This window comes from Meriones unguiculatus, chromosome X (genome assembly GCF_030254825.1).
Source record: "Meriones unguiculatus strain TT.TT164.6M chromosome X, Bangor_MerUng_6.1, whole genome shotgun sequence".
NCBI classification, from domain to species: Eukaryota; Metazoa; Chordata; class Mammalia; order Rodentia; family Muridae; genus Meriones; species Meriones unguiculatus.
The window spans coordinates 89,924,475-90,065,372 of NC_083369.1; the positions used below are offsets into that span (position 1 = coordinate 89,924,475).

The following is a 140,898-nucleotide window of genomic DNA, read 5'->3' on the forward strand; positions in this document are numbered from 1 at the left end:
CTGCTGATTCCTCTCCATGCCAGGACTATCCACCTAGATGTGTTATGTAATTCCCCACCCTGCCCTTACCCTTGCCAGCATCCTCACTATTGTACCAGTGCTTTACCTGCTGACCTTTGAGGTGCTGGCTGTCCATGGTTACTAGTTTTCAATGTGACCTAACTGTAAGGCAAGACACCTGTCCCTTGTTTTACAATTACTCCTCCCACTTTTTGATAAACAATGGTAGAAGGAAGAAATCTGTCTGCAGGCCCTAGAATGTGTCTGCTACTGTTTGAGAGGAAACTGAGGATTTAGATCCTGGAACTCAACTTTATAGACTCAGGCTGGCCTTGAACTCTGAGATCTACCTCCCAAGTGGTGGTATTAAAGGCATATGCTACCATGCCTGACTCCTATAAACTTTTAAGCTGTGTATCTTTGGGCCACTCATTGTGGCTTGAGTGGATGGACCAGGGGAATGATGTGTCTGTCTTCCTAGAGTCCAGCCATTCCCCAGGAGTAAATTTAAGCCTCAAAATCTTGCTTCCACCTGAGTTTTCCCAGATACAGAAACATCATCCTTTTAGAGGTACACCACTGATCTGCATTACTGCTGTTCCCCTCCCCACAAGGTCACCTCAAATACCCCATAGTGTTTCTAATTTCAGATCCATCCTCTACTTGAAACTTGCAATAAAAAGGCAAGTATACATGGTGGCACATGCCTATAAGCCCAGTACATGGGGGAGTGAAGCACTGAAAGGATTGCTGTGAATTCTAGGTCAGCCAGGGGTATATGTCGTGACCCTGTCCCCAAACAGCAAGCAAGGTGTGAGAATGCATGCCTGTAATCCCACTTTTCTGAAGGACAGAGGTGTGTGGGGCAGGATTGAGGCCAGCCTGGGCTACACAGGTGACACCTTGTCTCGAAACAAGAAAAAGGAACTTACAGTGCAGATGTCAGACAGGTCAGTAGGGTAGAGAAGCCATGTTATGATTAGCAGTATTCAGCTAGGCTCCAAATGCTGTGGGAGCTCAAAGGGCTGGTCAAGGGCACCTGGATGACTTGAACAGATGGCCTGGGAGGGGTGACGAATGGTGCGCGCTTAAGTATAAATAGATGTCAGGGAATGATGCTTGGATTGAGGGCACAATCTGAGCAAAGGCTTGGAGAGGAGAATTAAAAGAATCAGCAGCACTTTAATATTTTCTTGTGTATTGGGGTCTTTTAGCCACACATTAGGTGGAGACCATTGCCGAGTTATAAGATCAGGGCTGGAATCATTACTGACACTGAAGCTCTTCATCTTGTCTGGTGGCCTCTTAAACGTTCTTTGGCCCTTTACTGTGTTGGGTAGGCAAGAACTGATACCACTCACTACATAGGTGCACCTTGCTTGAGAGCCTGATCCTATTTGCCGGGTGACACTCAATTTGCCAAGTTCCGGATAGATGAGCCTTTATGGAGAGTAAAGTAAGAGTTAGTTCTTCCTGTGTCAAGGTCAGAAGCCTGCAGTTATTGTCAATCTTGCCTGGATAGTTCTTTTCTGGTGGTGTACACAGCACTATTAGCTTCTGGAGAAGATAATGTCTAGATCCTATGATATAAAGTAGAGGAGAGGTGAATTGGGCAATAAGTTGCACCTTTCATAATCTGGTCTGATAACCAAGACATCTGTTGGGCATTTTATAAAGTCGGTTTTTGACGTGTTTTCGAAGAGTTGAGTATGTTCAGGGGATCCAGTACCACTATTAGAGAGTCAGCAAATGTTTGGGCCTGTTAGATTCAGAAGCAAATGTTTAGGCCTGACTCTGTGGACACCACCACCCCCCTTACAGTGGCAGTTTCCACTATCAGGGGGTCTAACAACTGCACCATTATGCCCCTGGGTGCATGCTCCTCCCAAGCTCAGGGTCATTCCTCCAGGAGCTTGGGCTCAAACTGCAGGCAAATGTAAATGCCTCGATCGTTGTCTCATTTCAAGGCTGAAAGCGGCGGTGCATGAAAGTGTCGCTAAAGCCATGGAGAGGAGCATCAGATCCGGGGCCTGTTGAGGGGTTGGCCATATCCCGGAGCTTGCTTTTGCGGTACTAAGGGGGCTACAGAGAACCAGGAGGCTAGCTAGTAGTCTCCAGCTCACCCGCTGGTTTGCTAGGTTGAGGGCGGGGATAAGGAGCGGTTGGCCAAAGAGGAGGAGACATTCCGCTGACTGCTGAACTCTCTGTGGAAAGGAAAGGGGATCTAGGGGAAAGTTCGAAGGAGCCAGGGAAGTTGTCGGTGGGAACTAAAGCCGCCCAGAAGTTTGGAGTCAGGGAACTTGTCCAAGGGACAGGAAGTTGCCTGTTTAGTAGGCTCCTCTGAGAGAGGTGAGCCACGCCCTGGCCGCCCCTCCGTCCCAGGCTCCGCCCAGCTGGCCCACCATCGCAGGCTCTACAGCGCCACCTGCTGGATGTTAGCTTCCATACCCGGTGCACAGGGCAGAGCGAAGAGGCTGCTGAGGCTGGGGGCCCAGAGCCTCCAAAGCCCTAGGCAACTGCCTTTCTGAGTACAGTCAGCAAGCGTGTGAGTATCAGAAAAAAACTTGTCTGTTCCCGCCCGAGAGGATGACATTTCTACCTCAGTACCCCACAGGGATGAGGAAATCGTGCTGAGGCAGTCGCTGGAAGGGAGGCAGTGACAGTTATTTGGGAGTCGCTTGTCAGCAAAGTATAGTTGAAAGCAGCTCTGAGCTCCTGTGAACCCAATGGTAGATAAACACCAGGGAGGGAGTACCTGCCCGAAATGTTATATGATGGGCCAAAACACTGTGGTAGGGGCTAGGGATATAGTTCAATTGGTAGTATTTGTCCAGCATTAAGGAAGCCCTAGGTTCTACCTTCAGCACTAAATAAATGGGGTTTGACAATGAATGACTAATCTCAGAATGGGGGAGGTTATTCTTGGTCACATAGTCAGCCTGGGCTACATGAGATTGTCCCCAACACCACCAAAAAATGACACCAAAACAGCAAAAACAAGTGATAGCTACCGAGTATGGAATGACCAGCTTGTCCTCTTCCTACTGCCACATATGGCAGAAGGTCCCACAATTGGAATCTGGACTCATTCATCCTTTCAATAAACATTTATTGAGCACCTACTGTGTGTCAGGCACTGTGGCTAGGTGCTGGGGATACATCACTGACTAGCACACAGCCCCTGCTCTTGAGGAGCTCACAGTCTATTGGAGGGGAAATATAAACACAATCAATGAACTACATACAATGTGCTACAGTAAGAGGTATATACAAAGTGCTGTGGGAGCCAGGGAGAGGGAATCACATATCCCGCAGGAAGGTGTGGATCATCACTTGACTCCTGACTCCATTTGGCATCACAAAAGCAGGGGTATTGCTGCCACCTGCCTCTGGTTAGAGTAAATCTGTCTCCTGAGGTTCTCCTCTAACCTCTTCCATAACTCTTGTCAGCAGGGTCAGTTAACTGGTTACCTAGTTTAACACGCTGTGCAGGAAAGAAATGGGACAGGAAGGCATCTTTTAGGATTAGAGGATGTTCAAAGTAATACATATCCTGGGTGTTAAGCAGGGAACGAGGTGTACCGTGGGGACACTGGGACAGGAATGGCATGCCCTGGGCATTTAAGCACCTGGGGTAACTGCCTGAGAAGAGAGGAGGACAGAGAGATCACCTGTCTCAAATTTTGGTACCCAGCTCCCATCAGATCAATCAGTAACTAGTCATTGATGCGCATTTGCGTCAATGTGTGCCCAGTTTTGTGGGTGACACAGTGATGCCTACCCCTCAAGGTACAGATCTACACTTAAGGTCTAAGTAACAGTTTGTGATTACAATAGAGATGTCACAGGCTGTTTATAATTACCTGTCCATCATGTGGCAGTTACAAGTTTAAGAATTAAACTTAGAAACTGGCTGTTTCTGCTAAATTCAATCTAAAGACACAATTTTTAGTTGTTAGTAAGAGGATAGAGCATTTTGGCTGAACAGAACCCAGAAAAGAAAAGGCACAGGTGGGAATTTATGTCAGGAACAAGTCCAAATACGATCCTTTCAGAGTATAGTACCTTGGAGTGGGGTGGGGTGGAAAAAATTGACAGGACCCAATAGGGAAGGGCCACCGAGTTGGAGCTGTTTCCTGGTGGGGCTGATACCAAACTTCAGATCTTTCTAGAATTACTGCTCACAGCTCTCCAAGTGCTCCCCACTTCCTTCAGGGCCCCTTGGGCAGTGTCCTTATTTAAAAACTAAAAGGTTATTGCTAGGTCTCTAGAAAAGAATGAAGGATGAATATTTTACTAACTGGCCCTACGTGCAGGCAAGGACTCACTGAAGGGTTTTTAACAGAGGAATGACAGAGAAAGTGGTCTGCCAGATAGGAAGTGCTAAGAAGTCACAATGGACAGGGTACTGACGTATATTGGGAAAGAGGAAGCTGAGTAGCATGAGTTAGGCTGGAGGCTCTGGGAATGAAGACAGGCCAGATGTCAGGATATGAGGAAGAGGGGCAGGCTCAAGAACATATAGCAACCAGATAGCTCTGAGATTTCCAGTCTAAAAGGTCAGGAAAATGGTGGCATCATTAATAGAAGCAGATCACTAGAGCTAGCAAGGTATTTAAAAGAAGCAGGTTCTGGATTTAACTTATCTCAAAGAACTGGCCCATGATCATAGTGGGACCCTGGAGAACACCCAGACATAAAGAGATGATAAGGAGCCCACACAGGAAACAGAAAGCACAATAGGTATAGAAGGACACAGCAAGTGTTGGCTAACAAGGACTGAGAACCATGGAGAAGATGAGTTGACTACAGAAGTGCTGACAGCCTTAGTATAATTTCCTTGGGGTTAGGAAGTGTATGCAGATATTAGATTCCAGGTTGATGCAGGGCCATCTCAACTCACACTGTGCCTTTGTGCTCATTAAAACTGGTTGAGCTGAGGATGTAGCTCAGTTGATAAGAGTGCTTGTCTAGCCTGCACAAAGTCCTCGGTTTGATCCACAGAACAACATGAACTGGGCATGGTGATACACACCAGAAATTCTAGCACTTGCAAAGTGGGGTCAAGAGAACCAGAGATGAACCATATGCAAATTGGTCATCTTCACCAACATAGCAAATTCAGAGCCAACAAGGGCTAAATGAGAATCTCAAAAAACGATACCAAAACCCAAATACAACAACAGCAACACTAACAGCAACAACAGTGGTAACCTTTTCTCAAGATGCTTCCTTCTAGCCATCAAGATATTGTCATCACAAGCTGATTTTCTTAAAACAGACATTTCAGTGCCAATTGCTGAGAATGTCGCAAATGCACCTGCATAGCAACAGATGGTTCCTTCACCCAGGAAAGGAGAGAGAACAGTAAGGGAGAATGATGATGACCAGCCAGGGAGGTAGTTAGTTCAAGTGGGTGCTTTGGCACAGAGGACATAGTGAAGGTCCTGGAGCACTGATTCACATTAACCAAATTTACCGGAGGCTAGACTTGCTTCTGGGCCTGCCATCTCTAAGCATTACCACTAAACCTGGTAGAATAGAGGCATGCAGATTCAATGAAGGGTGATGGGGACCCTCAGCTGAGAGACTGGCTAAGAGAGATTAGGAGAACCCTTTGCATAAACATAAAAGAGAGAATCGAGGAGTTGTGTGCTGACAGAAGCTGTAAGAACTCATGTGTGTTCACTCCTGATCTTGGTCAAGAACGAATTGGGTTAGGTGGTAGCTGGAAATGAAAAGCAATGGTCCACCTAAAGTCTTTCATAGTCACTGTGAGAGGGAAAGGGTGGGAGAGAGGGCAAGATTTTATGGCTAGAGCTGGGTTGCCACTGAAGTAGCCTCAGCAATTCATGGCAGGTGGAATACTTCAGGACAAACAGAATGAAAAGGGAACTCAAGATAGGAAAAGAAGAGCACTGTGTCAAAAAAGACTATTGTAAGCATAGGGCTGATTTTTCAACAACAGCCAAAAGCCCTGGCCACAAACTTTCGATCTGCTTAGGCCTGGCTAGGGACTTCATAATTGGGGCTAACTACAGGAAAGTGCTTTGCTTCAAAACCTTTAGCAAAGTACTTCAGGTTCTAGCTTGATGGCAAGGTGACTATGTCAAGCAATTGATCCCAGGGCTAAGTGTGCTCCTTTTCCCTCCCATTATGGTTTTAACATTAGTGGCCTCTGGTCCCTTAGTAATGTCCTCTCACCATGTGCACTCATTGAAGCCCTCCTACCTAGACCTGTTCCAGCTTTGTGACATCTCTCCAGACTTGGGTGTGGGGCGTGGCATCCAACTGGTAGCTTCTAGTCTCAGAATGGCACTGTGGCTGGCAAGAGATAGAGATAGAGAGAGAGAGAGAGTGCTTTCTCTTAAAACTGCCTCATGTCTGTGGCTGACCTAGGAATGGGCTGGGACACACACACACACATACACACACACACACACACAACTTAAAAGACCTGACATCCACATCCTGTCCTCCCAAAATAAATGAAGCTACAGACCCACAAATGCACACAAATACATCTGAAGGTATTCACATATGGGATGGGAAGTTCCCTGTGTAAAGAATATGGATAACAAAGTATGACCAGACTTAACTCTTCTCGTGAAGCCTCTGACCAACTCTGGCCATAAGCTGCTTCCAGACTGTGGGTTTCCCTCCATCACCAAGTTAGCCAATTATCCTTCCAAGAGCATATCTACTCCCTCGTGCTCTCGGAGGCTATGGTCTAATGCCAGAAATGCTTGAGCTGGGCATAATTTTATCATGGTGATCCCAAACAGGCCTGGGGGACTTAGACTCAAATGTATCACACCCCACTAAATGTAAGGACAGGTATACTACTTAAGTCCACATGAAAATAATTCACAATTTTGCCTAGTGAGCCATACTTTTGTTCCCTTTGTTTATATGTCATGGGGCTCCATCTTATTGAGGGAAGTGGGATTGAATGGAGAGAAAGGGGCTGCTGGGGTTGGGGAGCTGGTCGGCAAGCTCCCAGATGTGGTCACACTAGGCTCAGATACAAATGGGGACCCTGAGCCTGATGAGAGCTCAAGTTCAGCCACTGGGGTTAGCCCAACAGTGGGATGGCTGGGGGAAGATAAAGTCTGGTTCCCCACAAGGCTCAGGTTATGGGAACCCCTTGAAAGCACCTGACTCTGAAGTGGCTGAAGATGAGCCTGATCTCTCAGGAGCTCTCTCAGGGTCTCTTCAGGAAAGAACAGCCCCTCCACAGGGGGGCCTGTAACCACACCCTGCACATATGACGAAGACCTAAAGGGCCCCTCCTTTACCCCAGACACTGATGTACCACCAGCAGTCCTGATGAAGGCAGCAATGACAGTCCCAGGGGGTTGAGAGCTAGGCCCTGCTGACCCAGCACCTAAGACCTGAGATGGTACTGGGTTGCTCGAAGGGTTAGCCCCAGCCAGAAGTTGGGAGAGGCCACTGAGGATCAATGGGGTCCCTTGGGTTGACACCTGGTTCTCCTGGAAACTGGTTTTGAGGGGGAAGGAAGCCTGCAAAGTGATCGTGTCCTTGAATGTTGACACCTGTGGAACACTCTGGAGAACGAGTTGAGTGGGAGCAGTAGTACTGGCAGGAGGCCCATTGGTCAGCACCGTAGTCAGAGGGATGGTCTGCAGAGTGACAGTGGAGCCCGGCCCCACCGGGGTTACTCCTAGGTGGATGTTACTGGGCACTGAAGAAGTACTGAGAAGAGACAGAAAATAGAGCTGGTTAAGGCAGGAGGTACCCCAAATGGCTAGGAAGGAGGGCACAAGGGGAACAGAGTTATAGGTATGCTGTGTTTTTATTGTTCTAATATTTATTAATCTGTAGAAATCTGAGATTATTCTAGAAGACGGACACTGTTCAAACATCAAAACTGCCCATGAACTGAACAAACATCATTGAATTATACATTTTGAGGAAACTGAGGCACACAGCTCACAACCCACAAGCCCATGAAGCTAGTAAAGATTGGAGCAGGGACTTTGCATGCAGGTCTTGTGAAGCCTAGAGCTCATGCTCCTCACCATTCAAATCTACTGCTTCCCCTTCTCTGAAGAATGTCCCTATGACCCAAATCAATGTAGCAGGTGGAGACATGACCCCAAATCCAACCTTTTCAGAGGAAACCGCAGGCCCCTGAGCACCAAAGTAGTGAGTGCTTCCCAAGAGGACTGGAAGAAAGAGTTATGTCTGCAAAATACTCTGCTGTCAAGTAAAAGAGACTTAATGGCATGGGGCTAGATACCACTAGGGGCCAGCTGGCTCCTGAGGACACATTCTGGTGTCACAGGAACAGCTAAATCTTAAAGCAGAAGCATCCTTACCTCCCCAAGTGAAGGGATGGCTTTGGATTACTGTGGTATGTGACCTCAGGCAAGTCATGTTTCTCTTTTTAAAAAAGATTTATTTTTTTAATTCCATTTTTCCAGATTTTATTTTGGTAACATTTATTTTTATTTCTTTCTCTATGATGTGTGATGTGTGATGTGCGCACATGGGCACACTCACAGGCCACATGTCTATTGTATCCAGAAGATGCTGCCAGATCCTCTGGAGCTGGAGTTACAGGTGGTGGTGAGCTGCCCAATTTATGTGCTGGGAACCAAACCTGGGTCCTCTGCATGAGCAATTTATGCTCTTAGCCGCTGAGTCATCCTTCCAGCCCCATCTTTCCTCTCTTGAGCAACAATTGCCCTGCTTGCTTCTCAGAGAGTTCTATAAAGATCCCACAAAACTGGAAACAACAGAGCTTTGCCAGAAATTGACAACTGACCCCCTACACCCAACAGGAGGGACTAAAGAAAGACTCCAATTACTATGATGCCCTTACCTCACAGTTTTGGTGAGCTTGGCCTGGCTCTGTAGCGGAGTGACAAGCATGGTGGAGGTAGTGGGGACCTCCTCATCCACAGACAGTCCTAACTCGAGACTTGCAGATGGCTGGAGACCTGTGTGTTGAACCGTTGCTTTCTCCAGGGAAGGGGTACCCTTGTCCTGGAGGGAAGTTTTGGTTACGACCCTGGAGCTGGCTTTCCGGATGGTACTGGTAGAGGGTGTGGAGGCCTGCGGAAGTGCTTCCGGTGTTTCAGTACTCTCCTCCTCATCCTCAATCACCACCAAGTCCTTAGGCATCTCCTTAAACTGGTATACCAATCTCTGCCCTTCCACTTTAGCCAGGATTCCTCTCTGGTAGTAATATCTGGAGGGACAAGAAGGAGATTAGTAAGTTTACTAGAGGTTGAGTAAGGAGGCCTTTTCTCTCCATCTGTCGCACATGCTACTCTCTAAGGCAGGGCAAGCATGGGACTCAGGCAGTCTGGGCTGGGGCAGTCCAAGAGAGGGGGGTTGGGGTGGGAAATAGCCAACTCTTGGGCAAAAAGGGCCTTTTAAGACATTTTAAAGTTTCTACAATATAACAAGTGTCCAAAAAGGGGTCTTCCATGCCAACCCCCATACTACTTTGGGGCTGAGGACAGTGAGTAACTGAAGAGTAGAAATGAGTGAAGACATGGATGGTAGAGGCCCAACAATTGGCCTGAAGACACATCTCTGGGACAACTTAAGGCCATCTCTGGCTTCCAAAATGTAGTGAAAGCCCTTTGTAGAGATTGGCTGTATGTGGAGCTAAACTACCCTTTCAATACAGAGAAGCAAGAGGAAGTGTGAAGAAGAAAAGGGCGGTGTTAGATCCACTTCCTAGAGGGGACTGGTCAGGCCTTTCTCCAAGTGGGAAAGCCATAGAAAGGTCTTAGTGATCCCTCGGGGCAGAAATTCTGTGTCCCAGTAGCTCCTACCTTAGGGCCCGCCCCATGGTCTCATAGTTCATGTCAGGCTTGTTTTTCTGCTTGCCCCACAGCTTGGACACAGCCTTGGAGTCCACCAACTTGAAGATGCCTTTTTCTCTCTGGGTCCACTTGATGTACTTGGGGCAGGTGTTTCTGTCTTGCAGAAGGGCCAGCAGGAACTCCCACAGATAAATGTTGCTACCTGCAGAGAGGTAGGCAGTGAGGAGCCACTCAGGACTCTGAAATTAAGGGGCACCCTACCCACCTCACCTGAGCCCCAGCTATACCTTTGCCATCCTTGGATTTCTTCCGTATGGGGACACTGGGGTCAGTGACAGGTGAGGTACTTCGGCTGTGCTTTGTCTTTCGGTCTATAAAGTGGGTAAAACGAAAGCTGAGGTCAAAGTTAGTTGGGCAAGCTGGATGGAACAAGACCAATCACCACAGGCAAGCCAGATCACTAAGGATAGGGGTTCAATCTTTCTCCATAGCAACAGCCAAGAGGTATCTGCACCATATCAAGGCTACCACATGAGGAGATGCAAGATTTGCAAACAAGAGACCTTTAGATTACAAAGTTCAGAAGAGCAGCTAGGCCAGAAATTCCTGACCTTATTTTTTTGAAATGACAGACAGCTTAAAGGTGTTGCTGTGGTACAGGTCAGTGTGATACAGACAGAGGAGTAGGCATACTGGTGAGGTAACATCAAGCAGCCATTCCCCTAAGTAAATCAATAACAAAGGGGCTTGGGAAAGCCCAAAGTCCTTGCATAGATGGCCTCTTTCATAAGTGTAATAGAAGCTAGATAAGCACACAGCATGATTCATTTTTATAAGGGAAGGTCCCCAAAGTCTAGAAACTAGCTAGGAGTCTAGGCATGGAATCCCAACACCCACCCTAGGATCCAATCAACTTGGACTACTGGCATTGCTAGAGGAGTTTATGAATGTGCAGGACAGATAGGAGCAGCATGAGAGAAAGGCCAGGCTTTGGGAAGGACACCCATTAAAGCCAAGACTTACTGCTGGGCCAAAGAGTTATTTCTTAATGCATCTCTGAGCCTATTCCATCACCAAGGCTTTCCCCACCAAAGATGCAGCAAAGATACACCTCCCATCCTTACTTCTCTTTCTTGGCTTCTCAAGCTTCTTAGGATTTTCCTCTCTGGAGACCCTCTCCTCCAGAGAATGCTCCTTCTGGTTACCAGTATCATTTGTCTTGTTCTGGTCATCAGGTTCAGTGGCAGAAAACAGGAAGTTGGGGAGACTGATGGTCTGAACAGAGTCTGAGTCTGGAAGCATTTCCGGAGTGCTGACTGCAAGAAGAAAGGGCTGTGGTGGGCAGAGCCAACAGCAAGAGTAGCCCTCCTCTTATCACTGGTGCTGTGGTTCCAGAGTAAATTTGTCAGCACTGGGGAGGGTGGGAATGCCATTGTCCATAGCTCCAGACATAAGATACACCTAATGTTGCCTCAGGTGTTTTGCCCCAAGAGAGGAGGAAAAATCTGCAATGCTATAGGCATGATTGGGCCCATACAATGGCTACATTTATCTCTCACTACTGGTAGTGGAGAAGGTCCAGGTTGCATTCAGATAAAGGACTTGAATGATTTAGTCATTCACTCATCTGACAACTCAAAAGGACTCCAGAAATCATTAATCCCAATTCCTCTGCTTTCTTGATAAGGAAACTGAGAGATGGCAAGTCATGTGCCATGGTCACACAGCAACAGTGGTACATGTTGGCATTCAGTCAATATTTGTTGAATATTAGTGAGAAGTTTGGGGAGCAATGTCTTTTAGCCTCAGAGATTTTTTTTTTTTTTATTTTGCCTTCACTATACCATAGTGCTGTCTTGGGCAAGGGTAACTGAGTGGGAGATTCTCTAAAAAGCATCAGAGCACCTTCTGTAGAAGGAACTGAGAAGAACTGCCTTAGGGGTTCTTCTAAGGAGCTTGGGGCAATGGAGGATCAACAGGCTTCTATGCCCTCTTAGAACCTGGCCTTCAAGAACAGGCAACAGGTGCTGTGAGATGGTTCTGTGGGTAAGGCACTTGCTGCCAAGTCTTATGACCTGAGTTCGATCCCCAGGACCCACATGGTGGGAGGAGAGAATCAACTTCTCAAAGTAGCCCTCTGAGCATGGCATGTGCACACCCCACATACACCCACACATAATATAATTTAAAATTTAATAAAAATATTTTTGAATACATAGAATGGATAATTCATTCAGTTTGATCGGATGGAAATGACTGTAAAGATGGTGGAGATAGCTGCCCAGCAGTGTGAAACCACTTACTACTGCTGAGTTGCACCCTGCAAAATGACTAAGCTGTTTGTTGTATGTATATTTCCTACCGTTTAAAAATTGGTGAAATAATACCAGCATTTTTCTGGTCTCCAGTGTCTTCCTGACCTTTTTTTGTCAGTCCAGGCTTGAGTCACTTCACATGTACATTGATGGAGGAAAGTACCTAGACCTAATGCACATGTGCCTGAAAATCCAGTGAATAGATGCAATGTGGACATTTTATCACCTTGACTTTAGGTACTCAAGTTCAAACTTACAGATCTGCTTCTCATCCAGGACATCGTTGGGAGTTTCCACATTGAATAGGACTTCCGTGGATGACATGTTATTAGAGGTAGACTCATTGTCATCTGGTTCCAGGTTCCATGAAGTAGGAGGAGGGAAGAAGAGTCAGGCTTCAGAACAGTTAATAATGAGGACCACCTGAGGTGAGACTCTGTGGTACAGCTGGGCAGACACCAGAGATCCTCTCACCCATGCCCCCTCCCCAAACTGGTTTCTACTCTTTGTGCCACCCTGTCTGAGGACTTTTTGAATGGATGAAGATGGTTCCCTCCTCTTTTGTGGTAAACCTTGGCCATTATATGGGGTGCTGTTCCCTGAAGGCAGAAGTCCTTTCTCTGCCATACACCTTCCCCAACCAGCAAACGAACAGACCTGTCAGCAAAATACTGCCTTCTAGGATCTGATCCTGTGCCATGCACAAAGTCCTGTCCCTTATGATGCCATTGTGGACTTCATCCAAATCCATTCCTGAGTAGAGATGCAGTAATTCAGGATAAGGGACCTGCTCCACGATGACAGCTGGAAACACTGAAGGGTCTTCGAGCTATGGAGAAGAAAGAAATCCTGGCTCATTACTCACCTACTTCTTCTGAGATGCCCACCCTACCAGATGGCAAGGCCAACCTCACTGGGTGATGTTTTTTTAAAAAAAATATATTTCTTATCTTATGCATTTTGGAGGTGGGGCATACCACAGCATGTGTATGGTAGTTGATCAGAGGACAACATGTTAGATTCTCTTCTTCCATCATGTGGGCCCTTCTGGACGATGGAACTCAGATCATTAGGCTTTGCAGTAAGCACCTTTAATTGCTAAGGTATCTTGCCAGCCCCTAGGTGATGCTTTAAGTGGGATCTTAATTAATAGAGATGGCTTAGCTCAGCAGGACTTGCACTTAGCCATGTATTTCGTGTATATGCAGTACTGGAGATAGAGCTCAATGCCTTGCACATGCTAAGCATGCACTCTACTCATGCACTCTACCACTGACATATAGCCCCAACCTGAGCAAACATTTTTTTTCATTTGTTGAGTTAGTCCATGGTCTGAGGTGAGAGCTGAGTCTATGAGGAGCCACTAGTGGTAAGTGATTGGTTGATGGCAAGGCTGAGGGTACAGGCACTTTGCAAGTACTCTGAAGCTGCATGTGACTAGTGGTCCTTTACTGCACTACACCAATATAGAACCTGCTAGCATACCATAAAATCTGATCAGATTGCACTGATCTAGAACCAGTTTGCCTGGATTGTAAACTAAAGTCTGCTGTTTCCTAGCACCGTGACACTAAGGTAGTTTCCTAATCTTCCTGTGTATCAGTTTCCTTGTCCATAAACCAGGACACTCATATTATTGATCCCATAGATTGTTTAAACAGATCAGAAACATAATGCAATAACAATAGGGTCTGGCATAGATTAAGTTATCATTAGGTATCTGGATCTTCTGAGAGATAAATATTGTTTCTTTTTAAAATTTCAGTGTTTTGCCTATATGTATCTACGTGCACCACATGAGTGTGTCTGATATCCACAGAAGTCAGAAAAAAAGTTGATTGGAACTGGAGTTATAGCCAGATGTGGGTGCTGGGAACTTAACCCCATGTTTTGCTTCTTAACCTGAGTACATTTGTGTTCCTTTTTAGTCTGTCTGTCTGCCTATTATCTATCTATCTATCTATCTATCTATCTATCTATCTATCTATCTATCTATCTATCTGTCTGTCTGTCTGTCTGTCTGTCTGTCTGTCTGTCTGTCTGTCTATGATATATGAGTTCTTTTATATTTGTAACATTTAAAAGCAAGGATTGTTTTCCATGAAGAGGGAAAGGCAGATGAGAACAGAAAAGCATTGGGTAGAGACTGTCCTGTGAGAAAGCATTAGATATTATTCTGAAGTAAGAAGGTAGAAGGACTAGGGACACCCTAGGTGTTATATCTGATAGGTGTGAAAGATGAGAGACTGGAGGAGAAGCTGTGTGCTGAGTGGAGAGGGATGCTTGGGAGTGTAAAAAAATGGAATAGCTACTGAGAGGACTGGAAACAAATGAAAGAATCCAGGTAAGGTTCAGCTTTTCTTCTCTTCTTATCTGATCCCTTCCACAAGACTATATAATATTCCAGAAGAGACAACAACAGGTGACAATGCTGAGTTATTTTGTCCAAGAACCAGCAATCCAGAAAGTACAATGTGCTCGAGGCTCACTAGAGGGCAGCCTTTGGTACACCCAGTAAAAGAGTCTTCTACCCGCCCATAAAGAGAGCCAGTTTTGGAAATACTTAGCTAGATCTTCTCTTGGACAAGCTTTGGCAGATAGCAGCCAGATAGGACAGAGGAAAGACTTGGGTAGGTGACATTGTATTCCAGCTGAGATTAAACCCCGGAAATTTTTATTTCTACTCTCCCTTTCCTTCTTCCACACCTGCCTCATCTTTTTCCTTTTTGTGAAAGAGCAGAGTGGAAAGTTGTGGAACATCTAGCAGCAGAGAAAATGTGTCCTCCTGACTTCATTGCAACACAAGGGATATAGCAATGGGGACCAGAATACCATAATCTGATCCTATCCTGTTTTCTAACTTCCTCCTGCCCAAAGACCCCATTTCTGGCATGTACTGAATCCTCAGGCTGAGAAGACTGAGCCCATGAGCTTGTCAAGAGCCATGAGTCTGAAGATGCTAAGACTCCAGTTCCATACTTTAAGTCCTGCTGGCAGGGCTCTCTTTGCTCTGTAGTTGTCTCAGCAGTTTTCTTACTCTGACACTGGGGCTGAAGAGAAGTAGCAGACACCCTACATTATGTTCAGTTGTATGTAAGCGTCGGTTTAGTTCCATTTGCCAGTTGACTCATAGCTCAGCCAGTTTGCTTAATAATTGCTTGGCTAGCTTAGTGACTACATGTGCCGTAATGGCATGTAACCAACCTGCTCCCTAAGGGACCATTGAAAGACTCTTAGGGGTAGCTGGTGTAGAGGTTGGCTGGCAGGCAGGCCCAGTGTTCTAACAAAGTAGGTGCTTGTTAGGTATTTGCTGACTAGCTGTCAAGCCCCACTGGACTCACATGCTCCCTGTTCATGTATATGTCCCCATGATTGCCCATATTAACTGAATGTTTTATTCCCAGAAACCATACCTGGTGGATATCATCCATCTCGTTGCTTGCAAACTCAAAGACCAGATCACTGGGCTGCAAGGCAATAGCCATACTGGTTTCTGCCAGAACTGACAGTGAGACTCCCCCGGGTCCCTGGAGCTCTGGTGGTTTCCTGATGAACAGATGTTATTCAGATACCTTAAGATCAATTTAGTGCCTTCTCCGAGCTTCTGTGAAGGTTATCCAGAGTCGGAGTGGGTGTGGCCTATGCCAGGCTCAAGACTGCATGCTGGGCTATGCCAACCACAAGAGTAACCTAAGGAGAAGGGAGAGATGGAGAGCATGAGTAAGCCAACTTCCATCAGCTCAGTGGTCAAATCAGCTGGTGAACCTGAGAGGATCTGCTGTGCCTGGACAGACTTCCAGCAGAGAGATAGTAGAAAGGGACCTGGCTTTGGGCAGTAGGAGGAAAAAAAAATCTCTATCCTGACTTGAGAAAGCCTCATGTAAGTGTAGGTTTGAGGGGACACAGGGTATTCGAGCACTCAGTTTATCTTAGAAGTGAGGACCAGCTGGCTCAGAGGAGCAGTCTACAGAGGAAGATATGTCTCACTTGGGGTGAGGGGAGGGGTGTCAAGGCTCGTAGGTCATAAGCCTTGCATGTTCATTAGCAACCCTACCCCCACTGCCCACCTCCGTGCAGTGCTGCATGGGAGTTCTGTGTTCTTGGCTTAGCTTTGCTTTCAGTTTCAAGAGTGAACTGTCACCCTGGGAACTTGTGAGCAGAGCTCTGGCTGGGGGAGGGGCCAGAAGAACCTTTCTCATCCTCTATAGCTGGCTCATCCTTCATATTACAGGAAATCTCAGTCTGCTGAAGCCCACACGAGGTACTTCCCCAGTGCTTCCTATGCTAGCAAGGAATTGAGGCTCCCTGTTTTTTCCCTTGCCTCTACTACTCTGCTGCCAGAGCCCCAGGGTACTTCTAGGATGATCACACCCGTGGACAACTCCCAAAGCCCTGATCTTCTGGCTCCCTCCATTCCACCCGGAACACACTGGCCTTTGCACTTGTCCAGGTACTAGGTCTTTTGCCCTTTGGGTTACTTTGAAAGTGTGATGTGTTTTCATTGTGTGCATAACTACAGTTAGACTGATTCTACCACTATAGCCAGGAGAACCCGGGCTACCCTCGAGAGCACACAACCCAACTCCCAAAAACTCTGTCGGTAGTGCCAGGGTGGCAAGACCTTATCCTGGCTGGGAAATAAATGAGGAACTTCAGATGGGGGCCAAAGAGGGGTAAAAGAAGAGTGCCACAAGTGACCTCTCTGATGACCGATCTCCTCCACAGGAGACACCCAAGCCTCTCCCACTTCCTTTCCGTTAGCCCACAGGCCTAGCCCTGCCCAGTCTCCACCCCCACACCTTTCCACCTACTCCATCAAACAGCTTGGAGAAGTTACTCAGCTCAACTTTAACCATTAGAATCAAATCTCCCTTTGAATGGAAGAGCGAGCTCTGCTAGGTCCATCTTCAGAGGAACTGCAGGGGTGGAGGAGTTCAGAGTGGTAGTTATAACAGCCTTGTTCTGGTTGAGTCAGTCCACCTTGCCCCACCCAAACCTGCATGTGACCCTTTCCCTCTGTGGCCTGCAAGACCTTGCAGGACCGTTTGTGTCTGGGTCCCCCAGCCTAAGTGCCCTCAAGGCCTGCATTCCGCAGCTCCTGCCTTCCCAGTCTGTCTGCCCTTGGGAAACATTCTCATACTAATCAAATGAAAGATGATTACTTTCATATAAACCTTCTTGGTCTAAGCACAAAACTTCTGCATCTGCTGCTGCCCCAGGTCATTTACTGGAGCCCTTTCTTTCACATTTCTTTGTCTTGTTTTCTCTTTCAAAAGTTCTGCTGCTGCTATTTGCTTAGGGAACCTCTTTGCATTTTCCTTACCTCTCCTATCAGACACTGGCTTCCTTGACAGTAGGGATGACTATGGGTCATTGATAAAGCATACACACCTTGTCTTGTGCTTGGTTTATGGAATAAATACAAGAAAAAAAAAGGAACAGCAGTGGGCATGGTGGCTTGTGTCTGCAATCCCAGTATATGAGGATGGGGTGGATAGATCACTATGGTTTAGACGCTAGCCTTAGCTAGAAAAACCAGGCTTGGGGAGACAGCTCAGTCTTTAAAGTACTTTCCCTGAAAGCATGACCACCTGAGTTCAATGTCTAAAAAAACGTTAAAAATCCAGACAAATTGAAGCATGCTTCTATTCCCAGGGCTGGGGCAGTGTGACAGGACGATTTCTGGGACCTGGTGGCTAGCTAGCCTAGTCTGTGAGCTCCAGGGTAGCAAGAGACCCTCTTTCAAACAAACACCAAGGTGGATGGACAATTCCTGAGAGGTTGACCTCTAGACTTCCAAAGGCATGATATACACACTTGTGGATTAGCATCAGTACATATGTGCGCCCACATGAACACACTACCCCCATGAAATACACACAAAACCAAACCAAGAGAAATAAATTTCAAAAATAAAAAAGAAAGAAGGACCAAAACAAAAAACAAATGAGTAAATGGATGATACTGGTCTATAGGCATCTGTGATATAATTTTGAGACGTATATAGCTAAATGTACAATGTGTGAGGAGAAATATGCAAACACAAAGGTTACATTGATACTATTTTTTTACATTGTTAGTTACACAGGTACACTATCTGTCTGCTGTAAGTATACAAACAGACCACAGATATAAGTGCATGCTCGGGGTGTGTGCATGTGTGGGGACATGTTCGTGACAGCCTCTATGTGTCAAAGGGCTGCCCTGGTCTGGCCAGCTTGCAAAGCCACAAGCTCAGTCATAGGTTCCTTCTCCAGCTCCTTCAGGGCAAGCAGCATGATCTGCCTTGGTGAGAATGACAAGTCCAAACAAATGCTGTGGAGAAAATGGGGGCAGAGGCTAGGCAGGCCAGGTGCCTGCTGGTCAACAAGGATATTTAACTGTGTGCTTCCTAGAGACAAAAAGCCAACTCCAGCATAAGTATAGAACCTATGGGTTCTCAGGTGAGTGATCCCCTACCCTAGGTCCACTCTGCTAAAGAAGTGAGGGGAAAGAAAAGTCCCCGGAACACTGTATTGGATTGTAATGTCTGTAGCCATGAGTGTAGAAAATCAAAATGAGTTTGAAACCAGTGGTAATTCCAGTAGCATTCTTCTATGTACCTGCATGATTGGTATCTAAACTCCATCTAGTTGGGAGATCTTAGAGAACTATCTCCAGAGATCTGCATCTGCCTGGAGCTAAGGAGTGGAGGCAGGAGATGTGGCTGCCCAACTCTCTAGGTAAGGCTAAGAAACCTATCATGGAAATTTTCAGTCCAGAAATTTCCCCCTCCCCCTTCAAAAGTTTGAGGATTTGAAAGTGAGAGGTGGAGAAAGGCTCATTTGCATATTCACTCACTCTCCCCAAGTCCCTCAAAATAACCCCCTTCTCCCAGGAACTTGAAACCAAAGAAGCCACCACCATAGAAGGCACACCCTATGGGAGAGAAACACATGGAAGGTTCTTCTCTCCAGAGTCCTCTCAAAGACCTTTGGCTAGGCCACAGCTTCAATGGCCTATTGTCCCTCTGGACACTGCATTGCTGAGTGGAGGTCAGAGGACACAAATGCCTCCAGGTAAAGTCTATTCCCAAGTCTATATTACTGGAATGGAAAATGATGCCTGGTTGGTACACTGAGAGCTGATGTGCACTGCAAAAGTGTGTACCACAAGAGGGAGCAAAAAGGCCAGGCTGCCTGGAAATACACACCTCTGGCTCTGCCATTCTGAGTGCACCTCAGAACCAAAGCAGCATAAGGTAGTTTAGGATGATTCTGCATCAGCACAACTCGGCCCCCTTCAGACATACAGACCCTAGCTTCCTGGAACTGTCACTGGAACACATCAATCAGCATCTAGCGTACACTCTAGAGGAGGCAGCTCTGATGGGAAAGTCACATCCACAATCTCTACCAAGGGAGTTTAAATCTAGGCTTGATCAACTGAGTCAATGACTCTCAGAATTACTGGTAACACCCATGGCATTTTCACACATGCCAAGAAACATGGGGGCCAGATGGTCAGCTGGGCCACACAGCATAATTCTCCAGTTCCCCATCCTTTCAGAGCCAACTGTCACTCCTGAAATACCTCGTTCTCCATGAAACCTTTCTGGAATTCTTTGGAAAGGAAATGACAATTTCCTTCATGTCATTTCCCGCTCCTGTAACACCCCTCCCCCAATAGCCACAAACAAAATGGAAGCTGTCCCAGCAACAGAACAGTTGTCCCCTCTATGTAAAAAAGAAAAAGAAAAAAGCATGGAGATCACGCCTGCTATACCATGTGACCAGTGACCTGTATTTAAAAGCGAGAAGACCAGAGTTAGGAATGGAGTGTGCAATCCTAGATAGAGTAGAACTAAGCCATCTGCAGAACTCAAACCCACAACCTTGTCCCCGTTAAGGCTGGCCTTCAATCAGCCAACCAAATCCTCTTTCTTGAGCAAGTGCTCAGTAAAGTGGCTCCAGCCACAGCTATGTTGTCAGCTCCTTCTCCTTTGTTCCTTTCTGTCCACTGCCCCCTCCACTGGAGACGAAATCAGGAAGGGGAGGAGGAAAGGTTTTGCAAGGTTAAGGTTTCTCTATTATTTGAAAAAATCCAGGTTCCTAAACTGGGTGTAGTGGGGCATGCCTTTAATCCCTAAATTTAGGAGACTGAGTCTTGAGGATCCTGGGTACAAAGCTAAACTGTGCTACAGAGTAAGGCCTTACCTTAAAAAAAATCTAAGGCTGGGGATGTAGCTCAGTTGGTACCTTGTTTGCCTAGCATGCAAGCTGTGTTAAACTGGGCATGGTGAGACACACCTTTAATCCCAGCACTTGGGAGGTAGAGGTAGGTGGATCTCCAGGCTAGCCAGGTCTACATAGTGATTTTCAGGCCAGGGCTACCAAAACAAAACAAAAAAGCTGGAGTTATAATTCCCAGCACTGCATAAAAGGCATGTTGACACATGTTATCCTTGCATAGGGAAGGTTGAGATAGAAAGATCAGAAGTTTAAGGACTAGGTTACATAGCAAGTTAAAGCCAAAAAAACGACAACAACAAAAACCCTTCCCCAAACCAAACAAAAACAAATCAATAAAAAATAATGTGAGAATTAATAAAACAAAACAAGAAAACCCAAGGAGAAAATAAGTAAGAACACTAGAAAGCAGTCACACAGAGCAAAAGCTTTGGGTGACATCCCAGAGGGCAAGGGTGTCCAGGCACACCATTATCTCTCCTGATGTCAGGATTGTGGGAGTTGGAGGGTTCCAGTTGTTGCCTGAGAAGAAACTCCTCTCCTGGGTTGGGGGCTCTGGGGTGGAGTGTTTTGCCCCAAACCGTGTCACCCTGCCCAGCCCTTTGGGTTGTGGTTATGTAGCAAGAAAAGCACTACTGAAACCCTAATGTAGGAGAGGAAAGGGAGAGGCAGGGGGAGGAGCCTGACAAAAGGAACCGATTTCCTCAGACACTCTGAGAAATCTCACTGAGTGCTGTCTGGAGGGCCCTGGGGCCACCACATCCTCCTCTCTAGTGCCTCAGGGAAGAAGAGGCAAGGATGGAAAAACAGACTGTAGGAAGACAGCAAGACTCGGTCCCAGTAGCTACTGATCCTGAACATGGATGTGTTGCCAGTTACAGCCTAGAAGGTTCAATGGAGGTCCCTACAGACCCTAAGCCTAGAAGGGGCAACAGAGGTCCCGGCAGACCCTAACAGCATGGATGTTCCAGGTAGAAGACCTAGATCTGCCTTGGAACTTAGGCAAGTCATTACCCTATGCAAAATGGGCCCACTAACTAGTCCTAGGGGCTCTTGCCAAGGGCGAAATGAATTAATGTAGGCAAAAGCTCCCTGGTGAGCCCCAAAGCAATCTGACATTCCCCAACACACACCTCTTCTCCGCTTTCTTTCTCTTTTTTCCCCCTCCCATTCTTTTGAATTTTTAAGAAGAGGTATCACTGTGTAGCACAGGTTGGCTTCATATTCAAATCAATCACCAAGCTTCAGCTTCCTGAGTACTAGGATCGCAGACATGAGCTACCACACATGGCTCTAAACATATTTTTCAATCTCCTGGTCTGATTTATTATTTGTTAGGCTTGGTCATTCTGCTTGCCAAGAACTCTGAATGTTTTACCTAGATAAAGAGGAAGGAAGGGAAATGGACATAGTGGGATGAAATGAATGAAGGCTGACAGGCCACAACCAGTAACTACTAAATTCATGGAAAAGCCAGGCACAGTGACACACTGTGGTTCCTGCTACTTGGGAAACTGAGGGGGGAAGATCTGAGTGGAGTTCAGAAACATTAGCAAGACCTTGTCTACCCCTAAATAAAAAATAAATAAATAAAATTTATGGTCTAGCTGGGTGGTGGTGGTACACACCTTTAATCCCAGCACTTGGGAGGCAGAGGCAGGCGGATCTCTGTGAGTTCAAGACCAGCCTACTTTACAAGAGAGAGAGTTCCAGGACAGCCAGGGCTACACATAGAAGAAACCTTGTTTTGAAAAAAACAAATCAACCGATCAATTAAAAAAAAAAAAAAAACATGGTGAAGAAAGGTAAATAGTTTGACCTGGGAGCAGAGAGGAAGATTTGTTGGGGATTGGGTAGGTCAATAAAAGCTAAATACAGACAGTGGAATCTGAACTGGGACATCCGGCTGACCCCTGAAGAAAGGCAGGGCATGGAAAAGCAATTCCTTAGGAAGAGTAGTTTGATCTGGTTACAAAAAAGCCCCTGAGTGGGGGAGATGGAAGTTGACCAGGTCGGGCAACTGAACCCAGGAGATGGATCCAAGAGCCACAAAAGTCTGTGTTTCACTCATGAAACTCATAATGGAAAGAGAAAACTGACTTCCAAAAGTTGTCCTCTGACCTTCATACATGTGCCATGGCACGTGCACACCAGAACATACATGTTCACACAGTAATAACAATGACAATAACAAAAATATTAAAAGATGTGATCAGAGTAAGAAATAAGGCTGGACAAGAAATTTAGCCTGGGCCCTTTGAAGCAGGGATCATTTTTAAAAACACCAGAGTTAATGGGAGAAAAGATACAGATGGACATTTCCGAAACTTCTGTCTTTTTGTTTGTTTTTTGACTCAGAGCTTCTCTATGGAGGCCAGGCTGCAAACTCACCATCATCCTGCTTTGGCTTCCACTTATGCTGGGGTATCACACTACCTCTGAGAGTCTATCTTGTCTAGTCCTAACCTATGCCTATAGGGGGTAGGAAAGGAGGAAGAGAAACATGGACCAAAGACTAAATTCATTAATGGATTTTTTAGAAGCTGGGGTAATCTGTGACTCAGCATGAAAGGATATTAAGTCAGATAACTTTTTACTGAAGGAACAGTGCTCTTTGTCAATGCCCCTGGCAGTGTGTGGCCTAGGAACTGATATGGAGGCTCCTTGCTCAGCCCTGGGATCCTGAGTAGCAGGGGCTGTGATGAGTATTCCTCCCAGTGAAGCATGGAGTGCAGGAATCCAGGTGGAAGGGCAGTGTACTAGATTGCCTACACAAAAAGGATGAAGCCAAAAAGGCTGAGGTAGAAAACAACCCAGTGGTGCCTGGCCAGACCAGAGACAGGCAGCCTTGGCTCCAGAAGTATTGGAGAACACCTACCCCGGGTTTTGCCTGTTCTTTCCACACACTATTGAAACGTCTGAAACCAGAAAGTTAAAAGGAATGTAAAAGATCACCCTTGTCTCTCTTACCTGAGTTCCCAGGGGGTGGTGGAGTGACTTATTCAAGTTCTCACTGATTTAACCTTCCTTCTCTCCTCCTCTCTCTGCATCCTCAGCAAAGTTAACCCTTTCCTCTGTTAAAAACAACAGCAGTGGCATCATTGGTGGAGTCTTTAACTCCAGCATTCGAAGTCTCTTGGGGCAAGGCAGATCTCTGTGTGTTTGATACCTAGCCTGGTTTACATAGGGCATTCCAGGCCAGCCAGGGCTACACAGTGAGACCTTGTCTCAAAAATAAAAATGAGCAACAGTGGCTAGCAAATAACAATGAAGCCACACATGTGTAGAATACATTTAATTTTCACAGTGACTCCCCACTTCCACACCTTTGTTCACACTGTCCCTTAGGCCAGCCATGTTTCTCCTCAACTTCTGTGGGTTTAATTCCGTCAAGTCTTTCAAGATTTAAGTCAAATGTCACATTCTTTCTGAATTCTTCCCTACTTTCTCCCCACCTGGTATACTCTGTTGTCCACAGCCTAGCTTCACTTCTTAGATCCGAGTAGGAGTTGAAAAACATATCAAAGAAGTTGTCACAAGAATGGAATTTTATGACACAGGAAAATGTTATGAAATTCAAATTTCAATGCCCATCAACAGAGTATGATCAGAACACAGCCATGTTTATTGGTTTGCACAGTGTCTGTGGCTGCCTTTGCCATTCATATGGGCCCCCAAAGCCTATAAAATATTTGCCATGTGGTCCTTTACAGAAACCTTTACATCTTGATCCCTGGACTAAACACTCCACCTCCCCCTTCAGTGTGCATAAAGTCACCAAGCTCATTTCAGAGAAGAATGTCACAGAACCCTGGTGGGGGAGGTGCCTGGGGGAGGTATGGGATGCTAAATACAAACTCAGCAGATTTTCATCAGAAAGAGAGTCTCTGGGTTAGAGGTCTGAGTCTTGGCCCTTGGATCTGCCCATGGGGTGATCTCTAACAAGACAGTTCTGCTTTGTGTGCCTTGGTTTCCTCAGCTGCAGTGAGGGGATGGAGAGGGCTGATCTGAAGCCATTACTCTCTCTGAGCTAGAAGTCAGAGATCCATGGTTTTCAACTTGCTGCTGCTAAGCAGCCTTGGTCCTAATCATTTGCTCTCAGAACAAGGACTCCAGTACAAAAGGTTCCTTTGCCCAACTGTTTTTCTGCTGTGCTGGCCGCTGCGGCCGGGTGATTTACCCCATACACACCTGCCTACGTTGCCTTTCCTTTCCGCCCTAATTCCTTTCCCTGCTAAGTGATGATGGCCTCTTCTGAAGCAGCTCTCTCCTTTACCCACTTCCCTTCTCCAGTGGGCTGCACAGAGAGCCTCCTCTTTTAAAGAGAAAGGAGATAAGGAAAAGGACTGTCACTTCTTCGTAGTCTCCCAGGGCTCACAGTAGTCAGGCAGGGGCCAGGACACAGGCAGCTCTCACCGCACCCCTGCTCTGTGAGAGGAAGCAGCCCCTCTCTACCACTTCCTGTCCCAGGGGTTTCAGCAGTTTCCCCTTCAGGGCCTAGTGGCCCTTGCAGCCCCGCCCCTGCTCTGCACAGGTCAGAAAGTGCACAGAGGGGAGGATCCCTCACAGGAAAGCAGAGGAGACAGCTGTCTACACAAGGGGATGCCCAGCGGCAAGTCCACCAGCCAGCCTCGTGGTGGGAGGGGGCCAGAGAGAGAAGTGTTACTTGATGAAGGGGCAGCTGTTTCCACCACCTCGAATCCCTTTACCTAGATGCACTCTTCCGAGATCTGCCTGGTCTTTGAAGACCTGGACTCTGAGTGCTGAGGCCATTGCCTGGTAGAGACTAAGAAGGTTGGTTACAGATGGAGGGACAGGTTGAAACAAGAGGGTCTGGGGAAACCAGACCAAGGACTGGAGATTGGGTTAATTTAGAAGAGCAGGTGACACTGAAATCAATGTGACTTCATAATGTGTCAGGGGCTTGCCCTTAGTGCCAGTAAACAGAGGTGATGATGAAGAAATATACTATCTTTGGGTCAAAGGGCAGCAGCTTTTCTGAAGAAAGGAACAGTGAACTCTACAATTATATGGTGGCTGCTGCTTTACTGGTAACTTACACCTAAGTGCCTCCCAGGAGTCCATGCAAGGTGGTACTCTTAGTAGCAGGGTTGGGTGCAATAGCCAGTCTTTTAAGCCTATGACCCACTCCAAGAGATATCCCCAAGGCTGTGGGTCAGAAAAACATTAGCAGCCCAAGGTCGTGCAATCTACACAGCTGCCAGACCTTCAGGACCCAGTCTAGTACTGCAGTACGATAGTTCCGGAAACACTGGTGCCTGATCTTAGTGCCTAGCAGGAGATGGACACCGCTACCTGAATTTCTCCAGGATAATATTGCTCAGTGAGGTTTAAGTGGCTGGAAAAAAAGCTTTGGAGGCCCCTAGAGGTAAAACTTATCAGTGACCAGCAAAACACACAAAGGGAAGATCCTGAAACCCCACTCAGCTGACAGGCCATCTTCTTCCACTGTTGGCCAAGAACTCTACCCAGCCAGGCCTCTTGTCAAAAGAGTAGGGTCCTTTGGATCCATGAGAGGGTTCAGCAGGTAAAGACAGCTGTCACCAATACTTAGAACTTGAATTCAGTCCCTGAAATCCACATGGTAAAAAAACCTGACTCTTGTAAGTTGTCTTCTGATCTCCACATGTGTACCATGGCACACACATGCCCACACACATTCATACATGTATCACACAGAAAGTAAATGGAATGAACAGGTGGTTAAGAGCATGTACTGACCTTGCAGAGGACCAGAGTTTGAGTCCCAGTTCCCATTTGAGCAGCTCACAAATAAGTACCAGTTCCAGGAGGATCTGACACATTTGCACTCCACAGGTACCAGTACTCATGTGCACATACCCACACACAAACCCATACATATACACAGACTTGAAAGTTTAAATCTAGGGATGGGAGAGATGACTCAGAGGTTAAGAGTACTGGCTGTAGAGGACATGGGTTTGGTTCTCAGCACCCACATCGCGGTTTACAACCATCTGTAACTCCAGTTCCAGGAGACCCAATGTCTTCTTCTGGCCTCTTCATATACCAGGTCAGCAAGTAGTACACAGTCATACATGCAAAACACTTATCCATATTAAAGAAATAAATCTTTTTAGTATTAAAAGCTAAAATAAACAGATAAGTGCGATTTTTAAAATAATTTATAAAGAAAGCAGGCCCTTGCTTTTCTTCCCTATATACTACCCAAGACCAAGCACAAACAATTCCCTCAAGACACTTCCTCATTGTCCTTGAGGGGGCCAATTCCTTCTTCATTACTGTGTTTTTCAGTGAATACTACTTCACAGCTGGCTCAGGGATGCCAAGAAAGCCTCAGAGGCAACATCTGGATGTGCACCTGGGCTCCTACCAGTCTCTCCCTACATCTGCAGTGCAAACCCAGGGCCAGGGTTGGGTTACAAGCCGACTCAAAGCTGGAGGCACGTGTTTGGAAAGCACATCAAGCCTGGGTGGAGGGTGGTGGAAGCACTTGAGGTCGATGCCAGCTCAAGGAGAGCACTTGTGGAGTTGGCACCAGAGCAAGTACTGGGGCATGGGCGGTGGGTGTGGCTATTGTGGCCTCAGTCATAGCTTACTGGAGGATGGGCAGAGGGGTGTGGATGCTTGTTTAAATGTGGGCAAGATTTTCTTCTGAACTCTCTGATAGCACTTCAAGTTATTACCCCTGCTTCTGGGGAGAGGGGTCAGACAGTTAAAATTATAGAATGACAGGGTGGAGCACAAGGGGAAGGTGGTAGAGATTTACAGTTCTGAGCTATAAGCTGTGGGGCTGCTGTTACACTGAGCAGTCTATGAAGATTGCCTCCTTTCATTCTTTTTCCTGACTTTGCAGTGCTTCAGACTGAACTCAGAGCCTTTCACATGCTTGGCAAGTAAGTGCTCTACCACACAGTTAAGTCCCCAGCACTTGGTCTCTCTTGGTCTTTATCTCTCTCTCTCTCTCTCTGTCTATCTCTTTCTCTCTTTTTGTTTCTGAGACAGTGTCTTACTGTGTACTCCTGGCTAGCTTGGGACTCACTATGTAAACCAGGAAGGCCTCAAACTTACAGAGATCTGCCTCCCAACTGCTCAGACTAAAACCATGCTGACCGTGCCAGACTGTACTTGATTTCATGAGACAGGGTCTCCTATGTAGCTCAGGTTGCTCTGGAACTCAGGATCCTCCAGCCTTGGCCTCTCCAGTGCTTGAATTACAGGTGTGTGCCACTGTAACCAGGTTTCGTTTCATATTTTTCTCCTTCATTCTTACAAGGTAGCTAGAGAGTGCTAGGGCTAGAGCTGGGATCCAAGTATGTTTTCAGCTGCTATTTTGTTTGAACTTTGCTTTTAGTGAAATCTGTTTTGGTAATAATCTTACTTTAACAATTCTATTTATTTATGTATACAAGATCTGACCCTGCATGCCTGGCCTCGAATGCACTACAGGATCCAGGCTAGTCTCAAACTGGTGGTGATCCTCTGGCCTCTGCTGGGATTACAAGCCTGCACTACCAACCTGACTAGGAGATCCACTTTACAAACTAGAGAAAAGCTCCGAAGGAAGAGATTGGGTAACAAGACCAAGGTCACGTTACCTGTAAAGAATAGAGACAGAACTCAAATCCAGGCTTATGTGATCTTGATCTCAAAGTCCATACTCTTTCCTCTATGCATATTGCTGGCCATCTGTTGAAACTGAGGGCTCAGAGTCTGAGGGGCCCTTTCTACAGAAGCTGCTCAGGTCGAGGACCCTTACCTCTTAATGCCTCAATTTCAACTGGAGGTCATTCTAATAAACCAATCCTTAACTTCCCAGACCAAGTCTCTATCAAAATGGTGGCAATATGCGTGCTTCAATGACTTGCTTCAAGCTTTCAACCTCTGCATTTCACTGACCTGCTCTTACCAGAGGATTTGGGCTCTAGACCTAGAGCAGTCATGGCATGGTCCCTGCCCCATAAACATACAGATACTCTCAGCTTACACATAATGTTAAGTCTAGGTTTTTATCTTAGGGTGTGGGTTCATGTGTTTATTCAAATATTTATGGAAAACCAGCTCTGAGTGCCTCACAACTACCAGGCCCAACCTTGGGCTTGATCATCAGGCCTGCCCTGTTTTTTTTTTTTTTTTTTTTTTACTAGTAGGGTCTCTGGATATAAGGTCCCAATAAGCTGAGTTAGCACATCTTCATCAACATGGCTGGACTTTCACCTCAAAATACATCTATAGCTTGTATAGTAAGCATCCCTTCAGAAATCAGGTCCTAGGGCTGGAGGAAAATCAGGAATAACTCTAATGAATGTAGTATTTGGTATTTCTTTGGGAGATGATGAAAATATTTTAAACTGGATCCTACTGATGGCTGTGCAATTCTGTGAATGCTAAAAACTACTGACGTGTATATTTCTAGTGGATGATTTTAGTATTTATTAAAATAATAAAATTTTATTAAATTTTCTGTTATTTAAAAATATTTTGATTATTGTGATGTGGGTATGGAGGGCAGAGGACAACTCTGTGAAGTTTGTTCTCTCCTTTCATATTTACCCAAAATCCAGGGATTTAGCCTGGATCTCCAGGCTTGTACAGCAAGTGCTTTAATGCTGAGCCACTGCAGAGAACCAAGATTATATATATTTGAGACAGGGTTTCTCTGTGTAGCCTTGGCTATCCTGGACTCACTTCGTAGACCAGGCTGGCCTCTAACTCACAGAGATCTGTCTTATCTGCTTCTGCCTTCCAGAGCACTGGGATTACAGGTGTGTACCACCATGCCCAAGTCAAGATGTATTTTTAATTGCTTTTAAATAATCTTATCGGTTGAGAATTTCATATGATGTGTTTTGATCATATTGATCTCTAACATAACTCTTCCCAGATCTATCCCTTCTTACCCATCCACCCAAATTTGTGTTATTTTTTAAACCCATCAATACCAATTTGTGCTGTCCAAATATTCTTGGATGTGTGGTCCACTATCAGGGGTTACACTCACAGAGAATTTTTGGTCTGTCTGTTTGCTTGGAATGAGGGTCTCATGTAGTTCAGGTTGGCCTCAAACTCACTGTTAGGCTGAGCTTACAGGCACACATCACCATGCCTGGTAAAAAACTATTATCTTTCTAAGATTTTTAGAAATCTCTGTGGCCCAGAGAAGGGTCTGCTCAAGGCCACATACAAGCAGCGGACTTTTGATTTATGACTCTGAGGCTATTTTCTCCTTCCGGGCATCCTGTAGCCTTCAGCAAGGTTAAGTACAGGTCTAGTGAGTGTGCAGGGCACATCCAGGCCTATGTGGGAGAGCTGGGGCCTGGACGGCCCACAATAAGGAAAGCTTTTCAGAGCAAGGGCTTGAATTTCAGGTCTGCCATTCAGGTGACCCAGCCCTGCCCCCCTGCCTCTGACTCCCAGTTTCCCCATCTGTAAAGCAAAATGGACAGGTCTGCTGATCTCTGCTAAAGGCTGCACCAGATCTGACCCTCTGAGGTTCTAATTAAAAGGCACCGCAAGACAGAGCAGAACGAGCATCAGCCATACGGCTCTTCTTACCTAAGGGCCGCAGGAGGCCTTTGACACAATTGACACAATCCTGTGTTCCAATCAATGTTCCTCACAGACAGTGAAGGCGATGATTTTTCCCGTAAGAAAAAAAATTCTCTCAGACAATTGTACTGGAGAGTTTCTCCATGGGAGTAGTTTCGCTCTAATCATCCCTCCCCACCTTTCCAGCAGTGCTAGATGGTATAGCAACTATGACAGAGACCCATGCATGAGCAACCCATAACAGAGACAGATTGATCATGTCCCTTTGAGATGGCAGGAACCAAGATCTTAGCCTGCTGCCCAAGCAAACAGCCCTACCTTGTACCGAGTTTGCCTCCATAGTGGAGGGAGCAATCACTGTTGGTCACCTCTCTAGCCCCTACTGGACAGGATGTTTCCACATCAAGCCCTACTTCCTGCAGCTAGGCCTGGGTTCCAGTTCCCCCCTTCTCTTGCCATCTGGTAGCTTGCCCTCTGCCCCCCCCCACACACACACACTTGCTCAGTGTTTACAGACTACTTTATCAGCTTAGGGAATCTGGGCCTCACCCAACCAGGGCCCTGCCCAGCCCAGACAACCTGCACAGAGCCCTACCTGCTCTTTTGCCTTCCCCAAGACCCCTGGCAGGCAAGGGGTGTGGAGGAAGGCTTGCCGCCTGGCTCAGGCAATTAGTGCCTGGGGCCCTGCCTGATGGGTTAAAACCTGACTGTTCATAATGCTTTATCCAGCTTGCCCAGCTGGGGAGGGCAGACATTCTTTTTCTAGTTGGTATCTCTATCTGTAGGTTATGGTGACAATAATAAAATACCTGGGGTGCTGAGGAGATTCCCCTTAGCCTTCAGTGCCTTAGTCACCAAAAGATAAGCCAGGGCAGCAGTGGACTGGAAGGCTCTGTGAAGTCCAGGCAGATTGTTTCCAAACTGGAATGATACTAACACTCCACTATGAATAATGGAAACTAAAGATTGAGCTGAATGAAAGACCATAGACTGAGTATGGTAGCAAAGGTAAAGCTCAGTAATCCTTTTCAACAGTCTTAGTTTACACCCAGGCTTCAGAGCCATAGGTCCCCAGGTCTCTCCATACCACTCCAAGATCTGTTCACTCCCAAAACGCCAAGATGAGACAGAGCTAACCAGTGAGCAACTCAAAGGCCCTCTCCCCAGAATGCAAGGGCTTCACAATTTGATCTCAAATGGATCCTAAACCAAGGAAAAAAGGATGGGGTGTCAGGCAAACAAAGATGCTGCAGTTGATAAGATTTCCATTCTATCCCCTTTCTCAAAAAATATCAAAAGTTAGGTTTAGACCTACCTGTAGGCAGGTTCCACAAAGGATAGGGCCTTTTTTCACTAAATCTGACCATGCCTCAGACTAGGCTGCAAAGATACAGTTCAAACACCTCTCATTTTCACAGGCTCCTAGGTTTTATGTTCTTTTTTTTCCATTGACAAATTATTAAAAATATATTTGGGGCAGTAGATTGAAACATTCACACTTAAAAGTGAATGCTAGACAGGCATGATGACACATTTGGCACCTGGGAGGCAGGGGCATGTGCATCTCTTTGAGTTTCAGGCCAGCCAAGGCTACATAGAGAGATCCTGTCTCAAAAAGAGTGAATGCTATACTTCAGGGCTGGGATTGTTGTTTAATTGGTAGAATGCTTGCCTAACATATATGGAGCCTTGCCTTCCACTCCAACTATTTCACAAACTAAATGTTGTGTTGCACACCTGTAATGCCAGAACTGAGAAGGGAGAAGCAGAGGGATGCAAAGTTCAAACCCATTCTGTTGAAACCAATTTAGAGTGCATGACACCCTGTCTTAAAAAAAATAAAATAAAAGAGTTGGGGTGTGGGGTGTGTTATGTTGCAAATAAATGTTATAAGAAGTCTTCTAGATCAAGAATCCAATGTAAGCTGTTTGCTGTGGCACTCTTAAAGTATTTAGTCCCAGCATTTGGGAAGTCAGACAGGACTACATAATGGGGACCCTGTCTCAAAATATATATATATATATAATTTAATAGTGTGGGGTACTTGGGTGGCAAAAGAAAAACTGTGCTAAAACAATTTTTCCACTTGCATCACATGGTTCTTGAAGCCTCAGGCTCCCATTCTCTGATGGGAGATTCCATATCACTTGGAGCTCCTTAACGGCTTACTGTCCATTACTTCTATCTCAAATGTTTGCTAAAATGTCATCTCTACAGACACGCCTTTCCTACCAGTTAAAAGTGGAGAGAAGGGAAGATGTGGTTGGGATGAATTAAAAAATTAAATTGACATAAAAATTAATTAAATTAAAAAAAGAAAAACCATAAGCCAATTAGTGTTGATATGTTGACAGGTGATACTTGGTTAAAGGGTGATTTCTCTCCTTAACACATTGCTTTTTTTCTTGAACAGGGGTCTTACTATGAAGCCCAGGCTGGTGTTGAACTTGCAATCTTCCTGCTTCAGCTTCCCAAAGGAAAAGAGTTAAGCCTGTACTGCCAACCTTGATTTTCTCTATTTTTCTTCTTTCTTTCTTCTTTTGAGACATCACCTAGTTATGTTGCCCAGGTTGGCCTCAATCTCCTGAACTGAGGCTCAAGCAATCCTCCCATCTCAGCCTCCCATACAGCTGGAAATACAGGCATGACCCAAAGCACTCAGCTTGCATTTCATTTTCGGACACCATCTAAGGCTTGTAGGCTTTCACCTAAGGTGAAAGGGTACGCAGTGGGATGGATCAGTCAGCAGGCAAGCTAGAAAGTGCTTGCTTGGTAGTACTGTTTCTTGCACCATCATCAGCTTCCCTTGCCAGTGATCTCTGATGTGAAACTATAGGGAGGGAATGTGAAAGCCCCTGGAAAACCTAAAAACTGTGCTCCTCTTTACTGGCAGTAAGAAAGATCAAGTTCCAGCCTTGATTCTGCCTCCACCTAACTCCTCCCTCAGTCTCTGAGCTGGTGCCAACTTCCTCAGGACACACATTGAGATCTGTGGCTGTGGCCACAACCAGCTGGACTCCAACTCAGCAGAGCTGTAGAGTCCAAACTCATCTAACTTGGTTTCCAAAGGTCCAAAGCAGTCTGACCCCACCCTACCTACTCAGCCTCGTTCCCATGATTTCCCAACTCAAGCTGGGCTTCAAGCCCAGTGGTCTCCTCATGGTCCCCTGAGGGAACATTCCAGCCCCATTCATGGAATTTCTCAGGCTTGCCATCCCTTAGTGATCCTTTTTGTCTAATCAAACAGTACTCATCTAGCAAGGTCCCAAACAAGTCCCCTAACCTCACAGAGCTGTTTATTTTCTAGTTATTACAGTCCACACCCACGAGCCCCCTACTTTAAACTCCCTAGAGCTTTTAAGTTCTGTCACAAGATCTTGTAGCTCACGTGGTCTTGAATTGCTGATTATTTCATTTGTATCTCTTCTTTCTCCAACATGCAGTAAAATCCATGAAATTGAGCTCTAGTACTTCATTTTCTTTTGTTTGCAACCTACATCTCAGCATCCATGAATTAAACCCATGTAAACTGTTAATGTACAGGTTCTAACAGATCTTAGGAATACAGTCTAGAAATATGGTTGACCTGCAGCTGGGAGACAAAGGGCTCTAGGGACTCAGATACTACTTTTTTTTTTTTTAATTTGCTACAAGCCCCTGTTAGAGATAACAAATGCTATATAAAGTTATTTACCCAAGCAGCATTGAGGAGGAAATTGATAATAAAATTATCATCAAAGGCATTACTTTTTTACACAAAACCACAGTCCCACCTTGGGAATATTGTATTCTAGTCACATTACTGTACCCTTGGAATAATAGCATGATGCCTTATCAGGTCTAAGATACAAAATGATGTGAGAGAATGGGATGAGAAAGACCATATGAGTCAAATACTTTTGGTTTTTTTTAGGCGGAGGAGCTATCAAGGTATTACTCTAGAGCTCATGATGACCTCAAATTCATCTTTTACTGCCTCAGTATCCAAATAGTTAGGACTACAGGGATGTGCCAGTATGTCCAGCTAAACTTTGGTTAAGGAGATCTATTATCTTTGCAGATATGGCTTAAAGTAGATAGCCAAGGCATGTATACAGGGATGTATAAAAGAAATCTTAGGTTTATTCATCAAAAACAGTTTATAAGTGAAGGGCAAAAACAATGCCCTATTCTATAAATGCACAGTAAATTTAGGTACCCTTTAGCCATAAAACATTAATTAAAAGCACCATCTAAAATAACAGTAATATCAAGTACATACCTGATTATAAAATTCAAAAACAAAGTCAGGAATAGCTGTTTTACAGATTACAAATAGGGCATATTCAAGTATTAAAAGAAAATTGTAAAGGCATTTTAAACTTCATATGGTATTGCCAAAAATTTAAAGTAACCAAAATCTGAGCCGGCAAGAAGACACAGCAAGTGAAAGTGCTTGCCATGCAATCCTGATGAGCTAAATTCATTCCCTAGAACCAACTGTAGAAGGAGAGAACTGACTCCCAAAAGTTGTTCTTTGATCTCCACATGTGCATGTGGCATGTGTACATGCCCACACTCATATATGTATCACACACACACACTAAAAATTTTAGATGACTTGTTAATTTAATAAGGCTAGACAAGTCTTGCCTAGCCCACACAAAACTGTGGACCTCCGTACTGAATAATTAACTCAAAATTTATCACGGACCAAAATGAAAAGCCTAAGATTATAAAAGAAAACATAAAATAACAATAACAATAATAATAATAAAAGAAAACATGATGAAATAGTTGATTTAGGCGTAGGCAAAGATTCCTTAGATGTTGTACTGAAAGTTTGATCTACAAAAGGAAAGATGAAGGTCTAGGACATAGCTCAATGGTAAGGCACTTTCCTAGATGCAAAAGGTCTGAGGTACAATCCCCAGTTCAACAGAGAAAGAAAAATAGTGATTAGTTGCATTTTGGCTAAGACTGAGTGCAAAAATAGAAACTTCTAGAATGAGACAGTGGCTTGCAACTGTAATCCCAGAACTTGGGAAGTGGTGACAGAAAGATCACAAAAAAGACAATGTTTGTAAAGCAGAAATCTAATAGAGGTCTTGTATCTAGAGACTATAAAGGACTTTCTGGGCAATAGGCTTAAGCAGATATTTCAACAAAGAAAATATATAGGTAACAAATAAGCACATGGAAAATGATTAAAATAATAAGCCATTAAGGAAATGTAAATTGAAAATACAATGCAACACAACATCTTACCTATAAGAATGGCTGTGGGTAGAAAGGCCACCTACCCTTATATACCAGTGTTAGTGAAGGTGAACAACTTGAAATTCTTATCCTTTGTGGGGGGGGGGAGATGTTAAATGGTAAAGCCATTTTGAAAACAGTGTAATAGTTTCTTTAAAAGTTGAACCTTTACCATTGTATGATCCAGTTACTTCTCTTTCTCTTCCAGGTATTTAACCAAGAGAAAAGGGAACATATAGCCATAAAAAGATTTGCACACAGATGTTCAGAGCAGCTTTGTTTGCAATAGTTTTTCAAAAACTGGGGGGGGGGGGGAGCATAAAATGTCCACAAGTTGATGAACAGATAAACAACTTGTGTTTTATCCATACAATGGAATGCTACTTTGCAACAAAAAAGAATGAAACATCTGTCAGGCATGATGGTGCAAGCCTTTAATCTCAGAACTCTGGAGACAGAGCTAGGCAGATCTCAGTGAGTGAGACCCAACTGGTCTACAAAGTTGAGTTTCAGAGACTACAACTCAAGACCTTATCTCAAAAGAGGAAGGGAGGGAGAGAGGGAGAAGAAACACTGATATATACAAAAACAAAGAAGAACATAAATATACAGAGAGAAACCAGACCAAAAAAGACTGCATGATTCCAATTACATGAAACTTTAGAAAGTGCAAACTAATATATAGTGACAGAAACCAGAGCAGTAGTTGCCTTAGGATGGGAGGTGAGATTGCCAAATGGCACAAGGAAACTGTCCAGGAGCTATGCAATATGCTAGTTCTCTCTTGAATGTGGTGATGGTTTCACAGGTACATATATGTCAGATAGTATCAAATTGTACACTTAAAATATGCACCATTTATTATTGTACACTGATATGACTTTAGTAAAGTTGTTAAGTAAAATGAAAGGGACCCTACGTCATACAAAATAACAATGACCAGGAGAACTATAGAAGGAAGTAACTGTAACAGTAAACATTGATTATGGTTTTGTGTGACTTTACTGTGTGATGTTGCTTTGCAGTAGTAGTAAATACAAAAAAGGCAATAATCTCATGCTTCCCTAGAATACACATTCTTTGATGCTACCAGTGGAATCAGTTTCTGAACCTGGGACTTGTCACACATGCTGATTGTGGCAGGGCTTATGCTGTTGCACTTTCTCATGCCAATGTTACTTTATCACCCAGCCTGGAATGCCCCTAGAACAAAGTCAGTGGTCTCTCTTTCCTCTTTTGAAATGCTATCTGCGCTCTCACCTTCAGGAAGCCTTCTCCAGCAAAGCTAAGGAAGAAAAATGATCATTCTTCTAGGTAAGCCATTTGCCCCACATCATGCAATTTACAAATATGCTGTGCTCCCACCTGCTAACAGGTAAGTACACACATGTCCCTGACACTCTAGAATGGGATGTGGAGTCTCCAAGAAGAGATCTGAGTCTTTTTTTTTTTTACATTAATTACTGTGTTGTTAAGAAACTGGTTACCTTATGAGCTTATAAGGTACCTGCTTCCTTCACACAGGGTTTTACAGACTCAAAAGGGTTGGATTGATGACTATTATCCTAGAAAACATTGGAAAAACACTGATTACCACCTCAGTCCACACCTGAGTACCTTCCTGTTATCAGGTTATCAAGTATTTAGGGAGGTTAAGACTAATTGTCCATTCTCACATTGCTCAAGGCCTAGCTTTCTTAATTTGATGGGCAGGGACCAAGGGATCTAGTAGCATGCTTCAGTTAGCGTTGGTCCATACTGCTAGTCCCCTTTATCCCAGGTTCAAGGAAACACAACTGCAGCTACAGTAGATAGGACCTCCAAAACTTTATGCTGAGCCTTTGGAAAAGGTTCCCAGCCCCCTGAGATCTCCTGGCCAAAGGCAGTGTTCTAGCAGGCACCCAACATCTCTGTAAACTGAAAGGCAAAAGCAAGCCAAGTTGGCTAACTGGCTTCCAGAGTTCTACTGTCAGGAGGCAAACAGCAAACCGATGATTGCTAAAAAGGGGTAGAATGTTGTTCCTTCTCTCAAAGGAACAAACTTCCTCTGATTTCTTCTTTTATTTTGTGTGTCTGTTTTAAGACAAGGTTTCATTTTGTAGCTGAAACTGAGGCTGTCTTGGAACTTCCTATGTTGGCCAAGCAAAACTCTCCATCTTCCAGCCTCAGCTACCAAAATGCTGGAATGACAGCTGTGCACCATCACACCTGTTCACTTCTGACCTCAGTGAATATTCAAGGTGAAAATAATGAAGACAGAAAAGCATGGTGATGTTAATACAATTATTAAAAACTTAAGCTCCAAGTTTAAATGCTTTTACATTTCTGTGTGTGCCCACTCATGTATGTGTATGGGGGAGTAGCACCCCCCACCACTACAGCTTATAGGTGGAGGTCAGAGGGCAACTTGGAAGGATGGTGGAAAGAGGGAGCAAGCCCCTTCACCCATTGAGCTACCTTGATGGCTCAAGCTCCAGTCTTTAAAAAAGATTTTAGTCATTTAAGTGTGCTGTGTATGCATGTCTGCGGGGGAACGGGGCGCTTGCAGAGCCAGAAGATGTCAGCTTGATCTCCTCAAGCTGGAGTTACAGGCAGGTGCAAGCTGCCGACATGAGTTTCTGGCTACTGGAGCTTCGGCCACCTCAAAGAGCAAGCAAGCTCTTATCCACTAGGCCATCTCTCTAGCCCCCTCAAGCTCCACTATTAACTACAGAACTGCCTACCACTTCGAATGGCTTTGTAGATAACACACAAACAGATGCATGCATGCACATGTGCACACATGCTACTTTTTTCACATTTCCTCTTTATCCTTCATGATGGCAGTTAACAAAAAATTTAGCAGAAAAAAAATCTGTAAAATCACCCTGGTGTTTTCAGGAATGGGGTGGCATACCCAATCAGTGCTTCTGGCACGGTGGTCAATTCTGTTATCCTTGGCAAAGCCTTGGATCTCATCCCAGGACTAAAAATAATACCAGAGAATACTTACTGGGTGGGCACAATGTGCAAGGTACTATGCTCAATATTTTACATATATTATCTTATTTGCCAACCCCCATCCCTGTGAAACAGAGAGTGAGACCCAGAGAGGTGAAATCAAGGAATCCACTGTCACCCAGCCAGAGCCTGGCAGGTCTGAGATATGAATGCAGAAAGACTGTGCTCCCTTCCTGCCTTCTTCTAGTCCTTCTTAAAAAGGATATTTGGTCAAACTAGAAGAAGGTCAGGAAGATTCCAGAAGGGCAGGTAGGCTAAGAGTTATGAAGTATCAGCACTGGACCAGAAACGACCCATCAAAGGTAAGAGTTTAAGGTAGAGCTTATTCAACTTGAATCAGCTACTTAACCTATCTTTTTTTTTTCTTTTCTTTCTTTCCTTTCTTCCTTCCTTTCTTTCTTTCCTTCTATTTATTTATTTTTGTATTATTCAAGACAGGGTTTCCTTGTATAGCCCTGACTGTCCTGGCACTCACTCTGTAGACCAGGCTGGCCTTGAACTCACAGAGACTAACCTGCCTCTGCCTCCCTAGTGCGAATATTAAAGGTGTGTGCCATCAAGCCAGGCTACCTTCAAAGTTAGTTTCTTTGAGAAATGTTCCAGCACTTTTCTTGACGACCCTGCTGCATAAAACACCCCTCTCTGCTGCTTGATGCTCCCCATTTCTCTGGAAACAGGCTCTTTGTCAAGAAATTCACTATAGGACACAGTTTCCCAGCCCACGTCAGGCCATTCTAGTATGCCCCTTAGGTGTTCAAATGCGCTGAGGAGAGGGAAGGTCAGAGAGCAGCAAAAAGAAAACACAATGCAGAGTCGGGGTAGTCCAGGTGTTTTTATCCAACTGAACCTAACAAGAACCAAAGCCCTCTTCCCATCCAGCCATGGAAGACACAAAAGTAAAACAAACACATGGTGGACTTTCAGTGTCCAGGCATAAATGTTGTACTCTCTAGACTTCAATTCCCCACAGGCTGAGTGGAGGTCAGTGATGAAAATCTCTGCTCTCTACATGCAGGGTTCCAGAGAAGCCTCAAAACCCAGGAAAAGGTTGGGCCTAGGCAGCAGCTACGCCTGTGAACAATTGTGACATATCAGCTTTGATGTCATCTACGTCTCTCTTCCCCCACTTCCCTTCCTCCCTCCTTTCATAGCTTGCCAGTGTTGGAGGGGGCTGTCCATAATGAAATCCTCTCAGCCTGGGTGGCAGGGAAGCCTGGCTACCCTTTGTGTATTATCAATACAGGCTGTGCTCACTGTCTAGGCCAACCATTTTGTATGTCCTGAAGTGGAGATTCGAGGTTTGCATGAAGCCACCCACACTCGCTGACCTGCTCTTTTATGTGACATGAATTTACTAAACAATCATCCAGGCTTCGAAGGTCAGTCCGTGGCCAGGGAATAGAGAGAAAGGCGTCTTTTCTCCCTTTTCTGCCGAGCCACATCTCCCCCTCACTGCCCCCGCCCCCTTTCAAGGTCTAGCTCTCACTCGAATCCCTCACAAAGCCTTTCCTCCCTCCTTTAGCTGCTGCTGACCTCAGAGTCCTGGCCGTGCTGGCCTCTGCTCCAAGAAGTACAATTAGCACCTGATCAGCCCTTGGCCTGGCTGCTTGTCCTCTCCTCTGATTGTTTCAGTGTCTTAGTCATCTCTGCCCCACCATGTCCTTCCCTCAGTTCTTCCACAGCTCATAGCACAGGTTGGGCACACAGTAGGTGTTAATAAATGTCTGCTGAATTGAAACTCAGCAGCCCCTATGAGGTCAGAACCCTCATAAGCACCCCGACCAGCAGTTTCTTGGCAACTAGCGCTGGTGCCTGAGCTACAGGGCATTAGCAGCACAGCCGCTATTATAGGACACAGGAGGCACAGCAGCCAGAGATTTGCAGGCAGGTTGGTGTTGATGAGAAAACTCCCTGACCCCTCGGAAAGTGTCCATGGGATTCTGGGTACCTTTCACGAGTTTCTTTTCTCCCCTGCAGAACTAGTTTTCAGTCTGAGAACCACAGAGGGAATAAATTGCCAGTTTAGCCAGAAACCTTTTTGAACTTTAGAAAACCAGGAGTGATAACCAAGGCCACATTGGGATCAGGTCCGGAACAGAGGAGCAAGGGTTGCCTAAAGGTTCTTCCTAATTCAGTAGGGGACCCAGGGATGTAGGGGAGGCATGCAAGGTGTGAGCTCTGCCACTTCAGAGAAATTCAGGGGTATTTGAGAGTAAAGCCCTAAGTAATGCCACCCTACCCCAGACACCCAGTAAATAACAGTCCAACTGCCTGCCACTTTCAGCCTGTGCATAAGCCCACTTTCCTTCCTTCTCCTTCACCAAAACCTTAAGGAAAAGGTTTTGAGAAACAACAGACTGCATTCAGACCAGAGCTACAGTCTCCACGAAAGGAGAAGCCTTCAATCTGGGACAGCCAGCTCCCCATCCTAGCTTTATTTTTTATTTATTTCTTTATTTTGTAAACTTGTTTTGTATGTGGGTGTTTTGACTGCATGTGTGTCAGCACATCACATGCATACCTGGTGCCCAAGGAAGTCAGAAGAGGATGTCAGAATCCCTGGGTTTAAGTTACAGGTGGTTGTGAGCCACCATGTGGGTGTGAGGAACCAAACCCAGGTCCTCTGCAAAAATAGCCAGTGCTCTTAACTGCTGAGCCATCTCTCCAACTCCTTGAGTTCACCTTTAAACTATATTATTTATACAGACAGCTTATCCAATCTCACTGAACTTTTCCTACATCCCATCACCCATTTCAGCCTACATACAATTCTGGAAGGCAAGTGGTGTCTTTTTCATAGCCATATCTTCTCCATGTACACTTCACTGGGGCAAGCTCAGTACTAGGATCAGTTCCCAGAAAATGTTTGCTGAATTGAATCTGAGTTTAAGGTAGGTATTAGGCAATATCACAATGCTAGTTCCATGTATGCCCTGTACCATACAGTGTTTTAATAAGCAGCCTATATATATATATATATGAATGAATTCATTCCTCTCCGTCTTTATAAGGTAAGTTTCTTTTGCCACATAGTGAAACTAAAGCATATAACTGACTCTGGGACACATAAGTAGTAAATGACAAAGCTGGGGTTTCCATCCAGGCAGGCAAGCTGTAGTGACTAGGGACAGAAAGTTGGAGAGGTACTGGTGTGAAGACCAAGGCCAGGAGTAAAGGGTTCCCTTTAAAAGCCACACTCTCAGCCAGTGGATGACTGGGCCTTTCTGGGGCCAGGGCCTTAAATTTTTACAGCATTAGAGACATTTTGAATGTTATCAATCAGGCTCATGACAGGTCACAGGGACCTTGTTTTTAGGTCCCAATATAATAAATAGCAGAGAAGGCTGAAGCTATTGAACCATCACTCAGCACTATGTGAAGAAGGCTGGATTGGGGAGGAGCCCAAGCTTGGCCAGGGGTGGGCACTAATTCCTGAGTAGCCAGCAAACAGTACAGTGGAGGGAGGAATGCCAGGCATAGTTGCAAACAAGCCACTCCTTCAGCTCATAGAGAGAGGCTGGGTGAGAGTGGCAATGGTGGAGTCTGCCTCATAGTCCCCACCCCCCAACCCCCACACACACTCCAAGAGATCATGGGCTTTGAACCCAGCTCCAGAGACACCCATACGAACAAGGCAGCTCTTTTCAGTTCCAGGTTGCTGCTGATAATTGTCACACACCTAGGAGAGCTCCTGAGCACCTAGGGTTGTTTGTTTGTTTATTTGTTTATTTCCTGTACTGGGTCAGGAAAGTGCTTCATAACGGGGGAAATCCTGAAATTGACTGACATTCTTTCTTGGCTTGTAAGTTTCCTGGCCATTTTCGAGACCAAAGCACCCTGTCTCCCCAAGGGGGACATAGGTTCCCTTCACCTCCCTCCATCCTGGCATTCAGGCCAAGCAAGGGTCAGCACACAGGAGTTGAGTCCCTAATGGGTGTGCCCACCAGCTGTTGAAGCCAGCTGTGGTGGCTCAGGCCAGGGGTGGTGACCTCACTTCCGCTCTTACCTCCTTAGAACTCCTCCCATTTGAGGCTCCACCAGGCCAAAATCGAGAAGTCCAAGGTTAACTGTTACTCCCCACTTTAAGAGCTAATTAAAATGATTAGCTACAATGGACTGTCAATCATTAACTAGAAGAAGCTGCAGGACCAGACAGGCCTCTATCTCAAGCAGAGGGATGAGGGGCAGGAACCAAAAGGGCTATCAAATTCCTGAGCTCCTCAGCTGAAGTATGGTGGTGGCTAGCGCTACCAAGAGAACCCCGCTGAGCTGAGGTGCCAAGGAGTCAGGAGGTAACTCATCAATAAGTCTAAGTCCTGGGCAGCAAAGTCTAGGGGTGCCTTGGAGGGACAGGAATTTACTAAGTGGTTGCCAGCTCAGCAGTCTCTGAATCGCCAAAGCCAGACTCTGGCATTGGGGGACCTTTGCGCTGTGCGGTTGCTGAGTCCCCTCAGAAATATCAGGGAGGAAGCCAAGAGGCGGGAGAACATTGGAGAGCGGGAACGCAGGAGCGGGAAGCCTGGCGGCTGGTTTACACGGAAACTCCAGCCCCTGCCAAGAGGTCTCTATTTTGGCAGTTCAGGTCTCCAAGTCATAGGTTTACATGAAAGATCGAGAGCGTTTGTGCGTGCGTGCTGGCGTGCGTGTGTGTGTGTGTGTGTGTGTGTGTGTGTGTGTGTTATCTCAAGTGCCTGACTGTGAAAGCCCTAGGGGCCACCAGCTCAACCTGGTCGAGTCACTTGAGTCTGCTCAAACGCCTCCCCTCAGGCGATGAGGTGTGTGTGGCGGGGTGGGGGGGGGGGACACGGGACGGGGGGGGGGTCGCAGTCACCACTGGCTATTCCATGGAACCTAAGCTGTCCCTGGCTGGAGAAAAGTGCCTTCCCGCCCGGCTTTTGCCAATCAATTCTTGTCACATCAGGAGCCCCCGGCTCTCCTCACAGAACCCACGGTGGAGCAAGGCGAAGGCAACAGAGCACGAAAGCCGAGGCTGACGCACCCTTCCCGGTCCCCCCCCCCCCCTCCCGCGCGCAACCCTACTCCCGGCCCCAGAGCCTTCAATTCCCCACTCAGGCAAACTTTTCGAGGTCTCCCCACGGTCTGAGCAGCGGCGCAGTCGACGTACCTGAGGTCCGCTGGTTTGCCGGTCGATTTCCGTCACCCGGCTCCTCAGGTCTGTCGCGGGTGGTCCCTTCCCCTCACCAGGGGTTGAGACATGGGTCCCCACCCCGCCCGGCCGCCTCGTCCCCCCCCCCACCCCCGCCCTCGAAAGCCGGGCTCCCGCGAGTGGCGCCGGGAGTTTGGCGCCGCGGAAAGGAGAAGTGGAAGTTGAGCGCGGCGCCCAGTCGGTCCTCGTGGCCACCCAGGGCTGCCGTCGCCCGCCCTCTTTCCCTCCCTCCTTCTCTCCTCGGGGCCCGCCTGCCCCCGCCGCCCCGCGCCCGTGACTCACCTCAGCGCTGGGGCAGGCTGGTCCGGGCGGGCAAGCCTCAGGGCTCTCCCACACGTCGTGCCGCCGCTGCCAATGGCAAAGTTGGAGGGCTAGATGCAAACACCAGGTGAGACAGTGGCGCCTGGGCTAAAAAAGAGGATGAGCCGGCCCGTGCGCTCACGGGAATCTGGGGGAGGCGGGATGGAGGGCTCTGAGGAAGCCGGGCTGCGCCGAGGGGACGGCGGCAGGGGGCGCCCACAGAGGGGCGGCGAGCTGAGGGAGACCTGCTCTGAGAGGAGCGAGAGAAAGGGGAAATCGCACTGGAGACACTCACAAGTCCCCGCGGGCGGAGGCTGGGCCGGGCGCGAAGGAGGCAGGGCGAGGAGGGAATGAAGAGCCGGAGGGAGGGACCGACGGGAGGGACCACGGGCGGGCAGGCGGGCGGGGTGAAGGAGGGGCGGTTGGGAGGGACTACGCACAGCGGTGGAAACAGCGCCCCTCCACCCCAACCCCGCCGCGGTCGCCAGCACGACAGGGAAAGCCTTGCCAGGGGCCCCGCCTCCTTCCTAGAGAGGCTCGCCTCACCTCACCCTGTCCGCCCACGGAGGATAGGTCAGAGAAGGCAGAGGCCCTCCTGAACTCAGGTCTCACAAGCCGCTTCCCTAGCTAGCAACCGCCCCCCCCCCCCCGCCATACACACACACACACACACACACACTGCTCATAATTGGCGGGCCCAGGTGCCCTCATCTCTGACTGGAGTCTTCTGGGTGAGAAGTCACACACACACTATCCAGTGTCGATATCCTGGGGATTTTGGAAGGCGGGTTTCCTGCCACTCAGGCCTGTGCACTCTAATAACTTGATACCTCTGCCGTCCCCCACCCCACTAGCACTCCACCTTATCAAGCAAGCATCTGCTGTGTGCCAACCAGGTGGCCTAGCAGTGGGTGTTACCCAGAGATGGACAGAGGGTACATTTGACAGACAATGTTCTCCCCGACCCCCATCCCTTGGAGTCTCAGACCAGGTATTTCCTGGATTGGTGTGACTAGAAAGTTGCAGGGACTTCTAGGGAAATCCAACTTAAGGCACTTTGGGAGCCAACACAACAGGTGTATAGACAGCCAGGGAGAGGGCCCATGCGCTACACATCTTCAATATAAAGCAAAGCAATGGCTGTATTTGAACTGCCTACCTGAACCCATTTTCTGTTTTGTTCCCCTTTTGCCATTTTTCTGCCTCTATATCCACACCAGCCTGGATCTGGTACTGCAACTATGGTCCTGCGAAGGTGTGTACTGGAAATTGTCAGGTCTCACAGCTCTGTGCAGACTAAAGCCAGGGTGGAATGGGGATGCTGGAGAGGCTGGGGGTGGGGCACAGTGGAAAAGCAACAAGACTTGACCTTGGCAGAAAGCTGCTGAAGGGTCCAGTGGAGGAAGCCCTCTGAGGGCCAAAGGGGCTTCAGTTCAGGAACTACTCAACCACCTCCAAAAGCCTGCTCTTTGGGAAAGATGATCCCTGGCATAAGACTTAGAGACAGGAGTGACAGTGGGTGACATCATCAAAATGGTTGTGTATCACAGGTAACAGTAAAAGATCTAGTGGTTCCCGAAATCCCATGGTTATCCATAGATAGACAAGTCTTCATTCAGAGCGAGGACCAAGAACAAATTTCCACTTCTTTTTCTTTTACAAGTGAGCACATTCTCTTTAGGGGATTCTAGATCTTGGAAAAACACAGCTTTCTGTTGGACTCCTGCCGGTGAGGCTCTACTTTGTAGTTTGGGGTAGATCTGAAATGCTTCAATGTGCACTAAGGCCAAACTGGGTACAAAAATTAAAACAGTAAGCCTCACATAATGCTGCAGGCCTTTAATGCCAGAACTGGGAAGGCAGAGGCAGATGGATGTCTGTGAGTAAGGCCTGCTTGGTTTAGAGTCATAGTAAATTCCAGGCTACTCACAGGCTACATAGTGAGACTCCATCTAAAAAAGAAAACCAAACAAACCACAAACCAACCAGCTGGAGAGATGGCTCAGTACTTCAGAGCACTTTTTGTTCTTGTAGAGGACCCAGGTTTGGTTCTCAGCACCAACAATGGTGGATCTGATTCTCTCTTATGACCTCTGAGGGCACCGGGTTCACCTTTAGTACACAGGTGTTTTGCATGCAGGCAAAACACTTCTACACAGAAAATAATAAATTTAAAAATAAAAATGAAAATTGAGGTTGAGTAGGGTGTGTGGTACAGGCCTTTATTTCTAACATTTGCGAGACAGAAACAGAAGGATCTCTGAGTTCAAGACCAGTCTGATCTATATAGCAAGTTCCAAGACAGCCAGAGCTATACACCTCTGTGCAGATTTGGCTGTCCTGGACTCGATTTGTAGACCAGGCTGGTCTTGAACTCACACAGATCTGCCTGCCTCTGCTTCCCAGAGTGCTGAGATTACAGGCTTGCACCACCCCGCCCCAACTGAGACCCTGTCTTTAATAAACCACAGGCATGGGAGCAGGGGCGCTAAAGAGATACCTGGAGGCTAAGAGCACTTGTTGCTCTTGCAGAGGATGCAAGTTCAATTCATAGCACCCACATGGTGGCTGACATCTGTAACTCCAGTTACAATGGATCCTATGCCCTCTTCTGACATATGAGGGCACCAGTCACTCACATGCAGGCAAAACATTCATACACACAAAAATAAAATAAATCCTGAAAATTAACTGAGAATGATAAGAACCACCCCCACAAAGCTGTGGTGAGGACGAAGTGAGATGGCATAGTCTATGGCAGTGCCTTGTGCCTAGTAAGCCCTCAGTGAATGTTAGCTATTTTCAATCTCCTTTTGCTTCCTCAATCCAGTTCTTGGAAGAAAATGTAGCAGGACCAAGGCAGAAGCTGCTAAGTACTTAAGGTGGAGTCTTTCTGAAAATACATGTAGTGTCAACAAAGCTGAAGCCTAAAGGCAGAGTGTGAGGCAAGCTCTTCCTCTTGGGAAGGGCAGGAAAAAAGGTCAACACTGGACCACTCAAGATGTCTGGCCGGATTACCTGCTGATGACCTGCAGCCCACAGCTTGTGGGAATCCCATAATTTCCCACCTTCCCTGGCCACTCAGAACTAACCACAACCCAACACCTTTCCAGTTGAAGTCAAAGCAAACCCCACTTCACCCTCAATTTCATGAAAATCCTGGGCTCATCTCACCTTGGGAAGCCATGAACCACCTGAATAACATTTCTGGCTGCCTTTACCCATAGCCCTGTGCTCCTCAGCCTGCTAGCCCTTCCCCACTTGTCTCCCATGGTCCATGTACCCACTGGGTAAGCTCCCAGCAGGTGGGGCCAGCCAGACTGATTTTACCATTCTTTTGCGGATAGCCACTGTCTTTGGCAATGGCTCATTCCCTGACTTAACAGAAATTCCCCTTTTCATATTGCCTGTAAGATGCCCAGGAAGTGCCAGCCAGCAGTGCCCTCTCAGTCTCTCTTACCTCCCTGTTCCTTGACTGGCTTGCCTTGACTAGCTCTTAGGCCTCAAAACCTGATTCTTGCCAGAGGCTGAAGGACCTCTACCTTGACAAGCCTCCATTGCCTCCTCTCTGTGCCCCAAAGCCTGTTTTCTTCTGTAAACTGCCCTGGGTTGTTTGGAGACAGGATGATTTTTTGTTTGCCTCCCTCACCAAACTCATCGGCCTCAACAAATTCTTTTCAGTCCTGTGACCAGAACAAAATACCACAATGCCAGGTTCTGTGGCCATTGATTTTACCACAGAAATATACAAGAAACTCTGTGGATCCATCAGATTTTTTTAATGAAAAGCATATTCAGAATCAGGTAGAGAAATTAGTTTCAAAGGAATCCTCCCACTCTAAAGCTGAGAAGCTCTGTTAGCCTTTTGTAAAGCAAGCCATCATTTTTCAGTTGTGTTTAGTAACCACGTTTGTAGTCATGGGGTTTCCAGAAAGGCCAAGGTATCTAAATGACAGGCAGAAATTTTGATGCCTCAGATTATAGCTAATCAACATAGGCTGTTTGTTCTAAAAAGCTGGTTGAGAGCCGGGCTTGTAATTCCAGCACTCAAGGAGGCAGAGGCAGGCGGATCTCTGAAAGTTCGAGGTTGGCCTAGTCTACAAAGCCCAGGACTACACAGACTACACAGACCCAAGGCTACACAGAAAAAGCCTGTCTCAAAACAACAATAACAATAATAAATAAATAAATAAATAAATACACAAACAAAAAAGGCTGGGAGAATGGCACAGAACAGAAAAAAAAAAGTTGTTATCATGCAAGCCTAACCACCTAGATTCAATCCTGAGAACCCACATAAAAAGTCTTAAGTAGGTGGTGCATATCTGTAATCCATGTCCAGATGGGAGGAGGAGGAGGCAGGTGACTCAGGGAAAGCTCTAGGGCTATGTGGAGTAAGATTTGCAGTGGCAGAACAACTAGACGGACCCTGCCTCAAAACAAGTGGAAGACAAAAACTGACTCCCAGAAGTTGCCCTCTAATTTTCAAATGTGTGTCATGCACAAATACATATGCTTAAGTACATACACATGCACACACATACATACATACTTACATACATTTTTTAAAGATTAAAAACGTGTTGTTGTTGTTGTTGTTTTCCCAAAGACACGATTTCTCTGTGTGGTCTGGCTGTCCTTAAATTACTTTGTAGATCAGGCAGGCCTCAAACTCAAAGATCCACTGTATCCAAGTATTGGGGGATTAAAGGCATATGCCACCTCTGCTAGTCTAAAGATGAAAAACTTTTAAGTAACGATTACATGTTTGCTTTCCTGACAGTCCCCAGAACACTGAAAGCACCTACAAAACTTCAGGGAAATAAGTGTCTCATTTCTTGGTAGGCTAGAGAGCAGCTCCAGAGAATGCTGAAGGGAGTTGGTGACTTGATAGCTGATGCAGCAAGCCTTGAGCTGGCACTGAACATGTCAACCCTAGAGGCAGTGTCTCATAGCGAGTGTTGTCCACGCTATACATTCAGGAGCCTGGCTCGTGTTTGGAAAACATACACATTTTCCATGGCACTTTAGTGATGGTGGTAGGGAGGCTTGGGGAGTAAGAAGTGGGAAAGGAGACAAACCTATGATTCACTTGAAAGAAAATTAAATGGCCCCAGGCAGAGCTCAGCAAAGTAGGGCAATCCCCCTGGAGTCTCAAATACTGCCAGACCTTAGTTCCTCTGCTTTAGGAATCTACCAGAGATAGTATAGCATTTAAGGGTTCAGGACCACTGATCAGTGAAACCAGAGTCTATCCTTCACTCCTCTGTAGCTTGTGACCTAACACTTATTTGTGTCATCTTTTTAGTGAAAATTGTAATTCTTTTGTATGTACATGGTATATGGGTACATCTGAGTGAGTAAGCACATGTGCTTATGTACACTGTGCTATTCCTTTGGCTTCTGATGTGTCCTTAGAGTGAAACTGGAGAGGTTTGGGCCTGTCTAACCTGCCAATAATACAGTGTAAGAGGAGCAGAATTTCAAAACATGGAAAGGTTGTTTTTGTTTTGCTGTTTTTGCCAGAGGAGTGCTCTGGGGGCTTAGAGACATAGTAAGAGACAAGAAGTTGGTGTTCCCTCTCATGATGGAGTATCAGGGAAGAGCAAAGGGCTCTGCTCCAGCCATGTTTTATAATGTGAATGGTGACCCCCTCGGAGTTGTGCAACCAAGAAACAGTAAAGGCACACCTAGAGAAATTGAGAAAAGAACCTGGATAGGAACAGAGATTATGAAGAGTACCAAATGGATACCATGTGAGGGATGAGTCCAGTTCCCAGGGATCCAGAATAGGAGATGGGGAGGGGAAAAGGGCTGGGAGGCCAGGCGGAATTAGATTCCAGAACACATCCAGCTCCAGCTTTAGGGCAGGTCCAGGTTGTAGGTAGTACCAGGAGGTAAATGATTCTGTTCTCTTCATAAATCAAATACAAGCCTGAGACATTTGCTAGGACAAAGACAAAACCATACCCAAAGAGAAGACAGCCACTCCTCAGTTTCCCCACCCTGACACCACATCAGGGTTTAAGTGTTGTTGTTGTTTAATGTAATATTTAATATCTATAAAGGTGCACTATGACTCATTTCATGTAATGTCTAGGCCCCTTTGCTAGCAGAAAACAAACTTTCCAGCTCTTTTTTGAGGAAGCCATCCAACTCTGCTGCTGCTGGTTTGTGCATGAGAGAATAAGTGTGCCTGTGGGTCTGTGCGTGGCATGGGTCTCGGCTAGAGCCTTGTTTGCTTAAATGTGCCTCTTTATGGATCTCATGGCTAGAAGTGTGTGTGTGTGTGTGTGTGTGTGTAGGGCGTGTGCATGTGTATGTCTGCAAGGCAATGTGGTATGTGAGCCTGTGCCTCTGAGGGTGACTACGTTTACATTTTTCCCCTCATTGCTGGCAAATTATCTTCCCATCTCTGTCTTTACAAAGTGAAGGGCTGACAGAGGAAAGGAAGCGATCCAAAAGGGGGGTAGCAGGGGAGGGGACAGGGGCTGGAGGCAAACCAAAGCAATTCCACTGGACAGAGGGAAGTGTCAGCCAAGGATGAAACTGAAACCCAGGCAGCAGTTCTAATGCACTAGCACCCAGGGATCTTCCCTAGCCTTAGGTTCCTCCCACTCCCCCACTCTCCCAGCTAGTGGTGGAGACAGTCAGCCCAAGATTCCAATATTCCTGTCCCTGCAGCCTCAACTTGATATTGAAACAAAGAAGCTGGGTTAGAGTTTGCTCCATGGTTAGCACATGACCCCATTAAGCAGCTATTATCACATTAACACAAATTAGTACATCTGCTCATCTCCCAGTCACCTATTAGGGCATTAGGGCCGAGTTAGAGGGAGAGGACAACAGTGATATCAGTGGGGCATAGGCTGAGAACTGGGAGTCAGGTTGGGGCAGACTCTAGCGGTAGAAAAGGGAGGCAGGGAGTATCAAGTTTTTTCTCATTTGATCCTTTTTAGTCATACTCTGGGAGAGACACCTTGGGGAGGGGGCTGGCAGAAGGGAGGGGCTTCCAGGAATAGTTTAGCTGAGCACCAATGCTAGCAAACAGTCTGGGGTTTTGAGGTCTGGGCAAGAGACAGACTGTATTTCTCCTGGCACAGAGTGAAACATGGGAACGTTTCAGATCCTTTGAGTTTTTTCCTTTTTCCTCTTCTTTATGGAAAATTAACTTTAGGTAACTTTCTCAGATGACTGAACACCCTGAAAGCACAGAACAGGAAGGACTGGCAGGGGAGAAGAGGCATGCAAAAGGCTGTGACAGAGCCTGCTTTTTCTTTGGTTCAGCAAAGAGGGAGTTCATCTGCCCAAATATTTTATCTGTAAAGTTGTATCATGGAAACTGGCCCACTAGCCTTTGGAAAGGATTAGATTGGAGTCCCCAATTGTTCCCTCTCGGCTCAAAGGTGTCTGGCCACAGGTTATCTGGGGGTCTTGATAGTCTAGATTTGTTACCTCAACAGTCATAACATAGCCATAAACTACAACAGGAGGTCTAACCAACACCATGGCTCCCACTTCAGGGCCAGTGAAGAGTTAGGACAAAACTGTGTCTGTGGGGCTGGAGAATGGCTTAGCAGTTAAGTACACTTACTGTTCTTTTGGAGGACCAGAGTTCACAGCCAGATCCATTTCCAATGGATCTGACGGACTCCACTGGGATTAAACTGACATAATAATAATCACCCTGATAATCACCGGAGAGATCCAGTCTCAGACTGAATCCTTATCTAGGCTGAGCCTTAGTCCCAGCCTGCACCCCAGTCCTGACCACAATCTGGAGCTCTGTTATTCTCAAGGGAGCCAGGCTAGAGAGTAGCTTTTCAGGGACACCCAACCCCAGCGTCTGAGACGCGACTCAAAGTTTCCATTCAACTACCCACAGGTCAAGACCACCATCCCCAGATTGCAAAGATGCTCTGAAACTGCAGTGCCTGGACTGAAGTGAGGAGTTTGGCCTGGAGCTCAGCAGGGGCCTGAGAGGTGGACCAAGGGATTACGGGGGGGGGGGGGGGGGGGGAGCTCACACTTTTCCTCTGCGGTAGGAGCAGCAATCCTGCTACTTGGGAAGGGGGGCCTTTGAGTCGGAATGAACTTCAGGAAGCGCTGTGGTGCTCTGATGGTCTGTCACGCCTTTCCTTGCCATTCTTTTTCTAGGTTCCAGGACCTTCCCATCCAGAGATCACCTCGTGGGGGCTAAACGCTCCTACCCACCTTCTCGCCAAGCACAGGACGCCTCTGCAGCGCCACCTACAGGCAGAATGCGCATGGCGCAGCGACTCTGTCAGCCTCGGCGGCCGGAACTGGTGTCACATAGAGAACAGGAGAGATCTGCTCCTCTGCCCCCAACCCTCCAACTTCCTTGGATGACACATGGTCTTCCTTAGCCGCCCCTGCCCTAAAGTGTCCCTGTTAGACTGGCTCCAAATTCAAGCCCTGCCTGACTCAGGCAGCCGGTGATCTAACGTTTCCACTCCTGCTGCTGCACTCTAAGCGGCCTCCTGCCCCAGGGCGCCTCTTCCTGGGAAGCAGTCAAGTCACGCTGGGCCCCGGATCTGCTGACGAGAATCCTCCGCCCTGCCGGCACACCCCTTGAAATTTGTCTCAATTCCTTCTTTCTTCCTCCCGCCCCTCCATCTCCTTCATTTCATCCCTGTCTCTGAGGCTAGCAGGAGCGGCTGGGCTCCAGGGAAAAGCAGCTGGGAAAAAAAGAGTCCACGTGGAGACCTCCTGCACACTGTGTCAGCCCCACCGAGTAACACTGTTACTTAGGTGCACAAGAATTCCAAGCTGGAAGTAGCAATATGTTTGCACTTTGGGCAACACTGCCACCGCCTGAGGGAAGGGGCCATTGAGAGGATTGCTGGAGAGCCATCTTCCTTCTTTCGGATCTTATGATTGTCTAGGAAATTCTGAAACCCGGGGTCTTATCTTTGGAACTCCCTGTACTACTGAACGTGGTTTGCTGGGGCTAGGGGTGGCTCAATAAGGCTTGTGCCACCAAGGGAACCAGTTTGGAGTGTTCTAAGCTTTGAACTGTCCTGGAACCATTAATCAAGTAAAGATGATTACCTGATGTGTCATCATAGCTGTTCCTTCTGGAACTTGGTACTGGAGAGGTTCAGGTTGAGGTGGAGGGGACTTTGAGGTGGTTTTTACCACATCCTTTTGTACCACTATATGAGAATAGTGGAAGGATAAGATAATTGACTTGTCTTACTGGGTGAAAGCCAGAATCCCACATATGTTGCCTGGAATATTCTTTCAGCATGATAGCTGAAGGCCTCAGGCTCAGGTAGGGTGTAAGGGATAGCTTTAAGCTGGACCTCTGATGTTTGAAACACAAAACCTGAACCTGTCCTTTCCTTTTTGAGGGGCATGATTTTTTTATTTTTATTTATTTATTTTTTTGAGACAGGGTTTCTCTGTGCAGTCTTGGCTGTCCTGGACTCCCTTTGTAGACCAGGCTGGCCTCCAACTCACAGCAATCCACCTGCCTCTGCCTCCCTGCATGCTGAAATTAAAGGCATGCAACACCACACCTGGCTGCATGATTTTTTATTATTATTTAAAGAATTCATTTATTTTACATGTACGATGTTTGAGAACAACCATGTGGGTGCTGGGAATGGAACCCTAATCTTTTACTCAGTGTTATGATTCTCTTAACATTGAGCCATCTCAGCCAGGCACGGTGGTGCACACCTGTAATTCCAGCACTCAGGGAGGCAGAGGCAGGCAGATCTACAAAGCAAGTCCAGGACAGCCAAGGCTACATAGAGAAGCCCTGTCTCAAAAATAAATAAATAAATAAATAATAAAAAACAAACAAAAAAACAACACTGAACCATCTCTCCAGCCCCAAGGGACATAATTCTTTTTTTTTCCACGTGGGAGGTTTATTAGGGGAAGGGGGGTTGCAGGGAGAGAGAGAGAAAGAGAGCAAGAGAGGGGGGAGAGAGAGAGTAAGAGCAGGGACATAATTCTTAAAACATAATTTCTTATTTAGCAAATCATAGAACTAGAGTGTACAACCTCCCCTGCCCCATTCTGTGCACAGTTCCCTTTTGTTTGTGTATGGTTAACAGCTCAATGCAGAAGTTTACAAGCTTCCTGGCTCACTTATCACACTGTACTTCAGAGAATAGTGCTGCCAAGGCCATGGTCAGTGGTAATGGCCATGGACTAATGGCAATGAAGTGGTGTAAGGGCAAGGCTTTGGGTTTATATGGCATGGGGGAGGCTTTTTCTTTCTTTCTTTCTTTCTTTTACAATTTTTTGAGACAGTGTTTCTCTGTGTAGCATTGGCTGTCCTGGACTCACTTTGTAGAACAGACTGGCCTCAAACTCACAGAGATCTGCCTGCCTCTACCTTTCTGAGTGCTGGCATTACAGGCTTGCACCACTGTGCCCATCTGGGAGAAGCTTTCTAAAATGCTGCATTCACATCAAATTGAGAACCACCTTGCCTAATGGTAGCTTTCCACCAACCAGATGTGCAAGGTCATTGCTGGGATTGGAGTCCTTAAATGTCTGGGTAAGAATGTATGCATGGTGTCATGCCTGAGAAGAATGACACTTAGCTTTTTGGTGGAGGGAAGGGGATTCTGGGTTTGAAGCCAAACATTATTTTAGGAGCTAAAAGAATATCATTTTACAGAGATCAGTGTTGAAGCTGTTAATGCAATTTCTAGGGCTTCTAGGTCCAGATCTAGGTTAAAAAAAGACTCAGCTGGATGTGTGTGTGTGTGCAGAATCTCTGAGTTCAAAGCCACCCTGGTTTACAGAGCAAGTTCTAGGACAGACAGAGATACACAGAGAGACCATGCCTCTGGTAAACCAAACAAATAAATTCAAAAGCAAGAAAAGCTGAAGATAGTCAGGTGCAGTGATGTATGCCTATGTCAACAATGCTAATAAGGAGTAAGTTCCAGGATACAGTGAGACCTGTTTCTGAAACAAAACAGAAAACCTCTCATCCAGCCAAAAGGGGAGACAGAGTCATGGTGGGAGGACATTTTCCAAGGGTTTCAGTTCTCTTAGCATTGGCTCTAGGCCTCAGGAATGACAGGTAATGGAGACCATGGACAGATGATACACATCCTTACACGTACAGTGTTAGGGCAAAGGTAGAGAGATGATCTATCCTGTTACCCTCATATTAAGGATGGGAAGGCCAGTGCCTCCCAATGCAATGCAGGTAATGGGTAACAGAACATCCACTCAAGTCCATGAATACTCTCTTCACTATATTCCACTGCCTTGGCAGAGAACATACAGGCAGAGAATGCCTGCTGCAACCTGAGGAAGAAACACAGTGAAAATATAAAGCAGTGTGCAGTGGCAGGAAGAATGCCCAGGTTTCAATAAGAAAGCAAGAAAGTTGAAGGTCCGAAGAAAAGGGAAGAGAGATGTGTAACCAGACTGGGCAAAAGGACTTTGGACTCTATCTTCTATTAAACATAGTTTACTCCATGTTTTGTTCATAGAGAATGACAGAGCAGATGGAATCAGAAAATGGTTTAGTCAATGAAGTGGAAGGAGGACAATAAAGCAATGTGAGAGCAATGAAGTTCCATTTGACATTCACACAGTATACTCCCTGCACTTGTGTTGGATTGACAGTGCCTTTTGGTGTGTCCATGTCTGCCACCAGGTTATAAAGCCACTGAAGGCAGGGCATATATATGACTCATATCCTTATCTCCAGGACTTAACATAGTACCAAGATATGCAGGAGTTGTCAGAAAATGTTTAACAAATGTTACACAAATGAGTACATTTCTGCATGTATTTCAACACTCATATTAACTGCTCTTTATGCAGAATCTCTGGGTAGTTCTGCCAGTGTCAAGACGTTCTAGATAGAAACCTGCCTGAGAATGTGACTCCTGAGCTTTCGTCCACTGAGATGCAGACCTTGAAGGCAACTCAGGAACTATGTAAGTTGATTAGAAAGGCCAAGACTAGGCAAAATTCCCCTGGGTCTCTGCCTGGTAATGGTCCTGCTGAGGAATTCACCTTTTGTCTCTAAATTGTAAGCATTTTCTAGCCAAAGCCCAGAAGAATAACCTTGTGGTAGAATGGGTTGTGTTTATTGCTCATTGCAGCAAGGAAGGTGGCACACCATGGGAACCAAGAGCTTGCCACAAGGGATTCAGAAGATGCTGGCTGAAGGGAAGGTTTAAGGAAACTGGGCTTTGCTCTGCACTAGCTGCTGCCAGGAAGGAGTCACCCTATATCTGTCTGTCTGTCTATCTATCTATCTATCTATCTATCTATCTATCTATCTATCTATCTATCTGAGACAGGGTCTCATTAGTAGCCCTGGATGTCATGGAACTCTCTACTACTACTAGTAGACCAGGCTGGCCTCAAACTCAGAGATACACCTGCCTCTGCCTTCCAAGTGCTGAGGTTGATGGTGTATAAAACCATACACAGCCTGGGATAGCTATCTTAAAACATCTTATTCAATAAGAGGGTATACTAGAGCAAAGCTAAGGCTATAATTCGTAATGAAGTAGCAGTCACTCAGATTACCCTGGCTCAGGGGTATTTGGCCATTTCTTGTGGTTTCCATGATGCTCATGTTTTTGCATACAGACACACAACACAAAAGTCCCATTTTTGTCTAGATTCATCATGGTCACACAGAGCCTTGTGTGATACCAATGTCCTGTGACTTTATGTTGAAAATAATACTTATACCTATGAGTGCCAGGTCAGTTGCTAGCCATAACAAGGCTTTCTCGACAGTACCAAGCCAAGCCAGCTTCCGGGTGACATGGGTACTTTACCTTCTCAAACTGTTTTGAGATGATCTCTGGTTTACAACCAGAGTTTGGCAGTCCAGTATCTAAGTATTTAGACCCTCCCTGTACTATGACCCAGTCACACCCTTATGTAGAACCAGCCAGGAAGGGAGACGTCATTATTGGCTTGGGCTGTGTGTATCTCTGTGTGGTGTTCTGTACATGTGTCTATGCCCACCAGAAATTCTCTGCCACAGGGGAGGAGGATGCCCTCAGTCCTGATAAGACTTAAAGATCTGGAGTGGGTGGATGAGGGGAGTGGGGACTGGGAGTAGGGCTCCCCTAATCTGATGAATAGGGGAGGGGGAATGGGAGAAGAAGGAGGGAGGGACCAGGAGGAGAAGAGGGATGGGGGGGCTATGATTGGGATGTAAAGTGAATTAATTAATTGATTGATTACTAATTAAAAATTCTCTGATAAGATAGTAACCAAGACAAAGGTAGACCTACCTTACTCTGGTGCGGGCAGGGCTTTCCCTCTGCTTAGAGAGTGAGGTGTTGGGATGGAATGCCAACAAACTCCTGGACAGCAACAGTACTCTGTTTTGGGTGGAGACAGGGAAGGAGGAACAGAAGGGATACTGCAGCAAACAAATTTGAGAGGAGTGGGAAAGGGAAGAGGTAGCTGTGGAAGGGAGGGGAGAGTTCCTTTGTATAAATGGGTCTTTAGAGAAGCTTCTGATTTTCCTTCAAGGAAGGAGCCTACAATAGATCACTGGGTGTTCCCATCAACATTTTTACTATTGTAAGTCTCCTGTTTCCAAAAAGAGGTCTTGTTGATTAGAACAAAAACAGCAAAATGATAATAAGAAGAAAATGAACCACATGTGTTGACCTCATTCTTCACACAGACTTAATCTGACCATTTTCCAATCAAGTGAACGTCCTATTAGTTCCATATTGCCAGTCTTAAAATACTAGGACATCTTAGCCAGGCACAGTGGCACATACCTGTAATACCAACACTGAGGGAAGCAGAGGCAGGCTGATCTCTGTGAGTCTGAGGCCAGCCTGGTCTACAGAGCAAGTCCAGGACAGCCAAGGATACACAGAGAAACTCTGTCTTGAAACATGACAGTAAAATATTAGGACATCTTGTGCCATGCCTTAGGGGTAGCCAAGCAAAACTACCCCTAAGCATTAAGATGTGCCAAGTTACTATCTGATAACATTTAAAAAAATGGCAAAAAGAACAGGGTTGGAATCAAGAGGGTGGGCTCCAAATGCTTGGTGTTCTGGCAAAGCTCTGACTTTCCATCCTAGGGTGTGTCCTGCCCTGCCCCCATTGTGGTATGGCCCTGATATTGACAGAGCAGCTGCTTGAGGCTAAACCTCAACCGGTACTACTTTTTTTTTTTTCCTGTGAAGTCAGAATGGCCTGGGCTGATTTAAATGTATCCTGAGTAAGTGGTAACCTATGGCAGTGGGTGACATGATTGGGGTTTGAATATCCTTTCCTACACAATCTGAATTACAGAGATCAGAGTCTATAAGAGGCTCATTTTACAACCAAACCTGTTACCTAGTATCATTCAATCAGCCAAGGAAGGACTCTTTGAGCACTCTGCTTGGGTTTTCAGGGTTAAGGCATGAGTTCAACATCTTGGGGTGGAGGGGGACACTGTGCTCTAGTATAGCTTGCAATTCATTTAGAATGACATAAAGACCAGTAGTTATGGGTAGAGGGCATGGATCAATGGCAGCTGAAGCTACAGGCTCCATGTCTAGCCAAGGGGGTTGAGGAGAAGAATATCTTTACCCTGATTTGAAAATCATGCAATGTATACACAATCCAAATTCAAAACATCACAGGTTTTGTGTTTGATGTATCAGCTGTAAAATTATTTTAAATTTAAGAAAATTTCAAAGAGCAATTAATTTAATATGTTCCTTTGTTGTTGTTTTTGTTTCTGTCTTCTTTGAGAAAGGGTCTCACTATATAGCCCTGCCTATCCTGGAACTCACTCTGTAGACTAGGCTGGCCTCTAGCTCACAGAGATCCAACTGCCTCTGCTTCCTGAGTTTTGGGACTAAGAGTGTGCGTCACCGTGCCTAGCTATGTTCTATCTAATATATGGAAGGATGCTAGAAAAAAAATTGGCTGAAAGTGGAATAATGATTACTGAAAGCTAGAAAATATGGGAGTGGAGAAAGGGGTTTTGATATGATGAGCGTATGCCATTGCATATATGGGGATGCTACATTGGACCATTTTAATATGCATAAAACATTAACCAAGAACTAATAAAAATTCAAAGAACAGACCTGGTGAGATGGTTCAGGAAACAAAAGTGCTTGCTGTCAAGCCTGACAACCGAGTTTGATTCCCAGGACTCACACGGTAGAGAACTGACTTCTGAAAGTTGTTTTCTGACCACACACACAAGGTGTTACATGATATACACACAATAAATAAGTATAGGAAGAATTTTTGAAATATTAAAAGAACAATAAAGATTAAGGTAATAATTGCAATTGGAACTCAGAGATAAGGGAAGTCATACATGGATACTAGTCCAAGGCACAGTTTAATTTGGGTTGAAGATGAACAGGATTTGGATAGGTGAAAGGGAAGCCACAATGGAATTTCATATGTGAAAGGAATGAAGCAAAGTTTAGACAGCATAATAAATCATATGTGTGTATGTGTGTGTATGCACATGTGTGTATATTAAAAGTTATAGGGAAGGCCAGAGATGGGTACATGACTTTACTCCCAAAACTTGGGAGACAAGGGAGGCAAATCTCTCAGTTTGAAGCCATCCTGATCTACATGAAGTCCCAGGCCAGCCAGGTCTTGTCTCCATGATGATGCTGATGATGCTGCTGCTGCTGCTGCTGATGTCATGAGACCGGATGTAGACTAAAAGGGTGAGCTGAGACCATGCAGTGTTATAAGATACTTTTGAATTGACGTGTTGGTGACAGAAAGGCAATTCTTTTTTTTTTTTTTTTTTCTTTTTGAAACAGTACCTCACTATGCAGCCTTCCCTGGCCTAAAACTCTCTATTTAGACTAGGCTGTTTTCAAACTCAGACAACTGCCTGCCTCTGTCTCCCGAGTGTTGGGAGTAAAGTTGTGCAGCATTATGCACAGCTCCTTTATATTTTCAGGTATATGTGGTATTTGTACATATCCATATTTGCATATCCGTGAGTATACACATGTGGGTGCATGTACCTGTATATAAGCATGCAAATGAAGAGCCAGGACTAAAGTCAGGGGTCTTCCTCAATCTAGCTCCATCTCATTCATTGGGGCAGAGTCTCTCAGTTAAACCTAGAGCTCACTGATACAGTTAATCAGCTAGCTAATTTGCTCCAGAAATTCTGCCACCACCTCAAGAACACTGAAATTATAGGATTGTCAAATAGGTACCTGAAATTTACATTGGTTCTAGAGGTCCAGAGGTCCAGATCCTCAGGTTTACTGCTTATGTGACAAGCACTTTAATGAATTACCCCAGCTGTACATTTTACGGCTGGCTGGTCTAGATCGTGATAAATAGAAAAACTGGCCTCAAACTCACCAGCCTCTGCCTCTGAGTACTGGCATTAAAACCATGTACCACCATGCCTACCCATGGTCATATTTTATGCATTTTCCAATGATGTCACCTGCTTAGCTCATAGAAGGCAATGAACATTGATTAGATGGACTAGGTCACTTAATTTTTAGTTCACTATATTACAGTGACACAAAGACAACAGCTGCCAGAGAATTAAATTGAACCATAAATTTCATAAGAACAAATAAAAATCTAATTAAAAAAAGAGAGGTCTCACAAAATTTGAAAATCTAAATGAAATGGACAATTTTCTTGATCTACTTCATTTGCCAAAGCTGCATCAAGACAAGGTAAGTAAATTAAATAGTCTTATATCCCCTAAGGAAATAGAAACTGTCATCAAAAGTCTCCCATCCAAAAAAAGCCCAGGGTCAAATGGTTTCAGTGCAGAATTCTACCGGACCTTCAAAGACTAACACCAATACTCTCCAAACTATTCCACAAAATAGAAACAGAAGACACATTACCAAAGTTATTCTATGAAGCCACAGTCACCTTGATACCTAAACCTCACAAATACCCAACAAATAAAGAAAGTTTCAGGCCAATCTCTCTTATGAACATTGGTGCAAAAATACTCAACAAAATGCTTGCAGACTGAATACAAGAACACATCAAAGACCAAGTCGACTTCATCCCAGATATGTAGGGATGCTTCAATATACAGAAATCCATCAATGTAATCCACCATATAAACAAACTGAAGGAGAAAAATCCACATGATCATCTCCTAAAATGCTGAAAAAGCATTTGATAATTCAACACTCATTCATGTTTAAAGTCCTGGAGAGATCAGGGATACAAGGCACTTACCTAAACATAGTAAAGGCAATATACAGCAAGCCTATAGCCAACATCAAACTAAATGGAGAGAAACTTAAATCAATCCCCTTGAAATCAAGGACAAGGCAAGGCTGCCCACTCCATATCTCTTCAATATAGTTCTTGAAGTCCTTGCTAGAGCAACAAGACAATTAAAGGAGATCAAGGGGATTCAGTTAGGAAAGGAAGAAGTCAAAGTATCATGATTTATAGATGATATGATAGTATACATGAGTGACCCCAAAAATTTTACCAGGGAACTCCTACAGCTGAAAAACACCTTCAGTACAGTGGCTGGATACAAAATTAACTCAAAAAAAATCAATAGCCTTCCTGGATACAGAAGACAAATGCATTGAGAAAGAAATTAGAGAAACAACATCCTTCACAATATACACAAAGGACATAAAGTACCTTGGTGTGACTCTAATCGAGCAAGTCAAATACTTTTATGAAAAAAAAAAAAAACCCCTTCCAGTCTCTGAAGAAAGAAATAGAAGAAGATAACAGAAGATGGAAAGGTCTCCCATGCTCATGGATTGGCAGAATTAACATAGTAAAAATGGCCATCTTACCAAAAGCAATCTACAGATTCAACATAATTCCCATCAAAATATCAACACAATTCTTTACAGATCTTGAAAGAACAATTCTCAACCGCATATGAAATAACAAGAAATCCAAAATAGCTAAAACAATCCTCTCCAATAAAAGATCTTCTGGAGGTATCTCCATCTCTGATCTCAAGCTGTATTACAGAGCAACAGTAATAAAAACTGCATGGCACTGGCATAGAAACAGACTGGTGGATCAATGTAATCAAATAGAAGGGCCAGAAATAAACCCACACACCTATGGACACCTGATTTTTCACAAAGATGCCAAACAATGGAAAAAAAGTCATACAATGGAAAAAAAGATAGCACCTTCAACAAATGGTGCTGGTCTAAACGGATATCTACATGTAGAAAAATGCAAATAGATCTCACTATCCTGTACAAAACTAAAGTGCAAGTGGATGAAAGACCTTAACATAAAACCAGGTACACTAAACCTGCTAGAAGAAAACGTGGGGAAGAGCCTAGAACTCATTGGCACAGGAGACAACTTCCTGAACAGAACACCAACAGCACAGGCTCTAAGATCAACAATCAATAAATGAGACCTCATGAAACTGAAACTCTTCTGTAAAGCAAAAGACACTGTCACCAGAACAAAACAACAGCCTACAGAATGGGAAACTATCTTCACCAACCCCATATCTGACACAGGGATAATATAAAAAAATATATAAAAAACTTAAGAAGTTAAACACCAATAAACCAAGTAATCCAACAAAAATGGGATACAGAGCTAAACAGAGAATTCTCAATAGAAGAATATTGAATGGTAGAGAAACAAAGAAATGTTCAAGGTCCTTAGTCATCAGGGAAATGCAATTCAAAACGACCCTGAGATTTCACCTTATAACCATCAGACTGGCTAAGATAAAAAATTCAGTTGTCAACACATGCTAGAGAGGATATGGAGAAAGGGGAACCCTCATCCTTTGCTGGTGGGAATGTAAACTTTTACAACCACTTTGGAAAACAATCTGGTGCTTCTTCAAGATCCAACTATACCATTCCTAGGCATATATCCAAAATATGCTCAAGTATACAGCAAGAACATTTGCTCAACCATGTTCATAGCAGCTTTATTCATAATAGCCAGAAGCTGGAAACAACCCAGATATCCCTCAACTAAGGAATGGATACAGAAATTGTGGTACATTTTCACAATGGACTACTACTCAGCAATTAAAAACAAGGACATCGTGAAAATTTCAGGCAAATGATGGGAACTAGAAAAGATCATCCTGAGTGAGGTATCCCAGAAGCAGAAAGACACACATGGCATATACTCACTTATAAGTGGATATTAGTCATATAATATAGGATAAACATACTAAAATCTATAGTCCTAAAGAAACTAAGAAGGAGGACTCTGCATAAGATGCTCAGTCCTCATTCACAAAGGCAAATGGGATAGACATCGGAAGAGGGAGAAAACAAGGAATAGAACAGGAGCCTACCACAGAGGGCCTCTGAAAGACTCCACCCAACAGGGTATCAAAGCAGATGCTGAGACTCATAGCCAAACTTTGGGCAGAGTTCAGGGAATCTAATGAAAGAAGGGGGAGATAGTAAGAACTGGAGAGGACAGTAGCTCCAAAAGGAGAGCAACAGAACCCAAATATCTTGGCACAGGGGTCTTTTCTGAGACTTATAATCCAAACAAGGACCATGCACGGAGATAACTTAGAACCCCTTCTCAGATGTAGCCCATGGCAGCTCACTCTCCAAGTGGGTTTCCTAGTAAGGAAAGCAGGGTCTGTTTCTGACATGAACTCAGTGGCTGGGTCTTTGATCACCTGCCCCTGAGGGGGGCCCAGTCTTATCAGGCCACAGAGGAAGACAATGAAGCCAGTCCTGTTGAGACCTATAGGCTAGGATCAGATGGAAAGGGAGGAGGACCTCCCCCCCCCCCCAATCAGTGGACTTGAGGAAAGTGTATGGGAGGAGAAGAGGGAGGGAGGACAGGATTGAGAGGAGATGACGGAGGGGGCTACAGGTGGGATACAATGCAAATAAATTGTAATAAAGAAAATAAAAAATAAAAAGACAGGTCTCATTACGTAGTCCTGGCTAGCATGCATCTTCCTATTTAGACCAGACTGCTTGCCTCTGCCTTCTGAGATAATGACCTTAATCACTGAGATCTGCTTGCCTCTGCCTTCTGAGATAATGTGATGTTTTAAAATGGAACTCGGTGAATCCTGCAGAAGGGAAGAAAGGATTGTAGGAGCCAGAAGGGTCAAGGAGATCAAAAGAAAACCCACAGAATCAACTAACTTAGGCCCATAGGGGTCACAAAGACTGAACCAACAATCAGGAAGCCTACATGGGATTGACCTAGGCCATCTGCATATATGTTATAGCTGTGTATCTTGGCTTTCTTGAGCAACTACTAATAAAAGGAGCAGGGGCTGTCTCTGACTCTTTTGCTTGCTCTTGGGACCCCTTTCTTCCTACTGAATTGCCTTGTTCAGCCTTAATATGAGGGGAGGCAATGAAGGGATGTGCCTGGTCCTACTGCAGCTTGATATGCCATGGCTGGTTGATATTCCTATGAGGCCTACCCTTTTCTGAAGGGAAAGGGAGGAGGAGTAGATCTGGGGAGAGGGAGGTGGTAGGGAGGGACTAGGAGGAGAGGAAGAAGGAGAAACTGCAGTTGGGATGTAATATATGAGAGAATAAAAAATGATTTTTGAAATGTCCTACTCCATCTATTGAAGTAGCAGATATTACTGCATAATGATTCCTGTTTCATAGGAAACTGAAGAAGTTTCTCCATGAGTTAGGTATGTCATGCATTGGATCTTAGTTCACTAAACCCGTTTCCACATAATAGGAACCTGTCCTAGCGCAGATATTCTTGCAGTCAAAATATGGTCAATTCTGGTATTCAGAAGGGACACAGTTGTAAACATCTTTCATTTTTAAAAAATCAGGAAAGTAGTACTTTCTGTTTACAGAAATATTCATATCTGCATTGTCAATTCTGTGGTGTTGATGATAGAACCTGGGGCCTTACACATGCTACACATGTGCTCCACCATTGAGCTGAGAAAGGACTATTAAAAAGTAGTAAAAACTTTTTCTCTTGATGGAAATAGATTTTAAATTTTTACCTTTTTTTCTGTTAAAATAGGGTTTCTTTGTGTCCTAGCTGTCCTGGACTCAATTTGTAGGCCAGGTCGGCCTTGAACTCACAGAGATCTGCCTGCCTCTGCCTCCCAAGTACCAGGATTGAAGGTATTTGCCACCACCACCTGACCTTTCTTTTTTCATGGAAGCAAGATCTCATTGGGTCCCTAGCAAGTAGAACAGGGGCTGTCTCTGACATGGACTGTTTTGCCTGCTTTTGGATCCCTTCCTCCCAGCTGGGCTGCCTTGTTGGGTCTCAGTGGAAGAGGACTCTGTCCTGATGCAACTTGATGTGCCAGGGTGGATTGGTGTGGGGGCCTTTCCTTTTCTGAAGAGAAGAGGAGGAAAAAAAGGGGACGAGGGTGGGAGGGGGGACTGGAAGGAGTGGAAGGAGGGGTTTTCAATAGGGATGTAAAGTGAATAAATTTAAAATAATAATAATAATAATAATAATAATAATAATAATAATAATAATAAAAGATCTCACTACATGGGACTCAAACTGTGGCAGTCCTCTTGCCTCAGCCTCCTGAGCTAGGATTAATAGGCATGCGCCATCATATAACTATCTTCTAAACATGTCAGTCTCATTTTATGTGTATGTGTATGTTTGTGTACATACGCACTTTCTGTCCACTATAGAACCAATTCAATTCTGGAGCAGTTAGTTGTTCAATGTAACGCTGAGTTTTTACTATGTTTATTTGCTCACTCATTCAGTGATAATTTATTAAGTACCTATTACAAACCAGAGCTCTTTTGATTTTGCAGATATGACCAAGAGCAAACCTTAATGTCATGGTGCCTGCTTCCATGGGTCAGTAGTGAGACATTAATAGGGATGGATTTGGAAAGGTCAAGAAAATCTTCATAGAAATAGTGAACTTGCTTACAGAAGTAGAGGATCAAGCTGGACATGGTAGTTCACACCTTTAATACCAGCACGTGGGAAACAGAGGTAAGCAGATAATGGAGCCAACATGGTCCACCCAGAAAATTCCAGGCCAGAAGAGCTACAGTGAGACCCTACCTCAAGAAAAATACTTTCCTTTTGGAGCTATAGAGAAAGCTCAGTGTTGAAAACACGAGTTGTTCTTGTAGGAGATCAGTGTTCAATTCCCAGAACCCATATGGTGGCTCACAACAGAATGTAACTCCATTCTGAGGGGATCTACTGCCCATTTCTGTCCTCCACAGGCACCAGGCACTCAAGTGCTACACATGTATATCTACAGGCAAAACACCCATACACATAAAATAAGAACACTGCTATGGGCTGAGAGGTACGGCAAGATAAGATTACAGAGAGCTGACATGAGTTTAGTTTGGTTTTCTCATGCATGGCTGAGAAAAATCATACATGCGCTAGTAGCTGCAATCAGCTTGTTAGTATGGCCAAATTTCCCCCTTCATTTACCTACCCCCTTTAAAATAAAACAACTGATTATGAAAGAATCAGATTTTAATTTGTGGTATGCATCTATACAGATGAAAATATTCACAGAGGCTTGTTCAATTCTTGCTCCTACTAGAGAGAAAGTATACTGAATTTAAAAAAAACATTCTTTTATCCACTCAACCCCCTGTCAGGGATAGAAAAGTGCTTGTATTCCATGATGGGGCTTCAATCTTCGTGAATATTAAAGAGTTTGGCTACTTCATTGAGATCTTCATGCTGTTCACCGTCCTTAATGATCTGAGGGATAGAGTAACAATAGGTTCTTAACTCATTCCATGTGCACCCAGCCCTGACCCACACAATGGGGCTGCCTGGGCTAGTCTCCAGTTACACACTGGGAGGTGATTGTGGAAACAGCTTTCTACTAACCCCAAATAAGCAGATGGACAACTCTCAGGCCACCCAGCCAAGTCTCAAGTAAAAAAGAAATGTTTCTGAGCCAAGGTTATGCCTTTGTTTTGCTTAAGTACAATCTGACCTTGCGGGACAATGCATCTCAGGGCACCTGATGAAATCACAGGAATGGTTTCCAAACCCTACTTCCCATCTTCCTCTAAGGGCTCTGACAGGCACTCACCTTCCTTGCGATTGGCATTCGGTTAAAGACGTTCCATAGCACAATTCCCACCACGACTTTGTCCCTGAGGTAGAAGATGACACCTTTGCCGTAATCCTCCCCTTCAACAGGGGCCTGTAAGACCGCAGGAGTGCTGGAGGGAATTGTAATTTCAGAGGCTTCTGACTCTGTCTCACTTTCAGAGCGGATACTGGTTCCTATGGTCAATCCCACAGACAAATACAAAACCAAAGTTCAGTCATTTTGAGTTTGGAAAATTCTAGAAAGCAAATGTGTTTGTGTGTAGATACACATGCGTACGTGCATGTGACAACGTTGGGTATCATTCCTCAGAATTGTTTTTCTTTTTAAAGACAGACCTTCCTGAATGGCCTGGCACTCACCAAATAGGGTAGGCCTGCCAGCCAACAAGCCCCAGAAAACCTGTTTCTGCATCCCCAATGCTGGAATTACAATCATGTGCCACTATGGCTACCTTTTAAAATGTTTCTGGGGACTGAACCCAGCTCCTCATATTTGCAAGGCAAGCATTTTTACCAACTGAGCTATTTCCCCAGATTGGGAAGTTTGTTTTTTGAAACTGGCTTCAAGCTACTTCTATTTGTTTATTTGTTTGTTTTAATTTCCTCAGAGTATTCTCTAGCCACTTATGATTAACAGAACCAAGGGAAGGTCTTTCTTGCTATGTCCTGGGCACTGCTGAACCTGACCTGACACTTTAATACTTTACTACTTCATTTACATTTTATGCTTATAGACATTTCCAAACTATAAAGGGTTTGAACCTCTCCTCTCAGAAGCATTCATGATTGTACTGGTTAGGTTTTTGTTTTGTTTTGTTTTGTTTTTTGTTTTGTCAATTTGATAAAAGCTAGAGTCATCTGGGAAGATCTGCCTCCATCAGACTGGTTTGCAGGCAAGTCTGTGGTGGGGCATTTTCCTGATTAATGATTGATGTGGGTGGGACCAGCCCATAGCAAGTGTGGGGGTACCACCCCAGGCTGGTGGTTCCTCCTTGTACAAGTGGCTAACTGAGCCATGAAGAACAAGCCCATAAGCATCATTCATCTATGGTCTCTGCTTTAGTTTCTGCCCTGCTTGAGTTCCTGTGTTTGGTGATGGACTATGATCAGGACATTTAAGCTGAATAAACCTGTCCCTCCCCAAATGGCATTTGTTCATGGTCTTTATCACAAAAGTAGAAAGCAAACTAGGACAGCAATTCAGAATAGTAGACAATAGCCACATATTTCATTTAAATAATGAAAATTATTTGCAGTTAAATTATAGAATTCAGGGTTGTTCTTTCTTTTCTGAGCTAGGGTCTCATGTAGATTATGCTGACCTTGAAAATTATAGATAATGCCCTGCTTTATCCTTCTTAAAAAGTAACTTGCAAATGAAAAATATCCAGCAAAATAATAATAATAATAAATGACAGTTAAATAACGTAAGCCAAGTTTATAGAATAAGGCCAAGGAGCTAATGAATGAGATGCCTACAGGACATTCCAAGAGTGGTGCCGCCTACCTGAAGCAGACCTGGCATCCAGATCTGCTTGATTCATTACTTAACAGGGTCCAGGGAAGGCAGCAACCCCAAGCTGAGGGTCTCACACTTGGTTCCTTTTAAAAAATAATTAATTTTATTTTATGTACATAAGGTGTCAGATCCCTTGGAATTGGTATTACAGACAGTTCTGAGTTGTCATGGGGGCACTGGGAATTGAACCTGGGTCCTTTGGAAAAGCAGATAGTGCTCTTAGCCACTGAACCATCTCTCCAGCCCCCACATCTGGTTCTTAATATTACTATGAAGCAGGCCATATAAATAAAACCAAAAATTCAGGTTTTCTCTTGAACTCAGATTTTTCCAAGAAATAAACTAGAGTCATTAAGCAGAATGTTGCCCAGGATGGATAACTACAGTGTCTGAATCTATGCTTTGACCAGGATCTCAGCACCAAAGACTAAAAAGTTTGGGTTTGATTACTTCTTTTTGTTTTGTTTTAAATGAATTTACTTATTTAATTAAATTACAGTTTATTCACTTTGTATCCCAGCTATAGCCCCCAACCCTATCCCATCCCAATCCTACCCTCCCTCCCTCTTCTTCTCCTATGCCCCTCCCCAGGTACAATGATAGGGGAGGGCCTCCTCCCCTTCCATCTGACCATAGTCTATCAGGTCTCATCAGGACTGGCTTATTTGTCTTTCTGTGTGGACTGGTAAGGCTGCTCTCAGCTCAGGTGGAGGTAATCTAAGAGCTAGCCACTAAAATCATGTCAGAGATAGTCCTTGTTCCCCTTACTAGGGAACTCACTTGGATACTGAGCTGTCATGGGCTACATCTGAGCAGGGGTTCTAAGTTATCTCCATGCATGGTCCTTATTTGGATTATCAGTTTCAGAAAAGACCCCTGTGCCCAGATTTCTTGGTTCTGTTGCTCCCTTTGTGGAGCTCCTGTTCCCTCCAGGTCTTTCTATCTCCCCCTACTTTTATAAGATTCCCTGCACTCTGCCCAAAAGTTTGGCTATGCATCTCAGCATATGTTTTGATACCCTGTTGGGTGAGTCTTTCAGAGGCCCTCTGTAGTAGGCTCCTGTCTGTTCCCTGTTTTTTTCCCTCTTCCGATGTCCGTCTCATTTGCCTTTCTGAATGAAGATTGAGCATCTTACTTAGGATCCTCCTTCTTGTTTAGCTGCCTTAGGTGTACAGATTTTAGTATGATTATCCTATATTATATGTCTAATATCCACTTATAAATGAGTATATATCATGTGTGTCTTTCTGCTTCTGGGATACCTCAATCAGGATGATCTTTTCTAGTTCCCACCATTTGCCTAAAATTTTCATGATTTCTTTGTTCTTAATTGCTGAGTAGTATTCCATTGTGTATATATACCACAAATTCTGTATCCATTCCTTAGTTGAGGGACATCTGGGTTGTTTCCAGATTCTGGTTATTACAAATAAAGCTGTTATGAACATGTTTGAGAAAATGTCCTTGTTATATACTTGAGCATATTTTGGGTATATGCCTAGGAGTGGTATAGCTTGGTCTTGAGGTAGCACTATTCCTATTTGTCTGAGAATACACCTGATTGATTTCTAAAGTGGTTGTACAAGTTTACATTCCCACCAGCAATGGAGTACAGTTCCTCTTTCTCCACATCCTCTCCAGCATGTATTGTCACTTGAGTTTTTGATCTTAGCCATTCTGATGAGTGTAAGGTAAAATCTTAGGGTCATTTTGGGTTTGGTTACTTTTAAAGCCAATATAGAGGCTTTGAATGGCAGCTCCCCATGGCCCATAAAGAACTAACTTGTTCAAAAGAACTCAGACCCACTGCTTCTCAGCATTCTTCCTAGAGAAGTGGTTGGGTTTCCTTACCTGACTGCTCTGTGGCAGATTTTGGGTTGTCTTGTGCAGTTGCTTTTGCAAAAACACCGACAGTGGGCAAACTACTATCCACAAGACCAATAGCTTCATAGCCAATATCAGGACCCAAATCACTCCTATGAAAGCAAAGACAAGAGGACATTTGTCAAAGGACCATAAGGAATGACATGGTAGCACTTTCACTTCATGACACTGCACTTTTATAGCAATCAAATAACTTTGGATTTATAGTAAGAGAAATGCCAAGATTTATTGTCACCAGAACATCTGAGGACAGGCATGAAAAGGCAGGATTATCTCAAACAGCAATTTTTTCCCTGATGAAGCTGCTACACACATCATACCTGTATAAAAAATGATTTAAACTTCCTGAAATTTACTGTTGTTTTTTTATTTTTTTTAAATCTCACACCACATATGGGGTGGGATAGGTTCCCACCTTTTTGTTTGTTTGTTTTGAAGACAAGATCTCACTATGTAGCCCAGTCTGTCCTGGAACAGCCTGGCCTTGAACTCATAGAGATCCATCTTCTTCTGCCTTCTGAGTGCAGAGATCAAAGGCATGAGCCTCCACACTGGGCCCATACCTACTTTTCACACTCTCTGCTTTTCTTTAACTCACATTAAAACTGCCTTTTTGTAGCTTTAAAGTGTGTCCTAGTTGATGAAATTTGAAATTTAATGATTACGGTTTTATTAACTTACAGTACTACCACTTAGTATTCACCCACAGTAATTCCTTCTTCCTTCCTCCCTCCCTCCCTCGCTCCCTCCCTTCCTTCCTTTTCTTGTCTGTCCACGCATAGATACATGCATGTGCTATGGTACACGTGGAGGTCAGAAGACAATTGTGGGAGTAAGTTCTCTTTACCATGTGGATCCCAGAAATTAAATCAAGGTCATCCAGCTTGGCAACAAACAGTTATTTTTACTTGCTGAGCCACCTCACTATGACGCCCTTTATTACATATATCTTTCTTACTATGTCAGGCACTTCACAGACCATTCAAGGGACAGACATATCATTATGGTTTGGGTTATAATCTAAGATACTGCTTCTGCTGGTACATATTTTATTTTCTTTGTTACAATAGATTATTAAATTCATATCTTCAGGGAAGAATTAAATGACAAATCCTTAGAATCAGTACCTAGGCCCTAACTGATAAAACTGATAACTGAATAGTTATAAACTCATTTTTCCTATGTTGTATGTGTTGACCTAGAAATGTGTTACTTTTTGGCTGTTCACACATACAACTGTGTGTGACTGTCCTAAAAAGTAATTTCGTTAGCTCTAAATATCTCTAACAACAAGTCAGTCTTCTGAAACCTTGAAGCTTTGATTTCTATACCCCACATTGCCATTTTTCAGAGGACTGGACATTGGACCCAGGACTCTGTCCATGCAAACCAACTCTACCACTAAATTGTTCCTGTTGCTTTAAAATCTGAGACAGAATCCTACTAGATTGTTCCAGCCTAGCCTCAAACTTCAGGTCCTCCTGCCTTAGCTCCTTATTTAGTAGGTGGGATTATATTTAGGCATAGTAGCAGCTAACTTTACCTTTCAATTCAAATCAATCAAGATTCAAATGGAGTAAACACGGTCAGCCCTAAGTACTTGAGAATGTTCACTATTAATTACTACTAATCAATTAATCAATAAATTACCCTTCCTCTTTCCCTTTTTACTTTTAGGGACAGGATGTTTTTTGTTTATTTGCTTTTTTTTTTTTTTTTTTTGCTTTTGTTTTCTTATGTGTATGGGTGTTTTGCCTGTACGTCATTGTGTATCACATGCATACCTATTGCCCATGGAAGTCAAAAGAGAGTGTTGGATCCCAGGGCACTCTAACTTTTTAAAATCCAAACAACTGTGTTATGTGCCTGTCAATGGCTGATTTTTTAAATTACTGAAATAGGATCTTATTATATAGGCCCAGATAGCCTGACACTTGCTATTTATTTATTATTATTATTAATTTATTATTATTTATTATTTGTTTGTTTGTTTGTTTGTTTGTCAGGGTGGCTTTGAACTCACAGAAATCTGCCTGCCTGTTTCCCAAATGTAGAGATTAAAGGCATATGCCACCATCCCCAGCAATTTGCTGATCTTAAAGGTTACATATGAGCGGGCTCTGTTTTTCCAAGTATGTTGGGACCATTAGGGTTACTAGCAAAAGAATAATTAAAATACACTTCTGCCTATTCTTAAGGCAGTGGTTTGTACCAAACTACTACAGCTCAAACTCTTTCCCAGAAACACTGGTACAATTTCTGGCCATTTAATGCATGTCAAACAGGATATTTTTATTCAATGGCTCTTAGAAGCAGAAGGTATGGACACGAGGTAAAACTTGTTTTCTTATGTAGAAAGGTAAATGGACTACAAAGAAACCAAATAAAAATCTTTCTATTTTGAACTCATTAATATGAGCTCTAACCAGTTGTCACCAAGATACAGAACTATTACCAGAACATTGACTGATGCCAGTATGGCTTAGCAGCTCCAGTCATATTTTCTCCAGCCAGTCTTCCACTCACAACAGCGTGATCATGATGTTCTACTCGCCTTCGACCCAACTTTATATCATAGAAGCATGCAGCATCTCCTGCCTTTGGAAACAAAATATATTATGGAAACAATGTATTTTTAAAAACCATGTTGAGGCAGAATATAAACTTTGGGCCCGAAGGGACCCTGAAATGTTCCATCTATAAGCTAGAATCATTCCTAAACAAGTGAGATTCAGTTTTTAAAGAAAATGTTCTGTACTTTCACAAACTATCCTAAATCTTTTTTTCATGTATGCCTCTTTCTACCCATTTTGTTCCAGCAGACAGGCTACTTAACAATGGAGTACTGAGAAATATTCTTTTCATTATTTCAGAGACAGGGTCTCTCTATGTAGCCCAGACAAGCCTCAAACTAATGATTCTCCTTTCTCAACCTCCCTAGTGCCAAGATCGTAAGCCTTCACCACTATACTCATTTCTCTGTGTGGAAACCAGTTTTTAGATGTGACTGCCTGTTATCTGGAAATCTTTTCTAAGATAAGGGTTTGGGTTTTTTCACATTCAGTAGTCAGTCAATAAGTGGATACGGATTATTTATTATGTACAAAAGCTTGTTTCTTGTATATAGGCTGGTGAGATAAAAGCGGCATGAGCCTTTCATGGAGAGTGTAGAACTCAGTACAAGAAAGATACAGCCTTGTTCTTAACTATAAGGCACTGTAAACAAGTACTGTGCCCTAGAAGAAGTATAGATTCAACAAGCTAAGTATTTCAGAGAACCCTCAGCTAGGGGTTAACAGGGCCAGCTTCATGCAGGATGTGGTATTTGAGCTCTCCAACTCTTGTTCATTTTTTTTGTAGCTATTCAGAATACCCAAAAGCAACCTAAAAATCCAATAAGTGAAAAACAGCAAAGTAAACTATGAAATCTATTTAATGGGATACTATGTAATCATTAAACTGTTTACAGAGTCTAAAGCAACAAGAAAAATATTTATTTTTATAATGTTAAATGAAAAATAGCAAACTACAAATGTTTATATATAGTAGGCTCACCACAACCACATAAAACGAAGGGGGGAAAAACCCTTATGTTCAAGAAAACAAAGGGAAGGAAATAAACTAAAACATTTCTGGTTGCTACAGGTGACTGACCCCTTTTCTACTTCTTGTCTGTGTTTTCTACATTGAATACATAGTACAGTAGGCAAAAAAGAACAAAAAAAAATCCCAGACTTTAGAGGAAGAAAATATCCCTTCACATGGCCTTAGTTATTGAATCCATGACCAAACAATACATTGCAATCTAGCAATGGGGAAGTTACTTCATATTTCCAAAATATGAAAGTCTTGGTTTTGTCATAACAGGTTTTAAAAATAGCTGAAAATAGTACTCAAGGAAAATAAAAAAAAGGATGACTTTCCTTTCCAGGAAACTGCTTCATCCTCCATTCTCTGGACTTTGAGCTATGGGAAAAGGAGATATGTCTGAGAGCTGTGATCATTCCCACCAACTACAAAACTCTAAGACTTTTGTCCCTATAGCCATATACATCATTCTTCTCCCTATGCTATAGTTTTCAGGTGGGGCCATGTGTTCTTCTAATACAAGCACTTCACAAGTTTCTAGTGTTTCTTCTTGGCCATCAAACACTTTGACTCTATTTAGTTACACTAGTAATGAACTCGGTTTGCTTGCTTGCTTACCTATCTTCCTTCCTTTTGAGATTATATCTTATTCTGAAGCCCAGGCTGTCCTTGAACTTATGGTGGTCCTCCTGCCTATGCCCCCAAAGTGCTGAGTTTACAGGAGTGAGTCACCATGTCTACTGAGTTTTAGCACATAGCCAGACTCACCTACTGGCTGGGAGCCATGAGCCATACTAGGTTATGCTGTAGCACTTACCACCCAGACGTTAGAACGTGCTTGTAGCTCTGCATTTACCCGGAAGCCACCAAAATCTGAATCTATTTCTAATCCACCAGTCTTGGCCAACTCAACATTGGGCTCCAGGCCCACAGCTGCCACTATATGATCAGTTTCCACCTGAAAGGAAAAAAAAAATAATTCATTTGATTACCAGTTTTCACTGATGCTTATTCACATCACAACTTTATAATCACATCATTAAGAATTAGACTTTCAAAAAGTCAATGTCCTCAGGAGCCCAATAACTCAGGCTTTTTCTATCAAGGGGATGGGGTGTAGCTCAGTGGTAGAATGCTTGTGCAACATGCATGAGGACCTGGGTTCAACTCCCAACAGTGTCCAAAACAAAGAAATATGAAAAATAAAGAAAACAGTATTAGAGATCTAAAAATAGTCATGAGTTAACTTATCCCCAGTAAACATTTTAAGTTCTACTTTTATAAGAACCACCCCATTCCAAGCTCCATCCATATTCCATATCACCTGAACAGAAATTGGTTACCCTAGCAAGGACTAAAGACTAACACAGTCAGGAAGAGGCTAAGGGAAAGCAGTTTACAGGAGTCCACTCTAGTTCTCATCATTCTATTTTGATGGAGGGATGGTTAATTCAGAGAATTGGGAGATGTTAATGGTGCTGCTAAGAAAAGAAATGAGTGATGTCAAGTAAAGGAATGAGAATAAGGAAACGGGAAGAAAGGGCTAGAAGGCCTTCCGGCATTGTCTCCTCCTCCTTACCTTCCTTCCATCTTTCAGCTTAATGAGTAACTTGCCACCACTGACTCCAACTGATTGCACAATTGCATTGGGCATCACTTTCACTCCCTCTGTAAAGAAAAAATGAGAGCCAAGGCTGAACCCACAAGTCTGGGACCTCTGTGAAGAATAAGGAAGCTGGCTGGAATCCTCCTGTGTAGTAAAATCAGTCATTGTCAGATGCAGGCAGCCTTGAGGAACTACAAGAACCTATACACACAATCCATTTTTATCATGCCTGGGAGTGTGGTGCCTCATATTCTTAATGCTTGTGACCTTGTCTGACTGAGGAATATTGAAACATTTCCTCTGCCAGGTCTCAGAAATAATTTCAAGGGAGTTCCTGAAAAAGCTATCTTTGCCTTTAGTTACTATCAAAAGAAAAAGTAGTTATGGACATAGTATCTCTACCTTGCTTGACCTTTTCCATGGTCCAGTTGCTGAGGTATTCAGGAAGGATCTTCCCCATATTTCCGCTCTCAGGGAACAGTTGAATCACTTCTACGCCTGAGGCTTGAGCTGGGAAAAAGAAGGGGAACTAGTTATAGAAGAAGGCAAAAGTCAATCCCAGGAAGACAGGAGGGGAGGTAAAGAAGAATTAGTCAATCCTGACTAAATGCTGAGCAAAGCTGCCAAACAGGCCACAGCTCTTGCCTGTGGGGAACATGGGAAGAGGATATTGATTGCTGAGTTTATTCAAAGGCAAAGTTAGCAGGTGTCAGAACTTCTGTTCCTGCATTAAGCTACCACCTGTGAATTTAGTTCACATCCACCCCGTGGTCACCAGAGGCTTACATTAGAGCTTTTCAAGCTCTGAATAGGAAGTACCCCCCCCCGAAAAGATATCCTTTGTTTAGAATGTGCACCAAAGCATATGCATTCACATAATCACACCCCCACCAAACAAACAAATAAATATAATTTAAGACAGAAACACAGTGGCCATGAAACATTCAAACCAGAACCCACAGACTTGTTTAGCTGGGAAACATCATAATTCTGAAGGAAGCATTTGGTTTTATTACAATTCCAACAATTCAGTTCTCTAGTTTTTATGGCCCTTTTCATCTTACTAACCCACTTCTTTAAATATTTGACTTCTAAAGAATCTTGGAAGGGAAGGTACAAGAAAGGGAAAAAAAAATCCCTGCTGTTAAGTTATTTAGGTCACAAATTTCTGGTCACTGAGGGACTGTCCTTACTGTTTTTGTTTTTTTGTCAACTTGACGAAAGCAGGAGTTAACTGGGAAGAAGAACATCAATTGAGAAAACGCCTTCATCAAATTGTGGGTAGGGCATTTTTTAAATTAACGATTGATGTGAGTGGGACCGGCACACTGTGGACTGTACCAACTTTGGAGAGGTGGTCCTGAGTTCTGTAAGAAAGCAGGCAGAACAAGCCATGAGGAGCAAGCAAGTAAGCAGCACCCCTCCATGGCCTCTGTATGGAGTTCCTGCTTGACTTCCCTCAGTAATACACTGATGTGGAAGTATAAGCCAAGTGAATCCTTTCCTCCCCAAGTCGGTTTAGTCCTGATCTTAGTAGTTAGCTTGTTTCTTTTTTTTTATTAGTTTTTTTAAAAAAACAATTTAATTCTGTTTTAAGATTTATTTATTATTTATATAGCAGTCTGTCTGCATGTACACCTGTGTACCAGAAGAGGGCAGCAGATCTCCCTAGATGGTTATGAGCCACTGTGTGGTTGCTGGGAATTGAACTCAGGACCTTTGGGAGAACAGCCAGTGTTCTTAACCTCTGAGCCATCTCTCTAGCCCTTTTTTGATTCTTTGAGACAGGGTTTCTCTATGTAACCTTGGAAACATTGGCCTCAAACTCACAAGAGATCCCCTGCCTCTACTTCTTAAATGCTGGGATTAAAAAGGTGTGTGTCACCACCTCCCAGCTAGTACTTAGCTTTTTATTCTATTAACTTCCTTTTTTTTGGGGGGGGGAATGAGGTGGGAGGTAGTTTTACTTTGCAGCCCCAGGCTAGCCTTAAACTCATTATGCATGCCACTCTAAAATCTAACTCAAAATCTTCCTGCTTCTGTCTCCTGAGTGCTGGGAATTATAAGCATGTGCCAACATGCCTGGACTCCTTTTATAAACACTGATCAAACTCCTTGAACTCCTCCTGGAAAATATGTTTCTAGAATTTCTGACAGTTTACCAAGATGTGTGAAATATGAGTAGAGAAAGAAAACCGAGGACAGTTCTCAGTACTCACACTTTCTGCCAAGAGCACAGGCCAGTTCACTCCCAAGGAAGCCTCCACCAATAATTGTAATTGACTTGACTTCCCGGGAGATCTTCTCCAAGGCTCTAAAATCTCCAATCTACAGGAATATACCAGTTTAGCCCACTGAATTTCCCAAAGAGCACAAGATAATAAACCAAGAAAATATTTTCCTCTAAATCTTCTTTAACAGACATTTGTGCATAACACCTTGTGCAAAGTGGCTCAATTATAGCCTCTATATTATTAATGTGAATATATTTTTACATTTTAACATTCATTCAAACAAAAGTGGTTATCAACTGATATATCAGTTTTTTCTCCCCAGTCCAAGGTGAATATGTGGCAGTATTGAGAGACATTATGGCTGTCAGGACAAGATGCTCCTGGCCTCTAGTGGAGAAGTCAGTGATGCTGCCAACATCCTACAAAGCAAAAGACAGCCTCCAACACAAAGAACTATTCAGCACAAAAATCAATGATTTAAAAACCAGAATAAACTTCATCCACTATCCCTAATTATGGCTAGAAAATATCAGCAAGGTAGAGTTTGAAGAAGCAATCTCCTTTCCTTTGTCCTTGCAAACTCAATCTTTTGCACCAAAGTCTTCACAAAGCACTTGTAATGAAAATGCCAGGAGACCACAAGGAGTTCTGGTGGATTAAATACATCGAGAGAAAACAACTGTAGAAGGGCAGTCAGAACTATAGAAAGCAATAAAAACCAACATAGCTTTCTGCTAGAATCATAGAACCCTTGAGTGAAGTATTGGAGGCGCAGGGAGAAGTGAGTTGCTCAAAGCTAGATAACAAGTCTGGAGAAGAGCTATAAATGGAACTTGGATCTCCCAATTGGAGGGAGTACTTGGGGGCCACAAAAATGTGTTACTTCTTCAAAACAGCACAAAGAAAACATGGAAGTAATTACTTTTCTGAAAAGTGTTGTTCTACTTTTCACCTCTGCTCCAGCCCTATCGATGGCAGACAGACTTCTTGGAGTGCCTCCTGGAAATAAAAGGAAAGTCCTTTAGCCCAACAAGCAGGATCTAGACCAAATAACCCTTAGAGGTAGGAGCTCTCTCTACTTTGACTGTGGCTATGTTTGGTGTCACAGTACTGGTGGTGGTGGTAATAGTGGCTGTGGCTGCTGCTGCGGCTAAGACTACCATGGAGTGACTAGCAGATAAGATGGCTTGCTTTATAGCAGGCTTCTTGTCAATTTCCTTTAAGAAGTAGATCTGAGTCTCATTTTAGGGACCTTGCTTCAATGATTAGTCATGCCAGAAAGATTTACTTCCTTTTTCCATGATGTGTGTTTGTCTCTCTCTGTCAGTTTGTCTCTCTCTGTCAGATAGGCTCAGATCAGGCTCACCTGAAACTCACTTAGGTAATAGCCATTTCTTCTAATAAATTTTATTATAACAATTGCAAATAAATGAAAAGATTACATACTTAAATTAACCAGACACCTACATCAGAGATTCTGGGTATCAGTTTTCCTAAGGATAAGTTGCAATCTTTTCAAGAGAAGGGTGGACTCTAAAGCTTGAATGAGCTACCACAGTAGAGAAGATAACCACCTCCAGAAATACTCACCCGTTGCAATCAAGCATTTTTCAAAGGTTATCTGAGAACCATCATTAAGTTTCACCATGTTGTCTCTTACATCCAGCTGTACTACCTGGTATAGTCACATGTACACATACAAAAGGTAGAGATGAGTAAGTTATGAAAAACTATCGTGATACAATATTCACTGTTTTAAAGTGTACAATTTTTTAGTCTATTCACCACTAGTTCCAGAACATTTCATGACCATAAAAAGCCTTTGAACCTATGATGTCACATCAATGAGAAGGATTAATTTTTTACCAAAAAGTATCCTTAAAAAATTGTTTCTAAATACTTATTGGGACCACAGTTTTGGGGACCCAGTTTCTTCGAGCAACAAACATTAGCATCAGTTGGATCCCCAAACTTCCATTCTGATTTATAGAAATGGACAATGGAGAAAGTCTTTTCTGTCTTGTCATTTATAATCCTTATTTCTTTGCTAACAACTCTGCTACACTCCCAACATCTCTGTAGAGTCTTTCTACGACTTCTAGTCTTCACTGAAACTCAGTTATCCCTATGTGATGTTGCACTCAGAGACAGTTCATTTGTCCATACCCCATATCAAAAGGCCAGGAAGAGGTAGGTGTTCGCCTCTTCCATAGTTCCTGAGTGGTTGTTGCTGATGTTTCTAGAGTCTTATGCCTCCATCCTCCTATTTACATTCCTTTAAACCACTGTTAGTAAACTACTTTCTGCTGTTACACCTTATCTCTAAGAAACTTGGAATTTGGCTCCTATTTCCCTCTGTGCCACATCCAGACACTTTTTATCTACTAAACTGTTACTTGCACTTCAAATATCTTACCATAATTTTCTCCCAGGCTCATTGTTTTTCATTTGTTTGTGATAGGGTCTCACTATGTAGCCTGGCTGTCTGTCCTAGAACTTCCTATATAGACTAGGCTTGCCTCAAACTCAAAGATCCACCTGCTTCTGCCTCTTTAGCACTGGGATTAAAGCACAAACCACTATGCACATACATAGCTTAGCTTCACTGCCTTCTTAATTCTCATTCTTATTAACTCATTTTTTGTTCTGTTTGTTTGCTGCAGTATGGAGAATGTGCCTAGGGCTCTGTTTATGCTAGGCAAGCACGGTACTATGAAGCCACATCCTTTGGCCCAGCCACACTGTCTTCTGTGCTTTCTCCAATTTTCTGATTATTTGGTTGGAAGTTCCAATCCAAATAATTTGGGCCAATGGCACATCATCCAAATGGCTCTCCTGTCAATACTCTTCTCTTTACTAGGGTTAAGAGCTTGAGCTTTGGCATCTGAAAGATTAGTTTCCAGTATCTGCTCCATTCCTTACTAGCTGTGAGAACATCCCATCAAGAAATACCTGTTAAACATCTATGATACAGCCGAGAGCGTGGTGACACATGTCTGTAATCCTAGCATTCAGGGATAAAAAGGCAGGCAGATTGCTTTGAGTTCGGGGCCAGCCTGGTCTAGAAAGTGAGTCCAGGACTGCCAAGGCTACAATAGAGAAACAATATCTCAAAACAAAACAAAAAAAAAAATCCCCCAAAACTATGATGCTTTAGGGGGCAGTTCTAAGTGCAGGAGACACACTGATGAGAAAGAAATATCTTCTCTGCCTTCAGAGTATATTAGACAAAAACTTAACAAACACTGATAATAAGGAATGACAAATATGATAGACATAGGGCAGTGCAGGTGGCACTAGAAACATGGGGTAGGGACATTTGAGTCAGGGTGAGTTGGATAAAGCTTACTAGGGCAACAGCATAGATAAATAAGTAGCTTCTTTAGCCTCCTTTGATTTGTCCTTAGTCAGCTCTCTCTTCAACATAACCTGACCACTCAACATCTAGATTGTTCTTTCAGATAAGCATCTCCCCCACCCCATAACCACCTTAGATCCTGTCTTATTGTGAAAACAAGTGAGGTCATTAGATGTGTCTGTAACACAGCATGATTACAGTGGTAGGAGACAAAGACAGGTTTGCTAGCCAATCTAACTGAATTAGTGAGTTCCAAGTTCAGTGAGAGACCCCATCTCAAAAAATAAGGTGGGTTATGAAGACACTCAGTGTCAGTACCTGGACTCCACATGTGCACACACATGAAATGTTACCTGCATATAACCATGAGTGTGCACACACATATGTATGCTTAAAAACTGATCAGACCTTTGCTCACTTCCTTTTTTCCAGCTGTGGAATAGGGGACCTTTCTATTCTTGTGTGTCTAGTCATTCTTTTCTCCTTCAAAATCTTTACCTGACAACTGTCCGTTCATTCCTCTGCTCTCTCCTGAGATCTTAGACCTTAGTTCATTATGTCCAGTAATATCAATCTTTGATTCTGCATCCTCTTCACACTTTAATCCAGTTTCCATTTCTGCTCATTTAAACTTTTAATTTGGGATTTTCAAAAACAAAACACTCACATATAAACCATTCATTTCATTTTTTTTTTTTTTTTACTTTTACTGCACTCATGATTAAACCCAGATTCTTATGCAAGCCATGTAAGCTCTCTCTACCACTAAGCTATACCTCTAGCCCTTAAGTGTTTTTGGAGATGGGGGTCACACTCTTGCCCAGATTGGTCTGCAACTGACTATACTGTATCCCAGTTTGGCTTCAAAATTGTGGCAGTATTCCTGACTCAGTTTCCAAAATACTAGAAATAAAGGTGTGACCTACCATGCCCAAATTTCACTTAAATTTTGATGTGTGTGTTGTGTATGTTTTTTTCATGTCTGTATAGGTACATGTGCTCATGTATGTAGAAGACAAAGGACAATCTTGGGTATTGTTCCTCAAGTCCTGTGCCTATCCACCTTTTATGAGACAAGGTCTCATATAGGAGGTCTACAACTCACCAAAGAGGCTAGGGTGGCTGGTCAGCAAGCCCTAGGGATCTGGATCCACCTGTCTCTGTCTTCCTGGCACTGGAATTACAAATGTGCTTCACCACACCTGGATTTGTTTTACATGGGTTCTGTGTATTGAATTCAGGTCCTCAAGCACTTTAATGACTGAACTACTTCTCTAGCCCAATTAAATTTACTGAAGGAATAGTGTAGGGGCTAGGGAGATGGACCAGTGAATAAAGCACTTGGCATGCCAACATGAGGAACAGAGTTTAGAGCCCCAATATCCACATAAAAACTATGTCACTGTAGCCACCTACTTGTAATCCCAGTGCTGGCAAGGTGGAGACAGGATCTCCAAGTGAGCCAGCGGGCAGACTGGTAGGACCAGTAAGCCCTATGTTCAACAAGAGATCCTAGCTCAGTAAATAGGGTAGAGAGAGGTTCCCTACATCAATCTCTAACCTCTACATGCATGTGTGCACACACAATGTGAACATGCATATCCACATGGGAAAAAAAAAAAGGGCATTTAACATTGAAATGTTCTTTCCTTACCAAATTTCTTGGCAATAGTAAAACTGTGGGTCTTGTTCTGCTTCTTGCTCCTTTCCTAGATTTCCTTGTACTTCTCTGTAAGTTCTTTTCTGGTGTTTTTGTTGTTGTTTGAGACAGGGTCTTATTACATAGCCTTAGCTGGCCTGGAACTCTCCAGGCAAACCAGGCTGGTCTTAAACTTGCAGACATCTGCCTCCTAGGTGCTGCAATTAAAAGCATGCACCATCATGCCTGGTGTCCAAAACAGATTTTTATCTTTCCCTTTAAACCAGATCTTTCTTTTAAAATGTTTTTCTCAAGGCAGGGGTTACTCATATCTACTCTGACACACAATCCAGAAATTTCTCTTCACTCTCTCCTTTAAACAATCTTTATCTCCATCCTTAAACAATCTTTAAGCCTTAGGGATGTTTGCCTCCTAAGCATTCCTCAAGCAAGTACTACACAACAAATAATCCATTATTAGGAACTTGGGCTCTGGTCAGAATTTCTGGGTTCCAACTCTATAGTCAGATAAGCTAGGGTTCATAATCTGTCTCTCGTTTATTAGTTGCATAAGTTTAGGAAAGTTTTTTTTTAATTTCTTTATTAAAAATTCATCTATGAAATGGAATTTATACAACTTCATAAGATTACTATAAGGACAAAAGAACTGCTTGTTTTCCTTGTTCTAACTGTGCTTTTCTGTACGGTTGGGCACTTGTTTATGCTGTTAGTTCTTCCTCACATGTCATTCTCCTGAATGTTCTCTGCTCTTATGCAGTCTACACGTCTTTATTGTTTAATATTTTATGCAGTAGAGTTAGGGAGATGTCTCAGCAGGTAAGGGCACTTGCTGCATGAACATGAGGATATGAGCTACAGTTCTTGCATTCACGTTAAAAAAAAAAAGCCAGACATAGCAGCATGTCTATCTGTAAACACGGTATATTGAGGTTAGGCAATGAAAGGAGAATAACTATAGCTTACTGGCCACCAGCCTAGCTTTCAGGTTCAGTAAGAGACCCTGTTCAAAAGGAATATATTAGGTAGAACACTACAGCATGACACCTGACACCCTCCTTACACTACATCCACATATACCATACTCAGACCAAGAAATAAACAATTTTGCTCTTGCAAAGATCCTGGGTTCAATTCCCAGAATCCATATGATGGTCCATAACCATTTGTAAGTCTACTTCCAGGGTATCCAACATCCCTTTTCTGACTTTTGAGGGCATCAGGTACATACATGGTGCACAAACATATATACATGTGAATACTCATAGACATAAAAGAAAAACAAATAAATCTAAAAAGAATATTTTAATAAGATTTTAGGTCTGTAAGATTTCTTCTTCCTCCAGGAAGCTTTCCTTACATTCATTAATACACTACATACTCTTTCCCCTAGTAACTTCCAACATTTCTAAGCTATGATTATCTGTCTGTGCTCCTGTTTGGTTTTGTTTTCCCTTAGGGCTCCTGTGCTCCACAGTGGGGACATTTAACATAATAATGCCTAACTATCAGCTTAGCCAAATTCTATGGCTCAAAAGCCAATCCTTCCATTTGTGTTCTTCATCCCCTTATTTTCAGCCTTACTTATTCAGAGAACACCATCCCCTCTATTGATACACTGACATTAGTTTACCAATATAGTCTACTCTTTCTCATTAATAAAAATAAAGCACAACACCGCAAACCCTCCTAAGACCCGACATGCATACTCCAATAACTGTTCTCCTTACTCAGGCAACCACCTTGATAAATTTTGACAGTATTTTCCATACTGTGCTATGACTGAAGTGTTGTATTATGCTCAAAAATTGGCCTAATCTCTTTTCATCAATCATTGCAGAGAAAGACAAAGTAAGTCCAGGACAGCCAAGGCTACACAAAGAAACCCTGTGTTGAAAACAAAAACAAAAAGTAAGAAATTGCAGAGAAAGGTAAAACAAAACAATAGGAAGGAGGAAAAATGTAGAAGCACAAACAAAAGTGGCAATAGCTTTTAGGATTCTAGTATCTGACAATGGGACTTCCCTGGCAAACCTTAGCTGGCTTCATACTCTAGGCTTTGCTGTGGGCTTTCCCTAGGCAGACACACGAAACTGTATTAATCTTAAAATGCTTTGGCTCTTTGATGAACTCTTTGATGGGAGGAGGAAACATGGATTGTAATGGAAAAAGCACAGCACTATACTTGCTGGTTGGTAACTACATAGAGCCCAACAAAGAAAGCAGCCTATGAGTATAAAAGTAACTTTTATTTGCCTGGTTCAATTGTTGTCTGGGAGGCTTATTGCCTCCTTCTCCTAAGCTAGGCCTCGTCCTGGAAGCTTCTAGCCTCCACACAATCCAACCTAGGCCTATAATGTTTTCAGCCTGAAACTTACTGCTTAGTAAACTTAATAAACTTTCTTGTTCTTTCTGAGCTCTTGCTGGCTGGTTCAGTGCAGCTATTCTGGCTCAAACGTCTCTCCCAGCTGACTTGTTCAATCTGGCTTTTTTCTCTGAATTGCTCTGCTTGGCCTCAAACCAACTCCAGTAATCTGCTCTAATCTCCTGGCTCCTTCTCATTCTTTGACTCCTCTTTTCACCTGAGTTTTTTTTCTCTCTCTCTCTCTCTCTCTGCAACCTGTCTCTCTATTACTGTCCCAGGAAGACTGCCTCCTCCCTCTCTCTCATTCTCTGTGTTGCTCCCTTAATTAGCTTTCCTCTCTGTTCTCGTGAGAGTTGGGCATATCCTATTCTTTTCTGCCACTCAATTAGACATCACTTTCTTTTTTCTTTCTTATTTTTTTTTTGAGACAGGGTTTCTCTGTGTAGCCTTGGCTTTCCTGGACTCACTTTCTAGACCAGGCTGGCCTTGAACTCACAGCAATCTGCCTGCCTCTGCCTCCCTGAGAGCTGGGATCACAGGTGTGCTCCACCTCGCCCAGCTAGACATCACATTCAAACATATGTGCTTCCTTCTACAAACTAACTTCACCTTCATTGTTTGGGATTAAAGGTATATACCACCACACCTTGAACCTAAGCGTTTCTTTACCTGAAACTTGATCTATACCAGGCTGGCCTTGAACTCAGATACCTTCTTGCCTCTTTCTCCTGGATTAAAGGCATATACAACCTGATCACAAAGACCTAGAAGGTCTTTGGATGTGATCTCTTGCCAGAGCAGCCAAGTACTGAATTTAAATTCCTCTACATATGAGCTCACCTTTTTCCCAGTGAGAACAGCTACACCACCATTCTCAACATGAGGCAGGTCCTGAGCAGAGACATAGAAAGAAGGTGGCTGGAAATATATGCTGCATGGGAAAGAGAAGAATATCATAAGTATCTGGAACTGCAATTTTTGGAGACATTTGAGTTAGGACTACTTAAAAGAAGATATTATTGTATCTGGTAGCTAGAAAGGATGTATACAATACAAGACAGCTCTTACTTCCAATAAGAATTATGTTGCCTCAGATATCAATCAGTGCTGTAGAAGACAGAAACTAAGCTTCAGATATAGAACCATTTCAAAATAAGAACAAGGACATTTCAAGGAGCTGGTATTCACATAGCAATCCACATTAATTTTTCAGGATGGTGCTGCTGGTCAATGGAGCAATATCTTGCTCCTAGATGCTTCTGCCTGAAACATTAAGCTGGTGTGTTGCCATGTAGCTAGAGTCTCAACTACTCAGAAAAAAAGAACCAGGAGTATTGCTTGAGCCCACCAGTTTGGCACCAGCCAGGGCAACCAAGTGAGAACTCAAAGTAAAAAAAGAAAAAAGAAAGAAAACAAAAAAAGAAAAGAAAAACTAAATAAATAATTACAATACATTATACAGAGATAACTTAATTGAAAGTAAGTATTCTGCTTGAAAATGGAACATGATAGTAAAGATGAGGGAGGCAAGCATATTTTGGCATTTTTTTTTAAGATTTATTTTATGTGTGTGATATTTTGCCTACATCTATGACTGTGCTTACAAAGATCAGAAAAATGTGTCCAATCCTCTAGAAATGGAGTTACAGATGGCTGCAAAACCAATGGGGGGACTGCTGAAAACTGACCATGGGTCTTCTGCAAACGAAAAAAGTGCTCTAAAATTCTGAGCCATCTCTCTGGCCTAGGTTTGTAAAATGTAGTTCAAATCAAAGAATCATTAATGATAAAAACATTGGAACCCCCCCAAATAGTACTGGAATTGAGAGACCTAAAGTCCTTCAGAAGAAAAAAAGCTCCTGGACCTATAGTTCAGTTTTTTGCTTGCTTGTTTTATACTTAGTCAGACTAGTTTTGAACTCCTGATTGTCTTGCCTCATCCTCTCAAATGCTAGGGTTCAGGCATGCACCATCATGCCCAGCTAGCTCCAAGTGTCTTTTGGGCCAACTTTCTGATAATGAGGCTCTTCATTATAATCTTCCCGGTCTACCTCTAGAATTGTGACTGCTGGTTAGCATGTCAAACAAAATGCCATTAATGGCCTAGGGAGACAGCTCAGTTAAGTCCTGGCTATAGAAGCATAAGCATGAAGTTTTTGCCCCAGAACCCACATAAAAAAGCCAGGCATGGTGGCACGCCTGTAATCCCAAGAGTGCAGAAGCAAGGACAGGAAAACTCCTTGGGGCTTACTTGCTAGCCAGCATAGAGTATTTAGTTGAGTCCCAGACTAGTGAGAGACCCTATCTCAAAATAAATAAAAGGGTAGATGGTAGCTGATGAATGATGCCAAAAGGTGACTTCTGGCTTACACAGAGAGAGAGAGAGACAAATAGACATAGAGAAAGAGAGAAAGAGCAGGAGAGATCATGTATGCATGTGAACACATATACACCCCAAAATAAGTAAAGGTGCCCAAAATCAGTTTCCCTTGCTTTTATGTGACATGCTGAGGTATTTAGAGAGAAATGACAACACCGAATAAGCTAATCTCTAGCAGAGAAATTAAACCTTGAAATAGGAGCCCTAATACTTCACAGTCTAGCATTAAACTGCTGACTATTGGTATTTTGGAGAACAGAAGCTAGAATGCCCTTTGTAGTCTGTTGCCAGACCAAGTATGCACAATAGCAGACTCCCACATACAGCCTTCCTATTCATCATCCATGGTCAGTAACAAAATCGTAGCCAGCTCCCCATGCTCAGCTGAAAATGCCAGTCAGGCCCATTTTAAATAAGTGAACACACCTTCTCTCTTTTCCATTCCACTGTCTGAATTGCAGTGTCTTTGTGACATTTGGATCATCTGAAAACCACAATTCTTTTGAAAGAGGAGGCCGCATGTAGGGCAGCTCAGGGTCTTCAGATACAATCAGGACCTTTAGACACATAAATGATACTTATCAGAGAGTAATTAAAGTGGCAAATGTCAAAGTATTCACTCTGGATAAGTGCTATACCCTCTACATCAAACAAAACAACATGCACCTTACCCTGGCCCCAGGATCTCGAGCCCGGATGGATCTGGCTGCAGCAAAAGCAGCAGTACCTCCACCAATCAGCAGGAAAGGGACATGACTTGGTACCCTGATTTGAGGAGCTGACTCTCCCTCTGTAGCTGCAAGCAACAGAAAAGACAGGGTAAGTCTTCTTAACTTGGGATTACTCCTGGTCACTATTTCAAAAAGTTACCTTGCATTTGTTTCAATCCTTTACATAAAATAAGACTAGCACACTTACACTAATCTAAAACTTATTGAGATTAAGATATAACTTACTAGTAGGAAGTTTTCCTATCATGTCCAAGATCCGTGGGTTTGATAGCCAGAACAAAAACAACAAAAAGACAGAAGGGAGGAGGAAAAAACAAACAAACACAATCTTCATCACATTCTGGTGGGAAGGCAAAAAGCAAGTATTCCTTTCATTTTATCAGTGGGAAAAAATTTTAAGGAGATGAACGAGCTGATCAATGTTTTTCATAGAGACTACCTTAAATATTAGTATTTTCTGTATTCCCTCCCCCCCCCTTTTTAAGATAGGGTCTGACTCTGTAGCCCAGGCTGGCCTCAGTTTCCCATATGTTAGGATTACAGATAAACAACACCACACCTGGCTAGTTATTTCTCAAATATATTAGAAAACATATATTTAAAGGCCTCTGCCATTCTTATTATTTTTTTTACTGACTACCAGGGAAATATGTAGTTCTGTTGCACCTTTTGTTAGCAATAAAGGGGGAACACTTAGGAGGACAACTGGGGATTATTATACAATGTTCATGAAAAAGGCATTAATGAGAAAAGCAATACAGACTGCCTAACCAAAGTTACAGGGCTTATTAAAAGATTATTTTTTTTTAATCCAAGTCAATCAAATGGGAGTAAAGGTTAGAGCTTTGTGCTACAGGAAAACAAACATATCTATAACAATGCAAAACTCCAGAGTCAAGGGGATGAACGTGGCTGAAAAGGTTTAGTCATTGGAAAAATGGCTTTCCTATCTTTTATAGTAGTTTTTCTCACCAAGCTTGCCTTTTAAAAATCCTATATAAAGAAAGGCAGACATCCACAATAATTATTTTTACTCTCAAGCCTAAAAGGCCAACCAAATACTTTAGCAAATTGCTCCCTGTTGTGGGGTAAAACCATCCAGTCTTGAAGCTTAAAATCTCACACTGTTACATTTGAACAGGATAGTAGCAAATCATAGCACCTCAACCTTAATCACTTTTCCTTATTTAATATCAAATCATACAGATGAGACATAGGGGAATGCTTACCAGAGGCAATAGTCCTTCTCTGTTTCTCTTCTGCTGTCAGTCCTAAGCTCAACATTCTTTCATTATATCTTTTTTGGTCTTCTTTTATAGTCTTGTAGGCCTGTAGGCCCAAACATGGAGAAAGTTTATTTCACAATATAGGTAACTCATACCATAAGTTAGTATTTCAATTAAATGAAAAGATTTTGTCTACATTGAAGTTAGTTTCTCTATGCCAAAACTACTGAGGGTAAATTTTACTTTGCCAGTACTAGGGATGGAACCCAGAGCTTCATACATGCTAATCAAGCACTCTACCACTGAGCTGTATCCCCAGCCCAAATGTCTTTTCTCGTGAAATAAAACTATTCAGCATGCACATATTTGGTGAGGAAAGAATACTTGAAGTAGATCAAAATATATGTTTCAGATTTTCTGAGACTCTCAATAAGAAACTCTCTTGATATTGAACTCAGAAAGTAGAAGTAAAGACAAGGAAACACAATTCTAATAAGTATAGAAATGGCTTAAGTACAGAAAGAGGTTTTGGACTATGCTGGGTGTTAATTGTAAATTCAATCTACATGAGCCTAGGTAGAAACTGGGAAACACATCTTCCTGGTAGATGTTTCAGAGTTTTCCAGATATTGAGATATATGGTTAGATGTGTCCTATTAAAAATGTAACTCATCTTTTCAGTAACAGTTTTTACTTTTCCTAAACTAAGGGGGTAGGATTCTCACTTAGAAACACTACAAATAATTAAGAGTCAAATGCCATTTTCACTAAACAGCTGTTTTATTTCAAATATACTCTTTCCCCTACACTTTCAAATTGAGGAAGATATCGATATCTTAGTACAATTAGTTTCTGTAGTTTATCTTTATAAAAGTGGCTCTTAACTTATTTTAGTTTCTTTTTTATTAAACTTATTTCAGTTTCTTTTTTATTAAATTTTTATTTTTATTTCATAATTTATTCATTATATATCCTGACTAAAGCCCTCTCCCTCAACTCCCAGTCCCATCCTCTTTCTCTCCCCCCACTCCCCACATCCCCTTGTCTGCTGAACGGGGGCGATCTCTTTCTCTGCCATCTGCCCATAGCTAGTGAAGGCTCATCAGGACTGCCTGGATCCTCTTCCTCAGTGGCCTGGCAAGACTGCATTGCCAGGGGCAAGTGATCAAAAAGCAGGCAATAGAGTTGATGACAGAGGCAGCACCTGTTCCTCTTACTTGGAGACCCACATGGAGACTGAGCTGTCAATCAGCCACATCTGAGCAAGAGGTTCTAAGTCTTGCTTAGACTTCATGGTCCTTGGTTGGTGCATCCATCTCTGCAGGACCTCCTGGGCTCAGATTTTTTAGCTTTGTTGGTCTCCTTGTGGGACTCCTGTCCCCTCCATGTCCTTCTATCCCCAAACCCCTCTTCTTCCATAAGACTCCCTGAGCTCTGCCCAAAGTTTGACATAAGTCTCAGCATCTGCTTCCATCCATCCCTTGTTGGGTGGAGACTTTCAGCGGACCCTCTATAGTAGACTCCCATTCCGTTTCCTCTCTTCCACCGTTTCTGGTGTCTATTCTTTTTGCTATTCTGAATGAGATTTAAGCATTCTCCCTAGGGTCCTCCTTAGTGTTTAGCTTCTTTAGGTCTGTAGATTTTAATTGAGATGTTGGAGATGACCCATGGCTTTATGCGTATCAGGCCACTGAGCTATATTCCCTAGTCCTAATTAGTATCTTTCATAAAAGTTAACAGTTGTGGTACCATATTTAATCCCAGCTCATGGGTGGCAGAGGCATGCAGAATTTTGTGAGGTTGAGGTCAGTCTGTGAGTTCTAGGCCAGTGAGGCTATATAGTGATATCTTGATCTCAAAATAATAATAATAATAATAATTTTAAAATGGGGCCAGGTGGTGGTAGCACACACCTGTAATCCCAACTTGGGAAGCAGAGGCAAGCAGATCTGAGTTTTGAGGGTAGCCTGGTCTACATAGCGAGTTCCAGGACAGCAAAGGCTATACAAACCCCGTCTCAAAACACCAATAGATAGACAGACAGACAGACAGATAATGGGTTGTGCTTGGCAGCATATGCCCTTTTAATTCCAGCATTTGGCAAGGAAAGACAGGCTGGTCTCTATGAGTTTGAGGCCAGCCAGAGATGATGATGACTTTTTTTTTTTTTTGAGACAGGGTTTCTCTATGCAGTCCCGACTGTCCTGGGACTCAGAGATTCTCCTGCCTCTACCTCCCAATAAAGGTGTGTGCCACCACAGCCAAGCAAGATTAAATAATTGATTAAAAATAAGAAGTGGTAGGCAAGAATAACTATTTTTTCTTCTTTTAGATAGTTTTTTTAGCCTTTCATGAACTTCTGATTCATCTGTCTACACCCCTCACATCCTGGGATACAGGCATGCATCACTATGTCTGTCTGACTGATGCACTTTTGGAGACCAAACCTAGGACTTCTTATGTGATAGGCAAGCACTCTACTGAGGCCAAGGATGTCTTCTAATCACAACTTTTTGTTCTTTGTATCTCAAGTGGTCAACAAGATAACAATTTAAGTGATCATATCTCAAATGAAATCTCAGAGTAATTGTAGAAATAAACACAATTAGAATAGGTATCATAAAATACATTTTAGGAATATTCCTATGAGATTGGGGATGTGGCTCAGTAGTAGAATGCTTGGCCCAAGACCCTGGTTTTGATCCCTCATATAACACAAAAAATAAAGGAAAAAGGCTTTCTATGACCACTTTGCAGAGAAGCCTATTAGGTGACATGCTACAAATGGAGAACCTAAACCCTGAGAGGTGAACACAGAAGTTTAATTTTTTTTTGATACAGGGTTTCTCTGTGTATCAAGCTCTGGCTGTACTGGACTTGCTTTGTAGACCAGGCTGGCCTAGAACTCAGAGACCCTCCTGGCTCTGCCTCCCAAGTGCTAAGATTAAAGGTGTGCACCACCCTGCCTGGCTTCAGATTAATCTCATTAATAGGAGTAAACAAGAAATAAACTGGAGCTATGCTCATATTGAAAGGGTCATCCAGAAATGGTCTAAGATGTCCTATACACCCTGATGTTTTCACACATGGAAAGAGTGCAGCAGAAAAGGTTTAATGGGGAAAGAGCTAAATTAAGGTTAAATGTGGTACAGATGAGCTTTTAAGTTCAATGTTCTAAAATGAAATTAATTTATATACACATTAAGTAACAAATTATACTCCTCTGAGTTTCTGTATTCGTAGTTTACACAAATTTCCAATTGGGGGGCAAATACATGTTAGGTTAAAAAACACGACAAATTTATGAAAAATATTAGTGGAGACAACCTTTCTAAACAAATATGTAGTGTTTCTTCAACTTAAAAGGAATTTGAAAAGAAAGAGGTCATTTTCTGAGGCAAATGGTTCTATCTCTTGAATAATGTTGAAGGGCCCAAATATTCAACATCGTTAATTATTCTTTTTAAGATTTATTTATTCTATTATGTATACAATGTTCTGCCTGCATGTACACCTGAACGCCAGAAGAGGGCACCAGATCTCATTATAGATGATTGTGAGCCAACCATGTGGTTGCTGGGAATTGAACTCAGGACCTTTGGAAGAGCAGTACCCTTAACCTCTGAGCCATCTCTCCAGCCTCCATCATTAATTACTCTAAAGACTACTTTGAGCTGGTTCACTGAAAACTAGTTAAAGACTGAGAATAAAGGTAGTAGAGGTAGTAGAGGAAGTCACTGGCAAAAAACCTCATCTGGGTGCTAATCAGAAGTTCATGTTTGTATCAAGCAACAGATGCTACTATTAAGGTCAATGTTTATTAAACTAGTTGTAACCCATTAGCAGGCTATGAGATCTAATTGTAGGTTAGGATCATCATTAGTAATTCGTACAGGGAAAACATGGGAGATCGATAGCTTATGTCCTACCAAGTAAGACTATCATCACTGGTTAAAACTTACTACATTTTATGTATTTGTAGCCTTATAGGTTACAAGGTAAACTGCATTTTTGTTTTGTTTTGTTTTTTGAGACAGGGTTTCTCTGTGTACCCTTGGCTGTGCTGGACTCACTTTGTAGACCATCCTGGCCTTGAACTCACAGAGATCCACTTGCATCTGTCTCTCTGAGTGCTGGGATTATAGGCGTGTGCCACTGAGCCTGGCTGCATTTTTTTTTAATAATTTGTTTTTATTTCGTGTGCATTAGTGTTTTGCCTGCATAGGGGTGTCAGATAAAGATAATTTTGAGCTGTCATATGGGTGCTGAGAATTGAATCCAGGTCCTCTAAAAGAGCAGCTAGTGCTCTTAACCACTGAGTGAGCTCTTTAGCACCCTAACCTGCATTTCTTACTGTACAACTTGAAAAAGTGTTTTTTTAAAGCCAATGGGGCAAAGAGGGCTAGGTAGATAAAGAACCATTAATATAGAAATTACTGAAAGAGTGACTGCAGTCAAGTTAGAAACATTTCTTCATATGAAAGAAGTTGTGGAAGGGATACTGTTAAAGACTGAATTCCTTAATTCTTATGTTGAAGCCCTAACTGCCAAAATGACCGTATCCAGAGACAGGATTCATGACAAGTTGGATAGTTTTTAGAAAAAAAAAAGGGGGGGGGGGCGGGAGGTACTAGCACTACTTAATTTACTTTCAACACTGCTCTGCTCCCATGTGAGGACATAGTCATGTATGTTAGCCATACGCATGCCATGAAGAAAACCTTCACCAGAAACTTGAGCTTCTCTAACTTTCCAGCATTCAGAACTGAGAAAATAAATGTCTATAGTTAACACCATTTCGTCGTGTTTGGTTACAACAGTCTGAGAAACAAATACAAGCACTAGAGTATTTTATTGCATTTGCTTGTGTGTTTATATGTGTGCGCTCACATGTGAGTGCTACAGTGTATACTTGGAGGCCAGAGGACAACTTACTGCCCATTGTGTAGATTCTGGGGCTCAAACTCAGGTGTCAGGTTTGGTAATAAGCGCCCTTATCCACTGAGCTATATCATCAGCCCTGAACCTTCAGTAATAGAAATCTCACCAAATCTAGACACTGACTTTAAGTTTCTCTTATGACTAATATCAATTTCAGAGAAAAAAAATATAACTTGATAGCAAGTTTCCAACTATTTAAAAACATGAAACACAAGTATACAGATTAGCTTGATAAATGTAGACAAAAGCTTATCATTTAACCTAGAACATTTATAATAGGTTTATTGCAACCAGTGTTGGATAAACACAGAGGGCTACAAAGCATTTAACTGAAAGACTTGGGAGAAATTTGAGCTTCATAGATATGTCTAACACGGGGAGAAAGCAACAGTGGCCAGCCCATCCTGTGGCCTGGCGTCAAGAGTATCTGCATGCCTAACTCTGTAGGGCCATCCAACTCTGGTCAGCAACACAAACCAGAGGTTCAACAGATTTCAATCATTATTAACATATCTAATGCAAACACCTTTAAAATTATTTTTAAATAAATGGGATACAAGTGATGAGAAAAACTGAAAAACATGAAATGGAAAAGGCTCAGGGGGTAATAACTGAATCATCAATGAGAGGTGTTCAAGAAAGCACCATACATGAATGCTTCAGCCACTCATTTGACCAAATTAGAGATAACAAAAGGGACACTTGCCAAATGAATTTAGTTTGATGTAGACTGTAGGTGGTTTGGGAAAAAGACTCCAGTCTCTACAGCTTTGGAGGCCTCCTTATAAGCATTCAATAAAATGCCTTTTCACAGTAAAAGCTGAGTTGATTGCTTCCCACAAAACAGAAAGATTACATTTTACCTAAAATGATTCAAAGTAGTGCTCAAGTTGCCTTTATTTGCTTATTCAACATTTACTTGAGACTGTCTTGTTAGACATGCAGCATTCAAGCACAATACAATTCAGCAGCATAAAAATAAGCACAAATTTGACATAAGTTTCAAAAAAGTCACTATAAGGATTTGGCTCTAAATTTTGGGGTTTAGATTGATCTAGTACAATTTAATGGTTTGAAAATAAGATTTGAGGACTTTCTAGTGATAGACAATACCCCTTTAACAAATGTCTATAGAAAAGCACATGCTGTGAATATTTTACTTTATTCTATGAACTAAGTTATTAGTGCCATACTAAAACATATTTTAGTATAAGCATCTTACATAATAAACTCCTGCCCCAGTCACTGTTGCTCCTACAATTAAGAAGTATACTAGTCTGCTGCCATCTTTCCCAGAAGCACCTGTAGACGCTAGTGATCTAGAAGGGGATCCTAGGAGATGACACTGCACAACTAAGGCCAAGAAGGAGACAAAAGGAAATAGAAAAGGCACTAAGTATTAATGAATAAACAACTAATGCAAATGCAGAGAAGAAATTCAGTTATTGTGCTAAAAAAATGAAAAAGAAAAAAATTTAAAGCTGCTCCAGGATTGGAGAATGCTTCTTTTGTCAAAGTATGGTATCAGGCATATTTTTCAACTTCTTGCTCTGATTTAACAGCTTCAGGAGCTGGATACTCTTCTTGTGCACTTTGTAGTCAGCTTAAGGTATTAGGGTATGGTTCACTTCAAATAATTTTCATGCCCCCTCACCCTACTGACAGAGGAACAAAAATAGTTTTATTAAACTATCAGCAGAAAAAGAACTAAGATTGTAATGGTATCTAGCCACTTGCTCTTAGTATGTAAAGCAAACAGCCTTCTTTGATCAAGATGTTGGTAGGTGTCATCAAAGTCAGTTTACTCAACCTTACAGTACATTCTGCCAAGTTAAAAGAAAACAAAAAAAACAAAAACACCCACAGAATAAATACTCTGTGACCTGCTTAGATGATCAGTTCAATTTATGGAAATATAATTGTGCTAACAGTATAAAGCGACTATGTACTAGTTCTTAGCTCCCCAGAACTCCATTCTACAATTGGAGATACTAGGCCCATTTATATAATTTAGTCTTTGAGTGAGAGCTAGGGATTTAGTTTACCTTTTAGGGATGCTTCATTTTTTTACATGGAAAGCTGTTTTTCTGAAACTGTCAACCTCAAGCTAAGAAAAAAAATCTTTAAAAAATTGAAAAATACATTGAAATCAAATATTGTGCTTAGGAGCTACAATGAACTTTGACTTTGTCTACAGGTTACTTCATCACAATCAAGAGAACAAGCATAATTTTGTGGGTTAGTCAAGCCTAAGAAAACACAGCAGTTTTCAAGCAAAGAATAAAAAGACAAAGTAAAATGAACAAAGATCAATCAACATGAGAATAAATATCAGTCATTCCCAAATGGGCTCCCATTGACACCTTAAAGAAGGCCTTTTGGAACTTTTCCTATATAGGAGAAAGCAGGATTAGTTGCAAAAATTTAAAAGCAGAGTAGCACCGTGTCTGTCGATGGGAGCTGTATGGCAGCTTCTCTACACAAGCTGCTTTTTTACTTACATATGCACCAGCTCCTATTGTTGATAAGCCCACAATAAGGACTAACACAGAATTATCGATTTTGCCCCCTGATGAACCAGAGCTAGCCATTTGTCTTGCCATCTGCAGTTCTGGAGGAACACACCATCGCTGGAACAAGTTGCCTAAAGGAAAAAAATGTATTAACACACAAACAGAATAGTTAACATGGTTATGATTGAAAAACAATGTAATGTAGAAATAAAGAAATTTACTTTGGGCTGCATGATGTTTACAGTTCTATGATCAAGAAAAATATAATCAAAACTGTACACATAAATATTTAATATTTAATGTACAACCTTTGGCTATAAGACTTGTATTTTGAGACAGGGTTGTACTTCATAGCCCTAGCTGGTATCAAACTTGTGATCGTTCTAAGCCTACACCATTAAACCCAGCTTGGCTGTTGTAGTTCTCCAGAGTACAATTTAAATGTTATCCAACAAAGACAGTCACAGCTTCCATAAAGCTGGTTAGAAAAATATGAACAGTTTATCAAATTATCTTTACAACTTTACCCCAAATGAAGTAAACACCAAGATAAACTATTTAGAAGATAGCCATCCCTTAATATCTGTGATGATTTGATTCCAGATCCCCAGAAGGAACTAAAATTCATATATGCTCAAGTCCCTTATAGACTATGGTGTGAAATTTGCATACAACCTATGCTTATCATCACATATACTTCAAACCATGTCTAAATTATTTATGATTAATATAATGTAAATAGCTGCTCTACTATATTGTTTGGAGGAAATAACCAAAAAAGGGAAAGTGTGTCCATGTTTACTACAGATATGATTTTAAATTTGTTTGTTTGCTAGTTTAGATTTTTTGAAGCAGGGCCTCATGGTGTAGCCTGGCTAGCCTAGAGCTTGCTAAGTAGCTTGTATCTGCCTCCCAAGTGCTGGGATTAAAGGTGCATGTCATCATGCCTGGCTTAAAAATATTTTTGATTAGTAGTTGGCTGAATCCATGGATATGGAACCAAAAGATACAAAAGGCTAAATATATACAAAATTGACCACAGGCTACCTGGGACATTAGGATACCCATTTCAGGAATAATATACATGGCTCAAACCTTGCTTAATTACAACCCTGGAATATACAATTCTTTCTTGTGTGAAAAATAATGTGTCCTAGAAGAAACATTAAATATCAGAAGGAAGCCAGAACAAAAATTTCATAATGAACTTAACCTCTCACAAATAACTGAAGAATTTATTCTATAAGGCATATTCCAGAACAACCAAATTTAAAGTGTCAGCCAATGTCTTATGGTTTCTCTTTCAAGATAATAGTAATTTTTATGTACAATTACTTAACGCTTTATAATAATCATATGATCACAACATCCAATGAACATGAAAATGTGAGACATTTGCAGTTATCTTTTTTCCCAATGGATGCTGACATTTTCAGATGAGGCTCAGCCTCAGTGCCTCAGATTATTCCTCATGGGTGTTCACTACTGATTTAGAAGAGTGAATATTTTTAGCCTTATGGGCAGTGTGATCTCTGTAACAATCAATTCTGCTAGGGTATGAAAGCAGCCCCTCAAATACACAAGTGTATGTATATAAAATAAAAAATTTTATTTATAGCCACTAAAATCTAAGTTGAATATAATTCTTAAGTATTATAATATTGTCTTTTATAAGGTCTTCTTGGCCATTTGAAATAAATAAACACTGCTGAGTATGGTGTTCACACCTATAATCTTAGAACTAGGGAGGCTGATGTAGGAGGATTGCTGCAAATTTGAGGCCACCCTAGGTTATACCCTCAGAATGTCTCAAAATACCTAAAAACTGTAAAAATAAATGAATAAATAAAGCCTTGTGTATATGTGGGATCATGCCTGTAATTTTAATTCTAGCACTTGAGAGGATGAGACTGCATGATCTTAAAGTGAAAGACAGGCCCAGACTACACAACTACACAATGGTTCTAGGCCAACTCAAGCTTTTTTTTTTTTTGAGTCTCTATTTAAAAAAACAAAACATCAACAACAAAAAGTAAAAGATACTTTGCTTGTGTAGTACACAAAAGCAGAAGCTAGCTGATCATGTTTTGCTGATCTACAGTGGTGGTTCCTAAAACTCCAAAATGTCAGAATGCCTTGTTGGATTTGTTAGATGGTCACTGATAAGGCCCTACCCAAGGATTTCTGACTTGGTCATTCTGGATAGGGCCTAACAATTTGCATTTTTTATGCTATTACCATGTTGTGTTTTTTAAATTATCTTATTTACTGTGTGCACATTTGTAAATGTGTGTGTGTGTGTGTGTGTGTGTGTATGTGTGTGCGCGAGATTAAAGGCATTCACCACCATGCCTGGCTGCTTTCTTTTTGGAACGACAATTTGCTATGTAGTCCTGACTTGCTTTGAACTCATGATACACCTACCTCAGCCTCTCCAGTACATTGGACATTTATTGCTATTTGTTTTGTTTGTTTGAGACATGGCTTCACACTGAAGACTGAGCAGGGTTAGTCCCCACTATGTAGTCTAGGCAGGCTTCAAAACCTTGGCAATCCTCCTGTTGAGATTACAGGTATGCACCACAACTCTGGCATTGACTGAACATTAAAGAATTCTTGGAAATGATTTCTAACCAGATCCCATTAATTTCATGTTGCTTAATTAAAAAAATGGTAACTTTAAGTACCAGAGAGAATTACTAGTGTAATACTTTAGCCAGCGAGCTCATTTTCGAAAGCCTCAAATTTTACTTTTTTCCATCCTCCCCACCCTTTCCAGAAACATATTCATACACAGCCTATTTAAAGTGCCTGCTGTAGCTAGATGCGTTTTTATAAAGAATGCAACAATTATGTTGCTTTATCAGCCTTTAAAAAAATTATCAGTCCTTGCTGGAATTTAAGAAGAATGATAACTATAGTACAGTAAGAACCCTTCTTACAAAAGGCACAAAAGAAAAAATGCTTTAGATAACAAAAGAAGAAACCCTTCACTAAGAACTCAGTATGTGGCAGAAACTATACAGGATGCTTGGAACACAAGAACAGATAGTACAAACTCCCAGTCCTTGGATTTAGGAGGTAGGAGTAACTATTGTTATTTGGAAAATGAGAAAATATGCAAATCACAAGAGAACCAAGATTTTTGAGTTTGCTTTTCTTAATTCTTAAGTGAAAGAGAAAGAGTCACTATGTATCTGAAACAGTTTACCTGATCATATGAATTCTATATAAAAGTTTGCATATCCTGGAGTATATCTGGGTTTTATTCTTCACTCAATTCATATAACTAGGCAACTTTGGGAAGCATGATCTAGAAGAATGTTAATAGGGGTGTGCAGAGACTGAACCAATAACCAAAGAGCATACATGGGCTGGACCTAGATCCCCTAAACATATGTAGCATATATGCAGCTTCGTCTTCATGTGGGTTCCTTAATAATTGGAGCTGGGGTCAGGGGGAAGGAGGCTGTCTCTGATTCTGTTGCCTGCTTTTGGATCCTTTTTCTATATCTGGCCTCAGTGGGAGAGGATGCACTTAGTCTTGCTGTGACTTGATGTACTGGGGCAGGTTGGTACCCTTCTCTGAGGAGGAGTGGGGGAGTGAGGGAAGGGGGTGTAAATGTGGAACTGGATGGAGAGAAGGAAGGGGCTGAGATCAGGCTATAATGTGATTAAATAAATTAATTAATGAAGACTAAAAAAATAATGTTAACACATGCAGCAACTCCCTCAAAACATTAAAAAACAATCTAACTTATTAACTGCATAGAGAAAAGGCTGTCTTGTCAAAGATTTTCTTCTAGAAAGCCTTGAATAGGTAGGATGAGTAGAGAAGATTCATCAAGGCTTTAAAAAGATGGCACCAAGCACAGTGGTACAGAGCTATAATTTAAGAACTATAGAGTTTAAGACAGAAGGACCATGCGATCTAGACCAGAATTAGCTACATAGTGAGTTGGGGTGGGATGTGATAACTGAAATATATACCAAGATCATGTCTCAAAATATCAAAAATCAGTGTGTCATTTGGCAGTGGATATCCATAATCTAGGTTCTAGACACAAGGAGTTCAGTTTCTTCTTTAAAGATGCAAAGATGCAAGACCGACTAGTGGTGAACACCTTGAATCCTAGCACTCAGGAGGCAGATTCAGGCAGACTTCTATGAGGCCAGCCTGGTCTAAACACTGAGTTCCAGCACAACCAGAGCTGCATACTAGACCCTCTCAAAAAAAAAAAGAAAAAAAAAGATGCTATGATTCCAAATAAAGAAAAATAGTCAAATATTTGAACCTTAGGTCAGGGAGTTAAGTGATCAGTTTTATCACAATGGGCAGCATAATGCTTGGTTAATAAATAAACTATCACAGAACACAAAATATCTATTACCAACACCTCTGCTGCTCAGTAACAGATGAAGACAGATTTGTGACTTACTTACCTTTAATCATGCTGGAAGAAGGCAGAAAATCCAAATAAAGCAGAACATTAGTAGCTACTGGGGTTTCAAGACAAAAAAAAAAAAAAGCAAAGTATAATGGAAATGAACCTAACAATGGTGAGAGGTGTAGATGATATAGTTTTAAGGCAGATTCAAGGTTTACTAAAACAAACAAACAACAAAAAGCAAAGAAGAAAGTTTGGTAAAAACCTGACCAAGTATTGGGGGAAGGAGGATTAAAAAAAGGGAGAAGTAGTATATAAACCTTGTCTCTTCCCCACCTCTCAAAATATATGACAGATGCTGCTATGTGAAAAAGAAGTCAAATTAAAGGCAATTGGCAATTGAGCCATAAAACAGATAATTCCTCCCAGGAGGAGGCAGTCAAAGAGCTGGCCACTGAGTTCATGCCAGAGACAGTTTCCCTAACTAGGGAACTCACTTGGAAAATGAGCAGCCTATGGGCTTCCTCTGAACAGGGGGTCTAGGTTATATCTATGAATGGTCTTCGGTTGGAGTATCAGTCTCTGCTAGCCTTAATGAGACCTGATAGGCTAGGTTCAGATAGAAGAGGAGGAGGTCTTCCACTATCAAGGGACTAGGGAAAGGGCATAGGGGGAGAAGAGGCTGGGTGAGTAGGACTAGGAGGAGATGAGAGAAGGGAATACAGTGGGATACAAAGTGAGTAAGTTGTAATAAATAAATAAATTTTTAACACATAATTCCTATGATAAAGGTACCATAATTTCTTTTTGAAACTGTAACCCTGGCACCCACCTCATTTCTAAAGCAGGTGATATCATACTTTGGTGTATGGCCAAAGGACAAAGAAATGTGTGCAAAATGATGGATGGGTATGTCAGGAAGTCATAGTACTTTCTTCAGGAGACTGCCTTCAAACACAGCCTTGCAGTGGGAAAAAGCATTTAAGTCTGTATTTTTCCATAGTTCTAATACTATAACCAAATGACTATTTAATTGATGAAAACATCTGGTTAGCCACCAGAATTCTGGTAAAAAGCTATAGGTTAGTATCTTCAGGTTACCTAAATTTGAAAAATATTTTCCACAATCTATCTACAGCACCACCATTTCCATGAACAGAACTCACACAAATTATATTCACTGGGTTTCTAGGAAAGCCTGAGGTGGAACAGGTTTTTGTTTTTTCTTAAATTCCAAGAGAAGTACTTCATAGGACAAAACTCAAAACACTTATTTTTTAGGAGAGGGTCTCAGTTGTGTAGCCATGATTGCCTTAGAACTTGCTAGGTAGACCAGGCTGGCCTTGAACTCAGAGATCTGCCTGCCTCTGCCTCCGCCTCCAGAGTGCTGGGATTAAAGTCTTAGGTCACCACACCCAGCAGATAACAGCTATTAAACATTTTTTTTGTCTTAGACCAAGTAAACAAACTTTCAAAATGAATTCACAAAGATCCTAACAATCAAAAAGTATTTTTCACTTATTTCTAAACTACCCAGATGGCATCTGCACATCACAAAACCCTCAAGGATAGCATTATAAATTTAATTATTCTAGAATGATGGTTTTTTTTTAAAAATCACTAAATTTTTAATTAAATTTTTGTTTTTCTTTAATTACAGTTTATTTACTTTGTATCCCAGCTGTAGGCCCCTCCTTATTCCCTCCCTACCCCACCCTCGATCCTTCATCTCCTCCCTGCCCCTCTCTAAGTCCACTGATGGGGGGGTCCTCTTCCCTAGCTTATCAGGTCTCATCAGGACTGGCTGCAATGCCCTCCTCTGTGGCCTAGCTAGGCTGTTCTTCCCAAGGGGGGTGGGGAGGTCAAAGAGCCAGTGACTGAGTTCATGTCAGAGACAGTTCCTGTTCCCCTTACTATGGAACCCACTTGGATACTGAGCTGCCACACTGATTTTTTAAAATACATCTTGTGCAAGGGGGCTATTCATTTGCACAAATCTGTATAGGTTGAAAATAAGCTGATTCAAACCATGCTCAGATCAACCGAGGGAGATCGGATGCACAATGGGCTGATTAGTGGAAAGAGAACCTAATTTATTTATTATTATCATTATTTATTACAATTTATTCAATTTATATCCCAGCTATGGTCCCATCCCTCATTTCCTCCCAATCCCACCCTCCCTCCCTTTTCTCCCCCCCCATGCCCTTCCACTAGTCCACTGATAAGGGAGGTCCTTCTCCCCTTCAATCTGATCCTAGTCTATCAGGTCTCATCAGGACAGGTTGCATTGTCTTCCTCTGTGGACTAGCAAGGCTGCACCCTCCAGGGGGATGGTGATCAGAGAGCCTGCCACCCAGTTCATGCCACAGAAAGTCCTTGCTCCCCTTACTAGGGACCCCACTTGGAGACTGAGTCTATAGGCTACATCTGAGCTGGGGTTTTAGGTCCTCTCCATGAATTGTCCTTGGATGGGCTATCATTAAGAGAACCTAATTTATTCTGAAGTGTTTCAGGTCAAACTTTAGAAAGCAGGGTTGGGGTATAGCAATAGGATTAGGAGCCTAGAGACCGGCAGAGTAGCTTTAGCTCTACCTACTAATTATGTGACCTTCTGCAAGTAATTTCACCTCTCTGTTCCTCAATTTATTATCCATAAAATGAGTGGGTTGATGTTTACCACAACATTCCTTCCAGCTCTAAAGTTTGTTGAAAGAACTTCACAGAGAAGAAACAATGTGTTCTACAAAGTTTCATTGAAGCATTCAAGACCACCAGGAACTGCACTGTCTGGTCATCGCAAATATATCTTGAGCCAATTCTCTGGATGTCTAGTGTACAGTTGATTCCACATCACAGGGCATTCAAATCTACTGCACTCATGTGGAGTTTTGGAAGGTAGAGCAGATAATCTGATTTACAGGAGAAACTTGGGTAATGGACTGTGTCACAACCAGTAAATGACAATGTCCATCTGACCTCAATGCTTTAAAAAGGCAAGGTGGCAGCAATGAGCTATATGCTTGGCCAAGCATTCTGTTACCTACAAATCACAAAGCCTCCCAAAAGAAGGCCCCACGCTGATTTCTGGGGTTCAAATCTCTTGAAGGTCAGGTCGGCGAAACTGTGCCGATTTCTCTTTTCCTCTTGCAAACTCTGGGTTCCTATCCCGCCAATTTGAAATTTTTGCAACTGTGAGGGGAAGTTTTATCCTGTTTTGTTTTGTTCTGAAGAACAGGGAGCTAGCTCTGCGAGGGACGGTAAGTCTATGGCACCTAGGCCATTGGACTTTGAAGTAGGGTAAGGGGTAGCTCGGGACTGGTCAGTTAGTCACCTGGAAGCCGGTTCCTCTGTTTTGGCCTCTGGACGCACACTGTTCGCACCAAGGGCACCAGTTTCTGCTTAAAAGCACCCGCCAGGCTTCCGCACTGGAACATTTCGGCAACCGCTATTCAGGGGAACCTCCGGGTCCTTCTTTTCTTCTCACACACCGTCGAAAGGGTCAAACACCACTGGCTGGAGCCAGCTCCCCCTCCCGTCACACGCACACTACGCAGGCTCCTCCTCCCAGCCCTGAGTGGACATTGGATAAAGAAACAGGCCTGCTAGAGCCTGGAAAAAAAAGGCATTGAAGCTGGATACCTACTGCGCCGGCGCAATACTCAGCACAGTCCCTCAATTGGTCCCACATAGAGGAGGTTTCCGCTTGCGTTCAGCTGCCCACGTGTTCTGCATAGACTCGGGCCCCGCCTCCGAATTTGCAAATTTCCGCGAGTTAGTGGAGCTGTATTAGGTTGAGCTGCTTAGGCAATCTATCCTAGGAGAGACTGTGCCTGGCGGCTATGGGTGGTGCTACCGCTGCGTTGGTGATGGGAACTGATAGCACATCACAAAACCTGACTCCAGAAAACTTACGTTCTGTTTTTGTGTGCTTTAGGCAACTAGTTATCCGGCATTTAAGCCTTTCAGAATCTCTTCATGTGATCCAATTCTAGTCTTTCCCCTAAGTCAGGGTCACCGAACCTGACATTCCGAATCCTGAATAAACTTCCATTTTTTTTACAAGTAACTGGCACTTTCTTGTGTAGCTCAGTTTGGGGGGAGGGGGAGGGGGTGGAGCGAGTGAGGCGTGTACTTCCCGCTTTCTTGTTCCATATCAGTTTCACACGCTGTACCAAGTGCGTTGGATAGTCTCGCGCTATTATGGCTTTCGTGCTTGAGAGAAGACTGACAAAAACGTTTGTGCCTGACAGATTTTCTGTAAAAGAAATCCTAAGCAGGGCTGTGAAAGTTGTGGGAGATACAGGGTGAAAACTGAAAGAAACTGGGCAGAATAACACATGTACATTTTCAAAGATTTGAATTGCATATTAAGTATTTACTGAAGCTGTGTGTGGTGGTACTCCCAGCTCTGGGGAGGCAGAGGCAGAGGCAGAGACAGGTGGACAGCAAGTCAATTTGAAGCTAGCCTGACTTACATCGTCAGTCAAGGCTTTGTGGGGAGGAGACCCTGTCCATTGTGTTGCTGATTATTAATATTTATTATTGATTTATCTTTTAGTTAAATACTGGTTATTCCTAAACCAGCTGTATACCCAAATCAACACACAGAGACTAGAATTTATTTAATTAACCTAGAACACAATTCTGGGTAATAGTTATTCCATCCTAAACCTCCAAGCCCGACGCATAGCTTCCTCCAAGTCTGATTTCTCTCATTATCCTTGTTTATAGTCATGTCTTAGGTCTGGTTCATCTTTCCTGATGTTTTCAGGTCCTCCTCTCTCAGATCTCTGTTCACTGAACCCTCTTCCCACTGGATTCTTTCTCCTCCCCTCCAAACCAGGACGTCCCACCCTATTCTCTCCATTGCTCAGCAATGGCTGGTTGTTTTTATTGGCAATGCAGAGAACGAATGGTAGCATGTTTACACAAACTTGAGACAGGTGAAGCTTAGAATAAACATCACAATGCAGTATCCAGAGTGAAACCAGATAGTGTGGTAAGGAATCAGCATTTGAATGAACAAGGGTAAATTGTATATATTCCAAAAGAACATTATACCAACATTTCTCCCTTTAAGTCCAATAAAAAGTTCCTTTTCTTTCAATAACAATTATAAAACAGTTATGAAAACTATTAGGTAAGATTTACATATGCAATGTCCAGTCCATGTCCATTTGGCAATTTAGGAGAAAGTAATTGATTATGCTCTTTTGACAAATTTAGAGTTCTATACCTAAATTAACTTTTATCTGTACTAATATTACCTATACAAAAACATTTTCTTAAATTCTAAATAACTGAAGCTTATTTGTTGAACTATAACCATTTGGTCTTCAACCCCACCAGAGACTTGAGAAGGAATAAAATTAGTTACTGGAATAAGTAGGAAGTGCATGTTAGCAGCTTCCAAAAAAAAATTGACAGAGACAGTTTGCTGCCTGAACAATCACTCAAAACTCTCTATAATGTTGGAGCATCATCTTCAACATTCTGGCTCAGTATATTTTACAGTCATTGCTATGCCCAATTCGTGAGACCCCTAAAAGACCACCGCGTCAAGTCCATTGCAAAACACATGAAGATCTTTATTTACAAATAGAACTGCAAGCAGCTCAAGCAGCAGACTCTCACAGACACCAAGGCACTGGTATCCATCGGTGAGCTCTAAGCTCTGGAATGTGGGTTATTTATAGGTCTCAGACCCTCCCAGAGCACCCAAAGCAGGGGAATTCCAGCCTGGCAAGCTTCTAGTGGTTAAAACAGAAAAGAGGTTTGGTTATGACTCTTAGTATCTGCTTTGATACACTGCTAGGTAGAGTCTTTCAGGGGCCCTCTGTGGTAGGCTCCTGTCCTGTTGCTTGTTTTCTCCTACATCCAATGTCCATCACACTTGTCTTTCTAAGTTAGGATTGATCATCTTACCCCAGATCCTCTTTCTTGTTAATCTTCTTTAGGTGTATAGATTTCAGTATGTTTATCCTATCTTATAGTTCTACATAAGTGAATATATACCATGTGTGTCTTTCTGCTTTTGGGATACCTCACTCAGGATGATCTTTTCAAGGTCCCACCATTTGCCTGCAAATTTCATGATTTCCTTCTTTTTAATTGCTGAGTAGTATTCCATTGTATAAAAGTACCACAATTTCTGTATCCATTCCTCAACTGAGGGACACTGGGTTGTTTCCAGGTTCTAGCTATTATAAATAAAGCTGCTATAAACACGGTTGAGCAAATGTCCTTGTTGTGTATTTGAGCATCTTACCAAACCTTCGGCAGAGTGCAGGAAATCATAAGAAAGAAAGGGGAGTTAATATGACCTGGAGAGGACAGGCACTCCACAAGGACCAACTATCTCTGGGCACAGGAGTCTTTTATGAGACTGTTTCTCCAAACAATGACCATGTATGGATATAACCTAGAACCTCCGCTCGGATGTAGCCTGTGGTAGCTCAGTATTCAAGTGTACCCTAGTAAGGGAAACAGGGACTGTTTCTGACATGAGCTCAATGGCGGGCTCTTTGACCTCCCCCCCCCACAAGGAGGGAGGAGCAGCCCTACTAGGCCACAGAGGAGGACTTTGCAGCCAGTCCTGAAAATACCTGATAAACCAGGGTTAGATGAAAGGGAAGAAGGTCCTCCCCTGTCAGTGGACTTGGAAAGGGGCAGGGAGGGAGGATGGGATTGGGAGGGAATGAGGAAGCCGGATACAGCTGTGATACAAAGTTAATAAACTGTAACTAATATTAAAAAAAAAAAAAACAAACAGAAAAGGGGAAGCTACATTTCAAAAACGGTTCTGGATTTCTTTGTTCTCTCGCTTGTTGGGGGGAAACGTCTGGCCTTGGGTAGTCTGTGCTATTTTTAAGGGGAAAGAGTTGGAACGAGTTGGGGGCCATCCAGGCCGGTTTCCTGGCAACGCTATCTCTAGTGATCAGCAGCGTCAGCTCTTCCCTGCAGTTGGCTGGATCTGCCTAGAAGTATCAAGGTCAACTGGCCTGATATGTTTTAAACTTTTTAGCTCAGTACCCCAAAACCTAGTTTTTAATTATTTGGTCTCTTATTCCTCTCTCTGACAAGCTCCTTGAAGGCCCAATTATGGGGCTTCCTGAAACATAGACTCTGATTATTCTGGAGTGGTCAGTGTAAAAACAACATTCTTCTTTGGGGGCTGCACATAGACTGCCATGCTGTAAAAACTTCAGATCCAAGCCCCTTCTGTTTTGTAATACTATTTTTGCCAGGTAATCAATATTTTTTCTAATTGGGTTATTGAGTTCTCAAGGCATTGAATTCAAGCTGTTATAATTCTAGCTTTGTATAGCCAGTGCTACAATACTGGTTTCTGCTCCAGCTAAGCAGATACCCAAGATAATAGCTAATGTCAGGGAGCCCCTTTTGACTTAGCATTTCAACCTGTTAGGTAGATAAAGGCTGATGAGTTTCTCTTCTTATGTAACTTCTTCAGGCTGACATATTGGGGACCTAGGAAGTCTGAAAGGCTAGTCAAACACTAGGCAACAGGACACCATCTAATTAGTGATGCGGTTGAAGAGACAGGGAGCCATCACATTAACTGGACTGGTTTACTTCAGTTTTCAGCAAGTCCAGATCTCAGCTTGCAGTCCATAGCTGATCCCTGAATGGAGTCTGTCAGCCAGGTGAAAATCTGCTGAGACAAATTTAGACTAGGGACAGAAGTTAAAATTTGTCTAGTAAATGGGGAAAGTGAGGAACCCCAAGACCAAGGGAAAAACTTATCCATTTGAGCTATGCCAGATTCAGGTCTTCTGATTTTTTTTTCCTGAAACTCATATGAATTTTAGTTTACAAAAGAAAGTATATTAGTATTACCATTGTATTGAGATCTATACTTTAGAAAAAGCAGGTAACAGGTGTCTACAAAACAGCAGGGTAGACTCATGCCATTAAGACCTAGTAAAAGTTATGTCTTTTGGGTCAAAGGTATACATATTTGACAGAGATATTTTTAGCATAATTGGAAGCACCTTTAAATCTGTCTCCAGAAGACAACCTAAGAGAAATTAAAATCTCGAGCTTGTGACTGGATAATAAGCAGTCACTTTACTGATTAATGTTGTAACTCTGAACTTCTGAAATCTTATAACAACATAAGCATAACAATATCATGGGGAGGAAATCTGAAGTGTCTCCCATTTTAATATGTTTTAAATTAATTTTTGTATCATTATAATTTGTATTTATTAATTTTGAAATATATTCTTAGCCCCCAAATTTTTTAGATCTTTAAAACTTAAATTTTTATATCCTCAGATTTTATATAAATTTTATATCTTTTTATCCGGTTATTTACCTAAGACATAGGCAATGAACATGAAGCCTGTGAGCAAGGCAAACTTGTTTGCCTTTCTAAATAAGAGATCTAGAACCTAGTAGTTCTAACTAACTAATGAATTTACCAGTGAACTAACAGTGGATCTAATCGTCTACACTTTAGCTACAAAGTTACCGTTAGCTTAGCTTAGCCATCAATGTAATCAGAGACCTGAGAAGGATAAATTATAAGCTAAATGAATCTATGTATCAATCAAAATGACAGAGATGACTAGTCAGTCCATCATTTAGGCAGTTGTCCCTGGCTTCTGTGGTCTCATGGCATCATGAGCAGAGGCAGTCTGGCCATCAGGAACAGAAGATGAGAGACTGTTACTGTAGAAAAGCAGAACATGAGAGATTGGCCTCACCTCACCTTCAGCAATGTGAAACAATGATTCTCCAGGTGTCCATAGGTTTCCATAGGGCTGGGCCCTGGTGGTGGGCCAGTTGGAGCAGTCTTGCTCAGTGGTTAGCATACCATAATCCAGAGTTGAAGTCATCTGTCGTTGTGCCCAAATCTTCTCAGAGACATTGGGGAGCTATTGCCAGGATTTGGGGATCCTCTGTAATAATAAAACTTCCATATATTAGATACCATATTCACCAGATCTCTGACAAGCTTGAGAGCCAGCATATCTGAGTTAGTCTTTGTCTGTCTTTAGTTATCTGCTCTAAATTGCATCCTGTAAAACAGAATGTTATAATCTTAATTCTGGCATATTCCTTAGATAAGAGTTTTACAGCCGTATCAATTTCAAATAATATAGGCAAACTTTGTAGTTACCCATCCTAGGCTTAACCTTGAAAATGTAAACAAGAGACTAGATAAAGCTTAATCTTATAACAATTGCAGTTATTAGCATAACTTTAAATATATTTCTGAACTAAAAATCAAAGCAAAACTTGTAATCATACAGTTCATAGAGGGGCTGGCAAATCTTGCTGATTCTACCATATCACATTAAGACTGAACAGCAAAAGTTTAAAGGGCAAAAGTTTCACTTAGCGCTAAACAGGAAATTGAACATAGCTGGCAGCCTTCAATAAAGATGTCGGTAAAACCTTAGCTCCATCCTCTTTATTACTTATTAGGAATCTGATTGCCTAATATTGCTGATCATCAATCTGCATCTCCCAGTTATCTTCAGTAATCTGTAATAATTTAATACAACCATCCATGAAGCAATTGACAATCTGCATGTTTGAATAATATTTAACAGTTCATAATAAAATGATAACCATTGAACTGAAATTTTTGATCATTAAGATCTCTAAATATAGAGGCTGGGAACTTCCCTGATTTCCATATGGCACATCACCATAGAACATAATAGTTCCCTGTATGACCCAGTTTATGAAGAAAAAATGTTATCTCTTAATACTGTTAGTAAAAACAAGATATATATATATATATATACTATATCTTTAAATCTGTCTTTGTTAGCTTGAATAGACCTTATGAGCCAGTAATTTTTATTTTACAAAGAAAATCATTTGCAGGTATTTGCTCATATGCCCTCTGGCTTTTTATAACTTTTTATATATTCTGACTTTTTATAATTTCGTATATATTCTGACTTTTCATAATATTCTATATACCTTCAGGTTAGGCTTTTCCTAGCTCCATTTCTCTGGTTTAATCAGACATTTTAGACAAGTTACTTTTTTCCTTTTTCTTCTCTTTATTATCCTAGTTTCCTATCTTCTCTCTTGTTTCTCAAAAAAAAAAAAAAAAAAAAAAAACAACTTCCATCAGAATCTTTTTCATTATTTTTTATTAAGTTATTTTATGGGTTTTTACCATCCTGGCATGATATATTGTAAAAGAAAAAGAAAACTGCAGTTTTCTCAATTGGCTCAAACATTATGGCTTGGTTTCATTTGGTAAAATAAATACCAAGGTCTTTTGACCTCCCCCAAAGCGTTAAAAAACTGTTCCAAGTTCTTTGTTACACTGTCCAAGGTCATTATTTTAAAATATCTGATAAACTTTTAAAAGTTTTATAGCCTTAAACATTCAAACATTTTTAAAACCTGTTTTTGCAATATTAAAATAAAGTACCTTTTTAAGAGTGAAGTCACAGAGCATAACCATAGCTTTTTGAAGTCAAAACCAAATTTTATCAGTGTAAACAATTAGGTGTCTATAAAATCAATACCAGGTGTATTATTTTGATGTTATAAACTTTGGTTGCAGCAATAAAAGTTCTGGTATACAAACATATGTTGGTGCAGCTCTAATATATCATATAAACAGTTTCAAACTTAATTTTTTATAAATCTGGTTTTTAAGACAGGATCGAAATTATGTAACATCTTATCCCAAATTATATTACCTTTGGAGACTTGTTTTTTTTAGTGGGCTCATGCCATTCCTTGTTTAAAATGGCTCCAACCCTAAGTTATAAGTTTAAGTCAACTTTTTGTTACACATGTTATAGATTTGTAACGTACTTAATAACCAATGATCTATAACCAAGACATACAGCACAGAGTAAACTTGTGCATTCGAAAGAGACAGAGAAAACTTTTCTTAGTTCTTTTAGCTGTAATTTCAAGAGAGGAGTGCTTTCTTACCAGAGGAGCTGAAAAACTGCTGCTGCCCCTTTAAGAGCAACGCGCCTGCACACAATCACCTTGTCAGCAGGAAAAGAAGCTCTAAGAAGCCTCTCTCTACTGGGCAGGTTGGGGGTGGGGGAGGGCACAACTTGTCGACACTCAAGGCGGAGTCCAAAGGCCCCTGGGTGCCATGGCCAGCAGCCCTATATCTTTTCCCTGCTGCCACTGGCCCCTTAGGTCCCAGTTGTGAGAACTCCCATCCAGTCCCCACCTCAGCTGGCCTGCGGGGGGGGGGGGGGGTGAGGCTACACAAGCTCCTGTGTGCTCCCAGTTGCAGCTGGCCTTGGAAGCTTGGTGCTTCTTTCCCTTTGCCCCAGGATTTCAATTAGCATTGCTGCCCAGGGGCAGCAACCCTGGGATGGGGATGGCTCCCCATGGGTGACACCGAACATCGTTCCTCCCCTAGCCATCCAGGTGGAAATGAGCCCATCAGCCTGGGCCAGCTAGCTCTCCATCCATCTCTCCACAAGGCATGTTCCCACCAGCAACCAGGGCAGGAACCAAGCTCTGCCAAACTAGAGACCAGAGCAGTGGCAGAGCTCCGGAAGTGGACAAGAATTAAGTCAAGGGAGTTAGAAGCAGTCTGTCCCATGTTATCAGTCAGTCCCAGTCCAAAGAAATGAGAACAGTCACTATAGACAGCCAGCCAGACAAACACAGAGCCATACAACAGATTCCACCAGGTAAGAGGCCTTAGCAAACAGACTTGGGACCCAGTGTCCCTGTTAGGCCCTCTATCCTCACCTGTTAAAGAGACCTTGGACCCAGCATCCCTGGTCTCATCTGTTGAAAAGAGTGCCCCTTGACACATCTGTTAAACAGACCTGGTACCCAGTGTCCCTTGCAGTTATTTGAGGCACTCTTTCCCCGCCAGGATCTGGGACCTCTCCCAGATCCCTGTGACTGCAGCTTACCTACACAACTGCCTCTTTGTCATTCACTGCCTACTGCCTTGAGATCTCAGACACAGAATAACAGAACAGAGAAACAGTGTAGCAGAACCAAGACACAAAACTTGGCCAAGACAAAAACACTTCCTCTGGCTTGGTAGTCCCTGGGGTGGGGTGTCTTGGGGATCCCAGATGAGCCCCCAAGATGTTGTACCCCAAAAGACCACCAGGAGTTGAGTCCTTTTCAAAACACAGGAGAATCTTTATTCACAGCCCTGGCTGGGACAGATAACGAGGCATTGTTATCCAGCTGAGAGACAACCCCCCCAGCTCGGTATTGAGGGTGATTTATAGGGTAGCAGTCCCTCCCAGGGCACCCAAAGCAGGAGATTCAGCCTGGCAAGCTTCTATTGGTTAATACAGAAAAGGGGATGCTACATTTCAAAACTTTTTTGCAATGGAAAAGTGCCAGAATCATGAACAGTTACAGCTTTCTTTGTTCTCCCAGTTGTTGGAGGGGTTGGGGTAGGACACTGCCTTGGATAGTCTGTGCTACTTTCAGGAGCAAAAGTAAAAGTTGGAAAGAGTTGGGGGTCATCCAGGCCAGTTTCCTGGCAACGATATCTCTAATGAGCAGCAAGGTCAGCTCTTCCCTGCAGTTGGCTGGATCTGCCTAAAAGCAGCAAGGTCAACTGGCCTGACAGGTTTTAAATTTTTTAGCTCAGTACCCCAAAACCTAGTTTTTAATTCTTTGGTCTCTCATCCCAACGAGGATATATAAAACTGAAATCACTAGTGAAAATATTATTTGTATGCTAAGAGAACAAACTCAAATGGTACCTAGAAGCACTGTGTTATTGTGTCTTCTTCCATTCTCAACATAAAAAAAAATATCTTTTTAAATCTCAAAACCCTTCCCTAAGGACTTTACTTTCTTAGGCCCAGCTTCCCTTGTAGACCTTACCAGTTCAGATGCTTGAGGCTTCTCAGTCTATCTCTGGCTCCTTCTTCCAGGGAAGAGGTATTTTTTTCTGCCTCCTTTACTGGATCCTGACCCCTTTCTCACTCTGGCAAGTTGTTGGGTCCACAAATGTTTGATCCTCAGACCTGCAAGAACCCATCCTCAAAGGGATTTTGCTTCCTGCCTTGGCTAGCAAAGTCTGGCTTTGAGAAGCTTTCTTGTTAAAGAGACAATTTTTCCCTCTACTTAAAGAAACTGCCTCTCTGGGGTTTGTATATATAAAATTTTGTTTTTCTGCAGCTTGTTGCAGGTGTTTGATGCTTTGTGGCGGAGGTGGGAGGGTCTGTCTGCTCAGGAATCTGTGAGTTCCTTCTTTAGAAACTGAGGTTGTTCTGTTTTTAAGAAACTGTTCTATAGTATTACTTTCCATGTAAGTTCTTGATAGATTACTGTAAATTTTGCTAGATTACTGTAAATTCTGCTCCATGTTGGGTGCCATTTTTTGCTAATTATTAATATTTATTATAAATTTATCTTTTAGTTGAACATTATACCAACACCATTGCTTTTGAACAGTACTGTATAAGAGGCTTTTGTGGACATGAAAAGTATGGAAAAATGATCAATGTTTAGCTGGGAAAATGGGATCTATTGGTAATTTAAATGGTATCTACCACAGATCCACTGTAAGAGAGGAGTTTGGGATGGAGTCGCTAAAGGAGAGCTTAATATGAGAGTGTTACTTGATCTGTCTTGAAGGATGAGCAGTAATTTTTAAATACTGGAAAAGAAAGAATAGTATTTCAGAAGGTGAATGCAGTGAGGCCAAAAATAATGTTTTTAGGGTTTAAGCATGTTGACATGGACTCCATGGGAACCTACGTCTCTGCTACTTGGACATGTCACCCAATTGCTTCAGCTGGCCTGGAGACTGTTGGATTAAGGATGGAAACTTATAATTTCTCAGCACATGGAACCTAATCAGGAATTAGGGACCAACCTGAGCAACAAAGACTTTCAAAACTGAACACCCTAAGGCTGGGAGTCTAGCACAGAGGCAGAATGGTTGCCAAACACTACACCATCCTCCGTTTACTTTGAAGCACCACACACAACACCTCTCCAAAGTTTTAAATAATAAAAAACCCAAAAATAAAGTTCAGTACATTTTCAGGAGACAATGATAGAAGACATACTGTAATAGGAAGTAAAGATAAGGATAGGAAGTGTGATAGGGCCAAATTTAGATGGTCAAATGAATTTGGCCCTAATCTTTGAAAGCGATGAAATTCCCTCCCCCCCCCCTTTTTTTTTCTTGGTGAAAGGGAATAGGGGATGCAATTACAAAGACATATTTTAGGAACTTTAACCTAGGAAGCAAGACTTATTGCATGAAAAATCTAAAGTTTTATTATCTATTCAGCAGCTTAGATCAGTGTTTTTTTATTTTAATTTTATTTTTATTAATTACAGTTTATTCACTTTGTATCCCAGCTGTAGCCCCCTCTCCCATCCACCCCCATGGATCAGTGTTTAAAATAGCAAGAAATGAAGACAGGAATGGTGTCACATACCTGGAATGACAGCACATGGGAGGTAGAAAGATCAGGAGTTCGAAGTCATCCTCAGCTATTTAGTGAATTTCGGAAAAGCCTGGGCTGCAAAAGACTTTGCCTCAAAACAAAACAAAACAAAACAAAACAACAAGTCAACCAAAAACAAAACAAAATAAACAAAAACACCTATGCTGGGTGTGGTGGCATATGCTTTTAATCCCAGCACTAGAGGGACAGATACAGTGGGATTTCTGTGAGTTGGAAGCCAGCCAGGAGTACATAGAGAGACCCTGTCTCAAAAACACATGCAAAAGGATAGCTGCTCCCAAAGCCTCAAAATACAATTAATGAGTAACATTTGGGGGGTTGTTTTTTGATTTTTCAAAATAAGTTTTCTCTATGTAGAGCCCTGGCTGTCCTAGAACTCAAGCTGGCCTTTAACTCACAGAAATCTACCTGCCTCTGCCTCCTAGAACTGCTCAGAATAAAGGCATGAGTCACCACGCCCAGCAATGAGTAACATTTGAAAGAAATTTAAAAGCTGTATCTATCTATCTATTTATTTGTTTGTTTGTTTGTTTATACTATATTCTTCCTGCATGTATACCTACATGCCAGAAGAGGGCATCAGATCTCATTTACAGATGGTTATGAGCCACCATGTAATTGCTGGGAATTGAACTCAAACCTTTGGAAGAACGATGCTCTTACCTATGAGCCATCTCTAAAGCCCAATGAATACCATTTTAAAGATATATTTTATAAGTATGACTGTTTTGCTTGCATCTGTGCCTGCACTACATGCATACCTTGTGGTACATAACATCAGATCCCTTTGAACTGAAGTTATGCACAGTTGGCTATGTAAGTGCTGCTATTTGAACCCTAGGCATCTGCAAGAACAAGTGCTCTTAACCACTGAGCCACCTCTCCAGCCCTCATGAGTGACTGTTTGTTTGTTTGTATCTGAGACAGGATTTCTCTGTACAGCCCTGGCTGTCCTGGAATTCACTCTGTAGACCAGGCTGGCCTCAAACTCACAGAAATACATCTGCATTTGCCTTCTGAGTGCTGGGACTAAAGGCCTGTGCCACCACCATCGAGTTTTAAATGAAATTTTTTATTATTATATAAATCTGCTTTGGGGGATAAATATTGAAAGTATCAATTCCAGAATAAAATAAATACATTTTTTTTTAATTTTAAAGACATTCTAGATATTGCTCCTTGTTATTTCTAGAAACCCACAATGCACTCAGGAACTGAGAATACTTGAGCCCAGCAGTTTAGGGTCAACTTGGAGTAACACAGTGTGATCCAATCTTTTAACAATGGCAGCAAGTTAATAATAAAGGTTAATAACAAACATTAATTGGTTTAATACAAAGTCAGTCATGTCTGTTAATAAAGAAAGCTTTGGAAAATTCTATCAAAATTATAATAGTCAGGTGCAATTATGAAACAACTGAATATGCTAAAATAATTTAATAATACATAATTTTAAAAGTCAGTGCAAAACGCATATAATTTTTGTGATAGGTACAATGAAACAATTCTCTTGTCCTTTTAATTAAAAACTGTATTTTGCAGCCCGGTGTGGTAACATATGATTGTAATCCCAACACTTGGGAAGGCAGAGGCAGGTGGATCTTTGTTTGAGCAGGTAAACAAAGCAAGCCCAGGACAGCCAAGGCTACACAGAGAAACCCTGTCTCAAAAAACCAAAAAACAAACACAACAACAAAATTCCCAGCCCCTAAAAAAACTTGTATTTCACTCTAGTGATATACTCATTAAACTAATTTCAAAAGCATTTCATTAGGATAAAAAAAAAACACTGTGAAATATATTTCTAGAAATGAAAACTTCAAACTTAGAAAGGTAGACCCAGTGATAATTATTTTTGCCAGAGGCAACTGAATAATTTATATATATATCCCTCCTAGCTTATTATTACAGTACTCTTCCATGGGTATAGATCACTAGAAGCATCAGATTTTTCTTTTTGTTGTTGTTTTTAAAAGAATTGATCAAGCAATTTCTGTTATATAGAAAACAGTCAATTGAAAAACAAGTACTGTACCGTGATGGTTGCTGATATACATAACAATGGTATTGGATTAGCTAATTCCATATCTGGATGGTTTTAATGTTAACTGGTATAATAATGGGTTTTAGAAATAGGTGACCCACATGTATGATAAAGGGCTATAAATACATCTCCTAACTCAAGAATAAGATTACATAAAAGGCTGTATTTTAAATAACTTGAACTTGGCTGAGCACTCACATTCCAAAATGCTTACACACACTCAGATACTGCATTGTTCTTTTTTTTTTCTCAGTGGAAATGGATTTCATCGCATTGTTTCTTCCTGTAGATCAGCCTCACATGCAAAATGGTAGTTCATGTGTGCTGCTGGATCCCTTGACTTTGATGACATTTGCATATGTTGACACTAATGGCATATATTAGTACTTCCTTAGCCTATGAAATATAAGGGAGAGAAGAAAAGTCTTAAAGCAAACAAAAATGGATGCTCTTTATTGTATGTAAATTGTGCCTAAGTTGATTTTATACAAAATCTGAACATGAAAATCACTTTTGGGATGGTTAGTTGTGGGATGGTTAGTAAGCCTTTGGGAGCTGCCCTCTAACATCGTGATAAAGTTGTATTCATTTATCATCTTCCAAGCATAATCTAGGCTTCTGGCAAATTAGACCCAACCACTTTGTTCTACATTCATTTGAAGAGGGTGGATGAACATTTTATGGGATTCCAATTCCCCTTGAAACTCCGCAGTCCTGGAACAATTTATGGCTCTATGGAGGATTCAGAGTGCTAGGAATTATGAGGTTTATGCCATGCCCTAAATTCGCCCACCTAAGCCTGTAATGGTTAGCTACAGAAACAAAGTCCCCCTTCCTGTAACTGTCCTTCACTAGTTTTCCCCCCCTTTCCTATCCTCTGTATGGTCCTCTCCTGCGGCTGGTCTTCCCCATTGGCCAGCCAAACACAACCGACTGTAGCCGCCAATGGGAGCCGCCCTCCTGAACATTCAGAGGGTGGGTGCTCGTGGTGTGATGAGGGGAGGTTGGCGCCTGGTACGCGCCCCCCTACATCTGGCAAGTCTTTGACAGAAACAGTAACACCCCTACACACTCAAACCGGTGCCGGGTGTCTGCCTCCTTTCATTTGCATAGGGGCCCTCCACAAGCCACGGAGTATCCTGGTGTCCTGGCAGTGCCCCTTCCCAATTTCTTGGGGCCCAGAGAGCGCACCTGCTTACTCAGTAAGGCTGAACACCTAAGACTTGGGAGGCAGGGAACCACAGAGGCACAGCTATCAGCTGCTGTGAAGATGAAAGGGGTATCTCAGATACTCCACCCGCTAGTGCTGCACAGGACCAGAAGCTCTCCAATGATGCCTTAGGGTACAGCTCTCTTTGTCCTCCCCAGCTGTGCTTACTGCCCACTGACCTTGTGCCTTCTAAGTTAAGTGGGGGCGTGAAGCCTGAATCCCATCACAGAACTGGGGACAAAAAGGAAAGGCTATCCTGGGGTGGTGTGCGCCACTCTCCTCATCCCTTCCCTGTTTAGGCTTTCTCCCCCTTGTGTGTCCCTGGGGTCCAGAAGAGAAGGGTCTATGCAAAGGCGCGGCACAGCCTGAGCCTGGGGTCCTGGGGCTCACACACAGGCAGGAGACTGCTCAACTCTGGACCGTTCTCTATTTCTTCTCTCTCAAGCTTTTGTGTCTTTGCCTTGCAGCTGCAAGGAGGGTGCACTGGGGAAGAAGGAGGGGTGCCTGGGGTGAAAGCACCCCCTTCACAAGCGCGCGCACACGTTGCTAGCTCATGCACTCACAGGCGGACACATACTTCCATACTCGCACTCTCAAGCTTGCGCGTGCACACACACACGCGCGCTCACGCGCACACGCGCGCACGCACAAAGCTTTCTCGCTTTGAGCGCACTAACGTGGCCGCTTTCTTTGTGTGGAGCCCTCGAGTGGGGTTGGGACCCCGGTCCTGTCCCAGGGAGATGGCGCAGCCCATTCTGGGCCATGGGAGCCTGCAGCCCTCCTCAGCTGCTGGCTTGCCATCTCTGGAGCTCGACTCATCAATGGACCAGTACGTGCAGATTCGCATCTTCAAAATCATCGTGATTGGGGATTCCAACGTGGGCAAGACCTGCTTGACCTTCCGTTTCTGTGGGGGTACTTTCCCAGAGAAGACTGAGGCCACCATCGGTGTGGACTTCAGGGAGAAGACCGTGGAAATCGAGGGAGAGAAGATCAAGGTGATCCAGCTGGTCAGGTCCGGGAAGGGAGGGACCTGGGTGTGGGTTTCACCGGAGGAACCGCTCTAGTGATAATAAAAGTCTAGCTTTGGCTGTGTCGCCACCTGCCGAGCTCAAGACCCTGGGCACGTCCTCAACCCTTTTAGCTTCTTTCAGGAGCCCCATCCCCATCTAACCCAATTTTTTTCTGGCAAGCCAGAGTGGCTGCCCTATCACCCTTTGCCCCTGCCCGACAGCTTCCGCCTGGATAAGCAGGTTTGAAATTGTCCTCGACCCTAAGTGTGAGAGATACCTCCCGCCCCCGGAACACAGGAAAGCTTGAGATATTTCTGGTTCTAGTCTTGTGGGATGGATCTCAAAGCACTTTTGGACACATCTTGAGGTCCTTTTTTACTTATTGGGTGCCAGTAGGCTACAAAAAAAAAAAAAAAAAATCATCCTGGCAAAGCCCTGTGGCATTAGAAAGGTTGAGAATTCATGGAGCATGAACACTGCTTTATTTTAAATTATAGTTTACACTTAAGATTAAGATTAGAGCTGAGTTGGGATGGAGGTGGAGTGGAGGATGGTTATGTCACAAAGCCATGAGCCCCTTTAAAGATTGAGACATAGTCACTGCTGGCTGTTCATAATTACCACAACTTGTTCTTTAGGGGCAGTCCCTCCCAGAGGCTTGCTTCTTTACTTGCCTTGGGGAACCTAATGAACGAAGTGCCCATTACTCATTCTACTGGCATTGTCTTCAGAAGGCCTATTGGGAAAATGTAGAACAAACTATCTGAGAGCCAGGGGAAGTGCCTTGACTCCCTCCCTATAGTTTACTAAATAGGCCAAGTGCAAATATTTTTGTATGTTCATTTAGTGCAGTGAAAGTAGAAACTCCGGAAGACAGAACTATGTCCGTCTGTGGGGATGGGGTGGCAGGAATCAGGGCATGGCAAGGACAGCTTTGTGTGTCATAGAAAGCTTCTGAGAAGACACCAGGGATATGAAAGTCCAAGTACTCTAAGAGACTCATACATAGCAGGGCTTTGCTTGAGCCTGTAGTTGGACCCCAGGGAGGGCCAAAGGTAAAGGTAAACTTCTTGCTGGTCAAATAGCTAAGGTGGCCACATGTGTTGTCTTGTCTTCTAAGTGAAATGGAAAGGAGAACTGGGGGACTGGAGTGATTGATGAAACACCTCAAACTGTGTAAGATTTCTTGGTGATTAAAATTGATTGCATTTTAAAATGGCTTCAGAAAACAAACCAAGACACTGCACTTCAGGAAGATAATAATGAGCCTCTCTGCACTGGGGAGATAGTACATTCTTTTGATATTGTGGTCTTGTTCAGTTTCTTTCATTCCTGAGGGGAGGGGAATTGCTTCATGCCCTTTTAAAGTCAATGCGGGTCTCTGTCCTTATCTTTTTCAAGGACCTTCATGTTGAATGTTTACACAAGTCAGGACTTCTCCCTCTGTGGTGTCTAGTTTCTTGAATACATTGCTATAAGATATTGGAAAAATCTAAGACATGATTTTTTTTCTTGTAGAAAAAAAAGTAGAAATAAATAAATCAATGGTTGTATTTAGAGACACCTTCAACATCATTCATGTTTAATGTTATCATTTATTTAAAATCAAGTGTTACAGTGAGATAAAGATTTTCCTGGGGGTGGGGAAGGGTGTTAAATCCATCTGAAATTTGATTGCTGGGGAAAAAATGTGTGGGAATCTAGGAGGAAAGAGAGATTAAGGGCGAGAAAGGGAGGAGGAGAAATGAGGGGTGGGAGTCATCATTCAATGGCCTTGGGGAGGGTTTTAAACCATTTGCCCCTCCTGTCACCCCTGTATTTAACTAAATTGGGTCTCAGAGTCTCTGCCAAATATCCCAGACTTTCTTCCCAGAGGGCAGAGCCTGTGACAGTGTGACTCACTAGAAACAGAGATCAGCACAACACCACGTGCACATAAGTGCTTAATATGGGCTTTTGGAGGAAGATGATATTTTCAAGAGGACAAAGCTTTGTAACAGTCCAAGGAAGAACCTCTGAGGACAACTTCAACAAGAAACCTCAGTGGAGTGTGGAATCTGGGAGATGATGAACCTGCCCAAAGCTGGCCAGTGATAGACCAGAGTGTCCATGGGAAGATAGCAGAGCAAGGCAGCTGGCAGGAGATGAGGGAGGAAGTAAATTGTGCCCCATGCTTTGCTTGCAACAAACAAGTGCCAAAACCTGGTTTGAAGAAGACTGCCAAAGCTAGTCGCCTTTGGGGGAGAGAAAGGTACAGTGTGAAAGGCTGAGGTAGCTTAGGGTTCAGGCAGCAATTCAGATTCAGCAGTTCAGCAGTTCAGGCTGTCAGATTATAAAATAGAAGCCCTGGCAGGTGAGTGGTAGAGATTCCTCAACTGACTTTTCTTTTTTAAAATTTATTTTTATTTTATGTGCATGGGTGTTTGCAGGTATGCACATCTTTGTGGGGGTGTCTGATCTTGTAGTTACAGACAGTTGTGAGCTGCCATGTGGATGCTAGGAACTGAACCCAGGTCCTCTGGAACAGCAGCCAGTGCTCTTAATCTCTGCGCCATCTCTCCAGCACCTCAACTAGCTTTTCTCGGTTATAGAATAGTATATGACCTCCCCTAGGCTTGCTCCCTTGTGTCCCAGGGGTGTCACACATGACATCCTCTGCTGGGTGGTGCCTAATATTGCTTATTCAGAGATCTCTGTAATTCCAGCTCTAGTTGTATCTGATGCCTCTGGCCTCTGAAGATACATTCATATAGGTGCGCATATCTACATGATTAAAAGTAATAACAATCAATCTAAACTAAACAAAAATCCTGTTTATTGACTAAAGAAAGCCCAAGCTAGACATTTTATGTCTTTCTTGATACAGCAAACCCTAGGAATTAATATTGCAGATTATTTTTAATTTTTAAAACAATCTACTTTGTGTGTGTGTGTATATGCACGTGCACACATGTGGAGGTCAGAGGACAACTTCTGAGACTCATTCTCTCTTTCCACCCTCTGAGTGGAATCAAAGTCATGTCATTAGGCTGGGTGCCAAGTGCTGAACCACCTTGCCAGGGTACAATTAGAACTTTTAGCATTCCCCTTTTATAGATAAGTAGACTGAGTTCGAGACAGATAGCTTGTCCATGGGCACATGGATCTTTTGTGATTCTTAGGGTTTCAATTGAGATCCAGAGTCCATGTTCTTTACATTGAGCTCTACTTTAGAAGATAATATCTAGCCCCCTAGATTGGGAATGATAGACTAGCAAGCAGCCAGTCTTATCGTGTCAAGGTAAGGAACTCAAGGCTATGGCCCAAGGATCCAGGGGCCTTCAAATTGTCTCCTTCAGATTTGGGGGTGTAGTTCAGTGGTACAGTATGTGTTTAGCATATGTGAGGCCTTGGGTTATATCCTTAGTAACACTAAATCAAAAAGAATTTAAATAAGATATCTGTTTTGTTTATACTCAGAACAATAACAGAGCACTTGGAGCTTGCTTTTTATGCCTTGGCTACCTCACTTTGGACATGAAATTACAGATGTCCAGAGATAGAAAAGACCTTGAGGGGAGAGGACTCTAATCCAAAGTCATCATTTCAGAGGTAGGGAACTGGAGCTCAGAGAAAGAAAGGGACTTACCTAAGATCAAACAAGATCAAGCCAACAATGCAGGCCTACTAGTCCCTTTTCCAGTGCTCTTTCTGGGTTTCAAACTGCCAGGCTTTAGAAGAGTACATAAGTTCTAAGTTCATTTAACTCAAAAGGTTATCTGTGCTAGCAACATGGAGGGACACCTCACAGGAAAGCTAACAGGTTTTCTTGATCAATCTAGGAAAGATAGAGAGTCTTCTAACTCCCAAAGGAAGGGTGGAGCTTCTCTTATTAACCATTATGCATGTTTCACCTACAGGTTTAGCTTAACCATATTGTGTATGTCTTGGGTAAAAACACCAGAAACTAAATGAATAGGGTGGGGATGGGTAGGCATTGTTGAACTGTTCTTGGTAATATTTCAAGAAAGCAGACCGTCTGTCTAGTTTGGGTACTCCCACAGGCTGAGCAACCCCACAGTGGGTCAGCCATGTCTATAGGCAGGCATAGCCCAGACTGCAGGGTTCTTTCTCTCTGCTGATCACTGGGGAAAACACCTTCCTGTGTTATATTACTAAGTACAAGGAGGCTGAGCTCAGTGTTCCTTCCAAGCTGCCTGCTGTCAGAATGACATCATGTTCCCTGTGGGGGCTTACTGGTTAATTATCTATCACTGTGTGTGTGTGAGTGTGTGTGTGTGTGTGTGTGTGTGTGTGTCCCTTGTTGCCTTCCCCTCTTTTCCTCTCCCTCTTTCTCCTGCACCTTTTCTTTCCACTTTCCCTTTTCCCCTCTGTGCCTGTGTGTGTGTGTGTGTGTGTGTGTGTGTGTGTTTACCTGTCTGTCTGTTTTTGTATATGACCTATTTATTGCCATATGTATCAGATTTGTGTAAATGTGTATTTTAGATACATATAGAACAGTCCATCAAGTTGAGAAAAAAGATTTCTTTTAAAATTTCCCCATCATCCACTAGAGTATCCACCAAAGGTTGCCAATGCTTCTGCTATTGGATTCCAACAAAAGGACATCAATAGCCCATGTATAGAATGATGCCAGATATGTTCCCTAGAGGGAAAAATACCCAGGTCAGTTAAGAGTGTGTGTAGGAGATGGAGGGCTTGCTAAAACTCATTCAGGCAGAGCTAGCCCTCAGAAAACGGTAGAAAGGCCCAGTTTGTCTGTGGCAGCTCTCCACACTATGCTCCTCAACCTTCATCTATCCCACATTAATCTGGGCCAAGTCACTCATGGCAAGTTGAAGTGTCTTTCTCCCTGCCCCTCCCCACTGCATGTCCTTTCCCTGCTTCAGCTTCTAGAGCCAAGCTTCCCAGGATGAGAACAAGTAGAACCAAAACACAGTACTAAAAGCTGCTGTACTTTCTGAGACAATGATAACAACTAGTATTTGCAGAACACCTTACATTTTACAAAAGCTTCTCATGTACCATCTCATTGGATCATCCTAGCAACCACAGAGAAGCTCAAGTTCCCACAATAGAAAGAAGGAAAGTGAGCCTCACTTGAGGAATGTATTCATTTACTCAGGTACTAAGTAGAAGACAGAATGCTGTCTTTCCAGCGGCACTCAGTCACCTGTCCATGTAGATTCAGTGGTGGAGTCAGGCCTAAGAAGAAGAAAGAATGTACACAGTTGGGCCTTCTGTACTCATGGGCTACAACTAAATGAGAATATAATATTTAGGAAAAAAAGCAGGGATTGAGGGAATATTGAGTGCTTGCCCAGCAAGTATGAGGTCCTGAGTTCAATCCCAGTGCCACATAATCCTGACCCAGTAGGGCATGCTTGAAACTCTGGCATGCAGGAAATAGAAGAAGGAAAATAATTTCAAGGTCATCTTTGGCTACATAAGGAGTTCAAGGCTGGCCAACCTGAGCTATATGAGATCTTGTCTGTAAGACAAAACACACACACAGTCTCCCTCTATCTATCTATCTATCTATCTATCTATCTATCTATCTATCTATCTATCTATCTATTCATCTCTCTATCTATCTATCTGTCATCTATTATATATTAATACATTATATATTATGTGTGCGCATCTACCCTAAACATATACATTTTTCTTACTCTGTAAACAATACATTATACCAAGTATTTTTGATCTTTTGCATTGTATTAAATATTATAAGAGATAGTATAAAACACGTAGGAGCAGATATACAGAATAATATATAAACAGTAACAATGAATTTTTGTTTGTTTGTTTTATTTTGTTTTGTTTTTTATTTTTCAAGACAGGATTTCTGTGTAGCTGTGGACTCACTTTGTAGATCAGCCTAGCCTCAAAGTCACAGAAATCTGCCTGCATGTGCCTCCCTCCCCGAGTGCTAAGATTACAGGCATGAGGCACCATACCCGGCTCAGTACACTGTTTTATAAAGGGCATTTGAGCTCCTATGATGTAAGCATCTTGGGGGTTCAGGAATCTATATTAGGCAGTGTCATGTGTATCTAAGGAATACTACCAAAGCATAGTTGCTCTCACTGTCTTCATTTTCCAGATGGGGATGGAAAGAGGAGAGGAAGCATGCACTTTCACTCCCTAGCAAGGATGAAAGGATTGTGAGGATGTTGAGGACAGGAAAACTGAATCCCCTGACACAGAGAGCTCATTCCATGCATACAGTGAGTCTGACTGATATACTTCCCTTTCAGAGGCATTGAGGCCATACAAGTTAGTTTTTCCATCCTCCTGATGGGTGTAGCCTGCTTCCAGGTTTATGTCTCATCACAGGCAGGGGCCCGAAAACTTTGGCTGTGGTTTATATAGAATGGGTATGAGAAAAGTAACTACCCCTGAATGCCCAAGCTTTTACACGAAAGCTTCAAGGCTTTCTTTGTAGCTTCAGAAAGGCAGAGGAGGGCTCTAGCAGTGGGGTTCTCCCTACAGTTCTGCAACTTGGGTGGTCTACACAATTAGGAAGACAAGAAAAGCCAAACAGCCAACCTAACTCAGCCTCAAACAACTCACACATTCCCACCCGTGTTCCTGCAGATATTTTTAGAATCCTGAGCTCATGGTGTTAAAGCATCTGCCACGTGCCTGAGGGACGATAAGGATTCAGCTTCACACATAGGCAAGAGTTAAGACTACTGGAGAGTGGGGGTGGGAAGTGGAGATCAGAAACCAAGCAGAAATGATATTCCTGGACTAAGCCTGTTTTCTTCCCCCTGCCCTCCAGCCCTCTCCCCATTTGTCTCTCTTTCTGCCTGTTCAGAGCGAGAGGTAGAAGGAATAAAAATAGTTTTTTTTTTGTTTTTTTGTTTTTTGTTTTTTGTCTCTTCTTACAGAAACAAATCTTTGAGGATTTTTTGGTTTGTTGTGTAACCAAAGTTAGATGCTTTCTCTGAAATGGCTTTGGCAGATATCTGAGCTGCACAACTGCTGGTAGTTCTAGGGGCTCAGACCAGTACTGCTTTTGATCATTACCACCTAAATGACGTACAATCCAGTGTTGAAAAAGACAGTTTGGTCAGCAAGGGACCAGCAGCACTCATGGGCCAGAGAACGCACAAAGGCTTCATTCCTATCATTCATATGGTGGCTGATAACCATCTGTAACTCCAGCTCCACCATTCCTTTTTGAACTCTGCAGGCACTGCATGCACATGGTACACAGGCATACATGCAGGAAAAACACCCAGACACATAAAATACACACACACACATATATACATGCACATCATCTTTAAATATTTAAAAAATAAAGATTTGAACCAGACATGGTATCACATGCCTTTGATGCCAGAACTTGGGAGGCAGAAGTAGGTGGATCTCTGAGTTCAAGGTCAGCCTGGTTTATAGAGTAAGTTCCAGGACAGCCAAGGCTTCACAGAGAAACCCTGTCTCAAAAAAAGCCCTCTCCCCCCCACAAAAAAAATTTTTTTTTTTTGAGGATGGAGGTGGAAGCACAAGCTGAGTCTTCAAGAATGGGGTCAGGTAGAGGAGGCAACAGATCTACTGTGGAAGGGTGGACTAGTGGACCAAAGTTACAGAGAAAGATGTGGCCAAGTAGGTTGCATGTAGGTTGGAATATGTCAAATTAAGACTGAAATATTTCCTTTGATACTGCATACAGTAGAGGACTACCATAATTTCTTGAAGAGGAAGATACAAGCAGGGAGTTAGGTGGCTAGTACGACAGCAACATTCAGGGGGCAATGGAGTGGAGACATCTAGAAACCAAATGACTGATGTAATGCAAAATTAGGGAAACCAGGGTCCATGAAAATCAAAATGGACACTGAGGGTGGTGACAAATATCAGCAACCGAACACTTAGCATGCTGAGACAGAAGGACTGAAGCCTGGCCAGGCTATAAGCGAGCTTCTGTCAGCAAGAAGATGTAATTCCAAAAGCTTCTTGGAGAATGATGAAGGACAATGAAACCTGATGTTCAGAATGATGGTCTTTTAAGATCTTCATTCAGCAAAGAAATTTAAATTATATTCCAAAGATTATACTCAGGGACTGCTAATTCCAAAGACTATATATATATATAAATACTTCATTTGAAAAGATACAGTAGTCAAATTAGTGGCCATAACAAAAAATTTTTTCTTAACTGAAAATTTTACAGGGTCTTGAGAGCATTGTTCTGAGCATGAATGTGTTGTCTCAGACCCTGAATATATAATAGAAGATACAATTGGGCTTGAATATATGTTGACTCCCACAGTGTTCCCTTGGGGAATTATGTCTCTGCCTATGCTACTGATACCAGATTTTTCTCTTCATAAGTTGGCCTTTATCCCAAAAGCCAAGATGCAGAAAAAAAAATTAGAATGAATTAAATTATCTTTTACATAACAAAGAAGTGAATTTAAAAATAAATTGAAAAGCAGGCATGGTGGCTCAAGCATGTAATTCCAGCACCAGGGTGGCTGACACAGGAGGATCATGTTTTGTTGTTGTTTTTGGGAGAGTTTCTCTGTGTAGCCTTTGCTGTCCTGGACTCACTTTGTGGACCAAGCTGACCTCGAACTCACAGCAGTTTGTCTGCCTCTGCCTCCCAGAGTGCTGGAATTACAGGTGTTCGTCACCACACCCGGCAAGGATCATGAGTTTGAAGTCATCCTGGGCTATATAATGAGGTCTCATATAAATAAACAAATAAAGCTAAATGGTGAGAATTTTAACACTAATTTTGTTTTTATGATGGTAGTAAAGCAGGGTCTTATATAGACCTGGCTGGCCTCCAACTTGCTATGTAGCTTAAGGTAGCTGGACTCAGGTTTTCCTAATCTTGTAATGCAAAGTTAGATAAGGAAATACCTGCCTATAACCCAAGAGCTCAGGAAGGTGAGGTAAGAGAATCATTATTTTAAGGTTATCGTGGGCTATGTAGCAAGTTTGAGGCTAGCTTGATCTATATATATATATATATATATATATATATATATATATATATATATAAAGACCCTGTCTCAAAACAACAATAACAACAACAACAAAAACACTACAAAGTAACACATATTTTAAATCAGAAAATTTGGGAAGGGGGAAAAAAACAAAGAGAATAACTATTTCCTGTATTCCAAAAAGCCATTACCATTATGAGATATAAAATTCTAGACTCCTCTACAACTACGTTTATGTTTAATATTTTTAAAAATTGAGACTATATCATAGGAAACAGTATTTGATTAAAAACTGAGCACACCAGCCCTGAAATATTTTTATCTGTTCTCTCTCTTTCTTACATTTATTGCCTGGTTTTTTTTTTTTTCTTTCTTTCTTTCTTTTTTTTTTCCTAGACAGGGTTTCTCTGTGCAGGCTTGGCTGACTTAGATCCACTTTGTAGACCAAGCTGGCCTTAAACTCACAGAGATCCACCTGCCTCTTCCTCCCTGAGTGCTGGGATTGCAGGCGTGAGGCATGGTGCTAGGCTGTATCTCTCTGGTCTTTTAAGACAAGTGTGTGTGTGTGTGTGTGTGTGTGTGTGTGTGTGTGTGTGTGTGTATGTGTGTATGCGTGCGCGCACGCGCTCTATTCCTCTGATAGTGGATACTTTTCTTTCCTTCAGGAAAAATAACATTGTGATCAAGATATTTTCACAGAATTTAAGAGCAATGTCTTTTGTATAGCTTCCTAGAAGTAGGATTAAAGGTTTTAAGAGTTGTGAATATTGCTTGCCTGGCGTGATAGCAAACACCACTGCCTCCAAGTGCTAGGATTAAAATTGTTTGCTATCACGCCAGGCAATTAAAAAGAAAAAAAAAAACTTAGAAAACTCTAAAACTCTGAGTTTTGATAGGTCCATTCTGCTAATCTGTCAAGAACCTCTTGGGTTTTTTTCTTTTTTTTAATTAAATTTTTATTTTTTATATTAGTTACAGATTATTAACTTTGTATCTCAGCTGTAACCCCATCTCTCATTCCCTCCCAATCCCACCCTCCTTCCCTCATCTCCTCCCTGCCCCTCTCTAAGTCCACTGATAGGGGAGGTCCTCCTCCCCTTCCATCTGACCCTAGCTTATCAGGTCTCTTCAGGACTGGCTGTTTTGTCCTCCTCTGTGGCCTAGCAAGGCTGCTCTCCAGTCAGGGAGAGGTGATCAAAGAGCCAGGCCACTAAAATTATGTCAAACATAGTGCCTGTTCCCCTTACTAGGGCCCTCACTTGGATATTGAGCTGCCATAGGCTATATCTGAGCAGGGGTTCTAGGTTATATCCATGCATGGTCCTTGGTTGGAGAAACAGTCTCAGAAAAGACCCCTGGGTCCAGATATATTTGGTCCTTGTAGGGCTCCTGTCCTCTCCAGGTCATCCTAACTCTCCCTTCTTTCATATGATTCCCTGCACTCTCCCCAAGGTTTAGTTATGAGTCTCAGCATCTGCTTTGATACACTGCTAGGTAGAGTCTTTCAGAGGCCCTCTGTGGTAGGGTCCTGTCCTGTTACTCGTTTTCTCCTGCTTCCAACGTCCATCCCATTTGTCTTTCTGAGTGAGGATTGATCATCTTACCCTGGGTCCTCCTTCTTGTTTATCTTCTTTAGGTGTACAGATTTGTCTTGTTTTAACATGACTTGTAACTTCATTTTCTAATACTTCAAGACTATGTTTTTGTTTTGTTCTGTAAGACAGGGTTTCTCTGTGTAACAGCCTTGGCTGTCCTGCAACTCACTCTGTAGACCAGGCTGGCCTTGAACTCAAAGAGATCTCCCTGCCTCTGCTTCCCAGGTGCTAGGATTAAAGGCATGTGCCACCACTGTCCAGCTAAGACTATGCTTTTTCTCATCTGCTCTTGTTTCCTTTTCCGACTTTACATATGGTTTTTGTTGTTGTTGTTGTTGTTGTTGTTGTTGTTATTGTTGTTGCAGGTTCAGGTGTGGGACACAGCAGGACAAGAACGCTTCCGTAAAAGCATGGTCGAGCATTACTACCGCAATGTGCATGCCGTGGTCTTCGTCTACGATGTCACCAAGATGACCTCCTTCACCAACTTAAAAATGTGGATCCAAGAATGCAATGGGCATGCTGTGTCACCACTCGTCCCAAAGGTGCTTGTGGGTAACAAGTGTGACTTGAGGGAACAAATCCAGGTACCCTCAAACTTAGCCCTGAAATTTGCTGATGCCCACAACATGCTCTTGTTTGAGACATCAGCCAAGGACCCCAAAGAAAGCCAGAACGTGGAGTCAATTTTCATGTGCCTGGCTTGCCGACTGAAAGCCCAGAAATCCCTGTTGTATCGTGATGCTGAGAGGCAGCAAGGCAAGGTGCAGAAACTGGAGTTCCCACAGGAGGCCAACAGTAAAGCTTCCTGTCCTTGTTGAAACCAAATGATGTAAATAATTAGCACTGGAGTTTGTTTGTTTTTTTTCCTTTCCTTTTTTTCTGTGCCTGCATAATGCTGACACCTGCTTGTTTCCATACAAACTGATATCAAAATAAAATTTGTATAGATTATCGCATGGCTTTATGCTTTGTTTTCTTCCAGCAAGACTTTTTTGTTGGTTTGGAATGCTGAGGCTAAAAGCGGGGGCCTTGCATCTGATAATAAAGAGCTCTATCACCCAGCTACATTTCCAGCCACAAGAGGCTTTTTTGACAGTCATAAGTTTTTCAAGACAGGGATTCTCTGTGTAGCCTTGGTTGTCCTGCAACTCTGTAGACCAGGCTGGTTTTGAACTCAGAAACCTACTCACCTCTGCCTTTGTTGGGATTAAAGGTGTGCACCACCACTATCTGGTCTGTGAAGTCTTGAAAGGAGATACAGATTTAGCATTTCCTGCATTCCTGAGGTGTGTGCGTTTGATGTCTTTTTGCCTCTGTTCTAAAGTGTAAAAATAGGGTGTCTCACATTTCCAGTTCTTTCACAAAAATTCCACTCTTCACCCATTTCATCATGAGAAGCTGTTGTTTATTCCCTATTTCTCTAACAAATACATATTATGCAAAGAATGCCATGGAATCTGTTACAGGAAGACACATCCTCTATCTTCAAAGGCCCGATGACCCAGTTACAGAATAATGCAATTACTTAGAAATAAGAATTCAACAACAGGGGCTGGAGAGATGACTCAGTGACTAAGAGTATTCGCTGTTCTTGCAGAGGACCAGGTTCAATTCCCAGCATCCACATCATGGCTCACAACTGTCTGTAACTCTGGCTTTGGGGGATTCAGCATACTATATTGACCTCCTCAGGCACGTGATGTGAATACAAACATTCAGGCAAAACACTTACATACATAAAATAAATCTTTTAAAAAATAAAAGAATTAACCCGGGTGATAGTGGTACATGCCTTTAATCCCAGCACTAGGAAGGCAGAGACAGGCTGATCTCTGAGGTCGAGGCCAGCCCGGTTTACAGAGTGAGTTCCAGGACAGCCAGGGCTACACAGAGAAACCTGTCTTGAAAAAAATAATTAGACAACAGTGAGTACAAGATTATGTTGTGAGAATATAGGACACTATATGCTCAACATCAGTGAAAAAATTGTTTTTATTTATTTTCAAAATCTTACTATATATATTTATTTGTGTGTGTCAGAGTGAAAAAGCATGCCAGTATGTGTATGAAGGTCATAAGACAGCCTGCAGGAACTGATTCTTTTCTTCCACCATATGGGTTCCAGGAATTTACCTCAGGTCATCAGACTTGGCAGCAAATGCCTTTACCCACTGAGCAATCTCTCTAGCCCCTGAATTAATTTTTATGTTAACTAAAGTAGAACGTTTAGATTGGTAAAGGGGTGGGGGATGGCTAAGAGTAGGGAAGGAGGAATGACCTTGGGAATTGAGCAAGAAGACAACTGAGAGTCTTTCCTAAGGGGTGTAGAGGTTGAGGATGGTTTCACTGCCAGGTAGAACAGTTTGCATTTGGTTTTGGGGGTGTTTATCCAGCAGCAGAGTCCAATAGTTCCCTATACCTCTGGCTCTTTGTGTAACTGTAAACTAAAAGTCTCTAGTAAAGGTACAATAGTCCCAGACAGATGTCCCTGTTTATTTGAAGATGCTCCTTTAATGGTCTTACTGGAATTGTGCTATGTGAGATGACAGCTCCTGTGTTTTTTCCTGTTAGGCCTATGCAGCTGTACCCCAAGACATCAGAGGGCTTCTCATCTCAAGAAAGGTTCATCTCACCTTCACAGTCCTTTTCCAGGACCACTTGGCCTCAGCCTCTTCACAGCCACCAGTATGCTTGTTTCCTGGCCTGGATCCAATTAGAGCTTATTTTCTTGTCACTTGTCCCTACCCAATGTCTTGTCTCTGCATCTTACCAAAAGAGCTTGGGTTCTGATGTCTGCTGATTTGCCAACTAGTGAAACCCAGTTGGTATGCTTTTCCATGATGGAATACCTTACAACCATGTCTCCAAGTGTACTTGTTAGCCCAGAAGTCTGGATCCAACATGAGTATGTGTTGTTTTCCAAGAAGGACAATGATGCTAAGGACACTCACCTCAATTACTCAGAGTCCAGGCCCAGATGCTGATCTGAACACCACTGTTTAGGGCAGAGTCAGGAAAGATGCTTCATTTAGAACAGCTGGATAAAGGCCAGGAAAGGAACTTTAAGCCCACTTAAGTGAATAATTGGAGTGGGGTGGGCATGGCCATGTACAGACAACTCTCTAAAAAGCAAGGCTTAGTTTCTGCAATGTTTACTAGAAAATGCTCATAGAGGCAGAGTTTATTATCTTGAAACACCTGAGGGGACAGAGTTGCTACCTTCCTTCATACATAGCCTCCTTCATTGGTCAACCATCATCATCTTCCTGGAAGGGTACTTGCTCCTTTTGGAAAGGCCAGTTCATGCTCTTGAACTACCTTTAAGTTGAGGATGTCACCATGATTCACACAATGCAACCACCTACATTAAATCCTTGATTTGATTCCAAGGCCTTTGACTATCCATGCCACCAAAGGCTCTGCAGGGGCATTAGGATTGATAAAATATCTTATCTGGAATTCTCTTGCATTAGTGGTTCTCAAATGCTGGTTCAAGATAACAGCAGGATCTCAATTAGTTACAGTACAGGCTTCCAAACCCCTCTATCTAGAAGCTCTAAAGTGGGGCTCAGAAGTTGAAATTTTAAAATGTCCACATGATTCTGTATTGTCCCAATGTCTATGTGTGTGTAGCCTTCCCTGAGCTTTGTGACAAGCTCGAAAATAGAGCTGTCTTTTTTGAGCCACAACAATACAGCCAGCTGTGTGAATAATAGGACATTCTGGGTTTCCAGGGAACTCCACTTGGTGAAGTGGAGCCTTTCAGGTCCTAAGCAAGAAAAACGAAACTATTTTGGTCATACCCATTGTCCTTGGGCTGTTTGCCTGAAACCAGTAGGTAAGAGCCTCTTAACTTCAAGAGACTTGGGAGGAATAATCCTGAGTATAAACACTTTGATACTGAGTGCCACTCTAGATGCAAGAGACAAAATTGACACTCCCGAGGATTGCACGTCTACCATATGCCTCCTGCTGGCGAAGTTAGTAAAGGCAGCAAAGTGGGCTTCTGACTGTTCTTAAATATTTCCTGACTGTTTGCCCAAGTAGCAAGAACAAATCCTGAGCCCGACTCGGACACTTAGACACCCAGAGCTAGGATAGTCTTACAAAAGGAAAAGGCCTGAACTTGCCCTGTCAAATCACTAGGGTTTCACTCTCTCCAGAAAAACCTACGAATCTGCTACGTTAAGAACTATGGCACAGAAGCAGAGTAGAAGAGCAGGGAGACCAGAGAAACATTTCATCTGTGAAGGGGACAGATTCTGAAGCCAAGGAAAGTAACTAGTCCTGTTACTTTGGGGTCATATTGATTACCTAAGCCACGATGCAGCTGAACCAGAACAAGAAATAGACTTTATGGCTGCCTCTGACTCTGTGGTTGGTACTTATTTCTTCCCCAATAAGTATGTATTGTGACTTTGCATTTAATCTTAGATGACCAGAAGAAGCTTTAGGCAGGATCATGGATAAGAAACCTGGCTGACTTGAGCCTACCCACCAACCCTATATGGAAATCAAGGTACATTTTTAAAAGGTGTCAGGTGGTGATGGCACATGCCTTTAACCCCAGCACTCAGGGAGGCAGAGGCAGGCAGATCTGAATTCAAGGCCAGTCTGGTCTACAGGGTAGGTTCCAGGACAGCCAGAGCTACACAGAGAAACCTTGTCCTGAAAAATCAAAATAAATAAATAAATAAACAAACAAATAAACATAATAAATATATAATCAAATGAAGAGGAGCTACCTCAGATACTGTCTTGTGTATCCTTCTAGGGACCCCATTGAATGGGAATGATATCAGACTACACCCCAAAGAGAACAGCTCTATACTTCTTAGTTTGTGTGGGGAACCCAATTAATACAAGAACTGATTGACAAGAGCAGTTCTTGTCAAGATCATTGACCTTTTTCAATGAATTTTAGATGTTCGCAACATTAAATTCTGAAGAAATGATCAAAGCATTATGCATTCATACTTTTTAGATCAAGGACAAAAAACCTGAAAGTAATAACATCACAGTTTAACAAACTGCTCTAGGATAGTAAATTCTAAGGATGTCCTTGCAGAGAGACACAGGGTTGGGATATAGTCGATACTGGAAGAGAAGGGTTATATCAAGAGTTTTTTATTCAAGGTCACTGCAGCCTTATCAACCAGTCAGTCTCTTGTGACCAAGGCTAATTCCCAGCTTTGATATGTGAAGGTCATCCCTCCTGAAAATATCATTATGACTTGCTGCAAGTCGAAAATGCAGGCCAAATGGTCCTTCCCGAGGTTACAGATCCTTATGTGATTTCAGCTTGAAATAACCAATGGACCGGTCTGCTTTATTTTTACATGGCACTTCTTTCAAATTAACTCTAGTTTTCAGCCTCTATCTTTCCCTCTGAATTAATGAGAGCCATTAGACTATTATTTTTGGCTTTTGGAATCAGTGTTTTACACTGCAGCTCGGGCTGTCCAGGAACTTAATATGTAAAGGCTCAGGCTGAAACTCTCAAGTCTCCTGCCCCAGTCTTCTTGAGCACTGGGATGACAGGCATGAACTATCACATCTAAGTACTTCATGATGGTTTTAGCATGGGCTGTCAAGCTTAATCCTCACAATAGCCTCTGAGAGGCACATAATGAGCCAAGTATCTTGCCTAGGGCTACATGGCTGCCAACTGTTGGAATAAGTTAGAACTCTGCTCTGTCTGATTGCACAGCCAGGAGCATAATGCATACTTCTCTTATCCTTTCCCATCTCAGTCCTGATAGGAGGAAATGCTCTTGGATTTGGTGCTAGTGCTTTCATATCTGTATCATTTAGGATAAGCAGATTAAATGGGGATACCAAGGCTTGGGTAGGTTAAATCATTCTTAGGCTTAGGCCTAAAACTTCATAGGCACATGAGAATCAAAATATCCTAGGACAGAAGAGAATGGCAAGGGATAGAATGTCTAGTAACTAGCAGTTTTGAACTATGAGAGCTTTCGTTTGTTTTGTTTGGTTTTGTTGTTATTGTTTTGTGTCTGTCCTGGACTGGCTTTGAAGACCAGGCTGGCTGCCTGCCTCTGCCTCCCAAGCACTGGGATTACAGGGGTACACCACCACACCTGGCAATTTATGAGAGCTTTTAAAGATGAAGTATTTTAGAGACACTTCTTGCACCATTTGGGAGGTGGGAAGATATGATGTAAGATTTTTTTCAGTTCACTATTCCTAGAAAAAACAAAAATTTTAGGATTGTGTGCTACTTTTTATGAACATACGCATGTTAAGGTAACTATAAAGATAATGACGATTTAGGCCATTGGATAAGGATTACATACCTGTCTACAGATCAGAAGTCAGCTTTGAACAGTGCCAATTTTCTAATACAGAAAATGCTTCAGGGGTTGGGGATATAGCCCAGTTTGGCAGTGTGTTTGCCTAGCCAGCCTCGGGTCCAATTTCCATTACAGCACAGACCAGGCATGGTGGCTCATGTCTGTAATCTCCACACTCAGGAGGTGAAGGCAGTAGGAGCTGAAGTTCAAGATCATCCTTTGGCTGTGCAGTGGTGGCTCAGGCCTTTAATCCCAGCACTCAGAAGGCAGAGGCAGGGGGAGTGGAGTCTCTGATAGTTCAAAACCACGCTGGTGTACATAGTGAGCTCCTAGACAGCCAGTGGCTATGTAGAGAGACACTGTCTCAACAAACAAACAAACAAACAAACAAACAAACAAACAAACAAACACACACACAAACAATCCTCTGCTAGTGGCAAGATAGAGGCTAGCCTGAGGGCTATGTGAGCATATGCTCCAGTTTGGGGTGGAGCTCAGTGGTAGAGCACTAGTGTAGCATGCAGTTCCACCTCCAGCATCACCACAAAACCTAACCAAACCAAAACACTCAACTTCCCAGGCCCCCACCCCTCAAAAAAAACCTATTAGTAAGAAGAAAATGATCTTATTTTACTAAAACGAGGCAAGGAAAATGGTGTATCATACAAACATCAGTACTTCCTGATAACATTATTTTAAGAAAGATGTTACCCTAGTGTCCTCATCTATAAAATAGGGTTGGAAACCTTTTGCCAAGGTTCAATGAAGATAACTTAGTTGAAATGATAGATATTTGTATATTGTCTTTTCTATATATATATGTTGTAATACTTGAGGGTGTCTCTATGTAGCCTTGGCTAGCCTGTAGCTTGTTGTGTAATGCAGACCAGGCTAGCCTCAATCTCATACAGATCTGCCTGCCTCTGCCTCCTGAGTGCTAGTTTTTAATGGTATGTTAACACACCAGACCCTGAATTCTTTTGATTGAAATGAATGGAAATGAAAGGTCATACAATCTTTGCCCATTTAGTTTGAAAGGTATCTTTGTTAAATTTATATTTCTTTTATTCAGAACTGTATCTGGAATACAGAGACACTCAAAAGTTACTAAGAGACCTAAATCAACTTTCATTTTCTTTTTCAGAGACAGGACTTCATCAGGCAGTGGTGATGAGGAGGCTGAGGCAGGCACTTCTCTGTGAGTTCAAGGTCAGCCTAGACTACAGTGAGTCCAGGACAGCCAGGGCTACACAGAAAATCCCTGTCTGGAAAATCAAAACAAACAAACAAACAAGAACAAACAAACATACATACAGAGATAGGGCTTCTTTCTTTCTTTTTTTAAAGAGGGTTTCTTTTTGTAGACCAGGTTGGCCTTGAACTCACTCAGATCCACCTGCCTCTGCTTCTCCAAGTGCTGGGATTACAGGCCTGCGCTACCATGCCTGGCCCAGTTATAGCTGCCCTTGGGTACTGGAAATTGAATCTGTTCTCTGAAACAGCAGTCAGTGCTCTCTTCACTGCTGAACCTTCTCTCCATTTCTTTTGAAATATGTCTATTCAAATATTGACTAGATTATTTGTTCAAGGTTTGAATTTCTTTCATTTGTTTGTCATAGTTTTTTGGTTAAGTTTCTTTGCTTATTCACTTCATATTTTGTTTTGAGACAAAGCTTCACTGTGTAGCTTTAGATGTCCTGGAACTCAATCTGTAGACAAGGCTAGCCTTGAACGCAGAGAGAAATCTGCCTACCTCTGCCTCTCAAGTATTGGGATTAAAGGCATGTGCCTTAACCGCTCAGTCTAAAGGTGATTGGAGAGACAGCTGTGGGTGCTGGAAACTGAATTCTTATATTTTCGGTTGTGAGCCTAGCTTTTGAATGGCTTAGCGATATCTCCAGCCCATTTTATAAGTATATATTAGCTACACACAAGAATGTATTTCTTCATAGATTCTAGATACTCATACCGTGCTAGATATATAGTTGGCAAAGATGTCTGTCCCCGTTCTATTCTATGCCGTCACTTCACTGATTCTTTGATGCTCTGCAGAACCTTCCTGAATTCATGCAATCCTTTTTATCAATTCTTTCAAACATTTATTGAGCTGTTAGTTATTTTCAGAAAGTCTTCGCTTATTCCTTTATTGTGAAGCACCTAGGACTTCTTATTTCAATTGTCTGTCCCTCACTATTGAAATACAAATTCCTCAAGGGCAATTGAAACACCCAGAATACTGGCAGTTACCAAGTTCTCGATAAATGTTTGCTGAACAAACCAATGAGGTCCAGTTATGTGCTGTCAAAATGGAGAGCAAGAATCTAAGTCTCAGTAGTTTAGTGATTTTTATTATTATTATTATTGGTTTTTCAACATAGGGTTTCTCTGTGTAGCTCTGGCTGTCCTAGAACTTTCTCTATACTCCAGGCTGGTCTCAAGAGGTATACCTGCCTCTGCCTCCTGAGTGATGGGACTAAACCACCGCCCACTTAGTGATTATTTTTCTAATGGTAATGAACTGAAAGTAAACCAACTGTATTTTTTATTCTATTGGAAAACAAAAGCCACTATGCAGTAACATGCAATGGCTATATCAAACTGAAAAGACTTAGAATAGTCAGAAGAAAAACAGGGACAGTGTCAAGCTAAAACGCTTTACTACCAAAGAAAACATATAAGCAAGCTTAGCACCGATTGCCTGAAAAGTCTTATTTCAAGAAAGCTAAAAAATGTTACAAGGCACAGAACTTTAAGAAACAGTCACATGGAATAGCACAAAACCACATTCCTCCCTTAAATATTGCTACATTAAGAATGTAGTTATTCATGTTTGTAACTATGTCAGAAGGAAGTTATTTCTGGATACAGGTTTAAAACTTAAAAATTGGGTTTTCATTAATACTGCTTAAACAAAATGTTTTAAAAATTGAATGGAAAAATGGTAACTGAAAAAAAACAAAACAAAACCTTGAATTAGGTACAGAAATAAAAGTCTAGAGTATCAGCAAAGCCACTACTTCAAAATAAGCTAATCCCAAAGATGTTGAATTACCATCGACAGCAGGTATCAGTATGAAAAATTAACTTCACGAATTCAGCTCTTGATTATGATTACAAGGAATATACTACATAAGTGACCACTTGAACTGCCTTTCAGCATGTTTCAATGTACACTCATATACATATGATTTAAAGCAAAAATCAACAACAAACAAACAAACAAAACCAACCAATTAATTAAATAAAACCCCCCATTATGAAATTGGGACTTGACACCCTGCCTCCTTTCACCATAATTAAGAAAACAATTTTAGACAGATTTGCAGCGCAGGAAAAATTCTCATGTTGTATGCTAGTGACACAAAGTCCAGCATACTTTCATTGACAGCCAGGTTGAGCGATTTGCCATAGGGTATCAATTTGCTCCTGCAAGAGGTCAATCCTCTGATTGAACACCTTAAACAATTGTCGAGCTATATTTTAGGTAACTGGACTGGAGAATTCGATACTACGATGGAGCAGCTGAGAGTGGCCATTGTCACAGTAAATTCTACCGGAGTGGACGCAGGACTAGCCACAGGATTATCAACATGGATTGCTGCAGCCATGAATCATCTGAAGGAATGGGCGGGCATGGGAGTGTTAGCAGGCCTTCTGGTGTTGGTCTCCTTGGTTTGCCTGTGGTATATATGCAAGATTAGAGTCTCACAATAGTGTGATGCAGCCATGATCATTCAGGCCTTTACAGCCATTGAAGCAGGACATTCTCCCCAAGCATGGTTGGATACCATAAAAAGCTAAAATGATACGCTCAGGATGCGAGGCTAAGCACTGCACTCAGGGTCAGCCACTTTGGACCCAGAGAAGAGCATGTCTGATTGCATGCGGGTTGATGCCCCAGGTCCCGCCTCTGAGAAAAAGGTATCGGACGGTCTGATGCTCTTTGGGTGGATGACACCTAAATGAACATCTGTACAAAGTCCCAATTTATTTCTAATATCAGAGATCAGACCTCTACTCTTGCCTGATGCGTCTAAAACAAAAAGGGGGAACTGTAGAGAGCTGCGGAATGCTATGCCTTAAAGATGGAGCTGGTTTCCGCCTTCCACCTTCCCGATGGTGAGTGCTCTCTGTCAGGAACAATTCCACATTTGGCTAAGGCCGAGGATCTGGCTTGCTTCCATGTATGTGGACCTATCTGCATTGCCCCCGTGGCACGCCTGGGTTGGCTACCCAGAGGCTATATAAGCTGTGGGCTGGCTTCCCCGGGGTCCGAGGATTGTTCAATGTTCCTGAATAAACTGCATTG

The 140,898-nt window shown here is 42.8% G+C and overlaps 3 protein-coding genes and 1 long non-coding RNA gene across 15 annotated transcripts; 2 read left to right on the top strand and 2 right to left on the bottom strand.

Moving 5' to 3' along the window:
* Positions 1-3,092: 3,092 nt before the first annotated feature.
* On the bottom strand, positions 3,093-43,720 carry Elf4 (E74 like ETS transcription factor 4). 9 transcript variants are annotated; one of them, XM_060375119.1, is made up of 11 exons: positions 43,586-43,720; positions 15,532-15,808; positions 12,776-12,947; positions 12,376-12,468; positions 10,928-11,119; positions 10,091-10,174; positions 9,813-10,005; positions 8,849-9,217; positions 7,557-7,716; positions 6,232-6,324; positions 3,093-3,484 (listed from the first exon to the last, which is right to left on the bottom strand). In XM_060375119.1, exons 2-10 carry the CDS (start codon positions 15,601-15,603, stop codon positions 6,232-6,234), a joined length of 1,428 nt encoding a protein of 475 aa, XP_060231102.1. In that variant the 5' UTR covers positions 15,604-15,808; positions 43,586-43,720; the 3' UTR covers positions 3,093-3,484. The 9 variants fall into 9 exon arrangements, 5 of the variants coding, with proteins under 5 accessions (XP_060231102.1, XP_060231099.1, XP_060231100.1 ...); XM_060375116.1 differs by having other exon boundaries at positions 7,485-7,716; XM_060375117.1 differs by having other exon boundaries at positions 6,205-6,324; positions 7,485-7,716.
* On the top strand, positions 43,555-52,353 carry LOC110539685 (uncharacterized). The gene is made up of 3 exons (XR_002475900.2): positions 43,555-43,691; positions 51,489-51,586; positions 51,761-52,353. It is a non-coding gene; the product is annotated as an uncharacterized LOC110539685 (long non-coding RNA).
* A 13,648-nt stretch (positions 52,354-66,001) lies between these two features.
* On the bottom strand, positions 66,002-104,673 carry Aifm1 (apoptosis inducing factor mitochondria associated 1). Of its 4 annotated transcripts, none has more exons than XM_021626517.2 (17): positions 104,341-104,567; positions 95,328-95,458; positions 89,168-89,267; positions 88,164-88,178; positions 87,879-88,003; positions 87,634-87,764; positions 85,668-85,758; positions 79,038-79,122; positions 78,370-78,446; positions 77,433-77,541; positions 75,616-75,723; positions 75,187-75,275; positions 74,425-74,565; positions 72,475-72,617; positions 69,987-70,111; positions 66,594-66,790; positions 66,002-66,253 (listed from the first exon to the last, which is right to left on the bottom strand). In XM_021626517.2, the coding sequence occupies exons 1-17, from the start codon at positions 104,441-104,443 to the stop codon at positions 66,182-66,184; spliced, it is 1,842 nt and encodes a 613-aa protein (XP_021482192.2). In that variant the 5' UTR covers positions 104,444-104,567; the 3' UTR covers positions 66,002-66,181. The 4 variants fall into 4 exon arrangements, with proteins under 4 accessions (XP_021482192.2, XP_060231261.1, XP_060231262.1 ...); XM_060375278.1 differs by lacking the exon at positions 95,328-95,458 and adding an exon at positions 96,607-96,749 and having other exon boundaries at positions 104,341-104,564; XM_060375279.1 differs by lacking the exon at positions 88,164-88,178 and having other exon boundaries at positions 104,341-104,673.
* Positions 104,674-118,615: 13,942 nt separating this feature from the next.
* Rab33a (RAB33A, member RAS oncogene family) lies at positions 118,616-131,233 on the top strand. The gene is made up of 2 exons (XM_021626519.2): positions 118,616-119,696; positions 130,638-131,233. The coding sequence occupies exons 1-2, from the start codon at positions 119,439-119,441 to the stop codon at positions 131,091-131,093; spliced, it is 714 nt and encodes a 237-aa protein (XP_021482194.1). The 5' UTR covers positions 118,616-119,438; the 3' UTR covers positions 131,094-131,233.
* Positions 131,234-140,898: the final 9,665 nt, after the last annotated feature.

Coding starts and splice junctions, on each gene's coding strand:
- Aifm1 (XM_060375278.1), bottom strand. CDS start 104,443: ATGTTCCAGTGCGGAAGCCTGGCGGGTGCTTTTAAGCAGAAACTGGTG. Junction 87,765..87,878: donor CTCGAGATCCTGGGGCCAGG/GTAAGGTGCATG, acceptor ATGTGTCTAAAG/GTCCTGATTGTATCTGAAGA. Junction 72,618..74,424: donor CACGTTCTAACGTCTGGGTG/GTAAGTGCTACA, acceptor TTGTTTCCAAAG/GCAGGAGATGCTGCATGCTT.
- Rab33a (XM_021626519.2), top strand. CDS start 119,439: ATGGCGCAGCCCATTCTGGGCCATGGGAGCCTGCAGCCCTCCTCAGCT. Junction 119,697..130,637: donor TCGAGGGAGAGAAGATCAAG/GTGATCCAGCTG, acceptor TTGTTGTTGCAG/GTTCAGGTGTGGGACACAGC.
- Elf4 (XM_060375116.1), bottom strand. CDS start 15,603: ATGGCTATTGCCTTGCAGCCCAGTGATCTGGTCTTTGAGTTTGCAAGC. Junction 11,120..12,375: donor CCTGGATGAGAAGCAGATCT/GTAAGTTTGAAC, acceptor TTCTTCTTGCAG/TCAGCACTCCGGAAATGCTT. Junction 10,175..10,927: donor TGAGAAGCCAAGAAAGAGAA/GTAAGGATGGGA, acceptor CCCACTTTATAG/ACCGAAAGACAAAGCACAGC.